Source organism: Ictalurus punctatus, chromosome 1 (assembly GCF_001660625.3).
Source record: "Ictalurus punctatus breed USDA103 chromosome 1, Coco_2.0, whole genome shotgun sequence".
Lineage (NCBI taxonomy): Eukaryota > Metazoa > Chordata > Actinopteri > Siluriformes > Ictaluridae > Ictalurus > Ictalurus punctatus.
Genome location: NC_030416.2, coordinates 32,741,575 through 32,869,067, shown reverse-complemented (window position 1 = coordinate 32,869,067; position 127,493 = coordinate 32,741,575). Strand labels below are relative to the sequence as shown.

The 127,493-nt window shown below is 46.6% G+C and overlaps 51 non-coding genes across 51 annotated transcripts; all 51 read left to right on the top strand.

Annotated features, from left to right (window-relative positions):
- The first annotated feature begins 24,295 nt into the window (after positions 1-24,295).
- On the top strand, positions 24,296-24,368 carry trnar-ccu (transfer RNA arginine (anticodon CCU)). Its single transcript has one exon. It is a non-coding gene; the product is annotated as a tRNA-Arg (tRNA).
- A 7-nt stretch (positions 24,369-24,375) lies between these two features.
- On the top strand, positions 24,376-24,447 carry trnam-cau (transfer RNA methionine (anticodon CAU)). The gene has a single exon. It is a non-coding gene; the product is annotated as a tRNA-Met (tRNA).
- Positions 24,448-25,673: 1,226 nt separating this feature from the next.
- trnar-ccu (transfer RNA arginine (anticodon CCU)) lies at positions 25,674-25,746 on the top strand. Its single transcript has one exon. It is a non-coding gene; the product is annotated as a tRNA-Arg (tRNA).
- A 2,801-nt stretch (positions 25,747-28,547) lies between these two features.
- On the top strand, positions 28,548-28,620 carry trnar-ccu (transfer RNA arginine (anticodon CCU)). Its single transcript has one exon. It is a non-coding gene; the product is annotated as a tRNA-Arg (tRNA).
- A 1,305-nt stretch (positions 28,621-29,925) lies between these two features.
- On the top strand, positions 29,926-29,998 carry trnar-ccu (transfer RNA arginine (anticodon CCU)). Its single transcript has one exon. It is a non-coding gene; the product is annotated as a tRNA-Arg (tRNA).
- A 2,801-nt stretch (positions 29,999-32,799) lies between these two features.
- trnar-ccu (transfer RNA arginine (anticodon CCU)) lies at positions 32,800-32,872 on the top strand. Its single transcript has one exon. It is a non-coding gene; the product is annotated as a tRNA-Arg (tRNA).
- Positions 32,873-34,553: 1,681 nt separating this feature from the next.
- trnar-ccu (transfer RNA arginine (anticodon CCU)) lies at positions 34,554-34,626 on the top strand. The gene has a single exon. It is a non-coding gene; the product is annotated as a tRNA-Arg (tRNA).
- A 1,672-nt stretch (positions 34,627-36,298) lies between these two features.
- On the top strand, positions 36,299-36,371 carry trnar-ccu (transfer RNA arginine (anticodon CCU)). Its single transcript has one exon. It is a non-coding gene; the product is annotated as a tRNA-Arg (tRNA).
- Positions 36,372-36,378: 7 nt separating this feature from the next.
- Positions 36,379-36,450, top strand: trnam-cau (transfer RNA methionine (anticodon CAU)). The gene has a single exon. It is a non-coding gene; the product is annotated as a tRNA-Met (tRNA).
- A 2,722-nt stretch (positions 36,451-39,172) lies between these two features.
- On the top strand, positions 39,173-39,245 carry trnar-ccu (transfer RNA arginine (anticodon CCU)). Its single transcript has one exon. It is a non-coding gene; the product is annotated as a tRNA-Arg (tRNA).
- A 2,430-nt stretch (positions 39,246-41,675) lies between these two features.
- On the top strand, positions 41,676-41,748 carry trnar-ccu (transfer RNA arginine (anticodon CCU)). Its single transcript has one exon. It is a non-coding gene; the product is annotated as a tRNA-Arg (tRNA).
- Positions 41,749-41,755: 7 nt separating this feature from the next.
- Positions 41,756-41,827, top strand: trnam-cau (transfer RNA methionine (anticodon CAU)). Its single transcript has one exon. It is a non-coding gene; the product is annotated as a tRNA-Met (tRNA).
- A 1,974-nt stretch (positions 41,828-43,801) lies between these two features.
- Positions 43,802-43,874, top strand: trnar-ccu (transfer RNA arginine (anticodon CCU)). The gene has a single exon. It is a non-coding gene; the product is annotated as a tRNA-Arg (tRNA).
- Positions 43,875-43,881: 7 nt separating this feature from the next.
- trnam-cau (transfer RNA methionine (anticodon CAU)) lies at positions 43,882-43,953 on the top strand. The gene has a single exon. It is a non-coding gene; the product is annotated as a tRNA-Met (tRNA).
- A 1,225-nt stretch (positions 43,954-45,178) lies between these two features.
- On the top strand, positions 45,179-45,251 carry trnar-ccu (transfer RNA arginine (anticodon CCU)). The gene has a single exon. It is a non-coding gene; the product is annotated as a tRNA-Arg (tRNA).
- A 7-nt stretch (positions 45,252-45,258) lies between these two features.
- trnam-cau (transfer RNA methionine (anticodon CAU)) lies at positions 45,259-45,330 on the top strand. Its single transcript has one exon. It is a non-coding gene; the product is annotated as a tRNA-Met (tRNA).
- A 2,797-nt stretch (positions 45,331-48,127) lies between these two features.
- trnam-cau (transfer RNA methionine (anticodon CAU)) lies at positions 48,128-48,199 on the top strand. The gene has a single exon. It is a non-coding gene; the product is annotated as a tRNA-Met (tRNA).
- Positions 48,200-50,921: 2,722 nt separating this feature from the next.
- On the top strand, positions 50,922-50,994 carry trnar-ccu (transfer RNA arginine (anticodon CCU)). The gene has a single exon. It is a non-coding gene; the product is annotated as a tRNA-Arg (tRNA).
- Positions 50,995-51,001: 7 nt separating this feature from the next.
- trnam-cau (transfer RNA methionine (anticodon CAU)) lies at positions 51,002-51,073 on the top strand. The gene has a single exon. It is a non-coding gene; the product is annotated as a tRNA-Met (tRNA).
- Positions 51,074-52,299: 1,226 nt separating this feature from the next.
- Positions 52,300-52,372, top strand: trnar-ccu (transfer RNA arginine (anticodon CCU)). Its single transcript has one exon. It is a non-coding gene; the product is annotated as a tRNA-Arg (tRNA).
- A 2,430-nt stretch (positions 52,373-54,802) lies between these two features.
- Positions 54,803-54,875, top strand: trnar-ccu (transfer RNA arginine (anticodon CCU)). Its single transcript has one exon. It is a non-coding gene; the product is annotated as a tRNA-Arg (tRNA).
- A 7-nt stretch (positions 54,876-54,882) lies between these two features.
- trnam-cau (transfer RNA methionine (anticodon CAU)) lies at positions 54,883-54,954 on the top strand. Its single transcript has one exon. It is a non-coding gene; the product is annotated as a tRNA-Met (tRNA).
- A 3,351-nt stretch (positions 54,955-58,305) lies between these two features.
- trnar-ccu (transfer RNA arginine (anticodon CCU)) lies at positions 58,306-58,378 on the top strand. Its single transcript has one exon. It is a non-coding gene; the product is annotated as a tRNA-Arg (tRNA).
- A 7-nt stretch (positions 58,379-58,385) lies between these two features.
- Positions 58,386-58,457, top strand: trnam-cau (transfer RNA methionine (anticodon CAU)). Its single transcript has one exon. It is a non-coding gene; the product is annotated as a tRNA-Met (tRNA).
- A 1,225-nt stretch (positions 58,458-59,682) lies between these two features.
- On the top strand, positions 59,683-59,755 carry trnar-ccu (transfer RNA arginine (anticodon CCU)). The gene has a single exon. It is a non-coding gene; the product is annotated as a tRNA-Arg (tRNA).
- A 7-nt stretch (positions 59,756-59,762) lies between these two features.
- Positions 59,763-59,834, top strand: trnam-cau (transfer RNA methionine (anticodon CAU)). Its single transcript has one exon. It is a non-coding gene; the product is annotated as a tRNA-Met (tRNA).
- A 4,175-nt stretch (positions 59,835-64,009) lies between these two features.
- On the top strand, positions 64,010-64,081 carry trnam-cau (transfer RNA methionine (anticodon CAU)). Its single transcript has one exon. It is a non-coding gene; the product is annotated as a tRNA-Met (tRNA).
- A 2,722-nt stretch (positions 64,082-66,803) lies between these two features.
- Positions 66,804-66,876, top strand: trnar-ccu (transfer RNA arginine (anticodon CCU)). The gene has a single exon. It is a non-coding gene; the product is annotated as a tRNA-Arg (tRNA).
- Positions 66,877-66,883: 7 nt separating this feature from the next.
- On the top strand, positions 66,884-66,955 carry trnam-cau (transfer RNA methionine (anticodon CAU)). The gene has a single exon. It is a non-coding gene; the product is annotated as a tRNA-Met (tRNA).
- A 1,225-nt stretch (positions 66,956-68,180) lies between these two features.
- On the top strand, positions 68,181-68,253 carry trnar-ccu (transfer RNA arginine (anticodon CCU)). Its single transcript has one exon. It is a non-coding gene; the product is annotated as a tRNA-Arg (tRNA).
- Positions 68,254-68,260: 7 nt separating this feature from the next.
- On the top strand, positions 68,261-68,332 carry trnam-cau (transfer RNA methionine (anticodon CAU)). The gene has a single exon. It is a non-coding gene; the product is annotated as a tRNA-Met (tRNA).
- Positions 68,333-72,507: 4,175 nt separating this feature from the next.
- trnam-cau (transfer RNA methionine (anticodon CAU)) lies at positions 72,508-72,579 on the top strand. The gene has a single exon. It is a non-coding gene; the product is annotated as a tRNA-Met (tRNA).
- A 2,802-nt stretch (positions 72,580-75,381) lies between these two features.
- On the top strand, positions 75,382-75,453 carry trnam-cau (transfer RNA methionine (anticodon CAU)). Its single transcript has one exon. It is a non-coding gene; the product is annotated as a tRNA-Met (tRNA).
- A 2,722-nt stretch (positions 75,454-78,175) lies between these two features.
- trnar-ccu (transfer RNA arginine (anticodon CCU)) lies at positions 78,176-78,248 on the top strand. Its single transcript has one exon. It is a non-coding gene; the product is annotated as a tRNA-Arg (tRNA).
- A 7-nt stretch (positions 78,249-78,255) lies between these two features.
- On the top strand, positions 78,256-78,327 carry trnam-cau (transfer RNA methionine (anticodon CAU)). The gene has a single exon. It is a non-coding gene; the product is annotated as a tRNA-Met (tRNA).
- A 2,722-nt stretch (positions 78,328-81,049) lies between these two features.
- On the top strand, positions 81,050-81,122 carry trnar-ccu (transfer RNA arginine (anticodon CCU)). The gene has a single exon. It is a non-coding gene; the product is annotated as a tRNA-Arg (tRNA).
- Positions 81,123-81,129: 7 nt separating this feature from the next.
- On the top strand, positions 81,130-81,201 carry trnam-cau (transfer RNA methionine (anticodon CAU)). The gene has a single exon. It is a non-coding gene; the product is annotated as a tRNA-Met (tRNA).
- Positions 81,202-87,743: 6,542 nt separating this feature from the next.
- On the top strand, positions 87,744-87,815 carry trnam-cau (transfer RNA methionine (anticodon CAU)). The gene has a single exon. It is a non-coding gene; the product is annotated as a tRNA-Met (tRNA).
- A 1,974-nt stretch (positions 87,816-89,789) lies between these two features.
- Positions 89,790-89,862, top strand: trnar-ccu (transfer RNA arginine (anticodon CCU)). The gene has a single exon. It is a non-coding gene; the product is annotated as a tRNA-Arg (tRNA).
- A 1,305-nt stretch (positions 89,863-91,167) lies between these two features.
- Positions 91,168-91,240, top strand: trnar-ccu (transfer RNA arginine (anticodon CCU)). The gene has a single exon. It is a non-coding gene; the product is annotated as a tRNA-Arg (tRNA).
- Positions 91,241-92,625: 1,385 nt separating this feature from the next.
- trnam-cau (transfer RNA methionine (anticodon CAU)) lies at positions 92,626-92,697 on the top strand. Its single transcript has one exon. It is a non-coding gene; the product is annotated as a tRNA-Met (tRNA).
- A 2,802-nt stretch (positions 92,698-95,499) lies between these two features.
- Positions 95,500-95,571, top strand: trnam-cau (transfer RNA methionine (anticodon CAU)). Its single transcript has one exon. It is a non-coding gene; the product is annotated as a tRNA-Met (tRNA).
- Positions 95,572-100,536: 4,965 nt separating this feature from the next.
- Positions 100,537-100,609, top strand: trnar-ccu (transfer RNA arginine (anticodon CCU)). Its single transcript has one exon. It is a non-coding gene; the product is annotated as a tRNA-Arg (tRNA).
- A 1,305-nt stretch (positions 100,610-101,914) lies between these two features.
- trnar-ccu (transfer RNA arginine (anticodon CCU)) lies at positions 101,915-101,987 on the top strand. The gene has a single exon. It is a non-coding gene; the product is annotated as a tRNA-Arg (tRNA).
- A 1,385-nt stretch (positions 101,988-103,372) lies between these two features.
- On the top strand, positions 103,373-103,444 carry trnam-cau (transfer RNA methionine (anticodon CAU)). The gene has a single exon. It is a non-coding gene; the product is annotated as a tRNA-Met (tRNA).
- A 1,306-nt stretch (positions 103,445-104,750) lies between these two features.
- trnam-cau (transfer RNA methionine (anticodon CAU)) lies at positions 104,751-104,822 on the top strand. Its single transcript has one exon. It is a non-coding gene; the product is annotated as a tRNA-Met (tRNA).
- A 7,957-nt stretch (positions 104,823-112,779) lies between these two features.
- trnar-ccu (transfer RNA arginine (anticodon CCU)) lies at positions 112,780-112,852 on the top strand. The gene has a single exon. It is a non-coding gene; the product is annotated as a tRNA-Arg (tRNA).
- A 7-nt stretch (positions 112,853-112,859) lies between these two features.
- Positions 112,860-112,931, top strand: trnam-cau (transfer RNA methionine (anticodon CAU)). Its single transcript has one exon. It is a non-coding gene; the product is annotated as a tRNA-Met (tRNA).
- Positions 112,932-116,401: 3,470 nt separating this feature from the next.
- Positions 116,402-116,474, top strand: trnar-ccu (transfer RNA arginine (anticodon CCU)). The gene has a single exon. It is a non-coding gene; the product is annotated as a tRNA-Arg (tRNA).
- A 7-nt stretch (positions 116,475-116,481) lies between these two features.
- Positions 116,482-116,553, top strand: trnam-cau (transfer RNA methionine (anticodon CAU)). Its single transcript has one exon. It is a non-coding gene; the product is annotated as a tRNA-Met (tRNA).
- Positions 116,554-119,748: 3,195 nt separating this feature from the next.
- On the top strand, positions 119,749-119,821 carry trnar-ccu (transfer RNA arginine (anticodon CCU)). The gene has a single exon. It is a non-coding gene; the product is annotated as a tRNA-Arg (tRNA).
- Positions 119,822-127,493: the final 7,672 nt, after the last annotated feature.

The following is a 127,493-nucleotide window of genomic DNA, read 5'->3' as shown; positions in this document are numbered from 1 at the left end:
AATACCTGTGTGGTGTTGAAATAATGTCAATGTTTGCCTTGTATTTAGGAAATCAGGAGTTTAATCCTTTAGGTCCAACTTAATTTACCTCTCAAAGCTGAAATCTGCCTGTGTTCATATGACAATAGTACAATTAATTTGAGAAGAAAAAAAACATCAATGCAAACTGTAATCTCAGTATCTCTTGGAAACAATGATTTATTTTTGTGTCTATCTTTAAGGCACAATTTGCTTTTGAACCACACTGATATCCACCCTTAATACTGTAGGAAAGACGTACATACGCATAAATTTGCATCAGATATTTACAGAAGTTTGTTTCTAGCGCTCGGTGTTTGGATCATATTTGAGTTCAGAGTGCTTTCCACCAGGCTTGTTATAGCAGAGGCAGGCTCAACTCCTCAACTCCGCCAATTTAAATTCACTTTGAAGAAAAGTGCGACTTGGATTCAATCCCATGGACAGTGTAAAGTGCGTGTTCGCCCACCACATTGTGCTCTCGCTCTCTCTCTCTCGCTTTCTCTCTCTCCCTCTCTCTCTCTCACTCTCCTACAGCAACTCTGATCTTTTCTTAAGTCTGATTTCTATGGACTCCTCTATTATTTGGTACGGTTTAAATGAGGCATGAAGCCAGTTTTAAGTCACGCCAGGCTGAGTTGGTTTTCACCTCATTTACACTCATTTGAAATTATGATAACCTTCATTTCATATGCTCATAGGTCCTAATCACAGAACCTCCTCATTACCATCTGTTAAAAATACATACAGAAATTTAATTACAATATTTCAAGGTTTATTAATTTAATGGTGAGTAATATTTAATTTATTCTAATTGTCTAATTGTGCTGGTCCTGATAATACACAACACACAGAGAAACAACACGATTACAAAAAAGGAGTGAGTATAAATAAAGATTTACTTTTTAATTATATATATATATATATATATATATATATATATATATATATATATATATATATATATATATATATATATATATAAAAGTTGTTTTTTTTTATTATTATTATTCATAAACAAAGATGATGGTTTGTCTATTTTTGCTTGGTAACCACTAAGGATTTTCATTTCTGCTCACTACATGATTTACTAGATCCAGTATTCAAAACTTAAGTAGTATTTACTAGGGCAGGCACTGTATATTGAGACATTTTATATAAAACAACAAATAAATTAATAAGCCATATTCCAAGAGAAAAAATGAAAGGGGGGATGACAATTCCAGCTCATTTGTGTGTGCTGTTGTCTCCCTCTGCTGTTCAGAGTATTGAGTAGCATACAAGAACAACTGTAAAACAGACATATAATCCAGTGGTTTTCAAAGTGGGGGCCATCAGGGGGCGCCCGGGGGGCCTCAACAATTTGGCCAGGCTTGACAAACTGTGTTGGAGCCACCAAGCCCATCCCTCACACTAGTATGTTTTCTCTTTCTCACGCTCAGATAAACACACACACACACACACACACACACACACACACACACACACACACACACACACACAATCAATTCCTAATGTAATGTAAAGATGTAAGATGTAATTATTAATAAAAAAAGGGGGGGGGGGGGGGGGGGGGGTATATCCAGAAGTCTGTATTTTTAATGTGTTTTATGTCTTTAAAACCTTGCAAAAGGAGGGCCTCGGTCAAATGTTAATGCCATTTGGGGGGTCTTGCCCTGGAAACGTTTGGGAACCCCTGACATAGTCTATACACATACATGTTATTATAGTACATGTATTTGTTTTCTTTTATAAGTGAGACCAGATACAATCCGTGAGCATCTGAGCATGAAGGATCTTGCTCAAATATGTGGCTCATTGGTCAGTCCTGGGATTTAAACTCATAACCCTTTGATCACCAACACAGAACCTAATACAGACAAAACAATGAAATATGTCAGGAATAAAAAACCATGGGGCATTGTGGTCTAGGAAAATAATCTCCCATGGGGGATTGGGGTTATTCTCCTACAGCAGCATTTCTTGTAGTTTATAGCAATTTTACACTTTTTAAACTTTTGTTAAAGAACAATATATAATACATTCTGTCCATGCATAGTTACGTTTAATATTTTGGAACATCCACAAAAATGTTAGTTCCTATTATCAGTTACATTACATTGTTTTCTGTCTTTATTCTCTCTCTCTTGAAGTTAGTAATTCCAAAAAATGCACTTTGTCACTTAACCGTGAACTGGAAATTAAAAATTTCTAACATATTTATAGAAACGACGAAGTACAAAATCCTCTGTCCTGAAGTTTGAAGTCCATCCATTTTCCATACCTCTTATCCTACACAGGGTCACAAGGAGCTTGGAGCCTATCCCAAGGAACTCGGGGCACAAGGCAGACGACACCCTGGACAACACATATCAGGGCACAATCACACACTCATTCACACTATGGACAATTTGGAAATGCAAGTCATCCTACAACGCATGTCTTTGGACTGGGGGAGGAAACCGGAGAAGAGGAAGAACATGTAAACTCCAAGAAGTGGGAATCAACAGTGCTAAACACTAAGTCACCTTGCCCCTGTCAGAGAGAGATCTTTACAAAAAGCTTTGTTTATCATTTTTGTTTAATACATTCATGCCGATTCCAGGGACTCTTGCAAATATATACCATTTTGACCGAGTGATGGTGATGTAACTGAATTTTCTCTTATGAAAGGTATGACCCTTTCATAACCCTGTCTCTAATCCTAACCTTAATATTCTTAACTCTTTATACAAAATAAGACACACGCATCATGTTTTATGGGTTGATATTACTACCCCGAAGATAATTCATTAATTCATAACATCACATCCCAAAGTATCTTAAACAACAGCAATTTGCTAACAATTACAATTTGCTCCAATATACTATATCTCAATTTATTTATGAATGATGCATCATAATTTTTTCTAATTTTTGGTCCATTTAATGTTGTGAAGCATCCATGAAACAAGTTCCTGTTATCACTTGTGTAATAGCAGCTCTTTACAGTGACTCCCTCACCAACCTCTTATTTTTCTTAGTTGATAGGTTAATAGGACAAAAATAATTTTGTCACGCTTGTCATGTTACCAAGAAACCAAAAAAGCCCTCAATCCTGAAGACATTCTTGTACGAGAAAAAGAGACAAGATTTTAATAATTTCATGTGCATACTGTTAATGTCAGTTAATAGAAATTTAATTAAATTCAATTTATTAAGAAATATAAGAATATTAAGAATATCAATATTAAGAATATAAGCAATATATTCTTACATAGAATACAGCAGTGGTAAAAGACATGTATTAATTGACAGGATAACAGGCTTCTACGAGATGAGCTACTGTAAATTTAACAAAATATATTTAGACAAAGGTCAATGTGTAGGTCAGACACCATGAAATAATAAATAAATTGGGATAATCAGCTAGTGAGAGATGTAGCAAATCTTCACAGACAGGCTGTGGAGTGTGAGTGTGACTAGCACCTGATATTGAATTATTTCTTTTATTATTATTTTTTATAATAAAAGGCCTCTATCCATTATCACCTCTGTGAACAAAGTTTTTATTATTGCTGATATTTGTCTTTATTAATGAAAACATGTAACAAAGTTGAAGTTGCTTTTTGATATATTTTTAGCAGTATATTGTAAATAACAGTGTCATTGTGTCATAATTAACATGAATTGTGTCATATAAACATGAACTGTGAATTGTGTCATATAAAATTTTGATTTTATTTTCCGACAAGTGTGAGTACGTACAAATAGCATTCAGATACACTAGTGGTGTCACACACTTCTCATTACCAGGGGCTAATAGTTTATTTAATGGGCCAGCAAGTTCTTGTGGATGGCTGGTCAAGCCACACGCTGCTCATTAACCAAACAAATGTTAAATTACAATGCATCATAAAGCCTGCATTATTTGTAAGGTACTAAATACATTAGTCTTAGGAGATTTAATTTTGCACAACAACAATACATCATGTGATTAAGCTGCTCACCATGAGCACTGCTGTTGACTGCTCTTAAAGAAAAATAGAAAGAAAAATACTGACCTGAGTTCTGCAGCAAATAAATGGAACATGAGTCATTGGGCATGCTAAATGGCTTGCAACGCATAATCATCAAACTAATAACGGGACTGCCATTAGACTGGGAGAGATAAATGATGCAGTGTGGGCTAGGAAGGATATGTTACAACTTTGTGAGATCTCAGGAGTGAAGAGGGAGAGAATCAACTAACAGCCTTGTCAGTCTCAGTAAAATCACAGAATAACATTTGATACAGGCATGAGGTTGAGTTTACTTGTCTTAAAGTTGTTTTTATTGGCTTGCTGTTAAGACAAAGTTTATAATTATATTTATATTTACACCACTATGCTGCTGAGTTCTGATTGGTCAGAATGTAACAATAACAATACAGTACTAGTTAAAGCTACATGTTTATTATTATTATTATTATTATTATTATTATTATTATTATTATTATTGTTGTTGTTGTTGTTGTTGTTATAAAACAGATGCCTTTCAAAAATAAACACACTTAATAAACATCTACTCACAGAAAACATAGCAATGCCATATCAACATTTTAGCATTTTTGTAAGTTTAATGAGAACAAGGTTTAATCTGTTTATAATTAGCTTTAGATTACGCAGGGTTTTTGCAACACAATTGATTAATTAATTCTGCAATACAAAAAGTTAATTTTCACTAGCAGCAGCTCTGACACTATTGCATCTGCAAATCGCATGTTTATTTTAATGCACTCGTTATAATAACAATTTATTCACAGAGACTTGTATTGCAGAAACTCTGCATAATCGAAGTCTGACTGTCAAACAGATTAAACCTTGCATACCGAGTAAACATTGATTCATGGATAAAACTTGGGTTGACTGAGCATCATGAAACCTGTTAACTTTAATTAACCTGGGTCAGATTTGTTTGGTTTTGTCAATTCAAAACTTGTGAAACAGACCTCTGTTGTACAGTAATAATAGTAATATTGTATAGATTATTACTGTTCTGTTATTGTTACTACAGACAGACCTTGAATCCTTGGATTTAATTAATATTTTATTGTATATTAGTTGATTATTAAAGATAATACATAGCCTTGAGAAGGTTTGAAAAGGATTGACTTATTTTAAAAATAAGTCAATGGCTGCCATAATGGTGGTGAGTCCTGTTAGGTGTGACCGAGGCTAATGCTGTAAGAGCAATGGTTTACGTTTCCCTACTATTTCTCACATTATATGAGAGAATCATAACATTCTCTATGTGGAGGACAATTTATGTGACTAAAAGACACATCGATTGACTTTGAAATGGTTACCTTGTTGTTGTGAAAGAACAGATCCTACTCCAAGGCATCCAGGTTCACAACAAAGGTAACTATAGGTGCTTGAGAAAAGGAGCTGAGGTGAAATGTCTTTTAAAGTTCATGAAAGCTTATTTAGCAGCAGAACTCCATCCATTTTGGCTCCCTGTACATCAATGTCATAGCCTAAGAAGGTGATGGGTCACTGGTGGAACAGACATTTTCCTGCATGTTAAAACTTTTCAGAAATACTGGATATGTTCAGACAGTATAGCTGAGTCCAGCATAATATCATCAGCATACACTATTACCTGTTTATCCAGAATGTCACAAAACATATAGAATGAGTGGGCTGTTGTGGGGGGGGGGGGGGGGGGGTTCCCTTGAGTGTTGGAGTCATCTACCATTCATCACCTTTCTGCATGTAGATTAGGTTATATGCAATACTTAATTGCCCAGTGGCCAAGGGAAACAAGGGGAGTGAGTATTGGTAATTCATCATTAAAATTCACCATTTTATTAAAACCCCTATAATCTATGCAAGGGCTTACTGTAGCGCCCGTTGTTTCTTCTCAACAAAAAATAGCCCAGCAGAAGCTTTTGAAGTAGAAGGGGTCAATAAAGAACTGTTGAAGTGCTTCTTCTATATGTTTGTCCACAGGCTGATTTTCTTCCCATTACAGAGGATTGATATCATTTTAAGGCCATGGTGCCCTTTAACATCTTTATGGTGGTATCTCTCATCTGATGAGGCAGGAGTTGAGTCTGAATAACAGCATCCACCTTTAGCATGGTTGTGAGCAGTATGTGAAATGGAATGGCCTACATTGAGTGGACCTAGCTGTGAACTGCCTGCATAATAAAGGGTTGTGTTGTTGTAACCAAGGTAACCCAAGAGCCACTCTATATGATCCAGGTTAATGTTATTATCAAAAAGGGAACCATCTCATGTTGAATAGTGCCCACAGTCATATGTATTGGGTAGAGGGTCAGTAAGGACCTGTAGGTGCTTAACCAAGTTTGCTGCCAGGAGGTTTAGTCTAACGGAGTTTGAAGAAGCTTAGTCATTTCACAGCAATGGGGATGTAGAATTTCTCAAAAAAAAAGAGAAAATTGAGGATTCCCTCAGAAAGTCACAGATCATGACATTGGCCTATATCATCACTATTGAGAGAATGGATGCACTGACCTCTACACAATCCACTGCTAGGACAGAGAGAATCCTTTTGGTGTTTATCATCCCTCTAATGAAAAAGTCATTAAAATAATATTTAGAAACTCCAAACTTCAATCTCCTGCAGGGTGATCTGAAAAATGCTTTCCTTTTTAACCCTGTAAACTCTGGCAGTTTCATTTGCATACTCCTATTTAAATGGATATAAAGTTGAAATAGTCAACTAGCATCATAATTCTTATATTTATTTATTATTTATTTATTTTTAATCTGAACACAAAGGCTTCACACCACACACACCCCATCTAGTCTTTTTCCACCTAAACAAACTGCTTGTATATATATATATATATATATATATATATATATATATATATATATATATATATATATATATATATATAATGGGTGTCAAGTTGGAGGAGTATGTTCAAAATATCTACTATTGTATCCATTTTTGAATGCTGTGATTTTATGGTGTCATTGTACGACACTCGGGAATCCCAAAACATGAATCAACATGTGTTATTTGATAGTAGTGGTCAGGTTTATTAGAATGCATTTAGAATTCACATTCACTACAAAATTAATCATTTTTTTGTATTAGATCACTAAGAAAAGTTTCACGGAAAAGGATTGTTTGGAGAATTCATTTACTAACAGTGCCAAAGATTACTTTTGGGCTCAGGAGTGTGTTTACAAACAGAATATTTTTTTTAGTTATGGAATAACTAAAAAAAAAATTATTCATACAGTTTTTTTTTCAGTTACACTCTTAGAAAATATTGTTTTTGTGCCAAAAAAAAAATCTGTGTTTAATTTGGTATTATTTAGTCTCGATGGAAGTTGAGTCAGTGCAGGACTGTTCAGCATCAGCACATGGAAAGAAACAAGGAAACAAGGAAATTCCTAAGAAAACACAGTTTTTGTGCAAAGCTTGAAAAATGAACTGTCAGGCTGACTAGCACAATTGAAACTACAGTACCTGCACAAACTAAAGTAACAAAAACGCCTTTGCATATATGAGCAGAGTATATATAGTTCAAATAAATTAGGTGCACTGAGAAACATTTTGTTCATAGTTCTTAATTTCTTTGGATAAAAATGTTTGGTGTATGTTTAATGACAATGTTGACATATACACTGGTAACCGCATTTTGATAATATCAGTAGGTAAACTGAATTCCCGTAAACAGAGTACATTTCACTTTCATTTTTAATTTACTGGCTGGCAGCACTGATTTAATCAAAACAAATATGCATCCTGCATAGTGCATTTGGTACAGACCATGTACACATCCAGGCCTATCTATAAAATGGCCTACACTACTATATGCAAATACTAACAGGTGCAAGCAAGTCAGTCTACATTTCTGAATACATGCACGTGCCTGCCCTCAGACACACACCCACACCCACACACACACACGTTCACACACACACCCCCTATCACTGTTTTGATATTTTGCCAAGTTTACGTCATTCTTTCTTCTTCATGCTGTGTTGTGTATTGGGTCTGTTTAATGAAGTCATAGTTGTACTACTGCTTGTAAAGAGATGTTATCTGATTATGTGAAAGAACTTTCATCTTGAAACTACAAAACAAGCCCTTCACAAGAAAATCTCACCTTTATGTTGTATTTCCTGTTGCCTTAAAAAACAAAAGAAAACAGTTTATCTCTCTTTCTCTTTCTCTTTCTCTTCCTCTCTCAGGTATTTTATAAGGAAATGAATTCGTAAGATTTATTTAGCATTAAGCAGAACCAGCCACAGTTCCTTTGAAGACGTTGAATGTCGCACTTTCTTGTTATTTTTGCAGAAAATCCCAGCAGCCTTCATTATGTTTTTTGTGTGAAAAGTGGTCTCTTACATAATATGTTGCTTTCTTTACTGACATACACATGTTTTCTGTAACATTCAATTTATTGGATTATATATATATTATCAAATAAATGTTGGGCAAACTCTGTATCAAAAACAGCATTAAGAAATATGCATCTAGTTATTATTATTATTTTATATATAATAATGAAACTGACAGTGCGATGGACTGACGTGGCATCTATGGTGTACTCGTTCTCCTGCCTCATGCCCAATGTTCTCAGGAAGGGCTCCGGAACCACCCTGCCACACTGAACAGGATAAATCAATTAGATCATTGAATGACTTACACACACTCCGATAATTAATAATGGTGTGTGTAACACCTGTGATTTCTCCCTGGATCTAGTAAACCCAATAAACCAGTACACTGAGGCATACAAATTTTGAAAATATTTAGTAAATTACTGTGGATGTGAATTAGTTTTATGGTTGCATCTTAACTGAACATAATGAATCAGTAAGGGGGCATTTGTCTGGCAAATGAATCTGTGAAAAGTTTGCTTGGGTATAAGAATGGGACAAAGTTGAGTCCAGTGCCCGATCATTCTTGCCTCAAAGTTCTGCGCTCTATCCTTCTGAACATTTCATCACATATGCGTGATAATTTCAAAACATAAACAAAGCATTGGAAAAAATAACCGGATTTAAGACACAGTTTAAAGACAACTATCCACTACAGCTTTGTCCTTGATTCTACGTGATAACTGTCACTTAGTAACTGAGCCGAATTTACAAAAAACAGCCTCTGGCAACATCATTTAGGGATTTTATCTGTTTAGCTGCAGGGATTTATCCTCATACCATTTCTTTCAAAGTAACCGTTACTACAGGAGTGCCGTAGATTTGCTTACAGGAATCACGCACCTTTAGTCTGTAACAGGTGTGGCAAGGTTTTCCTCCTGTCATCCTCTAACGTAGAGTCGAAAGTTACATGTGCACACAGACACTGATTTTTATGGTTTGACCACTTGTTCAAATACTTAATGCATAAATGCAACATTCTATTTATTCTACACACTTAAACGTAATTGTAGAAATTTGTGGTTTAGACATAATATTTATTCTTTATTTATATAGCATGTTTCATTTTGAGACCATGATCATAAATTGCTTTGCATAGAAAAGCCTTTTTGTCTGGGCTTTTCAGCTCAGCAATCTTCAGAACAGAAAGCTTCCAACATTTTCACATGCACACAAAGGCTCAGTAGAATTCTGTCCGGAAAAGGCGCACTGCTCTGCACTACAGGCTCTCACTCGGGGCATATGACCAAGCCCCTGCTTCCACACGCCCCTATTGGCCAAGTCAGGCTGGGTAACTGTGCAACCTGCAAGACAGGAAATCTGCAGTGTCCAGCACACAACCATCTGCAGTCTTGGCCTGTGGATCACCTCAAAATTAAATGGCTAAAGTCCTAGATACAAATGAGTAATCTCTGCATTGTGAACTTTCATGCCATTGGTGCAGTGTGTGGTCCAAACAAAAAGTGAAGGCCCATTTCAACAGATATTGTCAGATTGTGAGGACTGTCCAGGCAGTCTCCCTCATATGTACTGTATCTGCTCTCCAGCATGAGAGTTTGTGGCTAATTCATAACACAGGGGTCTCCTTCCCCAAAACCACCTGTAACAACATTGCCCTCAGACCCCTGTCTGTAAAACTTAAGGGAGAAAGAAGTCAGGAGAATGTAAGAGTGGGTCACCACAAAGTGCAGCTTTAATCTGGGAAAAGGCCTGTTGACACTTTTCTGGATCTGATACTCCATTTTTAGGGAGGTCTGTGAGAGGGCAGGTCACAATCACTGCTGTCTTATCAAGTGGAAGCCCAGATACTGTACTTCCACCTATCCAATTGCACTGTTCTTTGGGTTTGCTGTGATACCTGTCTGTATAAAGGACCTCAGGTCAGCCCTCGAATGTTGAATATGCTGCTGCTAGTTATTACTATAAATAATCATCAGCACCAGCATCACTCAAAAATATGGGTAGGACAGTGCAGCATTTGACTGGACATAATGAACATTAATTGCTTTCACTTTGCCAAAGATAAACTTTATGGACTGCTGCCAGGGGAAATCCCTGAGAAGAATCCACATGGAGGGTAGGGGCACAGAGAACAGGTAGATGGCCCTGGTAATGCCTCCCTAGTAAGTGCTGCACAGATCCCACATCTCACTTCAATACAACAGTATCCATATACTAGCATACTTTTTAAGATTCCATGAAAGTTTGGACAATTTGTTCCCAAAATCAGTGGATGGGTGAGTAACCTACATCTCTACCTTTTTTGAATTGAATAATAACAGACAGCAGTGGATATTCATGAATAACCCTAATACACACATCACCTTCCCCTAACATGCCTTTTCCAATGCCACACCCTGAATCAGACTTTGGTGGATCAAGGTTTGATTGCAACCAGAATCCACCAAAACATTATATGTACCCTCTTGAACAAAGTATGCAATACATCCTAGCTTGGTGGGGGAGGCTTGTTCCACCTCAGGGAACCATACCAATGCTTTTACTTCCATAATTGGAGACTGGTCCTGGAAATGCCCAAGCTTCCTGCAGGCCCAGTCTACCTGCCCAGGCCTTAACTCTGAACCCACAGCTGCCTGAGTGCCCACCATTGTGGAGAGAGAGTAACAGAGGAAGTAGGAGGGGTGAAAGGGCCAGGGAAAGAGAGGGTTGGTTTAGAGCCTGGACCTGGTGAAGAAGTTTAAGAAGGGAAAAAAAGATCTTATCATTTCCTTGGAGCAGGAATGGGAGGGGGATAAAGAGAGAGAAAAAGTAAGAGAGGAGGGGCTTGCTCCATGCACAGGTCGAGGATGGCCTGCTGATGAATGGTGTAGGTTTGTAAAAGACTTGATGATCTCTGCTAGGGATAAGGTCTCCATAGGGGCATATCAGTCCTTTGACACCCTGGTTGGTGTGAGGAATTGGGGAGCAGGCATGAAAGAGAATTGTATTAAAGTTTATGTTGTCTTAGCTTTTCACCTCAGAATCTTAATGAAATAATTAATTAATTTTTTAAAAAAAAACCCTCCAGTAGTCAAATACACACACGTTCTTCAGGGCACTGTCGAGAAAAGTCACACTTCAGCATTCTTTTTCTCGGCAAAGCATCCCTCTCTCACTGCAAGATAAAGTGAAAAAAGGAGCAACATTAATCAGACACAGGTTTATGCTTGTTCATGAAATCACCCACTCCTTTTCCAAGACTCCGCCCTCCATTCATAAATGGTGCCTGACCATACCCCCACCACGACAAAATCCCTCGTGCATTTAAGACACTTACAGGATTAAGCAATGTGCAGTCACTGGCCACTTTTAGGAAAACCGATATGGCAGTAGTACAATGAATAATATCATGCAGACACAGGTCAGGAGCTTCAGTTAATGTTCACATCACATATCAGAATGGGGAAAATGTGATCTCTGTGACTTTGACCATGGCATTTTTTGTCTCATATGGGCTGGTTTGAGTATTCCAGAGACTGCTGATCTCCTATTGTGTCTCTACAGATACAGTAATCATACAGTGAGTGACAGTTCTGAAAACAGAAATGCCATGTTGATGAGAGAGCTCAGAGGACAATGGCCAGACTAGTTTGAGCTGACAGTACAGCTATGGTAACTCAAATACTCTTTGCAATTGTGATAAGCAGAATGCACAATATGTCAAACCATGAGATAGGTGGGCTACAACAGCAGAAGACCACATCAGGCTCAAATCCAGTCAGCTAAGAACAGGAATTTCAAGCTACAGTGGGCATAGGCTCACCAAGACTGATCAGTTGATAATTGCAAAAACAATGCCTGGTCTTTTTTGAATCTTCAGTTGTAGCCTACGATTACTGTTAACAAGTGCTGGTTACGTGTGATTTCCTCAGAGTTAATATCAGGTTTTGATCAAGTTTTTAGAAAACTATATGACAGAGACTTATGGGGATAATGCTGATAATCAAAGGGCATAAAATTTATCCCCACTTAAAACTAATAATTCTTTACAATTTGGCAGTAATGTTGCTTTTCTACAAGTAGATTAGGTATTAAGTGTAGGTATGCAGGGTATATTTTAGTGGATTTGAAATTAAGTCCTTAATTTTTTTTTTCTTTCTTTTCACTTTTAAGGATAACCAGAATTTTAAATGCTAGTACTTTGTCATGGTAGAGATACATGGAAATTTCACTTCAGGAAAATCTGTAGTTTCCATAACTACAACCCCAATTCCAAAAAAGTTGGGATGCTGTGTAAAATGTAAATAAAAACAGAATGCAATAAACTGAGAAAATGTACCATTTTAAGAAAAAAAATAAGTAATTTTGAATTTAATTGCCGCAAACTCATATCAAAAAAGTTGGGACAGGCCAACAAAAGGCTGCAAAAGGAGGTGTGATTAAAAAGAAACAGCTGGAGGAACATTTTGCAACTAATTAGGTTAATTGGAAACAGGTCAATAACATGACTGGGTATAAAAAGAGCATTTTAGAAAGGCAGTCTCTCAGAAGTAAAGATGTGATGGAATCTGGATGGAAGCAGATGTTGCTCTAAAACCTGTATATACCTTTCAGCATCGATGGTGCCTTTCCAGATGTGCAAGCTACCCATTCTATAGGCACTAATGCACCGCAATACCATCATAGATGCAGGCTTTTGCGCGCTGATAAAAAGCCGGGTGGTTTCTCTTCTCTTTAGTCCGCTTTAGTTTAGAGGATGCAGCGTCCATGGTTTCCAAAAATAATTTCAAATTTCGTTTTCCACATTTCCTCAGTCCATTTTATATGAGCTTATGCCCAGAGAAGACGGCAGCGTTTCTGGATCATGTTCACATATGGCTTCTTCTTTGCATGATAGTGTTTAACCAGCATTTATGGCTGGCACGGCGAACTGTATTCACAGACACTGAGTTCTGTTGGTGTTTCTGAGCCCGTGCAGTGATTTTCATTACAGTCATTCCTATTTTTTATGCAGTGCTGCCTGAGGGCCCGATATCACAGGTATGCAGTATTGATTTTCATCATTGTTCCTTGTGCACAGAGATTTGTCCAGGTTCTCTTGATATTTTGATGATATTATGTACTATAGATGATGAGATATTCATACTCTTCATAATTTTACGTTGAGGAACATTATTCTGAAATTGTTCCACAAATTGTACATGCAGTTTTTTGCAGATTGATGAACTTCTGCCCATCTTTACTTCTATAAGAATCTGCCTCTCTAAGATACTCTTTTTATACCCAATCATGTTACTGACCTGTTGCCAATTAACCTCCAACCGTTTCTTTTTAGTAACACTTACTTTTCCATCTTTTATTGCCCCCGTCCCAACTTTTTTGAGATGTGTTGCGGTCATGGTTTACTCAGTTTAAACATTTGATATGTTTTCTATGTTCTATTGTGAATAACACATGGGTTTATGAGATCATTGAATTCTGCAAATCATTGCATTCTTTTTTCTTTTTACATTTTATACAGCATCCCAACATTTTTGGAATTGGGGTTGAATATATAGCTTTAAAAATGTCATAATATAATCATGTAAAGGATTTGATGATTTAATTGACAGCAATTAATATCAAAACAATAAGTTAAAGAAAACTCATGAGTAAGGAATGCATGGGTTTATATTAACTGAATCAGCCTCTGTTGTCACAGCCTATGTTGTCACAGCCTCTGTTCTCACACTGTGTACTCACACTGTGTACTCATATTATGAACTTTCCCTACAAACCTGTCAGCATTTATTATCGGAACACATTCTAGTCATGCCATACTGCAACAGTTGGAAACGGACAGTGTATCACGACATCTTACATATCACAAGACAACGTCATTTAAAATTTAATGGCCTCTTATGTAATTTATGCACATTTAGCGAGCTGTAGCACTCTGTCTTCTTGTCTCTGAGTGCACAATTCCTGTAATGTAAAATCCATCAAACAGTAATACCACAGCATGCCTAAGGCAGGGCATAGACACAATGCACTGAGCTATTAAAATACAGTTGCAATAAAAATTATTCAACTCCCATAGCAAATCAGGTTTATTGTCAAAATTTACAGACTTTCAGCTGTTTGCAATGAACCCAAGAATATTACTGAACTGGAGGCCATTGCTTATGAGGAAGGGGTTAACATTCTTCAGGAACGCTGCCAGAAGCTATGCATCTCGTGCGCAGCAGGTCGTAACAGCAAAAGGGTGCTCTACTAAATGCAAAAAATGCTTGCCATTTTTTGGGGGTTGAATAATTTTGGAACTGGAGAAATCATTATAAGTTGCATTTTCAGTTGAATTTGGGGAAACCACTTGAAGCATTCGGTGTGGTGAACTATTTCAATTGCTTTTGTTTGATTTGTTCGTTGCAAACAGCTGAAAGTCTGTAAATTTTGACAATAAACCTGATTTGCAGTGGGGGTTGAATAATTTTGATTGCAACTATATGTAATGTGTTAAGGATTTACAAACAACACCCTTTTCCTGGCTTCTGAGTATTGTATCTAAAGGTTTCTGTTTCTTGGCCAACACCCACATGGTTAAAAACGTTTTCCTATAACCTGGTTTATTATTAAGAACTGATTCTACAAAAAGACTTAACAACTTCAAATCATCACACCAATCTTATTTTTCTGATATTCGTATTTTTTGGAATAGAACTATATAACTTATTTTGTAGCTTAGCACTTCCATGTGGGCATCAGTGTACTTCTTTTACTTACAAAATTTGATTTATCTTCCAAAACATTTTCAGTTAGCCTTTTGAGAATGCTATCTAACACATAACTCGAATCAGAGACCCTCGAGCAGTTAGGCAGCAATGCTACCTGCTGCTCAAATGTGAAGAGTTCAACATACATACATTTCTTTAAGTTAGTTAAGCCAGTTTTGCTGAGCAAATGATTTTTCATTTGAATTTAATTAGTTAAACAGAACATGTAAACTGTTCATGGAAATGAAAGATAGTACATTAGAATGGTCCTTCAAATTGACTGAAAAATAGAACTGTTGAAAAATAATTTCTATAAATGTATGGTTGTATGTAATGCATTACATTAGATAACAACTTGTACATTATATTACAAAAGGATTCTCTATTTACAGTCATGAATAATAGCCACTAATTATAATTACCTAACGGGTTGCTTCCACTTTCAGTTTCCTCTCCAGAAGAATAACATAATTCAGGAAGAATGCGGGTTTGCCTGCAGTGCCTGGAGGTGACTGTAATACCTGCATTATTATTGCAACAAAGATCTGGTCCAGCAGGAAACCACAATAATCCACAGAGGTGTGCAAAATGCTCTCTCTCTCTCTCTCTCTCTCTCTCTCTCTCTCAATGAATTTGAAGGAGATTCCCCCAAAACAACCCAGTCCTTACAGAGACTCACACATTGCACATTTTCCCAATCTTTGACATGTGGTATTAAATTCACATTAGATTTGTCGACTCTAGAAAGTGTACTTAAGTAGACTATATATATATATATATATATATATATATATATATATATATATATATATATATATATATATATATATATATGTTGTTGACGCATGTGAGTCTCAGTCCTTAAACTATCATATGAATTAATTAATTAATTAATGAAAATTTGCATCGTAAAATGTGTCTATTTAATTTGAAGTAATGAAAGAATGTTAGTGAAATTTGTTCCTTTTTTTGTTTTATTCAGCACTGTTCACTCAGAAAAAATTTGCTTGAAATTACAGTTAATACTTTGCAGTGATGGTATGCAAAAATGTTAAAGTACTTCAAATGAAATTACACACAAGGAAAATACATTTATTCATGCATTATCCTGGTCACTGTGGGTCAGGAGAATATCCTGGGAATACTGGGTATGAAGTGGGAATGCACCCTAAATGGGACAACAGGGCACCATCCACACTCATTCACATGTGAGGACAATTTAGTGTAGTTATAGTATAGTTGTTTTTAAAGGTCCAAGGAAATTGGAGAAATCTACACACATGTGAAGAACATGTGAACATCTGCATGGTAACCTGAGTTCAAGATCAAACTGGGGACCATGGAGCTGTGAGACAACAACATTACCCACTGCACTACCATGTGACCATATCATACCATAGTAATAAACTCTAAACAAATCCGACAAAGGACACACTGTGGGTTTACAGTTTATGTACGGCTCTAAAAACAAATACTAAAATTTTAAAATCAGTTCCATAGTGGACTGGCAACCAATGGAAATAGAGTAAAACATGGGTGATACTTTCATATTTACAAGATATAAGATTTGCTTATTCCTAAGTAAAGTATATGAAACATATAATGCATAAATAAATAAAGAATACCAGATTAATAATAGTCTAAAAGATGTTTTAAATCTTTAATTATTGAAATATATAAACACACATTCAACCATTTCATTATGAGCTTTTGAAAAGGTTACCTCCGGTACTGGAGTGGTAACAAATGGGCGTGTTTTCCTGTCCCTTAATCTGCTTGTCATAAGAAAGAACTGCTAACTGCCTTGCTTCCTCTCAAGACACAGCCTCAAAAGGTAATTCCGGTAAACAATTATACACCTCCACACTTTCTACTGAGGGGACTCCCAGATGTCAAACTGGAATATGAAGGAATCCTCTGGTTTCATTTTAGGTCAGAGTGACAGGTGTGGTGTACCTACTGCAGCATCCTTTCTCTATAAAAGCACCATGGAGCTGCAGGGCTCAGCATCACACCTCCATCCTCAACACACGGCTTAGAACAAGACAGAACTCAACCACAGGTAAGCCAAAAATAATACTTTTATTTAGTTCATGCAAAAGTTTGTTTTAATCTCTAAGGACAGACAGATTTATATGTTGTTAGTGACCTATATATATAATATAATATAATATATATATATATATATATATATATATATATATATATATATATATATATATATATATATATATATATATATATATATATATATATATGTGTGTGTGTGTGTGTGTGTGTGTGTGTGTGTGTGTGTGTGCGTGTAATTGATCCAATAAAGCAGAAGTCATAAACATGTGAGAAAGTTAGGGCCTATACAGTTCTGTATATATACGGTGACTTGCATAATTATTCACCCCCTTCAACTGGGATTATATGTTATGAATCTACAAAAAAAAACAGCTCATAATATTGTGTGTCGGAGGAGGATCAATATAGTTTGCAAAATTATTTACAGTAACAGCAAACATAAAACCTGTAAAAGATGTGCATTCACTCCCAAGTACTGTGTCCCATTACTGTGAAACAATTAAATACATTATTTTGGAAATAGACACGGTTACAGTGTTAGTTTTTCAGCTTGTTAATGGAATGAAGCTCCCCCTAGTGGAACAACAGAGACTAGCTCTTTAAAAAACATCTGTCTATTTAATGACTGTTCACAAAATGATGTTATTTTAGATCAAATTCATTTGACTGCATTATAAGCATTATTGTTGCCACAGGCTGTATGTTTGATCCGTCATGTAAAGCAACAGATGAGTATTTCTAAAATTCCCGATCCCACAGCTGCATCAAAGATGATCTGGATCCGAGTACTCATCGTGAGCAGCTTGTTGGCTCTACTTCAAGCTCATAAACACTGCACACAGCAGATAAAATGGGGACACCTCCTCCAAGCCTTAAGCAGCATGGTAAATTAACTCTTATGTTTCAACTTTACTTTAATCAATAAATAAAGTTTACACAGAAATGATCATTTATACCAATATGTGTGGATGTGTGTGTGTTCAATAGAGCAATGGGATATCCGAAACATGTGCTCATCACTATAACAAGGACAAGCTTTGTGATCCATCCAAAATGCTACATCAGGTGAAGTATTAACATATTAATTCTTCATAAATCTGTAATACAAATCAAAAGGTACCATAGTAAAAATAAAAACAGTTTGGCTCCCTAAAGAAGCTTTCAGTGCATATTTATTTTTTGATGTTGCCATTGGGAAAAAAAATACCCCAGAGAGCGTTATTCGAACATTCAGTATGCATTCAACATGTTCTTAGTAACTCAGACAAATATCCCAGAAATAACATTACTGCAACATTCTAAAAACATAAAGATGTGATAATGTTGTTCATGCCATGTTCGTGTTACTGTACTGACAAACAGTAATGGTATGGAAATGTGAGTGTTAACATAGCCGCATTGAAAATGTGTTGTTGCAGGAATGCTGCAGGAATGTTTAAAATGTTTCAGGGAAACAGTTCCCTGAAACAGGAGGGAACTAGGTACCTAGTGTTGAAATAAACTTCTGATAATCTAAAAATTTCCAGGACAAATATCCTTAGATCTGTGATAGTTTTTTTGTTTTGTTTTGTTTTGTTTTTTTTAAGTAATAACAGTTTCTCAAAATTAAAAGTTTTTCAAGGATCCAAAGAAAGTTCTTCTGTACTATCAATCTAAACTCTTCTTTATAAATTGCCTTATTTAATTTTACTAATATATTTATTTATTTATTTATTTTCATTTATTTATTTATTTAAACACCTTTAAGGAGTAGAAAAGGGAGACTAATATTGGGTGAAGAGAAAAGATATGTTAAAAAAATGCTCGCAAATAAATACATATATTGATTTTTAACGATGTACTAATTTGTTTTTGATGCACTCAGGTGGAGCTCAATGCCATGCTGATGGCTGATGTCATGAAGGAAGCAGAATCCATTTACCTGAAAAATCCAAACCTTGAACAGTTCATCCACATGCTTCAACACACACAACGCACTCTAACTCTATGCGTAAGTAAAATGTAGCGTCCTACCTCAGAGAATGTGGTTTTTTTTATTGTGAAAAAAGTGTACTATGTCATCCATATTTACTGACTGAATGCAGCAGATATATAATTACTTTGTTAAGATTAACTAGTAGTAGTCATTAAGAGATGCCTCAATTATCAATGAGTAGATCAGAATAGTTTTCACAAATTAAGCATGTAGTATATAAACAGGATATTCAGATTTATACCACAGCACAGTTGAATTCTCGAATCTGATTGGTCAGAAGGTTTGTGTATAACAGCATGGCTCGGAAAGTAGTTCCAATTGTAACATGAACGACAGGTTTATATTAATGCACTCATTCTAATATGTTATTATTAACTCATACAGAGGGACTTGTAAGGCAGATGCTGTAATAAACTAATAATAAATGAATCTAAAAACCATGTTGTTTAACAAAGAAAAAGCATAATCACTGATGTGGTGACATTTTTTTTTTTTTGTTATGAGATATTTATTTAACATTTATGGAAGGTGGCCCGGTTGTCAGTGCTTTGTAACAATCACAGTGCTTTGTAATGTTTACCAGCACACAAAATGTATATGCATTCTGGTATCTCAGTAAAATGACAAGCTGTGTTTTTTGTACATCTGCACTGCCTGGCATGTGCTATTCTTAAAATATTTAACTTTAATAAAATATTTAACTTTAATAGATAATGTCCCAAAACTAAAGATTATTACAGAATTGTATAATCACAATATTCACAATCGTGTCTTACGCCAAGATGAATGTAATTATATTTCCAAACTAATATACAGTATGTTTGTATGTTTCTTGTATACAATCAAACTGCTGCATCATCATTATTTAATTATTATTCTTAACCTTTGATCTGTCAGTTATAACTCTTTAGTCATGTAACAACACCAATATACAGAATTGATCATGGGCATGCAATATTGATTTTCACCCTTGCGTGCAGAGATTTCTCCAGATTCTTGGAATCTTTTGATGAAATTATGTACTGTAGATGATGAGATATTTATAGTCTTCACAAGTTTAATGTTGATGAACATTATTCTGAAATTGTTCCACAAATTGTAGATGTAGTTTTTCGCAGATTGGTGAACCTCTGCCCATCTTTACTTCTGAAAGACTCTGCATCTCTACAATACTCTTTTTATACCCAGTCATGTTACTGACCTGTTGCCAATTAACGTCCAGCTGTTTCTTTTTAATAACACTTACTTTTCCAGCCTTTTGTTGCCCCGTCTCGACTTTTTTGAGATGTATTGCAGCCATCACAATCAAAATTACTTCATTTTTTCTTAAAGTGGTACATTTACTCATTTTAAACATTTGATATGGTTTCAATGTTCTATTGTGAATAACATATGGGTTTATGAGATTTGCAAATCATTGCACTCTGAAATTATTTACATTTTACACAGTGTCCCAACATTTTTGGAATTTGGGTTGTAAGAGTTTATTTAGTTGTAGGGTTTTATATTGGACCTCTTTCTGAAAGGGATCTATGTAAAACTTAAAAGTTTCCCCTGAAGAACAACTAAACAAAATCTGATGTTTTTCTACATGTATGTCAGTACATTGTAATAATATTAATAATAATACTATGTGCGCTGTTTTCCAGGCTCATCATTCCCATAACATTGATCACAAGCCTGTAGCTTCGTGCTTTAACAAACTGGAGGCTTTTATTCAGGACAATATGGTAATCCTTTTCATATATTAGAAATGATTAAAGACACATGATTAAACAGCCCCAAACTCAGCCCCAAAATCATGTTAAATAATTGAATCTGTTAAATCGTAGAGAGTTTCATCTCTCTTGTTTTCTCTCTTTGTTCTCAGTCTCATGAGCACTGTGCATGGGAGATAGTAAATGTGACAGTGAGGGAAATCCTTCAGCGACTGGAGAAACGCATGCTCCGAAAACGACGTTGAGCTCATCTGTTATCTTCCTTTGTTTCTTTCTTTCTTTTCAAGCAGTATCGATAGTTGTCTGTATGTTAGCAATGTCTTTTAATTCATTCAACTTTAATATTTAAACAAAAGTAGATAATATGTGCCAAATAATAATCATGTGATAAAAAAAAAAATTAATAAAATATGTTTTTATTAAAGACTTCTGGATGGTTTATCTGTTGCAGTCAAAAAACAAGCTGCCAGTCTTTCTGCCATTTCTTTCTCTTAAAATTGTTTAAAGAGTATGAATCAACACCATATTTGCAACAATCTTAAGGTTAAAGGTAGCTCCTAATGGGAGGAACTCTTTAAAAAATACAATGTTGATGCTTATATTAAGACTACTCTTTTTGTCTAAGAGTATATGATGACTGTACCTCAATTACTGTCGAGTTATAAGTGCAGTCACACAAAATTACACATGTATTATGCAGTTGTGATGAATTTCAAATATCATCTGTGTCATCATCAAATTAAACAAAAATGCCTTCTCTATATCACTGATACGGTTGATGGAGTTTTTCATAACTGAATACGGATAGTGAGTGACTGATGTAGAGGTCATCACAGTAACTTTATTAATGAAAACCCATTACATCGTGTCATATTACCATCAGTAATAATACACTTAGGGGTATGTTGCTCTAGGAAAATAATCCACGCCAAGATGGTGTAATGAGGCCTGACATAATCACCGTGAAGTTGATTATTTTCCCAGCCCCACATCAGCCCCAGCACTGTCAACAGGGCAGGGATGGGTTGACTCTGGACTTTTGATGTAAGTAGAGGTGGTTAACACACCAGGGGTTTAGAGATATGATTTGCGACACTGAGCTGAGCAGCTTGAACTGCGAAGGACAAGGTGAAAAGGAAGCGAGAAAGTTTGAGGAGGCACATTTTTGTAGGGACTCATCTAAGGTGTGTGTGGGCGGAGTGTAGCCCGCTTCTTTGTGAGTAATGGCTGTCTTTGGGCCGGATGCACTAGGCACGGAGACACTCAGTGTTGGTTGCTGCCACAATAGAAACACAATTTAGCCCTACTCCTCCTTTCTTGTTCGAGAATGGAGTACTTGACCAATCGGCCTACTCTTCCACTGGCCTATGCCAGTTAGTGCGTTCTACATGAAACCTGGGGGCTGACAATTCCACTGCAGGGGGTCGAGATGAATGGAGAGGTCAATACGCGCGTCCAGGGATTTCTGCTTGTCGCGATATGCTATTTTGATGAGTCTGGCCCAGTTCAGTCCTTGATGCTAAGCAGATTCCAGTGCAGGTTCAGCTACCCGCTGGCAGAGGCAATGGATCTGGATTCCAGGGCATATTCGTTGGCTCCTCGACTTCCCTGGGTGACAGTTTTTCTCTGATTTCCTTTAGCCTCTGGAGCATGATCAAACAGTTGGTGAAACAGATTGAAGAAACGGTCAGAGGAGGGAATGTGCTCTCCACCCTGGTTCCACATTGCACTTGCTCAGATCAGTGCTTTGGCTATGAGCAGGTTTATGAACTGTGCCACCTTAAATTGTTCTGAACCTCTGACTTGTTTGTAGAAATATAGAGAGTCCTGTAGAAGAATGCCTGTACACTGAGCAGGTTCACCTGAATATTTGCCCGGCCGAGCGATGAGCGGGAGAGCCAAGGGGTTGGTTGCCGCCATAATCGGTATAGGTGTTGTCGGTGTGGTGGACAACTGTGTGATTTTCACGCCGAGCATAGCTATCTGCCGTTGTCGCGCCCTCGCTAGATTTTCTTCAGCCGCTATCGAGAGAGCCCCGGATGGACCCCGGCGGTGTCCCAGTGGCCTAAAGGATAAGGCATTGGACTTCTAAGCCAGGGATTGTGGGTTTGAGTCCCATCTTGGGTGTTCGTGAAGCAGAGCGGCGCAGCGGAAGCGTGCTGGGCCCATAACCCAGAGGTCGATGGATCGAAACCATCCTCTGCTAGCTCCTCTCCCTTTTAACAGTTGCAGAGTAAATAAAGTATAGCTATCTGTCTATCTCATGTTGCCTCTCACACACCCCCTCTGTGTCCATGTTGATGGCACAGTATACTGTAAAACTGCAGACAATGCTTTCTTTAAAAAATAAACAACAACATACAAACAAATCGAAAGCGTCAAGGTCAAAAGGGCAGGGATGGGTTGACTCTGGACTTTTGATGTAAGTAGAGGTGGTTAACACAGCAGGGGTTTAGAGATATGATTTGCGACACTGAGCTGAGCAACTTGAACTGCGAAGGACAAGGTGAAAAGGAAGCGAGAAAGTTTGAGGAGGCACATTTTTGTAGGGACTCATCTAAGGTGGGTGTGGCCGGAGTGTAGCCCTCTTCTTTGTGAGTAATGGCTGTCGTTGGGCAGGATGCACTAGGCACTGAGACACTCAGTGTCGGTTGCTGCCACAATAGAAACACAATTTAGCCCTACTCCTCCTTTCTTGTTCGAGAATGGAGTACTTGACCAATCGGCCTACTCTTCCACTGGCCTATGCCAGTTAATGCGTTCTACGTGAAACCTGGGGGCTGACAATTCCACTGCAGGGGGTCGAGATGAATGGAGAGGTCAATACGCGCGTCCAGGGATTTCTGCTTGTCGCGATATGCTATTTTGATGAGTCTGGCCCGGTTCAGTCCTTGATGCTAAGCAGATTCCAGTGCAGGTTCAGCTACATGCTAGCAGAGGCAATGGATCTGGATTCCAGGGCATATTCGCTGGCTCCTCGACTTCCCTGGGTGACAGTTTTTCTCTGATTTCCTTTAGCCTCTGGAGCATGATCAAACAGTTGGTGAAACAGATTGAAGAAACGGTCAGAGGAGGGAATGTGCTCTCCACCCTGGTTCCACATTGCACTTGCTCAGATCAGTGCTTTGGCTATGAGCAGGTTTATGAACTGTGCCACCTTAAATTGTTCTGAACCTCTGACTTGTTTGTAGAAATATAGAGAGTCCTGTAGAAGAATGCCTGTACACTGAGCAGGTTCACCTGAATATTTGCCCGGCCGAGCGATGAGCGGGAGAGCCAAGGGGTTGGTTGCCGCCATAATCGGTATTGGTGTTGTCGGTGTGGTGGGCAACTGTGTGATTTTCACGCCGAGCATAGCTATCTGCCGTTGTCGCGCCCTCGCTAGATTTACTTCAGCCGCTATCGAGAGAGCCCCGCATGGATCCCGAAGGTGTCCCAGTGGCCTAATGGATAAGGCATTGGCCTCCTAAGCCAGAAATTGTGGGTTCGAGTCCCATCTGGGGTGTCTGTGAAGCAGAGTGGCGCAGCGGAAGCGTGCTGGGCCCATAACCCAGAGGTCGATGGATCGAAACCATCCTCTGCTAGCTCCTCTCCCTTTTAACAGTTGCAGAGTAAATAAAGTATAGCTATCTGTCTATCTCATGTTGCCTCTCACACACCCCCTCTGTGTCCATGTTGATGGCACAGTATACTGTAAAACTGCAGAGAATGCTTTCTTTAAAAAATAAACAACAACATACAAACAAATCGAAAGCGTCAAGCTCAACAGGGCAGGGATGGGTTGACTCTGGACTTTTGATGTAAGTAGAGGTGGTTAACACAGCAGGGGTTTAGAGATATGATTTGCGACACTGAGCTGAGCAACTTGAACTGCGAAGGACAAGGTGAAAAGGAAGCGAGAAAGTTTGAGGAGGCACATTTTTGTAGGGACTCATCTAAGGTGGGTGTGGCCGGAGTGTAGCCCTCTTCTTTGTGAGTAATGGCTGTCGTTGGGCAGGATGCACTTGGCACTGAGACACTCAGTGTCGGTTGCTGCCACAATAGAAACACAATTTAGCCCTACTCCTCCTTTCTTGTTCGAGAATGGAGTACTTGACCAATCGGCCTACTCTTCCACTGGCCTATGCCAGTTAATGCGTTCTACGTGAAACCTGGGGGCTGACAATTCCACTGCAGGGGGTCGAGATGAATGGAGAGGTCAATACGCGCGTCCAGGGATTTCTGCTTGTCGCGATATGCTATTTTGATGAGTCTGGCCCGCTTCAGTCCTTGATGCTAAGCAGATTCCAGTGCAGGTTCAGCTACATGCTAGCAGAGGCAATGGATCTGGATTCCAGGGCATATTCGCTGGCTCCTCGACTTCCCTGGGTGACAGTTTTTCTCTGATTTCCTTTAGCCTCTGGAGCATGATCAAACAGTTGGTGAAACAGATTGAAGAAACGGTCAGAGGAGGGAATGTGCTCTCCACCCTGGTTCCACATTGCACTTGCTCAGATCAGTGCTTTGGCTATGAGCAGGTTTATGAACTGTGCCACCTTAAATTGTTCTGAACCTCTGACTTGTTTGTAGAAATATAGAGAGTCCTGTAGAAGAATGCCTGTACACTGAGCAGGTTCACCTGAATATTTGCCCGGCCGAGCGATGAGCGGGAGAGCCAAGGGGTTGGTTGCCGCCATAATCGGTATTGGTGTTGTCGGTGTGGTGGGCAACTGTGTGATTTTCACGCCGAGCATAGCTATCTGCCGTTGTCGCGCCCTCGCTAGATTTTCTTCAGCCGCTATCGAGAGAGCCCCGCATGGACCCCGACGGTGTCCCAGTGGCCTAATGGATAAGGCATTGGCCTCCTAAGCCAGAAATTGTGGGTTCGAGTCCCATCTGGGGTGTCTGTGAAGCAGAGTGGCGCAGCGGAAGCGTGCTGGGCCCATAACCCAGAGGTCGATGGATCGAAACCATACTCTGCTAGCTCCTCTCCCTTTTAACAGTTGCAGAGTAAATAAAGTATAGCTATCTGTCTATCTCATGTTGCCTCTCACACACCCCCTCTGTGTCCATGTTGATGGCACAGTATACTGTAAAACTGCAGAGAATGCTTTCTTTAAAAAATAAACAACAACATACAAACAAATCGAAAGCGTCAAGGTCAAAAGGGCAGGGATGGGTTGACTCTGGACTTTTGATGTAAGTAGAGGTGGTTAACACAGCAGGGGTTTAGAGATATGATTTGCGACACTGAGCTGAGCAACTTGAACTGCGAAGGACAAGGTGAAAAGGAAGCGAGAAAGTTTGAGGAGGCACATTTTTGTAGGGACTCATCTAAGGTGGGTGTGGCCGGAGTGTAGCCCTCTTCTTTGTGAGTAATGGCTGTCGTTGGGCAGGATGCACTAGGCACTGAGACACTCAGTGTCGGTTGCTGCCACAATAGAAACACAATTTAGCCCTACTCCTCCTTTCTTGTTCGAGAATGGAGTACTTGACCAATCGGCCTACTCTTCCACTGGCCTATGCCAGTTAATGCGTTCTACGTGAAACCTGGGGGCTGACAATTCCACTGCAGGGGGTCGAGATGAATGGAGAGGTCAATACGCGCGTCCAGGGATTTCTGCTTGTCGCGATATGCTATTTTGATGAGTCTGGCCCGGTTCAGTCCTTGATGCTAAGCAGATTCCAGTGCAGGTTCAGCTACATGCTAGCAGAGGCAATGGATCTGGATTCCAGGGCATATTCGCTGGCTCCTCGACTTCCCTGGGTGACAGTTTTTCTCTGATTTCCTTTAACCTCTGGAGCATGATCAAACAGTTGGTGAAACAGATTGAAGAAACGGTCAGAGGAGGGAATGTGCTCTCCACCCTGGTTCCACATTGCACTTGCTCAGATCAGTGCTATGGCTATGAGCAGGTTAATGAACTGTGCCACCTTAAATTGTTCTGAACCTCTGACTTGTTTGTAGAAATATAGAGAGCCCTGTAGATTTGCGACACTGAGCTGAGCAGCTTGAACTGCGAAGGACAAGGTGAAAAGGAAGCGAGAAAGTTTGAGGAGGCACATTTTTGTAGGGACTCATCTAAGGTGGGTGTGGCCGGAGTGTAGCCCGCTTCTTTGTGAGTAATGGCTGTCTTTGGGCAGGATGCACTAGGCACGGAGACACTCAGTGTAGGTTGCAGCCACAATAGAAACACAATTTAGCCCTACTCCTCCTTTCTTGTTCGAGAATGGAGTACTTGACCAATCGGCCTACTCTTCCACTGGCCTATGCCAGTTAGTGCGTTCTACGTGAAACCTGGGGGCTGACAATTCCACTGCAGGGGGTCGAGATGAATGGAGAGGTCAATACGCGCGTCCAGGGATTTCTGCTTGTCGCGATATGCTATTTTGATGAGTCTGGCCCGCTTCAGTCCTTGATGCTAAGCAGATTCCAGTGCAGGTTCAGCTACATGCTAGCAGAGGCAATGGATCTGGATTCCAGGGCATATTCGCTGGCTCCTCGACTTCCCTGGGTGACAGTTTTTCTCTGATTTCCTTTAACCTCTGGAGCATGATCAAACAGTTGGTGAAACAGATTGAAGAAACGGTCAGAGGAGGGAATGTGCTCTCCACCCTGGTTCCACATTGCACTTGCTCAGATCAGTGCTATGGCTATGAGCAGGTTAATGAACTGTGCCACCTTAAATTGTTCTGAACCTCTGACTTGTTTGTAGAAATATAGAGAGCCCTGTAGATTTGCGACACTGAGCTGAGCAGCTTGAACTGCGAAGGACAAGGTGAAAAGGAAGCTAGAAAGTTTGAGGAGGCACATTTTTGTAGGGACTCATCTAAGGTGGGTGTGGCCGGAGTGTAGCCCGCTTCTTTGTGAGTAATGGCTGTCTTTGGGCAGGATGCACTAGGCACGGAGACACTCAGTGTTGGTTGCAGCCACAATAGAAACACAATTTAGCCCTACTCCTCCTTTCTTGTTCGAGAATGGAGTACTTGACCAATCGGCCTACTCTTCCACTGGCCTATGCCAGTTAGTGCGTTCTACGTGAAACCTGGGGGCTGACAATTCCACTGCAGGGGGTCGAGATGAATGGAGAGGTCAATACGCGCGTCCAGGGATTTCTGCTTGTCGCGATATGCTATTTTGATGAGTCTGGCCCGCTTCAGTCCTTGATGCTAAGCAGATTCCAGTGCAGGTTCAGCTACCCGCTGGCAGAGGCAATGGATCTGGATTCCAGGGCATATTCGCTGGCTCCTCGACTTCCCTGGGTGACAGTTTTTCTCTGATTTCCTTTAGCCTCTGGAGCATGATCAAACAGTTGGTGAAACAGATTGAAGAAACGGTCAGAGGAGGGAATGTGCTCTCCACCCTGGTTCCACATTGCACTTGCTCAGATCAGTGCTTTGGCTATGAGCAGGTTTATGAACTGTGCCACCTTAAACTGTTCTGAACCTCTGACTTGTTTGTAGAAATATAGAGAGTCCTGTAGAAGAATGCCTGTACACTGAGCAGGTTCACCTGAATATTTGCCCGGCCGAGCGATGAGCGGGAGAGCCAAGGGGTTGGTTGCCGCCATAATCGGTATTGGTGTTGTCGGTGTGGTGGACAACTGTGTGATTTTCACGCCGAGCATAGCTATCTGCCGTTGTCGCGCCCTCGCTAGATTTTCTTCAGCCGCTATCGAGAGAGCCCCGCATGGACCCCGACGGTGTCCCAGTGGCCTAATGGATAAGGCATTGGCCTCCTAAGCCAGGGATTGTGGGTTCGAGTCCCATCTGGGGTGTCCGTGAAGTAGCGTGGCGCAGCGGAAGCGTGCTGGGCCCATAACCCAGAGGTCGATGGATTGAAGCCATCCTCTGCTAGCTTCTCTCCCTTTTAACAGTTGCAGAGTAAATAAAGTATAGCTATCTGTCTATCTCATGTTGCCTCTCACACACCCCCTCTGTGTCCATGTTGATGGCACAGTATACTGTAAAACTGCAGAGAATGCTTTCTTTAAAAAATAAACAACAACATACAAACAAATCGAAAGCGTCAAGCTCAACAGGGCAGGGATGGGTTGACTCTGGACTTTTGATGTAAGTAGAGGTGGTTAACACAGCAGGGGTTTAGAGATATGATTTGCGACACTGAGCTGAGCAGCTTGAACTGCGAAGGACAAGGTGAAAAGGAAGCGAGAAAGTTTGAGGAGGCACATTTTTGTAGGGACTCATCTAAGGTGGGTGTGGCCGGAGTGTAGCCCTCTTCTTTGTGAGTAATGGCTGTCGTTGGGCAGGATGCACTTGGCACTGAGACACTCAGTGTCGGTTGCTGCCACAATAGAAACACAATTTAGCCCTACTCCTCCTTTCTTGTTCGAGAATGGAGTACTTGACCAATCGGCCTACTCTTCCACTGGCCTATGCCAGTTAATGCGTTCTACGTGAAACCTGGGGGCTGACAATTCCACTGCAGGGGGTCGAGATGAATGGAGAGGTCAATACGCGCGTCCAGGGATTTCTGCTTGTCGCGATATGCTATTTTGATGAGTCTGGCCCGCTTCAGTCCTTGATGCTAAGCAGATTCCAGTGCAGGTTCAGCTACATGCTAGCAGAGGCAATGGATCTGGATTCCAGGGCATATTCGCTGGCTCCTCGACTTCCCTGGGTGACAGTTTTTCTCTGATTTCCTTTAGCCTCTGGAGCATGATCAAACAGTTGGTGAAACAGATTGAAGAAACGGTCAGAGGAGGGAATGTGCTCTCCACCCTGGTTCCACATTGCACTTGCTCAGATCAGTGCTTTGGCTATGAGCAGGTTTATGAACTGTGCCACCTTAAATTGTTCTGAACCTCTGACTTGTTTGTAGAAATATAGAGAGTCCTGTAGAAGAATGCCTGTACACTGAGCAGGTTCACCTGAATATTTGCCCGGCCGAGCGATGAGCGGGAGAGCCAAGGGGTTGGTTGCCGCCATAATCGGTATTGGTGTTGTCGGTGTGGTGGGCAACTGTGTGATTTTCACGCCGAGCATAGCTATCTGCCGTTGTCGCGCCCTCGCTAGATTTTCTTCAGCCGCTAACGAGAGAGCCCCGCATGGACCCCGACGGTGTCCCAGTGGCCTAATGGATAAGGCATTGGCCTCCTAAGCCAGAAATTGTGGGTTCGAGTCCCATCTGGGGTGTCTGTGAAGCAGAGTGGCGCAGCGGAAGCGTGCTGGGCCCATAACCCAGAGGTCGATGGATCGAAACCATACTCTGCTAGCTCCTCTCCCTTTTAACAGTTGCAGAGTAAATAAAGTATAGCTATCTGTCTATCTCATGTTGCCTCTCACACACCCCCTCTGTGTCCATGTTGATGGCACAGTATACTGTAAAACTGCAGAGAATGCTTTCTTTAAAAAATAAACAACAACATACAAACAAATCGAAAGCGTCAAGGTCAAAAGGGCAGGGATGGGTTGACTCTGGACTTTTGATGTAAGTAGAGGTGGTTAACACAGCAGGGGTTTAGAGATATGATTTGCGACACTGAGCTGAGCAACTTGAACTGCGAAGGACAAGGTGAAAAGGAAGCGAGAAAGTTTGAGGAGGCACATTTTTGTAGGGACTCATCTAAGGTGGGTGTGGCCGGAGTGTAGCCCTCTTCTTTGTGAGTAATGGCTGTCGTTGGGCAGGATGCACTAGGCACTGAGACACTCAGTGTCGGTTGCTGCCACAATAGAAACACAATTTAGCCCTACTCCTCCTTTCTTGTTCGAGAATGGAGTACTTGACCAATCGGCCTACTCTTCCACTGGCCTATGCCAGTTAATGCGTTCTACGTGAAACCTGGGGGCTGACAATTCCACTGCAGGGGGTCGAGATGAATGGAGAGGTCAATACGCGCGTCCAGGGATTTCTGCTTGTCGCGATATGCTATTTTGATGAGTCTGGCCCGGTTCAGTCCTTGATGCTAAGCAGATTCCAGTGCAGGTTCAGCTACATGCTAGCAGAGGCAATGGATCTGGATTCCAGGGCATATTCGCTGGCTCCTCGACTTCCCTGGGTGACAGTTTTTCTCTGATTTCCTTTAACCTCTGGAGCATGATCAAACAGTTGGTGAAACAGATTGAAGAAACGGTCAGAGGAGGGAATGTGCTCTCCACCCTGGTTCCACATTGCACTTGCTCAGATCAGTGCTATGGCTATGAGCAGGTTAATGAACTGTGCCACCTTAAATTGTTCTGAACCTCTGACTTGTTTGTAGAAATATAGAGAGCCCTGTAGATTTGCGACACTGAGCTGAGCAGCTTGAACTGCGAAGGACAAGGTGAAAAGGAAGCGAGAAAGTTTGAGGAGGCACATTTTTGTAGGGACTCATCTAAGGTGGGTGTGGCCGGAGTGTAGCCCGCTTCTTTGTGAGTAATGGCTGTCTTTGGGCAGGATGCACTAGGCACGGAGACACTCAGTGTAGGTTGCAGCCACAATAGAAACACAATTTAGCCCTACTCCTCCTTTCTTGTTCGAGAATGGAGTACTTGACCAATCGGCCTACTCTTCCACTGGCCTATGCCAGTTAGTGCGTTCTACGTGAAACCTGGGGGCTGACAATTCCACTGCAGGGGGTCGAGATGAATGGAGAGGTCAATACGCGCGTCCAGGGATTTCTGCTTGTCGCGATATGCTATTTTGATGAGTCTGGCCCGCTTCAGTCCTTGATGCTAAGCAGATTCCAGTGCAGGTTCAGCTACATGCTAGCAGAGGCAATGGATCTGGATTCCAGGGCATATTCGCTGGCTCCTCGACTTCCCTGGGTGACAGTTTTTCTCTGATTTCCTTTAACCTCTGGAGCATGATCAAACAGTTGGTGAAACAGATTGAAGAAACGGTCAGAGGAGGGAATGTGCTCTCCACCCTGGTTCCACATTGCACTTGCTCAGATCAGTGCTATGGCTATGAGCAGGTTAATGAACTGTGCCACCTTAAATTGTTCTGAACCTCTGACTTGTTTGTAGAAATATAGAGAGCCCTGTAGATTTGCGACACTGAGCTGAGCAGCTTGAACTGCGAAGGACAAGGTGAAAAGGAAGCTAGAAAGTTTGAGGAGGCACATTTTTGTAGGGACTCATCTAAGGTGGGTGTGGCCGGAGTGTAGCCCGCTTCTTTGTGAGTAATGGCTGTCTTTGGGCAGGATGCACTAGGCACGGAGACACTCAGTGTTGGTTGCAGCCACAATAGAAACACAATTTAGCCCTACTCCTCCTTTCTTGTTCGAGAATGGAGTACTTGACCAATCGGCCTACTCTTCCACTGGCCTATGCCAGTTAGTGCGTTCTACGTGAAACCTGGGGGCTGACAATTCCACTGCAGGGGGGCGAGATGAATGGAGAGGTCAATACGCGCGTCCAGGGATTTCTGCTTGTCGCGATATGCTATTTTGATGAGTCTGGCCCGGTTCAGTCCTTGATGCTAAGCAGATTCCAGTGCAGGTTCAGCTACCCGCTGGCAGAGGCAATGGATCTGGATTCCAGGGCATATTCGCTGGCTCCTCGACTTCCCTGGGTGACAGTTTTTCTCTGATTTCCTTTAGCCTCTGGAGCATGATCAAACAGTTGGTGAAACAGATTGAAGAAACGGTCAGAGGAGGGAATGTGCTCTCCACCCTGGTTCCACATTGCACTTGCTCAGATCAGTGCTTTGGCTATGAGCAGGTTTATGAACTGTGCCACCTTAAACTGTTCTGAACCTCTGACTTGTTTGTAGAAATATAGAGAGTCCTGTAGAAGAATGCCTGTACACTGAGCAGGTTCACCTGAATATTTGCCCGGCCGAGCGATGAGCGGGAGAGCCAAGGGGTTGGTTGCCGCCATAATCGGTATTGGTGTTGTCGGTGTGGTGGACAACTGTGTGATTTTCACGCCGAGCATAGCTATCTGCCGTTGTCGCGCCCTCGCTAGATTTTCTTCAGCCGCTATCGAGAGAGCCCCGCATGGACCCCGACGGTGTCCCAGTGGCCTAATGGATAAGGCATTGGCCTCCTAAGCCAGGGATTGTGGGTTCGAGTCCCATCTGGGGTGTCCGTGAAGTAGCGTGGCGCAGCGTAAGCGTGCTGGGCCCATAACCCAGAGGTCGATGGATTGAAGCCATCCTCTGCTAGCTTCTCTCCCTTTTAACAGTTGCAGAGTAAATAAAGTATAGCTATCTGTCTATCTCATGTTGCCTCTCACACACCCCCTCTGTGTCCATGTTGATGGCACAGTATACTGTAAAACTGCAGAGAATGCTTTCTTTAAAAAATAAACAACAACATACAAACAAATCGAAAGCGTCAAGCTCAACAGGGCAGGGATGGGTTGACTCTGGACTTTTGATGTAAGTAGAGGTGGTTAACACAGCAGGGGTTTAGAGATATGATTTGCGACACTGAGCTGAGCAGCTTGAACTGCGAAGGACAAGGTGAAAAGGAAGCGAGAAAGTTTGAGGAGGCACATTTTTGTAGGGACTCATCTAAGGTGGGTGTGGCCGGAGTGTAGCCCGCTTCTTTGTGAGTAATGGCTGTCTTTGGGCACTGGACAGTTTTTCTCTGATTTCCTTTAACCTCTGGAGCATGATCAAACAGTTGGTGAAACAGATTGAAGAAACGGTCAGAGGAGGGAATGTGCTCTCCACACTTGTTCCACATTGCACTTGCTCAGATCAGTGCTATGGCTATGAGCAGGTTAATGAACTGTGCCACCTTAAATTGTTCTGAACCTCTGACTTGTTTGTAGAAATATAGAGAGCCCTGTAGATTTGCGACACTGAGCTGAGCAGCTTGAACTGCGAAGGACAAGGTGAAAAGGAAGCGAGAAAGTTTGAGGAGGCACATTTTTGTAGGGACTCATCTAAGGTGGGTGTGGCCGGAGTGTAGCCCGCTTCTTTGTGAGTAATGGCTGCCTTTGGGCAGGATGCACTAGGCACGGAGACACTCAGTGTAGGTTGCAGCCACAATAGAAACACAATTTAGCCCTACTCCTCCTTTCTTGTTCGAGAATGGAGTACTTGACCAATCGGCCTACTCTTCCACTGGCCTATGCCAGTTAGTGCGTTCTACGTGAAACCTGGGGGCTGACAATTCCACTGCAGGGGGTCGAGATGAATGGAGAGGTCAATACGCGCGTCCAGGGATTTCTGCTTGTCGCGATATGCTATTTTGATGAGTCTGGCCCGGTTCAGTCCTTGATGCTAAGCAGATTCCAGTGCAGGTTCAGCTACCCGCTGGCAGAGGCAATGGATCTGGATTCCAGGGCATATTCGCTGGCTCCTCGACTTCCCTGTTTGACAGTTTTTCTCTGATTTCCTTTAGCCTCTGGAGCATGATCAAACAGTTGGTGAAACAGATTGAAGAAACGGTCAGAGGAGGGAATGTGCTCTCCACCCTGGTTCCACATTGCACTTGCTCAGATCAGTGCTTTGGCTATGAGCAGGTTTATGAACTGTGCCACCTTAAACTGTTCTGAACCTCTGACTTGTTTGTAGAAATATAGAGAGTCCTGTAGAAGAATGCCTGTACACTGAGCAGGTTCACCTGAATATTTGCCCGGCCGAGCGATGAGCGGGAGAGCCAAGGGGTTGGTCGCCGCCATATCGGTATTGGTGTTGTCGGTGTGGTGGACAACTGTGTGATTTTCACGCCGAGCATAGCTATCTGCCGTTGTCGCGCCCTCGCTAGATTTTCTTCAGCCGCTATCGAGAGAGCCCCGCATGGACCCCGACGGTGTCCCAGTGGCCTAATGGATAAGGCATTGGCCTCCTAAGCCAGGGATTGTGGGTTCGAGTCCCATCTGGGGTGTCCGTGGCGCAGCGGAAGCGTGCTGGGCCCATAACCCAGAGGTCGATGGATCGAAACCATCCTCTGCTAGCTCCTCTCCCTTTTAACAGTTGCAGAGTAAATAAAGTATAGCTATCTGTCGATCTCATGTTGCCTCTCACACACCCCCTCTGTGTCCATGTTGATGGCACAGTATACTGTAAAACTGCAGAGAATGCTTTCTTTAAAAAATAAACAACAACATACAAACAAATCGAAAGCGTCAAGCTCAACAGGGCAGGGATGGGTTGACTCTGGACTTTTGATGTAAGTAGAGGTGGTTAACACAGCAGGGGTTTAGAGATATGATTTGCGACACTGAGCTGAGCAGCTTGAACTGCGAAGGACAAGGTGAAAAGGAAGCGAGAAAGTTTGAGGAGGCACATTTTTGTAGGGACTCATCTAAGGTGGGTGTGGCCGGAGTGTAGCCCGCTTCTTTGTGAGTAATGGCTGTCTTTGGGCACTGGACAGTTTTTCTCTGATTTCCTTTAACCTCTGGAGCATGATCAAACAGTTGGTGAAACAGATTGAAGAAACGGTCAGAGGAGGGAATGTGCTCTCCACACTTGTTCCACATTGCACTTGCTCAGATCAGTGCTATGGCTATGAGCAGGTTAATGAACTGTGCCACCTTAAATTGTTCTGAACCTCTGACTTGTTTGTAGAAATATAGAGAGCCCTGTAGATTTGCGACACTGAGCTGAGCAGCTTGAACTGCGAAGGACAAGGTGAAAAGGAAGCGAGAAAGTTTGAGGAGGCACATTTTTGTAGGGACTCATCTAAGGTGGGTGTGGCCGGAGTGTAGCCCGCTTCTTTGTGAGTAATGGCTGTCTTTAGGCAGGATGCACTTGGCACTGAGACACTCAGTGTTGGTTGCTGCCACAATAGAAACACAATTTAGCCCTACTCCTCCTTTCTTGTTCGAGAATGGAGTACTTGACCAATCGGCCTACTCTTCCACTGGCCTATGCCAGTTAGTGCGTTCTACGTGAAACCTGGGGGCTGACAATTCCACTGCAGGGGGTCGAGATGAATGGAGAGGTCAATACGCGCGTCCAGGGATTTCTGCTTGTCGCGATATGCTATTTTGATGAGTCTGGCCCGCTTCAGTCCTTGATGCTAAGCAGATTCCAGTGCAGGTTCAGCTACCCGCTGGCAGAGGCAATGGATCTGGATTCCAGGGCATATTCGCTGGCTCCTCGACTTCCCTGGGTGAAAGTTTTTCTCTGATTTCCTTTAACCTCTGGAGCATGATCAAACAGTTGGTGAAACAGATTGAAGAAACGGTCAGAGGAGGGAATGTGCTCTCCACCCTGGTTCCACATTGCACTTGCTCAGATCAGTGCTTTGGCTATGAGCAGGTTTATGAACTGTGCCACCTTAAACTGTTCTGAACCTCTGACTTGTTTGTAGAAATATAGAGAGTCCTGTAGAAGAATGCCTGTACACTGAGCAGGTTCACCTGAATATTTGCCCGGCCGAGCGATGAGCGGGAGAGCCAAGGGGTTGGTTGCCGCCATAATCGGTATTGGTGTTGTCGGTGTGGTGGACAACTGTGTGATTTTCACGCCGAGCATAGCTATCTGCCGTTGTCGCGCCCTCGCTAGATTTTCTTCAGCCGCTATCGAGAGAGCCCCGCATGGACCCCGACGGTGTCCCAGTGGCCTAATGGATAAGGCATTGGCCTCCTAAGCCAGGGATTGTGGGTTCGAGTCCCATCTGGGGTGTCTGTGAAGCAGAGTGGCGCAGCGGAAGCGTGCTGGGCCCATAACCCAGAGGTCGATGGATCGAAGCCATCCTCTGCTAGCTCCTCTCCCTTTTAACAGTTGCAGAGTAAATAAAGTATAGCTATCTGTCTATCTCATGTTGCCTCTCACACACCCCCTCTGTGTCCATGTTGATGGCACAGTATACTGTAAAACTGCAGAGAATGCTTTCTTTAAAAAATAAACAACAACATACAAACAAATCGAAAGCGTCAAGCTCAACAGGGCAGGGATGGGTTGACTCTGGACTTTTGATGTAAGTAGAGGTGGTTAACACAGCAGGGGTTTAGAGATATGATTTGCGACACTGAGCTGAGCAGCTTGAACTGCGAAGGACAAGGTGAAAAGGAAGCGAGAAAGTTTGAGGAGGCACATTTTTGTAGGGACTCATCTAAGGTGGGTGTGGCCGGAGTGTAGCCCGCTTCTTTGTGAGTAATGGCTGTCTTTGGGCAGGATGCACTAGGCACGGAGACACTCAGTGTTGGTTGCAGCCACAATAGAAACACAATTTAGCCCTACTCCTCCTTTCTTGTTCGAGAATGGAGTACTTGTCCAATCGGCCTACTCTTCCACTGGCCTATGCCAGTTAGTGCGTTCTACGTGAAACCTGGGGGCTGACAATTCCACTGCAGGGGGTCGAGATGAATGGAGAGGTCAATACGCGCGTCCAGGGATTTCTGCTTGTCGCGATATGCTATTTTGATGAGTCTGGCCCGCTTCAGTCCTTGATGCTAAGCAGATTCCAGTGCAGGTTCAGCTACCCGCTGGCAGAGGCAATGGATCAGGATTCCAGGGCATATTCGCTGGCTCCTCGCCTTCCCTGGGTGAAAGTTTTTCTCTGATTTCCTTTAGCCTCTGGAGCATGAACAAACAGTTGGTGAAACAGATTGAAGAAACGGTCAGAGGAGGGAATGTGCTCTCCACCCTGGTTCCACATTGCACTTGCTCAGATCAGTGCTATGGCTATGAGCAGGTTAATGAACTGTGCCACCTTAAATTGTTCTGAACCTCTGACTTGTTTGTAGAAATATAGAGAGCCCTGTAGATTTGCGACACTGAGCTGAGCAGCTGGAACTGCGAAGGACAAGGTGAAAAGGAAGCGAGAAAGTTTGAGGAGGCACATTTTTGTAGGGACTCATCTAAGGTGTGTGTGGGCGGAGTGTAGCCCGCTTCTTTGTGAGTAATGGCTGTCTTTGGGCAGGATGCACTAGGCACGGAGACACTCAGTGTAGGTTGCAGCCACAATAGAAACACAATTTAGCCCTACTCCTCCTTTCTTGTTCGAGAATGGAGTACTTGACCAATCGGCCTACTCTTCCACTGGCCTATGCCAGTTAGTGCGTTCTACGTGAAACCTGGGGGCTGACAATTCCACTGCAGGGGGTCAAGATGAATGGAGAGGTCAATACGCGCGTCCAGGGATTTCTGCTTGTCGCGATATGCTATTTTGATGAGTCTGGCCCGGTTCAGTCCTTGATGCTAAGCAGATTCCAGTGCAGGTTCAGCTACATGCTAGCAGAGGCAATGGATCTGGATTCCAGGGCATATTCGCTGGCTCCTCGACTTCCCTGGGTGACAGTTTTTCTCTGATTTCCTTTAGCCTCTGGAGCATGATCAAACAGTTGGTGAAACAGATTGAAGAAACGGTCAGAGGAGGGAATGTGCTCTCCACCCTGGTTCCACATTGCACTTGCTCAGATCAGTGCTATGGCTATGAGCAGGTTAATGAACTGTGCCACCTTAAATTGTTCTGAACCTCTGACTTGTTTGTAGAAATATAGAGAGCCCTGTAGATTTGTGACACTGAGCTGAGCAGCTTGAACTGCGAAGGACAAGGTGAAAAGGAAGCGAGAAAGTTTGAGGAGGCACATTTTTGTAGGGACTCATCTAAGGTGGGTGTGGCCGGAGTGTAGCCCGCTTCTTTGTGAGTAATGGCTGTCTTTGGGCAGGATGCACTAGGCACGGAGACACTCAGTGTAGGTTGCAGCCACAATAGAAACACAATTTAGCCCTACTCCTCCTTTCTTGTTCGAGAATGGAGTACTTGACCAATCGGCCTACTCTTCCACTGGCCTATGCCAGTTAGTGCGTTCTACGTGAAACCTGGGGGCTGACAATTCCACTGCAGGGGGTCGAGATGAATGGAGAGGTCAATACGCGCGTCCAGGGATTTCTGCTTGTCGCGATATGCTATTTTGATGAGTCTGGCCCGGTTCAGTCCTTGATGCTAAGCAGATTCCAGTGCAGGTTCAGCTACCCGCTGGCAGAGGCAATGGATCTGGATTCCAGGGCATATTCGCTGGCTCCTCGACTTCCCTGTTTGACAGTTTTTCTCTGATTTCCTTTAGCCTCTGGAGCATGATCAAACAGTTGGTGAAACAGATTGAAGAAACGGTCAGAGGAGGGAATGTGCTCTCCACCCTGGTTCCACATTGCACTTGCTCAGATCAGTGCTTTGGCTATGAGCAGGTTTATGAACTGTGCCACCTTAAACTGTTCTGAACCTCTGACTTGTTTGTAGAAATATAGAGAGTCCTGTAGAAGAATGCCTGTACACTGAGCAGGTTCACCTGAATATTTGCCCGGCCGAGCGATGAGCGGGAGAGCCAAGGGGTTGGTTGCCGCCATAATCGGTATTGGTGTTGTCGGTGTGGTGGACAACTGTGTGATTTTCACGCCGAGCATAGCTATCTGCCGTTGTCGCGCCCTCGCTAGATTTTCTTCAGCCGCTATCGAGAGAGCCCCGCATGGACCCCGACGGTGTCCCAGTGGCCTAATGGATAAGGCATTGGCCTCCTAAGTCAGGGATTGTGGGTTCGAGTCCCATCTGGGGTGTCCGTGAAGCAGAGTGGCGCAGCTGAAGCGTGCTGGGCCCATAACCCAGAGGTCGATGGATCGAAGCCATCCTCTGCTAGCTCCTCTCCCTTTTAACAGTTGCAGAGTAAATAAAGTATAGCTATCTGTCTATCTCATGTTGCCTCTCACACACCCCCTCTGTGTCCATGTTGATGGCACAGTATACTGTAAAACTGCAGAGAATGCTTTCTTTAAAAAATAAACAACAACATACAAACAAATCGAAAGCGTCAAGGTCAACAGGGCAGGGATGGGTTGACTCTGGACTTTTGATGTAAGTAGAGGTGATTAACACAGCAGGGGTTTAGAGATATGATTTGCGACACTGAGCTGAGCAGCTTGAACTGCGAAGGACAAGGTGAAAAGGAAGCGAGAAAGTTTGAGGAGGCACATTTTTGTAGGGACTCATCTAAGGTGTGTGTGGCCGGAGTGTAGCCCGCTTCTTTGTGAGTAATGGCTGTCTTTGGGCACTGGACAGTTTTTCTCTGATTTCCTTTAGCCTCTGGAGCATGATCAAACAGTTGGTGAAACAGATTGAAGAAACGGTCAGAGGAGGGAATGTGCTCTCCACCCTGGTTCCACATTGCACTTGCTCAGATCAGTGCTTTGGCTATGAGCAGGTTTATGAACTGTGCCACCTTAAATTGTTCTGAACCTCTGACTTGTTTGTAGAAATATAGAGAGCCCTGTAGATTTGCGACACTGAGCTGAGCAGCTGGAACTGCGAAGGACAAGGTGAAAAGGAAGCGAGAAAGTTTGAGGAGGCACATTTTTGTAGGGACTCATCTAAGGTGGGTGTGGCCGGAGTGTAGCCCGCTTCTTTGTGAGTAATGGCTGTCTTTGGGCAGGATGCACTAGGCACGGAGACACTCAGTGTTGGTTGCTGCCACAATAGAAACACAATTTAGCCCTACTCCTCCTTTCTTGTTCGAGAATGGAGTACTTGACCAATCGGCCTACTCTTCCACTGGCCTATGCCAGTTAGTGCGTTCTACGTGAAACCTGGGGGCTGACAATTCCACTGCAGGGGGTCGAGATGAATGGAGAGGTCAATACGCGCGTCCAGGGATTTCTGCTTGTCGCGATATGCTATTTTGATGAGTCTGGCCCGGTTCAGTCCTTGATGCTAAGCAGATTCCAGTGCAGGTTCAGCTACATGCCAGCAGAGGCAATGGATCTGGATTCCAGGGCATATTCGCTGGCTCCTCGACTTCCCTGGGTGACAGTTTTTCTCTGATTTCCTTTAGCCTCTGGAGCATGATCAAACAGTTGGTGAAACAGATTGAAGAAACGGTCAGAGGAGGGAATGTGCTCTCCACCCTGGTTCCACATTGCACTTGCTCAGATCAGTGCTATGGCTATGAGCAGGTTAATGAACTGTGCCACCTTAAATTGTTCTGAACCTCTGACTTGTTTGTAGAAATATAGAGAGCCCTGTAGATTTGCGACACTGAGCTGAGCAGCTTGAACTGCGAAGGACAAGGTGAAAAGGAAGCGAGAAAGTTTGAGGAGGCACATTTTTGTAGGGACTCATCTAAGGTGGGTGTGGCCGGAGTGTAGCCCGCTTCTTTGTGAGTAATGGCTGTCTTTGGGCAGGATGCACTAGGCACGGAGACACTCAGTGTTGGTTGCTGCCACAATAGAAACACAATTTAGCCCTACTCCTCCTTTCTTGTTCGAGAATGGAGTACTTGACCAATCGGCCTACTCTTCCACTGGCCTATGCCAGTTAGTGCGTTCTACGTGAAACCTGGGGGCTGACAATTCCACTGCAGGGGGTCGAGATGAATGGAGAGGTCAATACGCGCGTCCAGGGATTTCTGCTTGTCGCGATATGCTATTTTGATGAGTCTGGCCCGGTTCAGTCCTTGATGCTAAGCAGATTCCAGTGCAGGTTCAGCTACCCGCTGGCAGAGGCAATGGATCTGGATTCCAGGGCATATTCGCTGGCTCCTCGACTTCCCTGGGTGACAGTTTTTCTCTGATTTCCTTTAGCCTCTGGAGCATGATCAAACAGTTGGTGAAACAGATTGAAGAAACGGTCAGAGGAGGGAATGTGCTCTCCACCCTGGTTCCACATTGCACTTGCTCAGATCAGTGCTTTGGCTATGAGCAGGTTTATGAACTGTGCCACCTTAAATTGTTCTGAACCTCTGACTTGTTTGTAGAAATATAGAGAGTCCTGTAGAAGAATGCCTGTACACTGAGCAGGTTCACCTGAATATTTGCCCGGCCGAGCGATGAGCGGGAGAGCCAAGGGGTTGGTTGCCGCCATAATCGGTATTGGTGTTGTCGGTGTGGTGAACAACTGTGTGATTTTCACGCCGAGCATAGCTATCTGCCGTTGTCGCGCCCTCGCTAGATTTTCTTCAGCCGCTATCGAGAGAGCCCCGCATGGACCCCCACGGTGTCCCAGTGGCCTAATGGATAAGGCATTGGCCTCCTAAGCCAGGGATTGTGGGTTCGAGTCCCATCTGGGGTGTCCGTGAAGCAGAGTGGCGCAGCGGAAGCGTGCTGGGCCCATAACCCAGAGGTCGATGGATCGAAACCATCCTCTGCTAGCTCCTCTCCCTTTTAACAGTTGCAGAGTAAATAAAGTATAGCTATCTGTCTATCTCATGTTGCCTCTCACACACCCCCTCTGTGTCCATGTTGATGGCACAGTATACTGTAAAACTGCAGAGAATGCTTTCTTTAAAAAATAAACAACAACATACAAACAAATCGAAAGCGTCAAGCTCAACAGGGCAGGGATGGGTTGACTCTGGACTTTTGATGTAAGTAGAGGTGGTTAACACAGCAGGGGTTTAGAGATATGATTTGCGACACTGAGCTGAGCAGCTTGAACTGCGAAGGACAAGGTGAAAAGGAAGCGAGAAAGTTTGAGGAGGCACATTTTTGTAGGGACTCATCTAAGGTGGGTGTGGCCGGAGTGTAGCCCGCTTCCTTGTGAGTAATGGCTGTCTTTGGGCAGGATGCACTAGGCACGGAGACACTCAGTGTTGGTTGCTGCCACAATAGAAACACAATTTAGCCCTACTCCTCCTTTCTTGTTCGAGAATGGAGTACTTGACCAATCGGCCTACTCTTCCACTGGCCTATGCCAGTTAGTGCGTTCTACGTGAAACCTGGGGGCTGACAATTCCACTGCAGGGGGTCGAGATGAATGGAGAGGTCAATACGCGCGTCCAGGGATTTCTGCTTGTCGCGATATGCTATTTTGATGAGTCTGGCCCGGTTCAGTCCTTGATGCTAAGCAGATTCCAGTGCAGGTTCAGCTACATGCTAGCAGAGGCAATGGATCTGGATTCCAGGGCATATTCGCTGGCTCCTCGACTTCCCTGGGTGACAGTTTTTCTCTGATTTCCTTTAGCCTCTGGAGCATGATCAAACAGTTGGTGAAACAGATTGAAGAAACGGTCAGAGGAGGGAATGTGCTCTCCACCCTGGTTCCACATTGCACTTGCTCAGATCAGTGCTATGGCTATGAGCAGGTTAATGAACTGTGCCACCTTAAATTGTTCTGAACCTCTGACTTGTTTGTAGAAATATAGAGAGCCCTGTAGATTTGCGACACTGAGCTGAGCAGCTTGAACTGCGAAGGACAAGGTGAAAAGGAAGCGAGAAAGTTTGAGGAGGCACATTTTTGTAGGGACTCATCTAAGGTGGGTGTGGCCGGAGTGTAGCCCGCTTCTTTGTGAGTAATGGCTGTCTTTGGGCAGGATGCACTAGGCACGGAGACACTCAGTGTTGGTTGCTGCCACAATAGAAACACAATTTAGCCCTACTCCTCCTTTCTTGTTCGAGAATGGAGTACTTGACCAATCGGCCTACTCTTCCACTGGCCTATGCCAGTTAGTGCGTTCTACGTGAAACCTGGGGGCTGACAATTCCACTGCAGGGGGTCGAGATGAATGGAGAGGTCAATACGCGCGTCCAGGGATTTCTGCTTGTCGCGATATGCTATTTTGATGAGTCTGGCCCGCTTCAGTCCTTGATGCTAAGCAGATTCCAGTGCAGGTTCAGCTACCCGCTGGCAGAGGCAATGGATCTGGATTCCAGGGCATATTCGCTGGCTCCTCGACTTCCCTGGGTGACAGTTTTTCTCTGATTTCCTTTAGCCTCTGGAGCATGATCAAACAGTTGGTGAAACAGATTGAAGAAACGGTCAGAGGAGGGAATGTGCTCTCCACCCTGGTTCCACATTGCACTTGCTCAGATCAGTGCTTTGGCTATGAGCAGGTTTATGAACTGTGCCACCTTAAATTGTTCTGAACCTCTGACTTGTTTGTAGAAATATAGAGAGTCCTGTAGAAGAATGCCTGTACACTGAGCAGGTTCACCTGAATATTTGCCCGGCCGAGCGATGAGCGGGAGAGCCAAGGGGTTGGTTGCCGCCATAATCGGTATTGGTGTTGTCGGTGTGGTGAACAACTGTGTGATTTTCACGCCGAGCATAGCTATCTGCCGTTGTCGCGCCCTCGCTAGATTTTCTTCAGCCGCTATCGAGAGAGCCCCGCATGGACCCCGACGGTGTCCCAGTGGCCTAATGGTTAAGGCATTGGCCTCCTAAGCCAGGGATTGTGGGTTCGAGTCCCATCTGGGGTGTCCGTGAAGCAGAGTGGCGCAGCGGAAGCGTGCTGGGCCCATAACCCAGAGGTCGATGGATCGAAACCATCCTCTGCTAGCTCCTCTCCCTTTTAACAGTTGCAGAGTAAATAAAGTATAGCTATCTGTCTATCTCATGTTGCCTCTCACACACCCCCTCTGTGTCCATGTTGATGGCACAGTATACTGTAAAACTGCAGAGAATGCTTTCTTTAAAAAATAAACAACAACATACAAACAAATCGAAAGCGTCAAGCTCAACAGGGCAGGGATGGGTTGACTCTGGACTTTTGATGTAAGTAGAGGTGGTTAACACAGCAGGGGTTTAGAGATATGATTTGCGACACTGAGCTGAGCAGCTTGAACTGCGAAGGACAAGGTGAAAAGGAAGCGAGAAAGTTTGAGGAGGCACATTTTTGTAGGGACTCATCTAAGGTGGGTGTGGCCGGAGTGTAGCCCGCTTCTTTGTGAGTAATGGCTGTCTTTGGGCAGGATGCACTAGGCACTGAGACACTCAGTGTTGGTTGCAGCCACAATAGAAACACAATTTAGCCCTACTCCTCCTTTCTTGTTCGAGAATGGAGTACTTGACCAATCGGCCTACTCTTCCACTGGCCTATGCCAGTTAGTGCATTCTACGTGAAACCTGGGGGCTGACAATTCCACTGCAGGGGGTCGAGATGAATGGAGAGGTCAATACGCGCGTCCAGGGATTTCTGCTTGTCGCGATATGCTATTTTGATGAGTCTGGCCCGGTTCAGTCCTTGATGCTAAGCAGATTCCAGTGCAGGTTAAGCTACCCGCTGGCAGAGGCAATGCATCTGGATTCCAGGGCATATTCGCTGGCTCCTCGACTTCCCTGGGTGACAGTTTTTCTCTGATTTCCTTTAGCCTCTGGAGCATGATCAAACAGTTGGTGAAACAGATTGAAGAAACGGTGAGAGGAGGGAATGTGCTCTCCACCCTGGTTCCACATTGCATTGCTCAGATCAGTGCTTTCGCTATGAGCAGGTTTATGAACTGTGTCACCTTAAATTGTTCTGAATCTCTGACTTGTTTGTAGAAATATAGACAGTCCTGTAGAAGAATGCCTGTACACTGAGCAGGTTCACCTGAATATTTGCCCGGCCGAGCGATGAGCGGGAGAGCCAAGGGGTTGGTTGCCGCCATAATCGGTATTGGTGTTGTCGGTGTGGTGGACAACTGTGTGATTTTCACGCCGAGCATAGCTATCTGCCGTTGTCGTGCCCTCGCTAGATTTTCTTCAGCCGCTATCGAGAGAGCCCCGCATGGACCCCGACGGTGTCCCAGTGGCCTAATGGATAAGGCATTGGCCTCCTAAGCCAGGGATTGTGGGTTCGAGTCCCATCTGGGGTGTCCGTGAAGCAGAGTGGCGCAGCGGAAGCGTGCTGGGCCCATAACCCAGAGGTCGATGGATCGAAACCATCCTCTGCTAGCTCCTCTCCCTTTTAACAGTTGCAGAGTAAATAAAGTATAGCTATCTTCTCATGTTGCCTCTCACACACCCCCTCTGTGTCCATGTTGATGGCACAGTATACTGTAAAACTGCAGAGAATGCTTTCTTTAAAAAATAAACAACAACATACAAACAAATCGAAAGCGTCAAGCTCAACAGGGCAGGGATGGGTTGACTCTGGACTTTTGATGTAAGTAGAGGTGGTTAACACAGCAGGGGTTTAGAGATATGATTTGCGACACTGAGCTGAGCAGCTTGAACTGCGAAGGACAAGGTGAAAAGGAAGCGAGAAAGTTTGAGGAGGCACATTTTTGTAGGGACTCATCTAAGGTGGGTGTGGCCGGAGTGTAGCCCTCTTCTTTGTGAGTAATGGCTGTCTTTGGGCAGGATGCACTTGGCACTGAGACACTCAGTGTTGGTTGCTGCCACAATAGAAACACAATTTAGCCCTACTCCTCCTTTCTTGTTCGAGAATGGAGTACTTGACCAATCGGCCTACTCTTCCACTGGCCTATGCCAGTTAGTGCGTTCTACGTGAAACCTGGGGGCTGACAATTCCACTGCAGGGGGTCGAGATGAATGGAGAGGTCAATACGCGCGTCCAGGGATTTCTGCTTGTCGCGATATGCTATTTTGATGAGTCTGGCCCGCTTCAGTCCTTGATGCTAAGCAGATTCCAGTGCAGGTTCAGCTACCCGCTGGCAGAGGCAATGGATCTGGATTCCAGGGCATATTCGCTGGCTCCTCGACTTCCCTGGGTGAAAGTTTTTCTCTGATTTCCTTTAGCCTCTGGAGCATGATCAAACAGTTGGTGAAACAGATTGAAGAAACGGTCAGAGGAGGGAATGTGCTCTCCACCCTGGTTCCACATTGCACTTGCTCAGATCAGTGCTTTGGCTATGAGCAGGTTTATGAACTGTGCCACCTTAAATTGTTCTGAACCTCTGACTTGTTTGTAGAAATATAGAGAGCCCTGTAGATTTGCGACACTGAGCTGAGCAGCTGGAACTGCGAAGGACAAGGTGAAAAGGAAGCGAGAAAGTTTGAGGAGGCACATTTTTGTAGGGACTCATCTAAGGTGGGTGTGGCCGGAGTGTAGCCCGCTTCTTTGTGAGTAATGGCTGTCTTTGGGCAGGATACACTAGGCACTGAGACACTCAGTGTTGGTTGCTGCCACAATAGAAACACAATTTAGCCCTACTCCTCCTTTCTTGTTCGAGAATGGAGTACTTGACCAATCGGCCTACTCTTCCACTGGCCTATGCCAGTTAGTGCGTTCTACGTGAAACCTGGGGGCTGACAATTCCACTGCAGGGGGTCGAGATGAATGGAGAGGTCAATACGCGCGTCCAGGGATTTCTGCTTGTCGCGATATGCTATTTTGATGAGTCTGGCCCGGTTCAGTCCTTGATGCTAAGCAGATTCCAGTGCAGGTTCAGCTACATGCTAGCAGAGGCAATGGATCTGGATTCCAGGGCATATTCGCTGGCTCCTCGACTTCCCTGGGTGACAGTTTTTCTCTGATTTCCTTTAGCCTCTGGAGCATGATCAAACAGTTGGTGAAACAGATTGAAGAAACGGTCAGAGGAGGGAATGTGCTCTCCACCCTGGTTCCACATTGCACTTGCTCAGATCAGTGCTATGGCTATGAGCAGGTTAATGAACTGTGCCACCTTAAATTGTTCTGAACCTCTGACTTGTTTGTAGAAATATAGAGAGCCCTGTAGATTTGCGACACTGAGCTGAGCAGCTTGAACTGCGAAGGACAAGGTGAAAAGGAAGCGAGAAAGTTTGAGGAGGCACATTTTTGTAGGGACTCATCTAAGGTGGGTGTGGCCGGAGTGTAGCCCGCTTCTTTGTGAGTAATGGCTGTCTTTGGGCAGGATGCACTAGGCACTGAGACACTCAGTGTTGGTTGCAGCCACAATAGAAACACAATTTAGCCCTACTCCTCCTTTCTTGTTCGAGAATGGAGTACTTGACCAATCGGCCTACTCTTCCACTGGCCTATGCCAGTTAGTGCGTTCTACGTGAAACCTGGGGGCTGACAATTCCACTGCAGGGGGTCGAGATGAATGGAGAGGTCAATACGCGCGTCCAGGGATTTCTGCTTGTCGCGATATGCTATTTTGATGAGTCTGGCCCGGTTCAGTCCTTGATGCTAAGCAGATTCCAGTGCAGGTTCAGCTACCCGCTGGCAGAGGCAATGGATCTGGATTCCAGGGCATATTCGCTGGCTCCTCGACTTCCCTGGGTGACAGTTTTTCTCTGATTTCCTTTAGCCTCTGGAGCATGATCAAACAGTTGGTGAAACAGATTGAAGAAACGGTCAGAGGAGGGAATGTGCTCTCCACCCTGGTTCCACATTGCACTTGCTCAGATCAGTGCTTTCGCTATGAGCAGGTTTATGAACTGTGCCACCTTAAATTGTTCTGAACCTCTGACTTGTTTGTAGAAATATAGAGAGTCCTGTAGAAGAATGCCTGTACACTGAGCAGGTTCACCTGAATATTTGCCCGGCCGAGCGATGAGCGGGAGAGCCAAGGGGTTGGTTGCCGCCATAATCGGTATAGGTGTTGTCGGTGTGGTGGACAACTGTGTGATTTTCACGCCGAGCATAGCTATCTGCCGTTGTCGCGCCCTCGCTAGATTTTCTTCAGCCGCTATCGAGAGAGCCCCGCATGGACCCCGACGGTGTCCCAGTGGCCTAATGGATAAGGCATTGGCCTCCTAAGCCAGGGATTGTGGGTTCGAGTTCCATCTGGGCTGTCTGTGAAGCAGAGTGGCGCAGCGGAAGCGTGCTGGGCCCATAACCCAGAGGTCGATGGATCGAAACCATCCTCTGCTAGCTCCTCTCCCATTTAACAGTTGCAGAGTAAATAAAGTATAGCTATCTGTCTATCTCATGTTGCCTCTCACACACCCCCTCTGTGTCCATGTTGATGGCACAGTATACTGTAAAACTGCAGAGAATGCTTTCTTTAAAAAATAAACAACAACATACAAACAAATCGAAAGCGTCAAGCTCAACAGGGCAGGGATGGGTTGACTCTGGACTTTTGATGTAAGTAGAGGTGGTTAACACAGCAGGGGTTTAGAGATATGATTTGCGACACTGAGCTGAGCAGCTTGAACTGCGAAGGACAAGGTGAAAAGGAAGCGAGAAAGTTTGAGGAGGCACATTTTTGTAGGGACTCATCTAAGGTGGGTGTGGCCGGAGTGTAGCCCGCTTCTTTGTGAGTAATGGCTGTCTTTGGGCAGGATGCACTTGGCACTGAGACACTCAGTGTTGGTTGCTGCCACAATAGAAACACAATTTAGCCCTACTCCTCCTTTCTTGTTCGAGAATGGAGTACTTGACCAATCGGCCTACTCTTCCACTGGCCTATGCCAGTTAGTGCGTTCTACGTGAAACCTGGGGGCTGACAATTCCACTGCAGGGGGTCGAGATGAATGGAGAGGTCAATACGCGCGTCCAGGGATTTCTGCTTGTCGCGATATGCTATTTTGATGAGTCTGGCCCGCTTCAGTCCTTGATGCTAAGCAGATTCCAGTGCAGGTTCAGCTACCCGCTGGCAGAGGCAATGGATCTGGATTCCAGGGCATATTCGCTGGCTCCTCGACTTCCCTGGGTGAAAGTTTTTCTCTGATTTCCTTTAGCCTCTGGAGCATGATCAAACAGTTGGTGAAACAGATTGAAGAAACGGTCAGAGGAGGGAATGTGCTCTCCACCCTGGTTCCACATTGCACTTGCTCAGATCAGTGCTTTGGCTATGAGCAGGTTTATGAACTGTGCCACCTTAAATTGTTCTGAACCTCTGACTTGTTTGTAGAAATATAGAGAGCCCTGTAGATTTGCGACACTGAGCTGAGCAGCTGGAACTGCGAAGGACAAGGTGAAAAGGAAGCGAGAAAGTTTGAGGAGGCACATTTTTGTAGGGACTCATCTAAGGTGGGTGTGGCTGGAGTGTAGCCCGCTTCTTTGTGAGTAATGGCTGTCTTTGGGCAGGATGCACTAGGCACTGAGACACTCAGTGTTGGTTGCTGCCACAATAGAAACACAATTTAGCCCTACTCCTCCTTTCTTGTTCGAGAATGGAGTACTTGACCAATCGGCCTACTCTTCCACTGGCCTATGCCAGTTAGTGCGTTCTACGTGAAACCTGGGGGCTGACAATTCCACTGCAGGGGGTCGAGATGAATGGAGAGGTCAATACGCGCGTCCAGGGATTTCTGCTTGTCGCGATATGCTATTTTGATGAGTCTGGCCCGCTTCAGTCCTTGATGCTAAGCAGATTCCAGTGCAGGTTCAGCTACCCGCTGGCAGAGACAATGGATCAGGATTCCAGGGCATATTCGCTGGCTCCTCGACTTCCCTGGGTGACAGTTTTTCTCTGATTTCCTTTAGCCTCTGGAGCATGATCAAACAGTTGGTGAAACAGATTGAAGAAACGGTCAGAGGAGGGAATGTGCTCTCCACCCTGGTTCCACATTGCACTTGCTCAGATCAGTGCTATGGCTATGAGCAGGTTAATGAACTGTGCCACCTTAAATTGTTCTGAACCTCTGACTTGTTTGTAGAAATATAGAGAGCCCTGTAGATTTGCGACACTGAGCTGAGCAGCTTGAACTGCGAAGGACAAGGTGAAAAGGAAGCGAGAAAGTTTGAGGAGGCACATTTTTGTAGGGACTCATCTAAGGTGGGTGTGGCCGGAGTGTAGCCCGCTTCTTTGTGAGTAATGGCTGTCTTTGGGCAGGATGCACTAGGCACGGAGACACTCAGTGTTGGTTGCAGCCACAATAGAAACACAATTTAGCCCTACTCCTCCTTTCTTGTTCGAGAATGGAGTACTTGACCAATCGGCCTACTCTTCCACTGGCCTATGCCAGTTAGTGCGTTCTACGTGAAACCTGGGGGCTGACAATTCCACTGCAGGGGGTCGAGATGAATGGAGAGGTCAATACGCACGTCCAGGGATTTCTGCTTGTCGCGATATGCTATTTTGATGAGTCTGGCCCGGTTCAGTCCTTGATGCTAAGCAGATTCCAGTGCAGGTTCAGCTACCCGCTGGCAGAGGCAATGGATCTGGATTCCAGGGCATATTCGCTGGCTCCTCGACTTCCCTGGGTGACAGTTTTTCTCTGATTTCCTTTAGCCTCTGGAGCATGATCAAACAGTTGCTGAAACAGATTGAAGAAACGGTCAGAGGAGGGAATGTGCTCTCCACCCTGGTTCCACATTGCACTTGCTCAGATCAGTGCTTTGGCTATGAGCAGGTTTATGAACTGTGCCGCCTTAAATTGTTCTGAATCTCTGACTTGTTTGTAGAAATATAGACAGTCCTGTAGAAGAATGCCTGTACACTGAGCAGGTTCACCTGAATATTTGCCCGGCCGAGCGATGAGCGGGAGAGCCAAGGGGTTGGTTGCCGCCATAATCGGTATTGGTGTTGTCGGTGTGGTGGACAACTGTGTGATTTTCACGCCGAGCATAGCTATCTGCCGTTGTCGCGCCCTCGCTAGATTTTCTTCAGCCGCTATCGAGAGAGCCCCGCATGGACCCCGACGGTGTCCCAGTGGCCTAATGGATAAGGCATTGGCCTCCTAAGCCAGGGATTGTGGGTTCGAGTCCCATCTGGGGTGTCCGTGAAGCAGAGTGGCGCAGCGGAAGCGTGCTGGGCCCATAACCCAGAGGTCGATGGATCGAAACCATCCTCTGCTAGCTCCTCTCCCTTTTAACAGTTGCAGAGTAAATAAAGTATAGCTATCTGTCTATCTCATGTTGCCTCTCACACACCCCCTCTGTGTCCATGTTGATGGCACAGTATACTGTAAAACTGCAGAGAATGCTTTCTTTAAAAAATAAACAACAACATACAAACAAATCGAAAGCGTCAAGCTCAACAGGGCAGGGATGGGTTGACTCTGGACTTTTGATGTAAGTAGAGGTGGTTAACACAGCAGGGGTTTAGAGATATGATTTGCGACACTGAGCTGAGCAGCTTGAACTGCGAAGGACAAGGTGAAAAGGAAGCGAGAAAGTTTGAGGAGGCACATTTTTGTAGGGACTCATCTAAGGTGGGTGTGGCCGGAGTGTAGCCCGCTTCTTTGTGAGTAATGGCTGTCTTTGGGCAGGATGCACTAGGCACGGAGACACTCAGTGTAGGTTGCAGCCACAATAGAAACACAATTTAGCCCTACTCCTCCTTTCTTGTTCGAGAATGGAGTACTTGACCAATCGGCCTACTCTTCCACTGGCCTATGCCAGTTAGTGCGTTCTACGTGAAACCTGGGGGCTGACAATTCCACTGCAGGGGGTCGAGATGAATGGAGAGGTCAATACGCGCGTCCAGGGATTTCTGCTTGTCGCGATATGCTATTTTGATGAGTCTGGCCCGGTTCAGTCCTTGATGCTAAGCAGATTCCAGTGCAGGTTCAGCTACCCGCTGGCAGAGGCAATGGATCTGGATTCCAGGGCATATTCGCTGGCTCCTCGACTTCCCTGTTTGACAGTTTTTCTCTGATTTCCTTTAGCCTCTGGAGCATGATCAAACAGTTGGTGAAACAGATTGAAGAAACGGTCAGAGGAGGGAATGTGCTCTCCACCCTGGTTCCACATTGCACTTGCTCAGATCAGTGCTTTGGCTATGAGCAGGTTTATGAACTGTGCCACCTTAAACTGTTCTGAACCTCTGACTTGTTTGTAGAAATATAGAGAGTCCTGTAGAAGAATGCCTGTACACTGAGCAGGTTCACCTGAATATTTGCCCGGCCGAGCGATGAGCGGGAGAGCCAAGGGGTTGGTTGCCGCCATAATCGGTATTGGTGTTGTCGGTGTGGTGGACAACTGTGTGATTTTCACGCCGAGCATAGCTATCTGCCGTTGTCGCGCCCTCGCTAGATTTTCTTCAGCCGCTATCGAGAGAGCCCCGCATGGACCCCGACGGTGTCCCAGTGGCCTAATGGATAAGGCATTGGCCTCCTAAGTCAGGGATTGTGGGTTCGAGTCCCATCTGGGGTGTCCGTGAAGCAGAGTGGCGCAGCTGAAGCGTGCTGGGCCCATAACCCAGAGGTCGATGGATCGAAGCCATCCTCTGCTAGCTCCTCTCCCTTTTAACAGTTGCAGAGTAAATAAAGTATAGCTATCTGTCTATCTCATGTTGCCTCTCACACACCCCCTCTGTGTCCATGTTGATGGCACAGTATACTGTAAAACTGCAGAGAATGCTTTCTTTAAAAAATAAACAACAACATACAAACAAATCGAAAGCGTCAAGGTCAACAGGGCAGGGATGGGTTGACTCTGGACTTTTGATGTAAGTAGAGGTGATTAACACAGCAGGGGTTTAGAGATATGATTTGCGACACTGAGCTGAGCAGCTTGAACTGCGAAGGACAAGGTGAAAAGGAAGCGAGAAAGTTTGAGGAGGCACATTTTTGTAGGGACTCATCTAAGGTGGGTGTGGCCGGAGTGTAGCCCGCTTCTTTGTGAGTAATGGCTGTCTTTGGGCACTGGACAGTTTTTCTCTGATTTCCTTTAGCCTCTGGAGCATGATCAAACAGTTGGTGAAACAGATTGAAGAAACGGTCAGAGGAGGGAATGTGCTCTCCACCCTGGTTCCACATTGCACTTGCTCAGATCAGTGCTTTGGCTATGAGCAGGTTTATGAACTGTGCCACCTTAAATTGTTCTGAACCTCTGACTTGTTTGTAGAAATATAGAGAGCCCTGTAGATTTGCGACACTGAGCTGAGCAGCTGGAACTGCGAAGCACAAGGTGAAAAGGAAGCGAGAAAGTTTGAGGAGGCACATTTTTGTAGGGACTCATCTAAGGTGGGTGTGGCCGGAGTGTAGCCCGCTTCTTTGTGAGTAATGGCTGTCTTTGGGCAGGATGCACTAGGCACGGAGACACTCAGTGTTGGTTGCTGCCACAATAGAAACACAATTTAGCCCTACTCCTCCTTTCTTGTTCGAGAATGGAGTACTTGACCAATCGGCCTACTCTTCCACTGGCCTATGCCAGTTAGTGCGTTCTACGTGAAACCTGGGGGCTGACAATTCCACTGCAGGGGGTCGAGATGAATGGAGAGGTCAATACGCGCGTCCAGGGATTTCTGCTTGTCGCGATATGCTATTTTGATGAGTCTGGCCCGGTTCAGTCCTTGATGCTAAGCAGATTCCAGTGCAGGTTCAGCTACATGCTAGCAGAGGCAATGGATCTGGATTCCAGGGCATATTCGCTGGCTCCTCGACTTCCCTGGGTGACAGTTTTTCTCTGATTTCCTTTAGCCTCTGGAGCATGATCAAACAGTTGGTGAAACAGATTGAAGAAACGGTCAGAGGAGGGAATGTGCTCTCCACCCTGGTTCCACATTGCACTTGCTCAGATCAGTGCTATGGCTATGAGCAGGTTAATGAACTGTGCCACCTTAAATTGTTCTGAACCTCTGACTTGTTTGTAGAAATATAGAGAGCCCTGTAGATTTGCGACACTGAGCTGAGCAGCTTGAACTGCGAAGGACAAGGTGAAAAGGAAGCGAGAAAGTTTGAGGAGGCACATTTTTGTAGGGACTCATCTAAGGTGGGTGTGGCCGGAGTGTAGCCCGCTTCTTTGTGAGTAATGGCTGTCTTTGGGCAGGATGCACTAGGCACGGAGACACTCAGTGTTGGTTGCTGCCACAATAGAAACACAATTTAGCCCTACTCCTCCTTTCTTGTTCGAGAATGGAGTACTTGACCAATCGGCCTACTCTTCCACTGGCCTATGCCAGTTAGTGCGTTCTACGTGAAACCTGGGGGCTGACAATTCCACTGCAGGGGGTCGAGATGAATGGAGAGGTCAATACGCGCGTCCAGGGATTTCTGCTTGTCGCGATATGCTATTTTGATGAGTCTGGCCCGGTTCAGTCCTTGATGCTAAGCAGATTCCAGTGCAGGTTCAGCTACCCGCTGGCAGAGGCAATGGATCTGGATTCCAGGGCATATTCGCTGGCTCCTCGACTTCCCTGGGTGACAGTTTTTCTCTGATTTCCTTTAGCCTCTGGAGCATGATCAAACAGTTGGTGAAACAGATTGAAGAAACGGTCAGAGGAGGGAATGTGCTCTCCACCCTGGTTCCACATTGCACTTGCTCAGATCAGTGCTTTGGCTATGAGCAGGTTTATGAACTGTGCCACCTTAAATTGTTCTGAACCTCTGACTTGTTTGTAGAAATATAGAGAGTCCTGTAGAAGAATGCCTGTACACTGAGCAGGTTCACCTGAATATTTGCCCGGCCGAGCGATGAGCGGGAGAGCCAAGGGGTTGGTTGCCGCCATAATCGGTATTGGTGTTGTCGGTGTGGTGAACAACTGTGTGATTTTCACGCCGAGCATAGCTATCTGCCGTTGTCGCGCCCTCGCTAGATTTTCTTCAGCCGCTATCGAGAGAGCCCCGCATGGACCCCCACGGTGTCCCAGTGGCCTAATGGATAAGGCATTGGCCTCCTAAGCCAGGGATTGTGGGTTCGAGTCCCATCTGGGGTGTCAGTGAAGCAGAGTGGCGCAGCGGAAGCGTGCTGGGCCCATAACCCAGAGGTCGATGGATCGAAACCATCCTCTGCTAGCTCCTCTCCCTTTTAACAGTTGCAGAGTAAATAAAGTATAGCTATCTGTCTATCTCATGTTGCCTCTCACACACCCCCTCTGTGTCCATGTTGATGGCACAGTATACTGTAAAACTGCAGAGAATGCTTTCTTTAAAAAATAAACAACAACATACAAACAAATCGAAAGCGTCAAGCTCAACAGGGCAGGGATGGGTTGACTCTGGACTTTTGATGTAAGTAGAGGTGGTTAACACAGCAGGGGTTTAGAGATATGATTTGCGACACTGAGCTGAGCAGCTTGAACTGCGAAGGACAAGGTGAAAAGGAAGCGAGAAAGTTTGAGGAGGCACATTTTTGTAGGGACTCATCTAAGGTGGGTGTGGCCGGAGTGTAGCCCGCTTCTTTGTGAGTAATGGCTGTCTTTGGGCAGGATGCACTAGGCACTGAGACACTCAGTGTTGGTTGCAGCCACAATAGAAACACAATTTAGCCCTACTCCTCCTTTCTTGTTCGAGAATGGAGTACTTGACCAATCGGCCTACTCTTCCACTGGCCTATGCCAGTTAGTGCGTTCTACGTGAAACCTGGGGGCTGACAATTCCACTGCAGGGGGTCGAGATGAATGGAGAGGTCAATACGCGCGTCCAGGGATTTCTGCTTGTCGCGATATGCTATTTTGATGAGTCTGGCCCGGTTCAGTCCTTGATGCTAAGCAGATTCCAGTGCAGGTTCAGCTACCCGCTGGCAGAGGCAATGCATCTGGATTCCAGGGCATATTCGCTGGCTCCTCGACTTCCCTGGGTGACAGTTTTTCTCTGATTTCCTTTAGCCTCTGGAGCATGATCAAACAGTTGGTGAAACAGATTGAAGAAACGGTGAGAGGAGGGAATGTGCTCTCCACCCTAGTTCCACATTGCATTGCTCAGATCAGTGCTTTCGCTATGAGCAGGTTTATGAACTGTGTCACCTTAAATTGTTCTGAACCTCTGACTTGTTTGTAGAAATATAGAGAGTCCTGTAGAAGAATGCCTGTACACTGAGCAGGTTCACCTGAATATATGCCCGGCCGAGCGATGAGCGGGAGAGCCAAGGGGTTGGTTGCCGCCATAATCGGTATAGGTGTTGTCGGTGTGGTGGACAACTGTGTGATTTTCACGCCGAGCATAGCTATCTGCCGTTGTCGCGCCCTCGCTAGATTTTCTTCAGCCGCTATCGAGAGAGCCCCGCATGGACCTCGACGGTGTCCCAGTGGCCTAATGGATAAGGCATTGGCCTCCTAAGCCAGGGATTGTGCGTTTGAGTCCCATCTGGGGTGTCCCTGAAGCAGAGTGGCGCAGCGGAAGCGTGCTGTGCCCATAACCCAGAGGTCGATGGATCGAAACCATCCTCTGCTAGCTCCTCTCCCTTTTAACAGTTGCAGAGTAAATAAAGTATAGCTATCTGTCTATCTCATGTTGCCTCTCACACACCCCCTCTGTGTCCATGTTGATGGCACAGTATACTGTAAAACTGCAGAGAATGCTTTCTTTAAAAAATAAACAACAACATACAAACAAATCGAAAGCGTCAAGCTCAACAGGGCAGGGATGGGTTGACTCTGGACTTTTGATGTAAGTAGAGGTGGTTAACACAGCAGGGGTTTAGAGATATGATTTGCGACACTGAGCTGAGCAGCTTGAACTGCGAAGGACAAGGTGAAAAGGAAGCGAGAAAGTTTGAGGAGGCACATTTTTGTAGGGACTCATCTAAGGTGGGTGTGGCCGGAGTGTAGCCCGCTTCCTTGTGAGTAATGGCTGTCTTTGGGCAGGATGCACTAGGCACGGAGACACTCAGTGTTGGTTGCTGCCACAATAGAAACACAATTTAGCCCTACTCCTCCTTTCTTGTTCGAGAATGGAGTACTTGACCAATCGGCCTACTCTTCCACTGGCCTATGCCAGTTAGTGCGTTCTACGTGAAACCTGGGGGCTGACAATTCCACTGCAGGGGGTCGAGATGAATGGAGAGGTCAATACGCGCGTCCAGGGATTTCTGCTTGTCGCGATATGCTATTTTGATGAGTCTGGCCCGGTTCAGTCCTTGATGCTAAGCAGATTCCAGTGCAGGTTCAGCTACATGCTAGCAGAGGCAATGGATCTGGATTCCAGGGCATATTCGCTGGCTCCTCGACTTCCCTGGGTGACAGTTTTTCTCTGATTTCCTTTAGCCTCTGGAGCATGATCAAACAGTTGGTGAAACAGATTGAAGAAACGGTCAGAGGAGGGAATGTGCTCTCCACCCTGGTTCCACATTGCACTTGCTCAGATCAGTGCTATGGCTATGAGCAGGTTAATGAACTGTGCCACCTTAAATTGTTCTGAACCTCTGACTTGTTTGTAGAAATATAGAGAGCCCTGTAGATTTGCGACACTGAGCTGAGCAGCTTGAACTGCGAAGGACAAGGTGAAAAGGAAGCGAGAAAGTTTGAGGAGGCACATTTTTGTAGGGACTCATCTAAGGTGGGTGTGGCCGGAGTGTAGCCCGCTTCTTTGTGAGTAATGGCTGTCTTTGGGCAGGATGCACTAGGCACGGAGACACTCAGTGTTGGTTGCTGCCACAATAGAAACACAATTTAGCCCTACTCCTCCTTTCTTGTTCGAGAATGGAGTACTTGACCAATCGGCCTACTCTTCCACTGGCCTATGCCAGTTAGTGCGTTCTACGTGAAACCTGGGGGCTGACAATTCCACTGCAGGGGGTCGAGATGAATGGAGAGGTCAATACGCGCGTCCAGGGATTTCTGCTTGTCGCGATATGCTATTTTGATGAGTCTGGCCCGGTTCAGTCCTTGATGCTAAGCAGATTCCAGTGCAGGTTCAGCTACCCGCTGGCAGAGGCAATGGATCTGGATTCCAGGGCATATTCGCTGGCTCCTCGACTTCCCTGGGTGACAGTTTTTCTCTGATTTCCTTTAGCCTCTGGAGCATGATCAAACAGTTGGTGAAACAGATTGAAGAAACGGTCAGAGGAGGGAATGTGCTCTCCACCCTGGTTCCACATTGCACTTGCTCAGATCAGTGCTTTGGCTATGAGCAGGTTTATGAACTGTGCCACCTTAAATTGTTCTGAACCTCTGACTTGTTTGTAGAAATATAGAGAGTCCTGTAGAAGAATGCCTGTACACTGAGCAGGTTCACCTGAATATTTGCCCGGCCGAGCGATGAGCGGGAGAGCCAAGGGGTTGGTTGCCGCCATAATCGGTATTGGTGTTGTCGGTGTGGTGAACAACTGTGTGATTTTCACGCCGAGCATAGCTATCTGCCGTTGTCGCGCCCTCGCTAGATTTTCTTCAGCCGCTATCGAGAGAGCCCCGCATGGACCCCGACGGTGTCCCAGTGGCCTAATGGATAAGGCATTGGCCTCCTAAGCCAGGGATTGTGGGTTCGAGTCCCATCTGGGGTGTCCGTGAAGCAGAGTGGCGCAGCGGAAGCGTGCTGGGCCCATAACCCAGAGGTCGATGGATCGAAACCATCCTCTGCTAGCTCCTCTCCCTTTTAACAGTTGCAGAGTAAATAAAGTATAGCTATCTGTCTATCTCATGTTGCCTCTCACACACCCCCTCTGTGTCCATGTTGATGGCACAGTATACTGTAAAACTGCAGAGAATGCTTTCTTTAAAAAATAAACAACAACATACAAACAAATCGAAAGCGTCAAGCTCAACAGGGCAGGGATGGGTTGACTCTGGACTTTTGATGTAAGTAGAGGTGGTTAACACAGCAGGGGTTTAGAGATATGATTTGCGACACTGAGCTGAGCAGCTTGAACTGCGAAGGACAAGGTGAAAAGGAAGCGAGAAAGTTTGAGGAGGCACATTTTTGTAGGGACTCATCTAAGGTGGGTGTGGCCGGAGTGTAGCCCGCTTCTTTGTGAGTAATGGCTGTCTTTGGGCAGGATGCACTAGGCACTGAGACACTCAGTGTTGGTTGCAGCCACAATAGAAACACAATTTAGCCCTACTCCTCCTTTCTTGTTCGAGAATGGAGTACTTGACCAATCGGCCTACTCTTCCACTGGCCTATGCCAGTTAGTGCGTTCTACGTGAAACCTGGGGGCTGACAATTCCACTGCAGGGGGTCGAGATGAATGGAGAGGTCAATACGCGCGTCCAGGGATTTCTGCTTGTCGCGATATGCTATTTTGATGAGTCTGGCCCGGTTCAGTCCTTGATGCTAAGCAGATTCCAGTGCAGGTTCAGCTACCCGCTGGCAGAGGCAATGCATCTGGATTCCAGGGCATATTCGCTGGCTCCTCGACTTCCCTGGGTGACAGTTTTTCTCTGATTTCCTTTAGCCTCTGGAGCATGATCAAACAGTTGGTGAAACAGATTGAAGAAACGGTGAGAGGAGGGAATGTGCTCTCCACCCTGGTTCCACATTGCATTGCTCAGATCAGTGCTTTCGCTATGAGCAGGTTTATGAACTGTGTCACCTTAAATTGTTCTGAATCTCTGACTTGTTTGTAGAAATATAGACAGTCCTGTAGAAGAATGCCTGTACACTGAGCAGGTTCACCTGAATATTTGCCCGGCCGAGCGATGAGCGGGAGAGCCAAGGGGTTGGTTGCCGCCATAATCGGTATTGGTGTTGTCGGTGTGGTGGACAACTGTGTGATTTTCACGCCGAGCATAGCTATCTGCCGTTGTCGTGCCCTCGCTAGATTTTCTTCAGCCGCTATCGAGAGAGCCCCGCATGGACCCCGACGGTGTCCCAGTGGCCTAATGGATAAGGCATTGGCCTCCTAAGCCAGGGATTGTGGGTTCGAGTCCCATCTGGGGTGTCCGTGAAGCAGAGTGGCGCAGCGGAAGCGTGCTGGGCCCATAACCCAGAGGTCGATGGATCGAAACCATCCTCTGCTAGCTCCTCTCCCTTTTAACAGTTGCAGAGTAAATAAAGTATAGCTATCTTCTCATGTTGCCTCTCACACACCCCCTCTGTGTCCATGTTGATGGCACAGTATACTGTAAAACTGCAGAGAATGCTTTCTTTAAAAAATAAACAACAACATACAAACAAATCGAAAGCGTCAAGCTCAACAGGGCAGGGATGGGTTGACTCTGGACTTTTGATGTAAGTAGAGGTGGTTAACACAGCAGGGGTTTAGAGATATGATTTGCGACACTGAGCTGAGCAGCTTGAACTGCGAAGGACAAGGTGAAAAGGAAGCGAGAAAGTTTGAGGAGGCACATTTTTGTAGGGACTCATCTAAGGTGGGTGTGGCCGGAGTGTAGCCCGCTTCTTTGTGAGTAATGGCTGTCTTTGGGCAGGATGCACTTGGCACTGAGACACTCAGTGTTGGTTGCTGCCACAATAGAAACACAATTTAGCCCTACTCCTCCTTTCTTGTTCGAGAATGGAGTACTTGACCAATCGGCCTACTCTTCCACTGGCCTATGCCAGTTAGTGCGTTCTACGTGAAACCTGGGGGCTGACAATTCCACTGCAGGGGGTCGAGATGAATGGAGAGGTCAATACGCGCGTCCAGGGATTTCTGCTTGTCGCGATATGCTATTTTGATGAGTCTGGCCCGCTTCAGTCCTTGATGCTAAGCAGATTCCAGTGCAGGTTCAGCTACCCGCTGGCAGAGGCAATGGATCTGGATTCCAGGGCATATTCGCTGGCTCCTCGACTTCCCTGGGTGAAAGTTTTTCTCTGATTTCCTTTAGCCTCTGGAGCATGATCAAACAGTTGGTGAAACAGATTGAAGAAACGGTCAGAGGAGGGAATGTGCTCTCCACCCTGGTTCCACATTGCACTTGCTCAGATCAGTGCTTTGGCTATGAGCAGGTTTATGAACTGTGCCACCTTAAATTGTTCTGAACCTCTGACTTGTTTGTAGAAATATAGAGAGCCCTGTAGATTTGCGACACTGAGCTGAGCAGCTGGAACTGCGAAGGACAAGGTGAAAAGGAAGCGAGAAAGTTTGAGGAGGCACATTTTTGTAGGGACTCATCTAAGGTGGGTGTGGCCGGAGTGTAGCCCGCTTCTTTGTGAGTAATGGCTGTCTTTGGGCAGGATGCACTTGGCACTGAGACACTCAGTGTTGGTTGCTGCCACAATAGAAACACAATTTAGCCCTACTCCTCCTTTCTTGTTCGAGAATGGAGTACTTGACCAATCGGCCTACTCTTCCACTGGCCTATGCCAGTTAGTGCGTTCTACGTGAAACCTGGGGGCTGACAATTCCACTGCAGGGGGTCGAGATGAATGGAGAGGTCAATACGCGCGTCCAGGGATTTCTGCTTGTCGCGATATGCTATTTTGATGAGTCTGGCCCTCTTCAGTCCTTGATGCTAAGCAGATTCCAGTGCAGGTTCAGCTACCCGCTGGAAGAGGCAATGGATCTGGATTCCAGGGCATATTCGCTGGCTCCTCGACTTCCCTGGGTGACAGTTTTTCTCTGATTTCCTTTAGCCTCTGGAGCATGATCAAACAGTTGGTGAAACAGATTGAAGAAACGGTCAGAGGAGGGAATGTGCTCTCCACCCTGGTTCCACATTGCACTTGCTCAGATCAGTGCTTTAGCTATGAGCAGGTTTATGAACTGTGCCACCTTAAATTGTTCTGAACCTCTGACTTGTTTGTAGAAATATAGAGAGCCCTGTAGATTTGCGACACTGAGCTGAGCAGCTGGAACTGCGAAGGACAAGGTGAAAAGGAAGCGAGAAAGTTTGAGGAGGCACATTTTTGTAGGGACTCATCTAAGGTGGGTGTGGCCGGAGTGTAGCCCGCTTCTTTGTGAGTAATGGCTGTCTTTGGGCAGGATGCACTAGGCACTGAGACACTCAGTGTTGGTTGCTGCCACAATAGAAACACAATTTAGCCCTACTCCTCCTTTCTTGTTCGAGAATGGAGTACTTGACCAATCGGCCTACTCTTCCACTGGCCTATGCCAGTTAGTGCGTTCTACGTGAAACCTGGGGGCTGACAATTCCACTGCAGGGGGTCGAGATGAATGGAGAGGTCAATACGCGCGTCCAGGGATTTCTGCTTGTCGCGATATGCTATTTTGATGAGTCTGGCCCGGTTCAGTCCTTGATGCTAAGCAGATTCCAGTGCAGGTTCAGCTACATGCTAGCAGAGGCAATGGATCTGGATTCCAGGGCATATTCGCTGGCTCCTCGACTTCCCTGGGTGACAGTTTTTCTCTGATTTCCTTTAGCCTCTGGAGCATGATCAAACAGTTGGTGAAACAGATTGAAGAAACGGTCAGAGGAGGGAATGTGCTCTCCACCCTGGTTCCACATTGCACTTGCTCAGATCAGTGCTATGGCTATGAGCAGGTTAATGAACTGTGCCACCTTAAATTGTTCTGAACCTCTGACTTGTTTGTAGAAATATAGAGAGTCCTGTAGAAGAATGCCTGTACACTGAGCAGGTTCACCTGAATATTTGCCCGGCCGAGCGATGAGCGGGAGAGCCAAGGGGTTGGTTGCCGCCATAATCGGTATAGGTGTTGTCGGTGTGGTGGACAACTGTGTGATTTTCACGCCGAGCATAGCTATCTGCCGTTGTCACGCCCTCGCTAGATTTTCTTCAGCCGCTATCGAGAGAGCCCCGCATGGACCCCGACGGTGTCCCAGTGGCCTAATGGATAAGGCATTGGCCTCCTAAGCCAGGGATTGTGCGTTTGAGTCCCATCTGGGGTGTCCGTGAAGCAGAGTGGCGCAGCGGAAGCGTGCTGGGCCCATAACCCAAAGGTCGATGGATCGAAACCATCCTCTGCTAGCTCCTCTCCCTTTTAACAGTTGCAGAGTAAATAAAGTATAGCTATCTGTCTATCTCATGTTGCCTCTCACACACCCCCTCTGTGTCCATGTTGATGGCACAGTATACTGTAAAACTGCAGAGAATGCTTTCTTTAAAAAATAAACAACAACATACAAACAAATCGAAAGCGTCAAGGTCAACAGGGCAGGGATGGGTTGACTCTGGACTTTTGATGTAAGTAGAGGTGGTTAACACAGCAGGGGTTTAGAGATATGATTTGCGACACTGAGCTGAGCAGCTTGAACTGCGAAGGACAAGGTGAAAAGGAAGCGAGAAAGTTTGAGGAGGCACATTTTTGTAGGGACTCATCTAAGGTGGGTGTGGCCGGAGTGTAGCCCGCTTCTTTGTGAGTAATGGCTGTCTTTGGGCAGGATGCACTAGGCACGGAGACACTCAGTGTTGGTTGCAGCCACAATAGAAACACAATTTAGCCCTACTCCTCCTTTCTTGTTCGAGAATGGAGTACTTGACCAATCGGCCTACTCTTCCACTGGCCTATGCCAGTTAGTGCGTTCTACGTGAAACCTGGGGGCTGACAATTCCACTGCAGGGGGTCGAGATGAATGGAGAGGTCAATACGCGCGTCCAGGGATTTCTGCTTGTCGCGATATGCTATTTTGATGAGTCTGGCCCGGTTCAGTCCTTGATGGTAAGCAGATTCCAGTGCAGGTTCAGCTACCCGCTGGCAGAGGCAATGGATCTGGATTCCAGGGCATATTCGCTGGCTCCTCGACTTCCCTGGGTGACAGTTTTTCTCTGATTTCCTTTAGCCTCTGGAGCATGATCAAACAGTTGGTGAAACAGATTGAAGAAACGGTCAGAGGAGGGAATGTGCTCTCCACCCTGGTTCCACATTGCACTTGCTCAGATCAGTGCTTTGGCTATGAGCAGGTTTATGAACTGTGCCACCTTAAATTGTTCTGAACCTCTGACTTGTTTGTAGAAATATAGAGAGTCCTGTAGAAGAATGCCTGTACACTGAGCAGGTTCACCTGAATATTTGCCCGGCCGAGCTATGAGCGGGAGAGCCAAGGGGTTGGTTGCCGCCATAATCGGTATTGGTGTTGTTGGTGTGGTGAACAACTGTGTGATTTTCACGCCGAGCATAGCTATCTGCCGTTGTCGCGCCCTCGCTAGATTTTCTTCAGCCGCTATCGAGAGAGCCCCGCATGGACCCCGACGGTGTCCCAGTGGCCTAATGGATAAGGCATTGGCCTCCTAAGGCAGGGATTGTGGGTTCGAGTCCTATCTGGGGTGTCCGTGAAGCAGAGTGGCGCAGCGGAAGCGTGCTGGGCCCATAACCCAGAGGTCGATGGATCGAAACCATCCTCTGCTAGCTCCTCTCCCTTTTAACAGTTGCAGAGTAAATAAAGTATAGCTATCTGTCTATCTCATGTTGCCTCTCACACACCCCCTCTGTGTCCATGTTGATGGCACAGTATACTGTAAAACTGCAGAGAATGCTTTCTTTAAAAAATAAACAACAACATACAAACAAATCGAAAGCGTCAAGCTCAACAGGGCAGGGATGGGTTGACTCTGGACTTTTGATGTAAGTAGAGGTGGTTAACACAGCAGGGGTTTAGAGATATGATTTGCGACACTGAGCTGAGCAGCTTGAACTGCGAAGGACAAGGTGAAAAGGAAGCGAGAAAGTTTGAGGAGGCACATTTTTGTAGGGACTCATCTAAGGTGGGTGTGGCCGGAGTGTAGCCCGCTTCTTTGTGAGTAATGGCTGTCTTTGGGCAGGATGCACTAGGCACTGAGACACTCAGTGTTGGTTGCTGCCACAATAGAAACACAATTTAGCCCTACTCCTCCTTTCTTGTTCGAGAATGGAGTACTTGACCAATCGGCCTACTCTTCCACTGGCCTATGCCAGTTAGTGCGTTCTACGTGAAACCTGGGGGCTGACAATTCCACTGCAGGGGGTCGAGATGAATGGAGAGGTCAATACGCGCGTCCAGGGATTTCTGCTTGTCGCGATATGCTATTTTGATGAGTCTGGCCCGCTTCAGTCCTTGATGCTAAGCAGATTCCAGTGCAGGTTCAGCTACCCGCTGGCAGAGGCAATGGATCAGGATTCCAGGGCATATTCGCTGGCTCCTCGACTTCCCTGGGTGAAAGTTTTTCTCTGATTTCCTTTAGCCTCTGGAGCATGATCAAACAGTTGGTGAAACAGATTAAAGAAACGGTCAGAGGAGGGAATGTGCTCTCCACCCTGGTTCCACATTGCCCTTGCTCAGATCAGTGCTTTGGCTATGAGCAGGTTTATGAACTGTGCCACCTTAAATTGTTCTGAACCTCTGACTTGTTTGTAGAAATATAGAGAGCCCTGTAGATTTGTGACACTGAGCTGAGCAGCTTGAACTGCGAAGGACAAGGTGAAAAGGAAGCGAGAAAGTTTGAGGAGGCACATTTTTGTAGGGACTCATCTAAGGTGTGTGTGGGCGGAGTGTAGCCCGCTTCTTTGTGAGTAATGGCTGTCTTTGGGCCGGATGCACTAGGCACTGAGACACTCAGTGTTGGTTGCTGCCACAATAGAAACACAATTTAGCCCTACTCCTCCTTTCTTGTTCTAGAATGGAGTACTTGACCAATCGGCCTACTCTTCCACTGGCCTATGCCAGTTAATGCGTTCTACGTGAAACCTGGGGGCTGACAATTCCACTGCAGGGGGTCGATATGAATGGAGAGGTCAATACGCGCGTCCAGGGATTTCTGCTTGTCGCGATATGCTATTTTGATGAGTCTGGCCCGGTTCAGTCCTTGATGCTAAGCAGATTCCAGTGCAGGTTCAGCTACATGCTAGCAGAGGCAATGGATCTGGATTCCAGGGCATATTCGCTGGCTCCTCGACTTCCCTGGGTGACAGTTTTTCTCTGATTTCCTTTAGCCTCTGGAGCATGATCAAACAGTTGGTGAAACAGATTGAAGAAACGGTCAGAGGAGGGAATGTGCTCTCCACCCTGGTTCCACATTGCACTTGCTCAGATCAGTGCTATGGCTATGAGCAGGTTAATGAACTGTGCCACCTTAAATTGTTCTGAACCTCTGACTTGTTTGTAGAAATATAGAGAGCCCTGTAGATTTGCGACACTGAGCTGAGCAGCTTGAACTGCGAAGGACAAGGTGAAAAGGAAGCGAGAAAGTTTGAGGAGGCACATTTTTGTAGGGACTCATCTAAGGTGGGTGTGGCCGGAGTGTAGCCCGCTTCTTTGTGAGTAATGGCTGTCTTTGGGCAGGATGCACTAGGCACGGAGACACTCAGTGTTGGTTGCAGCCACAATAGAAACACAATTTAGCCCTACTCCTCCTTTCTTGTTCGAGAATGGAGTACTTGACCAATCGGCCTACTCTTCCACTGGCCTATGCCAGTTAGTGCGTTCTACGTGAAACCTGGGGGCTGACAACTCCACTGCAGGGGGTCGAGATGAATGGAGAGGTCAATACGCGCGTCCAGGGATTTCTGCTTGTCGCGATATGCTATTTTGATGAGTCTGGCCCAGTTCAGTCCTTGATGCTAAGCAGATTCCAGTGCAGGTTCAGCTACCCGCTGGCAGAGGCAATGGATCTGGATTCCAGGGCATATTCGCTGGCTCCTCGACTTCCCTGGGTGACAGTTTTTCTCTGATTTCCTTTAGCCTCTGGAGCATGATCAAACAGTTGGTGAAACAGATTGAAGAAACGGTCAGAGGAGGGAATGTGCTCTCCACCCTGGTTCCACATTGCACTTGCTCAGATCAGTGCTTTGGCTATGAGCAGGTTTATGAACTGTGCCACCTTAAATTGTTCTGAACCTCTGACTTGTTTGTAGAAATATAGAGAGTCCTGTAGAAGAATGCCTGTACACTGAGCAGGTTCACCTGAATATTTGCCCGGCCGAGCGATGAGCGGGAGAGCCAAGGGGTTGGTTGCCGCCATAATCGGTATTGGTGTTGTCGGTGTGGTGAACAACTGTGTGATTTTCACGCCGAGCATAGCTATCTGCCGTTGTCGCGCCCTCGCTAGATTTTCTTCAGCCGCTATCGAGAGAGCCCCGCATGGACCCCGACGGTGTCCCAGTGGCCTAATGGATAAGGCATTGGCCTCCTAAGCCAGGGATTGTGGGTTCGAGTCCCATCTGGGGTGTCCGTGAAGCAGAGTGGCGCAGCGGAAGCGTGCTGGGCCCATAACCCAGAGGTCGATGGATCGAAACCATCCTCTGCTAGCTCCTCTCCCTTTTAACAGTTGCAGAGTAAATAAAGTATAGCTATCTGTCTATCTCATGTTGCCTCTCACACACCCCCTCTGTGTCCATGTTGATGGCACAGTATACTGTAAAACTGCAGAGAATGCTTTCTTTAAAAAATAAACAACAACATACAAACAAATCGAAAGCGTCAAGCTCAACAGGGCAGGGATGGGTTGACTCTGGACTTTTGATGTAAGTAGAGGTGGTTAACACAGCAGGGGTTTAGAGATATGATTTGCGACACTGAGCTGAGCAGCTTGAACTGCGAAGGACAAGGTGAAAAGGAAGCGAGAAAGTTTGAGGAGGCACATTTTTGTAGGGACTCATCTAAGGTGGGTGTGGCCGGAGTGTAGCCCGCTTCTTTGTGAGTAATGGCTGTCTTTGGGCAGGATGCACTAGGCACTGAGACACTCAGTGTTGGTTGCAGCCACAATAGAAACACAATTTAGCCCTACTCCTCCTTTCTTGTTCGAGAATGGAGTACTTGACCAATCGGCCTACTCTTCCACTGGCCTATGCCAGTTAGTGCGTTCTACGTGAAACCTGGGGGCTGACAATTCCACTGCAGGGGGTCGAGATGAATGGAGAGGTCAATACGCGCGTCCAGGGATTTCTGCTTGTCGCGATATGCTATTTTGATGAGTCTGGCCCGGTTCAGTCCTTGATGCTAAGCAGATTCCAGTGCAGGTTCAGCTACCCGCTGGCAGAGGCAATGCATCTGGATTCCAGGGCATATTCGCTGGCTCCTCGACTTCCCTGGGTGACAGTTTTTCTCTGATTTCCTTTAGCCTCTGGAGCATGATCAAACAGTTGGTGAAACAGATTGAAGAAACGGTGAGAGGAGGGAATGTGCTCTCCACCCTGGTTCCACATTGCATTGCTCAGATCAGTGCTTTCGCTATGAGCAGGTTTATGAACTGTGTCACCTTAAATTGTTCTGAATCTCTGACTTGTTTGTAGAAATATAGACAGTCCTGTAGAAGAATGCCTGTACACTGAGCAGGTTCACCTGAATATTTGCCCGGCCGAGCGATGAGCGGGAGAGCCAAGGGGTTGGTTGCCGCCATAATCGGTATTGGTGTTGTCGGTGTGGTGGACAACTGTGTGATTTTCACGCCGAGCATAGCTATCTGCCGTTGTCGTGCCCTCGCTAGATTTTCTTCAGCCGCTATCGAGAGAGCCCCGCATGGACCCCGACGGTGTCCCAGTGGCCTAATGGATAAGGCATTGGCCTCCTAAGCCAGGGATTGTGGGTTCGAGTCCCATCTGGGGTGTCCGTGAAGCAGAGTGGCGCAGCGGAAGCGTGCTGGGCCCATAACCCAGAGGTCGATGGATCGAAACCATCCTCTGCTAGCTCCTCTCCCTTTTAACAGTTGCAGAGTAAATAAAGTATAGCTATCTTCTCATGTTGCCTCTCACACACCCCCTCTGTGTCCATGTTGATGGCACAGTATACTGTAAAACTGCAGAGAATGCTTTCTTTAAAAAATAAACAACAACATACAAACAAATCGAAAGCGTCAAGCTCAACAGGGCAGGGATGGGTTGACTCTGGACTTTTGATGTAAGTAGAGGTGGTTAACACAGCAGGGGTTTAGAGATATGATTTGCGACACTGAGCTGAGCAGCTTGAACTGCGAAGGACAAGGTGAAAAGGAAGCGAGAAAGTTTGAGGAGGCACATTTTTGTAGGGACTCATCTAAGGTGGGTGTGGCCGGAGTGTAGCCCGCTTCTTTGTGAGTAATGGCTGTCTTTGGGCAGGATGCACTTGGCACTGAGACACTCAGTGTTGGTTGCTGCCACAATAGAAACACAATTTAGCCCTACTCCTCCTTTCTTGTTCGAGAATGGAGTACTTGACCAATCGGCCTACTCTTCCACTGGCCTATGCCAGTTAGTGCGTTCTACGTGAAACCTGGGGGCTGACAATTCCACTGCAGGGGGTCGAGATGAATGGAGAGGTCAATACGCGCGTCCAGGGATTTCTGCTTGTCGCGATATGCTATTTTGATGAGTCTGGCCCGCTTCAGTCCTTGATGCTAAGCAGATTCCAGTGCAGGTTCAGCTACCCGCTGGCAGAGGCAATGGATCTGGATTCCAGGGCATATTCGCTGGCTCCTCGACTTCCCTGGGTGAAAGTTTTTCTCTGATTTCCTTTAGCCTCTGGAGCATGATCAAACAGTTGGTGAAACAGATTGAAGAAACGGTCAGAGGAGGGAATGTGCTCTCCACCCTGGTTCCACATTGCACTTGCTCAGATCAGTGCTTTGGCTATGAGCAGGTTTATGAACTGTGCCACCTTAAATTGTTCTGAACCTCTGACTTGTTTGTAGAAATATAGAGAGCCCTGTAGATTTGCGACACTGAGCTGAGCAGCTGGAACTGCGAAGGACAAGGTGAAAAGGAAGCGAGAAAGTTTGAGGAGGCACATTTTTGTAGGGACTCATCTAAGGTGGGTGTGGCCGGAGTGTAGCCCGCTTCTTTGTGAGTAATGGCTGTCTTTGGGCAGGATGCACTTGGCACTGAGACACTCAGTGTTGGTTGCTGCCACAATAGAAACACAATTTAGCCCTACTCCTCCTTTCTTGTTCGAGAATGGAGTACTTGACCAATCGGCCTACTCTTCCACTGGCCTATGCCAGTTAGTGCGTTCTACGTGAAACCTGGGGGCTGACAATTCCACTGCAGGGGGTCGAGATGAATGGAGAGGTCAATACGCGCGTCCAGGGATTTCTGCTTGTCGCGATATGCTATTTTGATGAGTCTGGCCCTCTTCAGTCCTTGATGCTAAGCAGATTCCAGTGCAGGTTCAGCTACCCGCTGGAAGAGGCAATGGATCTGGATTCCAGGGCATATTCGCTGGCTCCTCGACTTCCCTGGGTGACAGTTTTTCTCTGATTTCCTTTAGCCTCTGGAGCATGATCAAACAGTTGGTGAAACAGATTGAAGAAACGGTCAGAGGAGGGAATGTGCTCTCCACCCTGGTTCCACATTGCACTTGCTCAGATCAGTGCTTTAGCTATGAGCAGGTTTATGAACTGTGCCACCTTAAATTGTTCTGAACCTCTGACTTGTTTGTAGAAATATAGAGAGCCCTGTAGATTTGCGACACTGAGCTGAGCAGCTGGAACTGCGAAGGACAAGGTGAAAAGGAAGCGAGAAAGTTTGAGGAGGCACATTTTTGTAGGGACTCATCTAAGGTGGGTGTGGCCGGAGTGTAGCCCGCTTCTTTGTGAGTAATGGCTGTCTTTGGGCAGGATGCACTAGGCACTGAGACACTCAGTGTTGGTTGCTGCCACAATAGAAACACAATTTAGCCCTACTCCTCCTTTCTTGTTCGAGAATGGAGTACTTGACCAATCGGCCTACTCTTCCACTGGCCTATGCCAGTTAGTGCGTTCTACGTGAAACCTGGGGGCTGACAATTCCACTGCAGGGGGTCGAGATGAATGGAGAGGTCAATACGCGCGTCCAGGGATTTCTGCTTGTCGCGATATGCTATTTTGATGAGTCTGGCCCGGTTCAGTCCTTGATGCTAAGCAGATTCCAGTGCAGGTTCAGCTACATGCTAGCAGAGGCAATGGATCTGGATTCCAGGGCATATTCGCTGGCTCCTCGACTTCCCTGGGTGACAGTTTTTCTCTGATTTCCTTTAGCCTCTGGAGCATGATCAAACAGTTGGTGAAACAGATTGAAGAAACGGTCAGAGGAGGGAATGTGCTCTCCACCCTGGTTCCACATTGCACTTGCTCAGATCAGTGCTATGGCTATGAGCAGGTTAATGAACTGTGCCACCTTAAATTGTTCTGAACCTCTGACTTGTTTGTAGAAATATAGAGAGTCCTGTAGAAGAATGCCTGTACACTGAGCAGGTTCACCTGAATATTTGCCCGGCCGAGCGATGAGCGGGAGAGCCAAGGGGTTGGTTGCCGCCATAATCGGTATAGGTGTTGTCGGTGTGGTGGACAACTGTGTGATTTTCACGCCGAGCATAGCTATCTGCCGTTGTCACGCCCTCGCTAGATTTTCTTCAGCCGCTATCGAGAGAGCCCCGCATGGACCCCGACGGTGTCCCAGTGGCCTAATGGATAAGGCATTGGCCTCCTAAGCCAGGGATTGTGCGTTTGAGTCCCGTCTGGGGTGTCCGTGAAGCAGAGTGGCGCAGCGGAAGCGTGCTGGGCCCATAACCCAAAGGTCGATGGATCGAAACCATCCTCTGCTAGCTCCTCTCCCTTTTAACAGTTGCAGAGTAAATAAAGTATAGCTATCTGTCTATCTCATGTTGCCTCTCACACACCCCCTCTGTGTCCATGTTGATGGCACAGTATACTGTAAAACTGCAGAGAATGCTTTCTTTAAAAAATAAACAACAACATACAAACAAATCGAAAGCGTCAAGGTCAACAGGGCAGGGATGGGTTGACTCTGGACTTTTGATGTAAGTAGAGGTGGTTAACACAGCAGGGGTTTAGAGATATGATTTGCGACACTGAGCTGAGCAGCTTGAACTGCGAAGGACAAGGTGAAAAGGAAGCGAGAAAGTTTGAGGAGGCACATTTTTGTAGGGACTCATCTAAGGTGGGTGTGGCCGGAGTGTAGCCCGCTTCTTTGTGAGTAATGGCTGTCTTTGGGCAGGATGCACTAGGCACGGAGACACTCAGTGTTGGTTGCAGCCACAATAGAAACACAATTTAGCCCTACTCCTCCTTTCTTGTTCGAGAATGGAGTACTTGACCAATCGGCCTACTCTTCCACTGGCCTATGCCAGTTAGTGCGTTCTACGTGAAACCTGGGGGCTGACAATTCCACTGCAGGGGGTCGAGATGAATGGAGAGGTCAATACGCGCGTCCAGGGATTTCTGCTTGTCGCGATATGCTATTTTGATGAGTCTGGCCCGGTTCAGTCCTTGATGGTAAGCAGATTCCAGTGCAGGTTCAGCTACCCGCTGGCAGAGGCAATGGATCTGGATTCCAGGGCATATTCGCTGGCTCCTCGACTTCCCTGGGTGACAGTTTTTCTCTGATTTCCTTTAGCCTCTGGAGCATGATCAAACAGTTGGTGAAACAGATTGAAGAAACGGTCAGAGGAGGGAATGTGCTCTCCACCCTGGTTCCACATTGCACTTGCTCAGATCAGTGCTTTGGCTATGAGCAGGTTTATGAACTGTGCCACCTTAAATTGTTCTGAACCTCTGACTTGTTTGTAGAAATATAGAGAGTCCTGTAGAAGAATGCCTGTACACTGAGCAGGTTCACCTGAATATTTGCCCGGCCGAGCTATGAGCGGGAGAGCCAAGGGGTTGGTTGCCGCCATAATCGGTATTGGTGTTGTTGGTGTGGTGAACAACTGTGTGATTTTCACGCCGAGCATAGCTATCTGCCGTTGTCGCGCCCTCGCTAGATTTTCTTCAGCCGCTATCGAGAGAGCCCCGCATGGACCCCGACGGTGTCCCAGTGGCCTAATGGATAAGGCATTGGCCTCCTAAGGCAGGGATTGTGGGTTCGAGTCCTATCTGGGGTGTCCGTGAAGCAGAGTGGCGCAGCGGAAGCGTGCTGGGCCCATAACCCAGAGGTCGATGGATCGAAACCATCCTCTGCTAGCTCCTCTCCCTTTTAACAGTTGCAGAGTAAATAAAGTATAGCTATCTGTCTATCTCATGTTGCCTCTCACACACCCCCTCTGTGTCCATGTTGATGGCACAGTATACTGTAAAACTGCAGAGAATGCTTTCTTTAAAAAATAAACAACAACATACAAACAAATCGAAAGCGTCAAGCTCAACAGGGCAGGGATGGGTTGACTCTGGACTTTTGATGTAAGTAGAGGTGGTTAACACAGCAGGGGTTTAGAGATATGATTTGCGACACTGAGCTGAGCAGCTTGAACTGCGAAGGACAAGGTGAAAAGGAAGCGAGAAAGTTTGAGGAGGCACATTTTTGTAGGGACTCATCTAAGGTGGGTGTGGCCGGAGTGTAGCCCGCTTCTTTGTGAGTAATGGCTGTCTTTGGGCAGGATGCACTAGGCACTGAGACACTCAGTGTTGGTTGCTGCCACAATAGAAACACAATTTAGCCCTACTCCTCCTTTCTTGTTCGAGAATGGAGTACTTGACCAATCGGCCTACTCTTCCACTGGCCTATGCCAGTTAGTGCGTTCTACGTGAAACCTGGGGGCTGACAATTCCACTGCAGGGGGTCGAGATGAATGGAGAGGTCAATACGCGCGTCCAGGGATTTCTGCTTGTCGCGATATGCTATTTTGATGAGTCTGGCCCGCTTCAGTCCTTGATGCTAAGCAGATTCCAGTGCAGGTTCAGCTACCCGCTGGCAGAGGCAATGGATCAGGATTCCAGGGCATATTCGCTGGCTCCTCGACTTCCCTGGGTGAAAGTTTTTCTCTGATTTCCTTTAGCCTCTGGAGCATGATCAAACAGTTGGTGAAACAGATTAAAGAAACGGTCAGAGGAGGGAATGTGCTCTCCACCCTGGTTCCACATTGCCCTTGCTCAGATCAGTGCTTTGGCTATGAGCAGGTTTATGAACTGTGCCACCTTAAATTGTTCTGAACCTCTGACTTGTTTGTAGAAATATAGAGAGCCCTGTAGATTTGTGACACTGAGCTGAGCAGCTTGAACTGCGAAGGACAAGGTGAAAAGGAAGCGAGAAAGTTTGAGGAGGCACATTTTTGTAGGGACTCATCTAAGGTGTGTGTGGGCGGAGTGTAGCCCGCTTCTTTGTGAGTAATGGCTGTCTTTGGGCCGGATGCACTAGGCACTGAGACACTCAGTGTTGGTTGCTGCCACAATAGAAACACAATTTAGCCCTACTCCTCCTTTCTTGTTCTAGAATGGAGTACTTGACCAATCGGCCTACTCTTCCACTGGCCTATGCCAGTTAATGCGTTCTACGTGAAACCTGGGGGCTGACAATTCCACTGCAGGGGGTCGATATGAATGGAGAGGTCAATACGCGCGTCCAGGGATTTCTGCTTGTCGCGATATGCTATTTTGATGAGTCTGGCCCGGTTCAGTCCTTGATGCTAAGCAGATTCCAGTGCAGGTTCAGCTACATGCTAGCAGAGGCAATGGATCTGGATTCCAGGGCATATTCGCTGGCTCCTCGACTTCCCTGGGTGACAGTTTTTCTCTGATTTCCTTTAGCCTCTGGAGCATGATCAAACAGTTGGTGAAACAGATTGAAGAAACGGTCAGAGGAGGGAATGTGCTCTCCACCCTGGTTCCACATTGCACTTGCTCAGATCAGTGCTATGGCTATGAGCAGGTTAATGAACTGTGCCACCTTAAATTGTTCTGAACCTCTGACTTGTTTGTAGAAATATAGAGAGCCCTGTAGATTTGCGACACTGAGCTGAGCAGCTTGAACTGCGAAGGACAAGGTGAAAAGGAAGCGAGAAAGTTTGAGGAGGCACATTTTTGTAGGGACTCATCTAAGGTGGGTGTGGCCGGAGTGTAGCCCGCTTCTTTGTGAGTAATGGCTGTCTTTGGGCAGGATGCACTAGGCACGGAGACACTCAGTGTTGGTTGCAGCCACAATAGAAACACAATTTAGCCCTACTCCTCCTTTCTTGTTCGAGAATGGAGTACTTGACCAATCGGCCTACTCTTCCACTGGCCTATGCCAGTTAGTGCGTTCTACGTGAAACCTGGGGGCTGACAACTCCACTGCAGGGGGTCGAGATGAATGGAGAGGTCAATACGCGCGTCCAGGGATTTCTGCTTGTCGCGATATGCTATTTTGATGAGTCTGGCCCGGTTCAGTCCTTGATGCTAAGCAGATTCCAGTGCAGGTTCAGCTACCCGCTGGCAGAGGCAATGGATCTGGATTCCAGGGCATATTCGCTGGCTCCTCGACTTCCCTGGGTGACAGTTTTTCTCTGATTTCCTTTAGCCTCTGGAGCATGATCAAACAGTTGGTGAAACAGATTGAAGAAACGGTCAGAGGAGGGAATGTGCTCTCCACCCTGGTTCCACATTGCACTTGCTCAGATCAGTGCTTTGGCTATGAGCAGGTTTATGAACTGTGCCACCTTAAATTGTTCTGAACCTCTGACTTGTTTGTAGAAATATAGAGAGTCCTGTAGAAGAATGCCTGTACACTGAGCAGGTTCACCTGAATATTTGCCCGGCCGAGCTATGAGCGGGAGAGCCAAGGGGTTGGTTGCCGCCATAATCGGTATTGGTGTTGTCGGTGTGGTGAACAACTGTGTGATTTTCACGCCGAGCATAGCTATCTGCCGTTGTCGCGCCCTCGCTAGATTTTCTTCAGCCGCTATCGAGAGAGCCCCGCATGGACCCCGACGGTGTCCCAGTGGCCTAATGGATAAGGCATTGGCCTCCTAAGGCAGGGATTGTGGGTTCGAGTCCTATCTGGGGTGTCCGTGAAGCAGAGTGGCGCAGCGGAAGCGTGCTGGGCCCATAACCCAGAGGTCGATGGATCGAAACCATCCTCTGCTAGCTCCTCTCCCTTTTAACAGTTGCAGAGTAAATAAAGTATAGCTATCTGTCTATCTCATGTTGCCTCTCACACACCCCCTCTGTGTCCATGTTGATGGCACAGTATACTGTAAAACTGCAGAGAATGCTTTCTTTAAAAAATAAACAACAACATACAAACAAATCGAAAGCGTCAAGCTCAACAGGGCAGGGATGGGTTGACTCTGGACTTTTGATGTAAGTAGAGGTGGTTAACACAGCAGGGGTTTAGAGATATGATTTGCGACACTGAGCTGAGCAGCTTGAACTGCGAAGGACAAGGTGAAAAGGAAGCGAGAAAGTTTGAGGAGGCACATTTTTGTAGGGACTCATCTAAGGTGGGTGTGGCCGGAGTGTAGCCCGCTTCTTTGTGAGTAATGGCTGTCTTTGGGCAGGATGCACTAGGCACGGAGACACTCAGTGTTGGTTGCAGCCACAATAGAAACACAATTTAGCCCTACTCCTCCTTTCTTGTTCGAGAATGGAGTACTTGACCAATCGGCCTACTCTTCCACTGGCCTATGCCAGTTAGTGCGTTCTACGTGAAACCTGGGGGCTGACAATTCCACTGCAGGGGGTCGAGATGAATGGAGAGGTCAATACGCTCGTCCAGGGATTTCTGCTTGTCGCGATATGCTATTTTGATGAGTCTGGCCCGCTTCAGTCCTTGATGCTAAGCAGATTCCAGTGCAGGTTCAGCTACCCGCTGGCAGAGGCAATGGATCAGGATTCCAGGGCATATTCGCTGGCTCCTCGACTTCCCTGGGTGAAAGTTTTTCTCTGATTTCCCTTAGCCTCTGGAGCATGATCAAACAGTTGGTGAAACAGATTAAAGAAACGGTCAGAGGAGGGAATGTGCTCTCCACCCTGGTTCCACATTGCACTTGCTCAGATCAGTGCTTTGGCTATGAGCAGGTTTATGAACTGTGCCACCTTAAATTGTTCTGAACCTCTGACTTGTTTGTAGAAATATAGAGAGCCCTGTAGATTTGCGACACTGAGCTGAGCAGCTTGAACTGCGAAGGACAAGGTGAAAAGGAAGCGAGAAAGTTTGAGGAGGCACATTTTTGTAGGGACTCATCTAAGGTGTGTGTGGGCGGAGTGTAGCCCGCTTCTTTGTGAGTAATGGCTGTCTTTGGGCCGGATGCACTAGGCACTGAGACACTCAGTGTTGGTTGCTGCCACAATAGAAACACAATTTAGCCCTACTCCTCCTTTCTTGTTCTAGAATGGAGTACTTGACCAATCGGCCTACTCTTCCACTGGCCTATGCCAGTTAGTGCGTTCTACGTGAAACCTGGGGGCTGACAATTCCACTGCAGGGGGTCGATATGAATGGAGAGGTCAATACGCGCGTCCAGGGATTTCTGCTTGTCGCGATATGCTATTTTGATGAGTCTGGCCCGGTTCAGTCCTTGATGCTAAGCAGATTCCAGTGCAGGTTCAGCTACATGCTAGCAGAGGCAATGGATCTGGATTCCAGGGCATATTCGCTGGCTCCTCGACTTCCCTGGGTGACAGTTTTTCTCTGATTTCCTTTAGCCTCTGGAGCATGATCAAACAGTTGGTGAAACAGATTGAAGAAACGGTCAGAGGAGGGAATGTGCTCTCCACCCTGGTTCCACATTGCACTTGCTCAGATCAGTGCTATGGCTATGAGCAGGTTAATGAACTGTGCCACCTTAAATTGTTCTGAACCTCTGACTTGTTTGTAGAAATATAGAGAGCCCTGTAGATTTGCGACACTGAGCTGAGCAGCTTGAACTGCGAAGGACAAGGTGAAAAGGAAGCGAGAAAGTTTGAGGAGGCACATTTTTGTAGGGACTCATCTAAGGTGGGTGTGGCCGGAGTGTAGCCCGCTTCTTTGTGAGTAATGGCTGTCTTTGGGCAGGATGCACTAGGCACGGAGACACTCAGTGTTGGTTGCAGCCACAATAGAAACACAATTTAGCCCTACTCCTCCTTTCTTGTTCGAGAATGGAGTACTTGACCAATCGGCCTACTCTTCCACTGGCCTATGCCAGTTAGTGCGTTCTACGTGAAACCTGGGGGCTGACAATTCCACTGCAGGGGGTCGAGATGAATGGAGAGGTCAATACGCGCGTCCAGGGATTTCTGCTTGTCGCGATATGCTATTTTGATGAGTCTGGCCCGGTTCAGTCCTTGATGCTAAGCAGATTCCAGTGCAGGTTCAGCTACCCGCTGGCAGAGGCAATGGATCTGGATTCCAGGGCATATTCGCTGGCTCCTCGACTTCCCTGGGTGACAGTTTTTCTCTGATTTCCTTTAGCCTCTGGAGCATGATCAAACAGTTGGTGAAACAGATTGAAGAAACGGTCAGAGGAGGGAATGTGCTCTCCACCCTGGTTCCACATTGCACTTGCTCAGATCAGTGCTTTGGCTATGAGCAGGTTTATGAACTGTGCCACCTTAAATTGTTCTGAATCTCTGACTTGTTTGTAGAAATATAGAGAGTCCTGTAGAAGAATGCCTGTACACTGAGCAGGTTCACCTGAATATTTGCCCGGCCGAGCGATGAGCGGGAGAGCCAAGGGGTTGGTTGCCGCCATAATCGGTATTGGTGTTGTCGGTGTGGTGGACAACTGTGTGATTTTCACGCTGAGCATAGCTATCTGCCGTTGTCGCGCCCTCGCTAGATTTTCTTCAGCCGCTATCGAGAGAGCCCCGCATGGACCCCGACGGTGTCCCAGTGGCCTAACGGATAAGGCATTGGCCTCCTAAGCCAGGGATTGTGGGTTCGAGTCCCATCTGGGGTGTCCGTGAAGCAGAGTGGCGCAGCGGAAGCGTGCTGGGCCCATAACCCAGAGGTCGATGGATCGAAACCATCCTCTGCTAGCTCCTCTCCCTTTTAACAGTTGCAGAGTAAATAAAGTATAGCTATCTGTCTATCTCATGTTGCCTCTCACACACCCCCTCTGTGTCCATGTTGATGGCACAGTATACTGTAAAACTGCAGAGAATGCTTTCTTTAAAAAATAAACAACAACATACAAACAAATCGAAAGCGTCAAGCTCAACAGGGCAGGGATGGGTTGACTCTGGACTTTTGATGTAAGTAGAGGTGGTTAACACAGCAGGGGTTTAGAGATATGATTTGCGACACTGAGCTGAGCAGCTTGAACTGCGAAGGACAAGGTGAAAAGGAAGCGAGAAAGTTTGAGGAGGCACATTTTTGTAGGGACTCATCTAAGGTGTGTGTGGGCGGAGTGTAGCCCGCTTCTTTGTGAGAAATGGCTGTCTTTGGGCCGGATGCACTAGGCACTGAGACACTCAGTGTTGGTTGCTGCCACAATAGAAACACAATTTAGCCCTACTCCTCCTTTCTTGTTCGAGAATGGAGTACTTGACCAATCGGCCTACTCTTCCACTGGCCTATGCCAGTTAGTGCGTTCTACGTGAAACCTGGGGGCTGACAATTCCACTGCAGGGGGTCGAGATGAATGGAGAGGTCAATACGCGCGTCCAGGGATTTCTGCTTGTCGCGATATGCTATTTTGATGAGTCTGGCCCGCTTCAGTCCTTGATGCTAAGCAGATTCCAGTGCAGGTTCAGCTACCCGCTGGCAGAGGCAATGGATCAGGATTCCAGGGCATATTCGCTGGCTCCTCGACTTCCCTGGGTGAAAGTTTTTCTCTGATTTCCCTTAGCCTCTGGAGCATGATCAAACAGTTGGTGAAACAGATTAAAGAAACGGTCAGAGGAGGGAATGTGCTCTCCACCCTGGTTCCACATTGCACTTGCTCAGATCAGTGCTTTGGCTATGAGCAGGTTTATGAACTGTGCCACCTTAAATTGTTCTGAACCTCTGACTTGTTTGTAGAAATATAGAGAGCCCTGTAGATTTGTGACACTGAGTTGAGCAGCTTGAACTGCGAAGGACAAGGTGAAAAGGAAGCGAGAAAGTTTGAGGAGGCACATTTTTGTAGGGACTCATCTAAGGTGTGTGTGGGCGGAGTGTAGCCCGCTTCTTTGTGAGGAATGGCTGTCTTTGGGCCGGATGCACTAGGCACTGAGACACTCAGTGTTGGTTGCTGCCACAATAGAAACACAATTTAGCCCTACTCCTCCTTTCTTGTTCTAGAATGGAGTACTTGACCAATCGGCCTACTCTTCCACTGGCCTATGCCAGTTAGTGCGTTCTACGTGAAACCTGGGGGCTGACAATTCCACTGCAGGGGGTCGATATGAATGGAGAGGTCAATACGCGCGTCCAGGGATTTCTGCTTGTCGCGATATGCTATTTTGATGAGTCTGGCCCGGTTCAGTCCTTGATGCTAAGCAGATTCCAGTGCAGGTTCAGCTACATGCTAGCAGAGGCAATGGATCTGGATTCCAGGGCATATTCGCTGGCTCCTCGACTTCCCTGGGTGACAGTTTTTCTCTGATTTCCTTTAGCCTCTGGAGCATGATCAAACAGTTGGTGAAACAGATTGAAGAAACGGTCAGAGGAGGGAATGTGCTCTCCACCCTGGTTCCACATTGCACTTGCTCAGATCAGTGCTATGGCTATGAGCAGGTTAATGAACTGTGCCACCTTAAATTGTTCTGAACCTCTGACTTGTTTGTAGAAATATAGAGAGCCCTGTAGATTTGCGACACTGAGCTGAGCAGCTTGAACTGCGAAGGACAAGGTGAAAAGGAAGCGAGAAAGTTTGAGGAGGCACATTTTTGTAGGGACTCATCTAAGGTGGGTGTGGCCGGAGTGTAGCCCGCTTCTTTGTGAGTAATGGCTGTCTTTGGGCAGGATGCACTAGGCACGGAGACACTCAGTGTTGGTTGCAGCCACAATAGAAACACAATTTAGCCCTACTCCTCCTTTCTTGTTCGAGAATGGAGTACTTGACCAATCGGCCTACTCTTCCACTGGCCTATGCCAGTTAGTGCGTTCTACGTGAAACCTGGGGGCTGACAATTCCACTGCAGGGGGTCGAGATGAATGGAGAGGTCAATACGCGCGTCCAGGGATTTCTGCTTGTCGCGATATGCTATTTTGATGAGTCTGGCCCGGTTCAGTCCTTGATGCTAAGCAGATTCCAGTGCAGGTTCAGCTACCCGCTGGCAGAGGCAATGGATCTGGATTCCAGGGCATATTCGCTGGCTCCTCGACTTCCCTGGGTGACAGTTTTTCTCTGATTTCCTTTAGCCTCTGGAGCATGATCAAACAGTTGGTGAAACAGATTGAAGAAACGGTCAGAGGAGGGAATGTGCTCTCCACCCTGGTTCCACATTGCACTTGCTCAGATCAGTGCTTTGGCTATGAGCAGGTTTATGAACTGTGCCACCTTAAATTGTTCTGAATCTCTGACTTGTTTGTAGAAATATAGAGAGTCCTGTAGAAGAATGCCTGTACACTGAGCAGGTTCACCTGAATATTTGCCCGGCCGAGCGATGAGCGGGAGAGCCAAGGGGTTGGTTGCCGCCATAATCGGTATTGGTGTTGTCGGTGTGGTGGACAACTGTGTGATTTTCACGCTGAGCATAGCTATCTGCCGTTGTCGCGCCCTCGCTAGATTTTCTTCAGCCGCTATCGAGAGAGCCCCGCATGGACCCCGACGGTGTCCCAGTGGCCTAACGGATAAGGCATTGGCCTCCTAAGCCAGGGATTGTGGGTTCGAGTCCCATCTGGGGTGTCCGTGAAGCAGAGTGGCGCAGCGGAAGCGTGCTGGGCCCATAACCCAGAGGTCGATGGATCGAAACCATCCTCTGCTAGCTCCTCTCCCTTTTAACAGTTGCAGAGTAAATAAAGTATAGCTATCTGTCTATCTCATGTTGCCTCTCACACACCCCCTCTGTGTCCATGTTGATGGCACAGTATACTGTAAAACTGCAGAGAATGCTTTCTTTAAAAAATAAACAACAACATACAAACAAATCGAAAGCGTCAAGGTCAACAGGGCAGGGATGGGTTGACTCTGGACTTTTGATGTAAGTAGAGGTGGTTAACACAGCAGGGGTTTAGAGATATGATTTGCGACACTGAGCTGAGCAGCTTGAACTGCGAAGGACAAGGTGAAAAGGAAGCGAGAAAGTTTGAGGAGGCACATTTTTGTAGGGACTCATCTAAGGTGTGTGTGGGCGGAGTGTAGCCCGCTTCTTTGTGAGAAATGGCTGTCTTTGGGCCGGATGCACTAGGCACTGAGACACTCAGTGTTGGTTGCTGCCACAATAGAAACACAATTTAGCCCTACTCCTCCTTTCTTGTTCGAGAATGGAGTACTTGACCAATCGGCCTACTCTTCCACTGGCCTATGCCAGTTAGTGCGTTCTACGTGAAACCTGGGGGCTGACAATTCCACTGCAGGGGGTCGAGATGAATGGAGAGGTCAATACGCGCGTCCAGGGATTTCTGCTTGTCGCGATATGCTATTTTGATGAGTCTGGCCCGGTTCAGTCCTTGATGCTAAGCAGATTCCAGTGCAGGTTCAGCTACATGCTAACAGAGGCAATGGATCTGGATTCCAGGGCATATTCGCTGGCTCCTCGACTTCCCTGGGTGACAGTTTTTCTCTGATTTCCTTTAGCCTCTGGAGCATGATCAAACAGTTGGTGAAACAGATTGAAGAAACGGTCAGAGGAGGGAATGTGCTCTCCACCCTGGTTCCACATTGCACTTGCTCAGATCAGTGCTTTGGCTATGAGCAGGTTTATGAACTGTGCCACCTTAAATTGTTCTGAACCTCTGACTTGTTTGTAGAAATATAGAGAGCCCTGTAGATTTGTGACACTGAGCTGAGCAGCTTGAACTGCGAAGGACAAGGTGAAAAGTAAGCGAGAAAGTTTGAGGAGGCACATTTTTGTAGGGACTCATCTAAGGTGGGTGTGGCCGGAGTGTAGCCCGCTTCTTTGTGAGTAATGGCTGTCTTTGGGCAGGATGCACTAGGCACGGAGACACTCAGTGTTGGTTGCTGCCACAATAGAAACACAATTTAGCCCTACTCCTCCTTTCTTGTTCGAGAATGGAGTACTTGACCAATCGGCCTACTCTTCCACTGGCCTATGCCAGTTAGTGCGTTCTACGTGAAACCTGGGGGCTGACAATTCCACTGCAGGGGGTCGAGATGAATGGAGAGGTCAATACGCGCGTCCAGGGATTTCTGCTTGTCGCGATATGCTATTTTGATGAGTCTGGCCCGGTTCAGTCCTTGATGCTAAGCAGATTCCAGTGCAGGTTCAGCTACCCGCTGGCAGAGGCAATGGATCAGGATTCCAGGGCATATTCGCTGGCTCCTCGACTTCCCTGGGTGAAAGTTTTTCTCTGATTTCCTTTAGCCTCTGGAGCATGATCAAACAGTTGGTGAAACAGATTAAAGAAACGGTCAGAGGAGGGAATGTGCTCTCCACCCTGGTTCCACATTGCACTTGCTCAGATCAGTGCTTTGGCTATGAGCAGGTTTATGAACTGTGCCACCTTAAATTGTTCTGAACCTCTGACTTGTTTGTAGAAATATAGAGAGCCCTGTAGATTTGCGACACTGAGCTGAGCAGCTTGAACGGCGAAGGACAAGGTGAAAAGGAAGCGAGAAAGTTTGAGGAGGCACATTTTTGTAGGGACTCATCTAAGGTGGGTGTGGGCGGAGTGTAGCCCGCTTCTTTGTGAGTAATGGCTGTCTTTGGGCCGGATGCACTAGGCACTGAGACACTCAGTGTTGGTTGCTGCCACAATAGAAACACAATTTAGCCCTACTCCTCCTTTCTTGTTCTAGAATGGAGTACTTGACCAATCGGCCTACTCTTCCACTGGCCTATGCCAGTTAATGCGTTCTACGTGAAACCTGGGGGCTGACAATTCCACTGCAGGGGGTCGATATGAATGGAGAGGTCAATACGCGCGTCCAGGGATTTCTGCTTGTCGCGATATGCTATTTTGATGAGTCTGGCCCGGTTCAGTCCTTGATGCTAAGCAGATTCCAGTGCAGGTTCAGCTACATGCTAGCAGAGGCAATGGATCTGGATTCCAGGGCATATTCGCTGGCTCCTCGACTTCCCTGGGTGACAGTTTTTCTCTGATTTCCTTTAGCCTCTGGAGCATGATCAAACAGTTGGTGAAACAGATTGAAGAAACGGTCAGAGGAGGGAATGTGCTCTCCACCCTGGTTCCACATTGCACTTGCTCAGATCAGTGCTATGGCTATGAGCAGGTTAATGAACTGTGCCACCTTAAATTGTTCTGAACCTCTGACTTGTTTGTAGAAATATAGAGAGCCCTGTAGATTTGCGACACTGAGCTGAGCAGCTTGAACTGCGAAGGACAAGGTGAAAAGGAAGCGAGAAAGTTTGAGGAGGCACATTTTTGTAGGGACTCATCTAAGGTGGGTGTGGCCGGAGTGTAGCCCGCTTCTTTGTGAGTAATGGCTGTCTTTGGGCAGGATGCACTAGGCACGGAGACACTCAGTGTTGGTTGCAGCCACAATAGAAACACAATTTAGCCCTACTCCTCCTTTCTTGTTCGAGAATGGAGTACTTGACCAATCGGCCTACTCTTCCACTGGCCTATGCCAGTTAGTGCGTTCTACGTGAAACCTGGGGGCTGACAATTCCACTGCAGGGGGTCGAGATGAATGGAGAGGTCAATACGCGCGTCCAGGGATTTCTGCTTGTCGCGATATGCTATTTTGATGAGTCTGGCCCGCTTCAGTCCTTGATGCTAAGCAGATTCCAGTGCAGGTTCAGCTACCCGCTGGCAGAGGCAATGGATCAGGATTCCAGGGCATATTCGCTGGCTCCTCGACTTCCCTGGGTGAAAGTTTTTCTCTGATTTCCTTTAGCCTCTGGAGCATGATCAAACAGTTGGTGAAACAGATTAAAGAAACGGTCAGAGGAGGGAATGTGCTCTCCACCCTGGTTCCACATTGCCCTTGCTCAGATCAGTGCTTTGGCTATGAGCAGGTTTATGAACTGTGCCACCTTAAATTGTTCTGAACCTCTGACTTGTTTGTAGAAATATAGAGAGCCCTGTAGATTTGTGACACTGAGCTGAGCAGCTTGAACTGCGAAGGACAAGGTGAAAAGGAAGCGAGAAAGTTTGAGGAGGCACATTTTTGTAGGGACTCATCTAAGGTGTGTGTGGGCGGAGTGTAGCCCGCTTCTTTGTGAGTAATGGCTGTCTTTGGGCCGGATGCACTAGGCACTGAGACACTCAGTGTTGGTTGCTGCCACAATAGAAACACAATTTAGCCCTACTCCTCCTTTCTTGTTCTAGAATGGAGTACTTGACCAATCGGCCTACTCTTCCACTGGCCTATGCCAGTTAATGCGTTCTACGTGAAACCTGGGGGCTGACAATTCCACTGCAGGGGGTCGATATGAATGGAGAGGTCAATACGCGCGTCCAGGGATTTCTGCTTGTCGCGATATGCTATTTTGATGAGTCTGGCCCGGTTCAGTCCTTGATGCTAAGCAGATTCCAGTGCAGGTTCAGCTACATGCTAGCAGAGGCAATGGATCTGGATTCCAGGGCATATTCGCTGGCTCCTCGACTTCCCTGGGTGACAGTTTTTCTCTGATTTCCTTTAGCCTCTGGAGCATGATCAAACAGTTGGTGAAACAGATTGAAGAAACGGTCAGAGGAGGGAATGTGCTCTCCACCCTGGTTCCACATTGCACTTGCTCAGATCAGTGCTATGGCTATGAGCAGGTTAATGAACTGTGCCACCTTAAATTGTTCTGAACCTCTGACTTGTTTGTAGAAATATAGAGAGCCCTGTAGATTTGCGACACTGAGCTGAGCAGCTTGAACTGCGAAGGACAAGGTGAAAAGGAAGCGAGAAAGTTTGAGGAGGCACATTTTTGTAGGGACTCATCTAAGGTGGGTGTGGCCGGAGTGTAGCCCGCTTCTTTGTGAGTAATGGCTGTCTTTGGGCAGGATGCACTAGGCACGGAGACACTCAGTGTTGGTTGCAGCCACAATAGAAACACAATTTAGCCCTACTCCTCCTTTCTTGTTCGAGAATGGAGTACTTGACCAATCGGCCTACTCTTCCACTGGCCTATGCCAGTTAGTGCGTTCTACGTGAAACCTGGGGGCTGACAATTCCACTGCAGGGGGTCGAGATGAATGGAGAGGTCAATACGCGCGTCCAGGGATTTCTGCTTGTCGCGATATGCTATTTTGATGAGTCTGGCCCGCTTCAGTCCTTGATGCTAAGCAGATTCCAGTGCAGGTTCAGCTACCCGCTGGCAGAGGCAATGGATCTGGATTCCAGGGCATATTCGCTGGCTCCTCGACTTCCCTGGGTGAAAGTTTTTCTCTGATTTCCTTTAGCCTCTGGAGCATGATCAAACAGTTGGTGAAACAGATTAAAGAAACGGTCAGAGGAGGGAATGTGCTCTCCACCCTGGTTCCACATTGCCCTTGCTCAGATCAGTGCTTTGGCTATGAGCAGGTTTATGAACTGTGCCACCTTAAATTGTTCTGAACCTCTGACTTGTTTGTAGAAATATAGAGAGCCCTGTAGATTTGTGACACTGAGCTGAGCAGCTTGAACTGCGAAGGACAAGGTGAAAAGGAAGCGAGAAAGTTTGAGGAGGCACATTTTTGTAGGGACTCATCTAAGGTGTGTGTGGGCGGAGTGTAGCCCGCTTCTTTGTGAGTAATGGCTGTCTTTGGGCCGGATGCACTAGGCACTGAGACACTCAGTGTTGGTTGCTGCCACAATAGAAACACAATTTAGCCCTACTCCTCCTTTCTTGTTCTAGAATGGAGTACTTGACCAATCGGCCTACTCTTCCACTGGCCTATGCCAGTTAATGCGTTCTACGTGAAACCTGGGGGCTGACAATTCCACTGCAGGGGGTCGATATGAATGGAGAGGTCAATACGCGCGTCCAGGGATTTCTGCTTGTCGCGATATGCTATTTTGATGAGTCTGGCCCGGTTCAGTCCTTGATGCTAAGCAGATTCCAGTGCAGGTTCAGCTACATGCTAGCAGAGGCAATGGATCTGGATTCCAGGGCATATTCGCTGGCTCCTCGACTTCCCTGGGTGACAGTTTTTCTCTGATTTCCTTTAGCCTCTGGAGCATGATCAAACAGTTGGTGAAACAGATTGAAGAAACGGTCAGAGGAGGGAATGTGCTCTCCACCCTGGTTCCACATTGCACTTGCTCAGATCAGTGCTATGGCTATGAGCAGGTTAATGAACTGTGCCACCTTAAATTGTTCTGAACCTCTGACTTGTTTGTAGAAATATAGAGAGCCCTGTAGATTTGCGACACTGAGCTGAGCAGCTTGAACTGCGAAGGACAAGGTGAAAAGGAAGCGAGAAAGTTTGAGGAGGCACATTTTTGTAGGGACTCATCTAAGGTGGGTGTGGCCGGAGTGTAGCCCGCTTCTTTGTGAGTAATGGCTGTCTTTGGGCAGGATGCACTAGGCACGGAGACACTCAGTGTTGGTTGCAGCCACAATAGAAACACAATTTAGCCCTACTCCTCCTTTCTTGTTCGAGAATGGAGTACTTGACCAATCGGCCTACTCTTCCACTGGCCTATGCCAGTTAGTGCGTTCTACGTGAAACCTGGGGGCTGACAATTCCACTGCAGGGGGTCGAGATGAATGGAGAGGTCAATACGCGCGTCCAGGGATTTCTGCTTGTCGCGATATGCTATTTTGATGAGTCTGGCCCGGTTCAGTCCTTGATGCTAAGCAGATTCCAGTGCAGGTTCAGCTACCCGCTGGCAGAGGCAATGGATCTGGATTCCAGGGCATATTCGCTGGCTCCTCGACTTCCCTGGGTGACAGTTTTTCTCTGATTTCCTTTAGCCTCTGGAGCATGATCAAACAGTTGGTGAAACAGATTGAAGAAACGGTCAGAGGAGGGAATGTGCTCTCCACCCTGGTTCCACATTGCACTTGCTCAGATCAGTGCTTTGGCTATGAGCAGGTTTATGAACTGTGCCACCTTAAATTGTTCTGAACCTCTGACTTGTTTGTAGAAATATAGAGAGTCCTGTAGAAGAATGCCTGTACACTGAGCAGGTTCACCTGAATATTTGCCCGGCCGAGCGATGAGCGGGAGAGCCAAGGGGTTGGTTGCCGCCATAATCGGTATTGGTGTTGTCGGTGTGGTGAACAACTGTGTGATTTTCACGCCGAGCATAGCTATCTGCCGTTGTCGCGCCCTCGCTAGATTTTCTTCAGCCGCTATCGAGAGAGCCCCGCATGGACCCTGACGGTGTCCCAGTGGCCTAATGGATAAGGCATTGGCCTCCTAAGCCAGGGATTGTGGGTCCGAGTCCCATCTGGGGTGCCCGTGAAGCAGAGTGGCGCAGCGGAAGCGTGCTGGGCCCATAACCCAGAGGTCGATGGATCGAAACCATCCTCTGCTAGCTCCTCTCCCTTTTAACAGTTGCAGAGTAAATAAAGTATAGCTATCTGTCTATCTCATGTTGCCTCTCACACACCCCCTCTGTGTCCATGTTGATGGCACAGTATACTGTAAAACTGCAGAGAATGCTTTCTTTAAAAAATAAACAACAACATACAAACAAATCGAAAGCGTCAAGCTCAACAGGGCAGGGATGGGTTGACTCTGGACTTTTGATGTAAGTAGAGGTGGTTAACACAGCAGGGGTTTAGAGATATGATTTGCGACACTGAGCTGAGCAGCTTGAACTGCGAAGGACAAGGTGAAAAGGAAGCGAGAAAGTTTGAGGAGGCACATTTTTGTAGGGACTCATCTAAGGTGGGTGTGGCCGGAGTGTAGCCCGCTTCTTTGTGAGTAATGGCTGTCTTTGGGCAGGATGCACTAGACACGGAGACACTCAGTGTTGGTTGCAGCCACAATAGAAACACAATTTAGCCCTACTCCTCCTTTCTTGTTCGAGAATGGAGTACTTGACCAATCGGCCTACTCTTCCACTGGCCTATGCCAGTTAGTGCGTTCTACGTGAAACCTGGGGGCTGACAATTCCACTGCAGGGGGTCGAGATGAATGGAGAGGTCAATACGCGCGTCCAGGGATTTCTGCTTGTCGCGATATGCTATTTTGATGAGTCTGGCCCTCTTCAGTCCTTGATGCTAAGCAGATTCCAGTGCAGGTTCAGCTACCCGCTGGAAGAGGCAATGGATCTGGATTCCAGGGCATATTCGCTGGCTCCTCGACTTCCCTGGGTGACAGTTTTTCTCTGATTTCCTTTAGCCTCTGGAGCATGATCAAACAGTTGGTGAAACAGATTGAAGAAACGGTCAGAGGAGGGAATGTGCTCTCCACCCTGGTTCCACATTGCACTTGCTCAGATCAGTGCTTTGGCTATGAGCAGGTTTATGAACTGTGCCACCTTAAATTGTTCTGAACCTCTGACTTGTTTGTAGAAATATAGAGAGCCCTGTAGATTTGCGACACTGAGCTGAGCAGCTGGAACTGCGAAGGACAAGGTGAAAAGGAAGCGAGAAAGTTTGAGGAGGCACATTTTTGTAGGGACTCATCTAAGGTGGGTGTGGCCGGAGTGTAGCCCGCTTCTTTGTGAGTAATGGCTGTCTTTGGGCAGGATGCACTAGGCACTGAGACACTCAGTGTTGGTTGCTGCCACAATAGAAACACAATTTAGCCCTACTCCTCCTTTCTTGTTCGAGAATGGAGTACTTGACCAATCGGCCTACTCTTCCACTGGCCTATGCCAGTTAGTGCGTTCTACGTGAAACCTGGGGGCTGACAATTCCACTGCAGGGGGTCGAGATGAATGGAGAGGTCAATACGCGCGTCCAGGGATTTCTGCTTGTCGCGATATGCTATTTTGATGAGTCTGGCCCGGTTCAGTCCTTGATGCTAAGCAGATTCCAGTGCAGGTTCAGCTACATGCTAGCAGAGGCAATGGATCTGGATTCCAGGGCATATTCGCTGGCTCCTCGACTTCCCTGGGTGACAGTTTTTCTCTGATTTCCTTTAGCCTCTGGAGCATGATCAAACAGTTGGTGAAACAGATTGAAGAAACGGTCAGAGGAGGGAATGTGCTCTCCACCCTGGTTCCACATTGCACTTGCTCAGATCAGTGCTTTGGCTATGAGCAGGTTAATGAACTGTGCCACCTTAAATTGTTCTGAACCTCTGACTTGTTTGTAGAAATATAGAGAGTCCTGTAGAAGAATGCCTGTACACTGAGCAGGTTCACCTGAATATTTGCCCGGCCGAGCTATGAGCGGGAGAGCCAAGGGGTTGGTTGCCGCCATAATCGGTATTGGTGTTGTCGGTGTGGTGAACAACTGTGTGATTTTCACGCCGAGCATAGCTATCTGCCGTTGTCGCGCCCTCGCTAGATTTTCTTCAGCCGCTATCGAGAGAGCCCCGCATGGACCCCGACGGTGTCCCAGTGGCCTAATGGATAAGGCATTGGCCTCCTAAGCCAGGGATTGTGGGTTCGAGTCCCATCTGGGGTGTCCGTGAAGCAGAGTGGCGCAGCGGAAGCGTGCTGGGCCCATAACCCAGAGGTCGATGGATCGAAACAATCCTCTGCTAGCTCCTCTCCCTTTTAACAGTTGCAGAGTAAATAAAGTATAGCTATCTGTCTATCTCATGTTGCCTCTCACACACCCCCTCTGTGTCCATGTTGATGGCACAGTATACTGTAAAACTGCAGAGAATGCTTTCTTTAAAAAATAAACAACAACATACAAACAAATCGAAAGCGTCAAGCTCAACAGGGCAGGGATGGGTTGACTCTGGACTTTTGATGTAAGTAGAGGTGGTTAACACAGCAGGGGTTTAGAGATATGATTTGCGACACTGAGCTGAGCAGCTTGAACTGCGAAGGACAAGGTGAAAAGGAAGCGAGAAAGTTTGAGGAGGCACATTTTTGTAGGGACTCATCTAAGGTGGGTGTGGCCGGAGTGTAGCCCGCTTCTTTGTGAGTAATGGCTGTCTTTGGGCAGGATGCACTAGGCACGGAGACACTCAGTGTTGGTTGCAGCCACAATAGAAACACAATTTAGCCCTACTCCTCCTTTCTTGTTCGAGAATGGAGTACTTGACCAATCGGCCTACTCTTCCACTGGCCTATGCCAGTTAGTGCGTTCTACGTGAAACCTGGGGGCTGACAATTCCACTGCAGGGGGTCGAGATGAATGGAGAGGTCAATACGCGCGTCCAGGGATTTCTGCTTGTCGCGATATGCTATTTTGATGAGTCTGGCCCGGTTCAGTCCTTGATGCTAAGCAGATTCCAGTGCAGGTTCAGCTACCCGCTGGCAGAGGCAATGGATCTGGATTCCAGGGCATATTCGCTGGCTCCTCGACTTCCCTGGGTGACAGTTTTTCTCTGATTTCCTTTAGCCTCTGGAGCATGATCAAACAGTTGGTGAAACAGATTGAAGAAACGGTCAGAGGAGGGAATGTGCTCTCCACCCTGGTTCCACATTGCACTTGCTCAGATCAGTGCTTTGGCTATGAGCAGGTTTATGAACTGTGCCACCTTAAATTGTTCTGAACCTCTGACTTGTTTGTAGAAATATAGAGAGTCCTGTAGAAGAATGCCTGTACACTGAGCAGGTTCACCTGAATATTTGCCCGGCCGAGCGATGAGCGGGAGAGCCAAGGGGTTGGTTGCCGCCATAATCGGTATTGGTGTTGTCGGTGTGGTGAACAACTGTGTGATTTTCACGCCGAGCATAGCTATCTGCCGTTGTCGCGCCCTCGCTAGATTTTCTTCAGCCGCTATCGAGAGAGCCCCGCATGGACCCCGACGGTGTCCCAGTGGCCTAATGGATAAGGCATTGGCCTCCTAAGCCAGGGATTGTGGGTTCGAGTCCCATCTGGGGTGTCCGTGAAGCAGAGTGGCGCAGCGGAAGCGTGCTGGGCCCATAACCCAGAGGTCGATGGATCGAAACAATCCTCTGCTAGCTCCTCTCCCTTTTAACAGTTGCAGAGTAAATAAAGTATAGCTATCTGTCTATCTCATGTTGCCTCTCACACACCCCCTCTGTGTCCATGTTGATGGCACAGTATACTGTAAAACTGCAGAGAATGCTTTCTTTAAAAAATAAACAACAACATACAAACAAATCGAAAGCGTCAAGGTCAACAGGGCAGGGATGGGTTGACTCTGGACTTTTGATGTAAGTAGAGGTGGTTAACACAGCAGGGGTTTAGAGATATGATTTGCGACACTGAGCTGAGCAGCTTGAACTGCGAAGGACAAGGTGAAAAGGAAGCGAGAAAGTTTGAGGAGGCACATTTTTGTAGGGACTCATCTAAGGTGGGTGTGGCCGGAGTGTAGCCCGCTTCTTTGTGAGTAATGGCTGTCTTTGGGCAGGATGCACTAGGCACGGAGACACTCAGTGTTGGTTGCAGCCACAATAGAAACACAATTTAGCCCTACTCCTCCTTTCTTGTTCGAGAATGGAGTACTTGACCAATCGGCCTACTCTTCCACTGGCCTATGCCAGTTAGTGCGTTCTACGTGAAACCTGGGGGCTGACAATTCCACTGCAGGGGGTCGAGATGAATGGAGAGGTCAATACGCGCGTCCAGGGATTTCTGCTTGTCGCGATATGCTATTTTGATGAGTCTGGCCCGGTTCAGTCCTTGATGCTAAGCAGATTCCAGTGCAGGTTCAGCTACCCGCTGGCAGAGGCAATGGATCTGGATTCCAGGGCATATTCGCTGGCTCCTCGACTTCCCTGGGTGACAGTTTTTCTCTGATTTCCTTTAGCCTCTGGAGCATGATCAAACAGTTGGTGAAACAGATTGAAGAAACGGTCAGAGGAGGGAATGTGCTCTCCACCCTGGTTCCACATTGCACTTGCTCAGATCAGTGCTTTGGCTATGAGCAGGTTTATGAACTGTGCCACCTTAAATTGTTCTGAACCTCTGACTTGTTTGTAGAAATATAGAGAGTCCTGTAGAAGAATGCCTGTACACTGAGCAGGTTCACCTGAATATTTGCCCGGCCGAGCGATGAGCGGGAGAGCCAAGGGGTTGGTTGCCGCCATAATCGGTATTGGTGTTGTCGGTGTGGTGAACAACTGTGTGATTTTCACGCCGAGCATAGCTATCTGCCGTTGTCGCGCCCTCGCTAGATTTTCTTCAGCCGCTATCGAGAGAGCCCCGCATGGACCCTGACGGTGTCCCAGTGGCCTAATGGATAAGGCATTGGCCTCCTAAGCCAGGGATTGTGGGTCCGAGTCCCATCTGGGGTGCCCGTGAAGCAGAGTGGCGCAGCGGAAGCGTGCTGGGCCCATAACCCAGAGGTCGATGGATCGAAACCATCCTCTGCTAGCTCCTCTCCCTTTTAACAGTTGCAGAGTAAATAAAGTATAGCTATCTGTCTATCTCATGTTGCCTCTCACACACCCCCTCTGTGTCCATGTTGATGGCACAGTATACTGTAAAACTGCAGAGAATGCTTTCTTTAAAAAATAAACAACAACATACAAACAAATCGAAAGCGTCAAGCTCAACAGGGCAGGGATGGGTTGACTCTGGACTTTTGATGTAAGTAGAGGTGGTTAACACAGCAGGGGTTTAGAGATATGATTTGCGACACTGAGCTGAGCAGCTTGAACTGCGAAGGACAAGGTGAAAAGGAAGCGAGAAAGTTTGAGGAGGCACATTTTTGTAGGGACTCATCTAAGGTGGGTGTGGCCGGAGTGTAGCCCGCTTCTTTGTGAGTAATGGCTGTCTTTGGGCAGGATGCACTAGGCACGGAGACACTCAGTGTTGGTTGCAGCCACAATAGAAACACAATTTAGCCCTACTCCTCCTTTCTTGTTCGAGAATGGAGTACTTGACCAATCGGCCTACTCTTCCACTGGCCTATGCCAGTTAGTGCGTTCTACGTGAAACCTGGGGGCTGACAATTCCACTGCAGGGGGTCGAGATGAATGGAGAGGTCAATACGCGCGTCCAGGGATTTCTGCTTGTCGCGATATGCTATTTTGATGAGTCTGGCCCGCTTCAGTCCTTGATGCTAAGCAGATTCCAGTGCAGGTTCAGCTACCCGCTGGCAGAGGCAATGGATCAGGATTCCAGGGCATATTCGCTGGCTCCTCGACTTCCCTGGGTGAAAGTTTTTCTCTGATTTCCCTTAGCCTCTGGAGCATGATCAAACAGTTGGTGAAACAGATTAAAGAAACGGTCAGAGGAGGGAATGTGCTCTCCACCCTGGTTCCACATTGCACTTGCTCAGATCAGTGCTTTGGCTATGAGCAGGTTTATGAACTGTGCCACCTTAAATTGTTCTGAACCTCTGACTTGTTTGTAGAAATATAGAGAGCCCTGTAGATTTGCGACACTGAGCTGAGCAGCTTGAACTGCGAAGGACAAGGTGAAAAGGAAGCGAGAAAGTTTGAGGAGGCACATTTTTGTAGGGACTCATCTAAGGTGTGTGTGGGCGGAGTGTAGCCCGCTTCTTTGTGAGTAATGGCTGTCTTTGGGCAGGATGCACTAGGCACTGAGACACTCAGTGTTGGTTGCTGCCACAATAGAAACACAATTTAGCCCTACTCCTCCTTTCTTGTTCTAGAATGGAGTACTTGACCAATCGGCCTACTCTTCCACTGGCCTATGCCAGTTAGTGCGTTCTACGTGAAACCTGGGGGCTGACAATTCCACTGCAGGGGGTCGATATGAATGGAGAGGTCAATACGCGCGTCCAGGGATTTCTGCTTGTTGCGATATGCTATTTTGATGAGTCTGGCCCGGTTCAGTCCTTGATGCTAAGCAGATTCCAGTGCAGGTTCAGCTACATGCTAGCAGAGGCAATGGATCTGGATTCCAGGGCATATTCGCTGGCTCCTCGACTTCCCTGGGTGACAGTTTTTCTCTGATTTCCTTTAGCCTCTGGAGCATGATCAAACAGTTGGTGAAACAGATTGAAGAAACGGTCAGAGGAGGGAATGTGCTCTCCACCCTGGTTCCACATTGCACTTGCTCAGATCAGTGCTATGGCTATGAGCAGGTTAAGGAACTGTGCCACCTTAAATTGTTCTGAACCTCTGACTTGTTTGTAGAAATATAGAGAGCCCTGTAGATTTGCGACACTGAGCTGAGCAGCTTGAACTGCGAAGGACAAGGTGAAAAGGAAGCGAGAAAGTTTGAGGAGGCACATTTTTGTAGGGACTTATCTAAGGTGGGTGTGGCCGGAGTGTAGCCCGCTTCTTTGTGAGTAATGGCTGTCTTTGGGCAGGATGCACTAGGCACGGAGACACTCAGTGTTGGTTGCTGCCACAATAGAAACACAATTTAGCCCTACTCCTCCTTTCTTGTTCGAGAATGGAGTACTTGACCAATCGGCCTACTCTTCCACTGGCCTATGCCAGTTAGTGCGTTCTACGTGAAACCTGGGGGCTGACAATTCCACTGCAGGGGGTCGAGATGAATGGAGAGGTCAATACGCGCGTCCAGGGATTTCTGCTTGTCGCGATATGCTATTTTGATGAGTCTGGCCCGGTTCAGTCCTTGATGCTAAGCAGATTCCAGTGCAGGTTCAGCTACCCGCTGGCAGAGGCAATGGATCTGAATTCCAGGGCATATTCGCTGGCTCCTCGACTTCCCTGGGTGACAGTTTTTCTCTGATTTCCTTTAGCCTCTGGAGCATGATCAAACAGTTGGTGAAACAGATTGAAGAAACGGTCAGAGGAGGGAATGTGCTCTCCACCCTGGTTCCACATTGCACTTGCTCAGATCAGTGCTTTGGCTATGAGCAGGTTTATGAACTGTGCCACCTTAAATTGTTCTGAATCTCTGACTTGTTTGTAGAAATATAGAGAGTCCTGTAGAAGAATGCCTGTACACTGAGCAGGTTCACCTGAATATTTGCCCGGCCGAGCGATGAGCGGGAGAGCCAAGGGGTTGGTTGCCGCCATAATCGGTATTGGTGTTGTCGGTGTGGTGGACAACTGTGTGATTTTCACGCCGAGCATAGCTATCTGCCGTTGTCGCGCCCTCGCTAGATTTTCTTCAGCCGCTATCGAGAGAGCCCCGCATGGACCCCAACGGTGTCCCAGTGGCCTAATGGATAAGGCATTGGCCTCCTAAGCCAGGGATTGTGGGTTCGAGTCCCATCTGGAGTGTCCGTGAAGCAGAGTGGCGCAGCGGAAGCGTGCTGGGCCCATAACCCAGAGGTCGATGGATCGAAACCATCCTCTGCTAGCTCCTCTCCCTTTTAACAGTTGCAGAGTAAATAAAGTATAGCTATCTGTCTATCTCATGTTGCCTCTCACACACCCCCTCTGTGTCCATGTTGATGGCACAGTATACTGTAAAACTGCAGAGAATGCTTTCTTTAAAAAATAAACAACAACATACAAACAAATCGAAAGCGTCAAGCTCAACAGGGCAGGGATGGGTTGACTCTGGACTTTTGATGTAAGTAGAGGTGGTTAACACAGCAGGGGTTTAGAGATATGATTTGCGACACTGAGCTGAGCAGCTTGAACTGCGAAGGACAAGGTGAAAAGGAAGCGAGAAAGTTTGAGGAGGCACATTTTTGTAGGGACTCATCTAAGGTGTGTGTGGGCGGAGTGTAGCCCGCTTCTTTGTGAGAAATGGCTGTCTTTGGGCCGGATGCACTAGGCACTGAGACACTCAGTGTTGGTTGCTGCCACAATAGAAACACAATTTAGCCCTACTCCTCCTTTCTTGTTCGAGAATGGAGTACTTGACCAATCGGCCTACTCTTCCACTGGCCTATGCCAGTTAGTGCGTTCTACGTGAAACCTGGGGGCTGACAATTCCACTGCAGGGGGTCGAGATGAATGGAGAGGTCAATACGCGCGTCCAGGGATTTCTGCTTGTCGCGATATGCTATTTTGATGAGTCTGGCCCGGTTCAGTCCTTGATGCTAAGCAGATTCCAGTGCAGGTTCAGCTACATGCTAACAGAGGCAATGGATCTGGATTCCAGGGCATATTCGCTGGCTCCTCGACTTCCCTGGGTGACAGTTTTCTCTGATTTCCTTTAGCCTCTGGAGCATGATCAAACCGTTGGTGAAACAGATTGAAGAAACGGTCAGAGGAGGGAATGTGCTCTCCACCCTGGTTCCACATTGCACTTGCTCAGATCAGTGCTATGGCTATGAGCAGGTTAATGAACTGTGCCACCTTAAATTGTTCTGTACCTCTGACTTGTTTGTAGAAATATAGAAAGCCCTGTAGATTTGCGACACTGAGCTGAGCAGCTTGAACTGCGAAGGACAAGGTGAAAAGGAAGCGAGAAAGTTTGAGGAGGGACATTTTTGTAGGGACTCATCTAAGGTGGGTGTGGCCGGAGTGTAGCCCGCTTCTTTGTGAGTAATGGCTGTCTTTGGGCAGGATGCACTAGGCACGGAGACACTCAGTGTTGGTTGCAGCCACAATAGAAACACAATTTAGCCCTACTCCTCCTTTCTTGTTCGAGAATGGAGTACTTGACCAATCGGCCTACTCTTCCACTGGCCTATGCCAGTTAGTGCGTTCTACGTGAAACCTGGGGGCTGACAATTCCACTGCAGGGGGTCGAGATGAATGGAGAGGTCAATACGCGCGTCCAGGGATTTCTGCTTGTCGCGATATGCTATTTTGATGAGTCTGGCCCGGTTCAGTCCTTGATGCTAAGCAGATTCCAGTGCAGGTTCAGCTACCCGCTGGCAGAGGCAATGGATCAGGATTCCAGGGCATATTCGCTGGCTCCTCGACTTCCCTGGGTGAAAGTTTTTCTCTGATTTCCCTTAGCCTCTGGAGCATGATCAAACAGTTGGTGAAACAGATTAAAGAAACGGTCAGAGGAGGGAATGTGCTCTCCACCCTGGTTCCACATTGCACTTGCTCAGATCAGTGCTTTGGCTATGAGCAGGTTTATGAACTGTGCCACCTTAAATTGTTCTGAACCTCTGACTTGTTTGTAGAAATATAGAGAGCCCTGTAGATTTGTGACACTGAGCTGAGCAGCTTGAACTGCGAAGGACAAGGTGAAAAGGAAGCGAGAAAGTTTGAGGAGGCACATTTTTGTAGGGACTCATCTAAGGTGTGTGTGGGCGGAGTGTAGCCCGCTTCTTTGTGAGTAATGGCTGTCTTTGGGCCGGATGCACTAGGCACTGAGACACTCAGTGTTGGTTGCTGCCACAATAGAAACACAATTTAGCCCTACTCCTCCTTTCTTGTTCTAGAATGGAGTACTTGACCAATCGGCCTACTCTTCCACTGGCCTATGCCAGTTAGTGCGTTCTACGTGAAACCTGGGGGCTGACAATTCCACTGCAGGGGGTCGATATGAATGGAGAGGTCAATACGCGCGTCCAGGGATTTCTGCTTGTCGCGATATGCTATTTTGATGAGTCTGGCCCGGTTCAGTCCTTGATGCTAAGCAGATTCCAGTGCAGGTTCAGCTACCCGCTGGCAGAGGCAATGGATCTGGATTCCAGGGCATATTCGCTGGCTCCTCGACTTCCCTGGGTGACAGTTTTTCTCTGATTTCCTTTAGCCTCTGGAGCATGATCAAACAGTTGGTGAAACAGATTGAAGAAACGGTCAGAGGAGGGAATGTGCTCTCCACCCTGGTTCCACATTGCACTTGCTCAGATCAGTGCTATGGCTATGAGCAGGTTAATGAACTGTGCCACCTTAAATTGTTCTGTACCTCTGACTTGTTTGTAGAAATATAGAAAGCCCTGTAGATTTGCGACACTGAGCTGAGCAGCTTGAACTGCGAAGGACAAGGTGAAAAGGAAGCGAGAAAGTTTGAGGAGGGACATTTTTGTAGGGACTCATCTAAGGTGGGTGTGGCCGGAGTGTAGCCCGCTTCTTTGTGAGTAATGGCTGTCTTTGGGCAGGATGCACTAGGCACGGAGACACTCAGTGTTGGTTGCAGCCACAATAGAAACACAATTTAGCCCTACTCCTCCTTTCTTGTTCGAGAATGGAGTACTTGACCAATCGGCCTACTCTTCCACTGGCCTATGCCAGTTAGTGCGTTCTACGTGAAACCTGGGGGCTGACAATTCCACTGCAGGGGGTCGAGATGAATGGAGAGGTCAATACGCGCGTCCAGGGATTTCTGCTTGTCGCGATATGCTATTTTGATGAGTCTGGCCCGCTTCAGTCCTTGATGCTAAGCAGATTCCAGTGCAGGTTCAGCTACCCGCTGGCAGAGGCAATGGATCAGGATTCCAGGGCATATTCGCTGGCTCCTCGACTTCCCTGGGTGAAAGTTTTTCTCTGATTTCCCTTAGCCTCTGGAGCATGATCAAACAGTTGGTGAAACAGATTAAAGAAACGGTCAGAGGAGGGAATGTGCTCTCCACCCTGGTTCCACATTGCACTTGCTCAGATCAGTGCTTTGGCTATGAGCAGGTTTATGAACTGTGCCACCTTAAATTGTTCTGAACCTCTGACTTGTTTGTAGAAATATAGAGAGCCCTGTAGATTTGTGACACTGAGCTGAGCAGCTTGAACTGCGAAGGACAAGGTGAAAAGGAAGCGAGAAAGTTTGAGGAGGCACATTTTTGTAGGGACTCATCTAAGGTGTGTGTGGGCGGAGTGTAGCCCGCTTCTTTGTGAGGAATGGCTGTCTTTGGGCCGGATGCACTAGGCACTGAGACACTCAGTGTTGGTTGCTGCCACAATAGAAACACAATTTAGCCCTACTCCTCCTTTCTTGTTCTAGAATGGAGTACTTGACCAATCGGCCTACTCTTCCACTGGCCTATGCCAGTTAGTGCGTTCTACGTGAAACCTGGGGGCTGACAATTCCACTGCAGGGGGTCGATATGAATGGAGAGGTCAATACGCGCGTCCAGGGATTTCTGCTTGTCGCGATATGCTATTTTGATGAGTCTGGCCCGGTTCAGTCCTTGATGCTAAGCAGATTCCAGTGCAGGTTCAGCTACATGCTAGCAGAGGCAATGGATCTGGATTCCAGGGCATATTCGCTGGCTCCTCGACTTCCCTGGGTGACAGTTTTTCTCTGATTTCCTTTAGCCTCTGGAGCATGATCAAACAGTTGGTGAAACAGATTGAAGAAACGGTCAGAGGAGGGAATGTGCTCTCCACCCTGGTTCCACATTGCACTTGCTCAGATCAGTGCTATGGCTATGAGCAGGTTAATGAACTGTGCCACCTTAAATTGTTCTGAACCTCTGACTTGTTTGTAGAAATATAGAGAGCCCTGTAGATTTGCGACACTGAGCTGAGCAGCTTGAACTGCGAAGGACAAGGTGAAAAGGAAGCGAGAAAGTTTGAGGAGGCACATTTTTGTAGGGACTCATCTAAGGTGGGTGTGGCCGGAGTGTAGCCCGCTTCTTTGTGAGTAATGGCTGTCTTTGGGCAGGATGCACTAGGCACGGAGACACTCAGTGTTGGTTGCAGCCACAATAGAAACACAATTTAGCCCTACTCCTCCTTTCTTGTTCGAGAATGGAGTACTTGACCAATCGGCCTACTCTTCCACTGGCCTATGCCAGTTAGTGCGTTCTACGTGAAACCTGGGGGCTGACAATTCCACTGCAGGGGGTCGAGATGAATGGAGAGGTCAATACGCGCGTCCAGGGATTTCTGCTTGTCGCGATATGCTATTTTGATGAGTCTGGCCCGGTTCAGTCCTTGATGCTAAGCAGATTCCAGTGCAGGTTCAGCTACCCGCTGGCAGAGGCAATGGATCTGGATTCCAGGGCATATTCGCTGGCTCCTCGACTTCCCTGGGTGACAGTTTTTCTCTGATTTCCTTTAGCCTCTGGAGCATGATCAAACAGTTGGTGAAACAGATTGAAGAAACGGTCAGAGGAGGGAATGTGCTCTCCACCCTGGTTCCACATTGCACTTGCTCAGATCAGTGCTTTGGCTATGAGCAGGTTTATGAACTGTGCCACCTTAAATTGTTCTGAATCTCTGACTTGTTTGTAGAAATATAGAGAGTCCTGTAGAAGAATGCCTGTACACTGAGCAGGTTCACCTGAATATTTGCCCGGCCGAGCGATGAGCGGGAGAGCCAAGGGGTTGGTTGCCGCCATAATCGGTATTGGTGTTGTCGGTGTGGTGGACAACTGTGTGATTTTCACGCCGAGCATAGCTATCTGCCGTTGTCGCGCCCTCGCTAGATTTTCTTCAGCCGCTATCGAGAGAGCCCCGCATGGACCCCGACAGTGTCCCAGTGGCCTAATGGATAAGGCATTGGCCTCCTAAGCCAGGGATTGTGGGTTCGAGTCCCATCTGGGGTGTCTGTGAAGCAGAGTGGCGCAGCGGAAGCGTGCTGGGCCCATAACCCAGATGTCGCTGGATCGAAACCATCCTCTGCTAGCTCCTCTCCCTTTTAACAGTTGCAGAGTAAATAAAGTATAGCTATCTGTCTATCTCATGTTGCCTCTCACACACCCCCTCTGTGTCCATGTTGATGGCACAGTATACTGTAAAACTGCAGAGAATGCTTTCTTTAAAAAATAAACAACAACATACAAACAAATCGAAAGCGTCAAGCTCAACAGGGCAGGGATGGGTTGACTCTGGACTTTTGATGTAAGTAGAGGTGGTTAACACAGCAGGGGTTTAGAGATATGATTTGCGACACTGAGCTGAGCAGCTTGAACTGCGAAGGACAAGGTGAAAAGGAAGCGAGAAAGTTTGAGGAGGCACATTTTTGTAGGGACTCATCTAAGGTGGGTGTGGCCGGAGTGTAGCCCGCTTCTTTGTGAGAAATGGCTGTCTTTGGGCCGGATGCACTAGGCACGGAGACACTCAGTGTTGGTTGCTGCCACAATAGAAACACAATTTAGCCCTACTCCTCCTTTCTTGTTCGAGAATGGAGTACTTGACCAATCGGCCTACTCTTCCACTGGCCTATGCCAGTTAGTGCGTTCTACGTGAAACCTGGGGGCTGACAATTCCACTGCAGGGGGTCGAGATGAATGGAGAGGTCAATACGCGCGTCCAGGGATTTCTGCTTGTCGCGATATGCTATTTTGATGAGTCTGGCCCGGTTCAGTCCTTGATGCTAAGCAGATTCCAGTGCAGGTTCAGCTACCCGCTGGCAGAGGCAATGGATCTGGATTCCAGGGCATATTCGCTGGCTCCTCGACTTCCCTGGGTGACAGTTTTTCTCTGATTTCCTTTAGCCTCTGGAGCATGATCAAACAGTTGGTGAAACAGATTGAAGAAACGGTCAGAGGAGGGAATGTGCTCTCCACCCTGGTTCCACATTGCACTTGCTCAGATCAGTGCTTTGGCTATGAGCAGGTTTATGAACTGTGCCACCTTAAATTGTTCTGAACCTCTGACTTGTTTGTAGAAATATAGAGAGTCCTGTAGAAGAATGCCTGTACACTGAGCAGGTTCACCTGAATATTTGCCCGGCCGAGCGATGAGCGGGAGAGCCAAGGGGTTGGTTGCCGCCATAATCGGTATTGGTGTTGTCGGTGTGGTGAACAACTGTGTGATTTTCACGCCGAGCATAGCTATCTGCCGTTGTCGCGCCCTCGCTAGATTTTCTTCAGCCGCTATCGAGAGAGCCCCGCATGGACCCCGACGGTGTCCCAGTGGCCTAATGGATAAGGCATTGGCCTCCTAAGCCAGGGATTGTGGGTTCGAGTCCCATCTGGGGTGTCCGTGAAGCAGAGTGGCGCAGCGGAAGCGTGCTGGGCCCATAACCCAGAGGTCGATGGATCGAAACAATCCTCTGCTAGCTCCTCTCCCTTTTAACAGTTGCAGAGTAAATAAAGTATAGCTATCTGTCTATCTCATGTTGCCTCTCACACACCCCCTCTGTGTCCATGTTGATGGCACAGTATACTGTAAAACTGCAGAGAATGCTTTCTTTAAAAAATAAACAACAACATACAAACAAATCGAAAGCGTCAAGCTCAACAGGGCAGGGATGGGTTGACTCTGGACTTTTGATGTAAGTAGAGGTGGTTAACACAGCAGGGGTTTAGAGATATGATTTGCGACACTGAGCTGAGCAGCTTGAACTGCGAAGGACAAGGTGAAAAGGAAGCGAGAAAGTTTGAGGAGGCACATTTTTGTAGGGACTCATCTAAGGTGGGTGTGGCCGGAGTGTAGCCCGCTTCTTTGTGAGTAATGGCTGTCTTTGGGCAGGATGCACTAGGCACTGAGACACTCAGTGTTGGTTGCAGCCACAATAGAAACACAATTTAGCCCTACTCCTCCTTTCTTGTTCGAGAATGGAGTACTTGACCAATCGGCCTACTCTTCCACTGGCCTATGCCAGTTAGTGCGTTCTACGTGAAACCTGGGGGCTGACAATTCCACTGCAGGGGGTCGAGATGAATGGAGAGGTCAATACGCGCGTCCAGGGATTTCTGCTTGTCGCGATATGCTATTTTGATGAGTCTGGCCCGGTTCAGTCCTTGATGCTAAGCAGATTCCAGTGCAGGTTCAGCTACCCGCTGGCAGAGGCAATGGATCTGGATTCCAGGGCATATTCGCTGGCTCCGCGACTTCCCTGGGTGACAGTTTTTCTCTGATTTCCTTTAGCCTCTGGAGCATGATCAAACAGTTGGTGAAACAGATTGAAGAAACGGTCAGAGGAGGGAATGTGCTCTCCACCCTGGTTCCACATTGCACTTGCTCAGATCAGTGCTTTCGCTATGAGCAGGTTTATGAACTGTGCCACCTTAAATTGTTCTGAACCTCTGACTTGTTTGTAGAAATATAGAGAGTCCTGTAGAAGAATGCCTGTACACTGAGCAGGTTCACCTGAATATTTGCCCGGCCGAGCGATGAGCGGGAGAGCCAAGGGGTTGGTTGCCGCCATTATCGGTATAGGTGTTGTCGGTGTGGTGGACAACTGTGTGATTTTCACGCCGAGCATAGCTATCTGCCGTTGTCACGCCCTCGCTAGATTTTCTTCAGCCGCTATCGAGAGAGCCCCGCATGGACCCCGACGGTGTCCCAGTGGCCTAATGGATAAGGCATTGGCCTCCTAAGCCAGGGATTGTGCGTTTGAGTCCCATCTGGGGTGTCCGTGAAGCAGAGTGGCGCAGCGGAAGCGTGCTGGGCCCATAACCCAGAGGTCGATGGATCGAAACCATCCTCTGCTAGCTCCTCTCCCTTTTAACAGTTGCAGAGTAAATAAAGTATAGCTATCTGTCTATCTCATGTTGCCTCTCACACACCCCCTCTGTGTCCATGTTGATGGCACAGTATACTGTAAAACTGCAGAGAATGCTTTCTTTAAAAAATAAACAACAACATACAAACAAATCGAAAGCGTCAAGGTCAACAGGGCAGGGATGGGTTGACTCTGGACTTTTGATGTAAGTAGAGGTGGTTAACACAGCAGGGGTTTAGAGATATGATTTGCGACACTGAGCTGAGCAGCTTGAACTGCGAAGGACAAGGTGAAAAGGAAGCGAGAAAGTTTGAGGAGGCACATTTTTGTAGGGACTCATCTAAGGTGGGTGTGGCCGGAGTGTAGCCCGCTTCTTTGTGAGTAATGGCTGTCTTTGGGCAGGATGCACTAGGCACGGAGACACTCAGTGTTGGTTGCAGCCACAATAGAAACACAATTTAGCCCTACTCCTCCTTTCTTGTTCGAGAATGGAGTACTTGACCAATCGGCCTACTCTTCCACTGGCCTATGCCAGTTAGTGCGTTCTACGTGAAACCTGGGGGCTGACAATTCCACTGCAGGGGGTCGAGATGAATGGAGAGGTCAATACGCGCGTCCAGGGATTTCTGCTTGTCGCGATATGCTATTTTGATGAGTCTGGCCCGGTTCAGTCCTTGATGGTAAGCAGATTCCAGTGCAGGTTCAGCTACCCGCTGGCAGAGGCAATGGATCTGGATTCCAGGGCATATTCGCTGGCTCCTCGACTTCCCTGGGTGACAGTTTTTCTCTGATTTCCTTTAGCCTCTGGAGCATGATCAAACAGTTGGTGAAACAGATTGAAGAAACGGTCAGAGGAGGGAATGTGCTCTCCACCCTGGTTCCACATTGCACTTGCTCAGATCAGTGCTTTGGCTATGAGCAGGTTTATGAACTGTGCCACCTTAAATTGTTCTGAACCTCTGACTTGTTTGTAGAAATATAGAGAGTCCTGTAGAAGAATGCCTGTACACTGAGCAGGTTCACCTGAATATTTGCCCGGCCGAGCTATGAGCGGGAGAGCCAAGGGGTTGGTTGCCGCCATAATCGGTATTGGTGTTGTCGGTGTGGTGAACAACTGTGTGATTTTCACGCCGAGCATAGCTATCTGCCGTTGTCGCGCCCTCGCTAGATTTTCTTCAGCCGCTATCGAGAGAGCCCCGCATGGACCCCGACGGTGTCCCAGTGGCCTAATGGATAAGGCATTGGCCTCCTAAGGCAGGGATTGTGGGTTCGAGTCCTATCTGGGGTGTCCGTGAAGCAGGGTGGCGCAGCGGAAGCGTGCTGGGCCCATAACCCAGAGGTCGATGGATCGAAACCATCCTCTGCTAGCTCCTCTCCCTTTTAACAGTTGCAGAGTAAATAAAGTATAGCTATCTGTCTATCTCATGTTGCCTCTCACACACCCCCTCTGTGTCCATGTTGATGGCACAGTATACTGTAAAACTGCAGAGAATGCTTTCTTTAAAAAATAAACAACAACATACAAACAAATCGAAAGCGTCAAGCTCAACAGGGCAGGGATGGGTTGACTCTGGACTTTTGATGTAAGTAGAGGTGGTTAACACAGCAGGGGTTTAGAGATATGATTTGCGACACTGAGCTGAGCAGCTTGAACTGCGAAGGACAAGGTGAAAAGGAAGCGAGAAAGTTTGAGGAGGCACATTTTTGTAGGGACTCATCTAAGGTGGGTGTGGCCGGAGTGTAGCCCGCTTCTTTGTGAGTAATGGCTGTCTTTGGGCAGGATGCACTAGGCACTGAGACACTCAGTGTTGGTTGCTGCCACAATAGAAACACAATTTAGCCCTACTCCTCCTTTCTTGTTCGAGAATGGAGTACTTGACCAATCGGCCTACTCTTCCACTGGCCTATGCCAGTTAGTGCGTTCTACGTGAAACCTGGGGGCTGACAATTCCACTGCAGGGGGTCGAGATGAATGGAGAGGTCAATACGCGCGTCCAGGGATTTCTGCTTGTCGCGATATGCTATTTTGATGAGTCTGGCCGCTTCAGTCCTTGATGCTAAGCAGATTCCAGTGCAGGTTCAGCTACCCGCTGGCAGAGGCAATGGATCAGGATTCCAGGGCATATTCGCTGGCTCCTCGACTTCCCTGGGTGAAAGTTTTTCTCTGATTTCCTTTAGCCTCTGGAGCATGAACAAACAGTTGGTGAAACAGATTGAAGAAACGGTCAGAGGAGGGAATGTGCTCTCCACCCTGGTTCCACATTGCACTTGCTCAGATCAGTGCTATGGCTATGAGCAGGTTAATGAACTGTGCCACCTTAAATTGTTCTGAACCTCTGACTTGTTTGTAGAAATATAGAGAGCCCTGTAGATTTGCGACACTGAGCTGAGCAGCTTGAACTGCGAAGGACAAGGTGAAAAGGAAGCGAGAAAGTTTGAGGAGGCACATTTTTGTAGGGACTCATCTAAGGTGGGTGTGGCCGGAGTGTAGCCCGCTTCTTTGTGAGTAATGGCTGTCTTTGGGCAGGATGCACTAGGCACGGAGACACTCAGTGTTGGTTGCAGCCACAATAGAAACACAATTTAGCCCTACTCCTCCTTTCTTGTTCGAGAATGGAGTACTTGACCAATCGGCCTACTCTTCCACTGGCCTATGCCAGTTAGTGCGTTCTACGTGAAACCTGGGGGCTGACAATTCCACTGCAGGGGGTCGAGATGAATGGAGAGGTCAATACGCGCGTCCAGGGATTTCTGCTTGTCGCGATATGCTATTTTGATGAGTCTGGCCCGCTTCAGTCCTTGATGCTAAGCAGATTCCAGTGCAGGTTCAGCTACCCGCTGGCAGAGGCAATGGATCAGGATTCCAGGGCATATTCGCTGGCTCCTCGACTTCCCTGGGTGAAAGTTTTTCTCTGATTTCCTTTAGCCTCTGGAGCATGATCAAACAGTTGGTGAAACAGATTAAAGAAACGGTCAGAGGAGGGAATGTGCTCTCCACCCTGGTTCCACATTGCCCTTGCTCAGATCAGTGCTTTGGCTATGAGCAGGTTTATGAACTGTGCCACCTTAAATTGTTCTGAACCTCTGACTTGTTTGTAGAAATATAGAGAGCCCTGTAGATTTGCGACACTGAGCTGAGCAGCTTGAACGGCGAAGGACAAGGTGAAAAGGAAGCGAGAAAGTTTGAGGAGGCACATTTTTGTAGGGACTCATCTAAGGTGTGTGTGGGCGGAGTGTAGCCCGCTTCTTTGTGAGTAATGGCTGTCTTTGGGCCGGATGCACTAGGCACTGAGACACTCAGTGTTGGTTGCTGCCACAATAGAAACACAATTTAGCCCTACTCCTCCTTTCTTGTTCTAGAATGGAGTACTTGACCAATCGGCCTACTCTTCCACTGGCCTATGCCAGTTAATGCGTTCTACGTGAAACCTGGGGGCTGACAATTCCACTGCAGGGGGTCGATATGAATGGAGAGGTCAATACGCGCGTCCAGGGATTTCTGCTTGTCGCGATATGCTATTTTGATGAGTCTGGCCCGGTTCAGTCCTTGATGCTAAGCAGATTCCAGTGCAGGTTCAGCTACATGCTAGCAGAGGCAATGGATCTGGATTCCAGGGCATATTCGCTGGCTCCTCGACTTCCCTGGGTGACAGTTTTTCTCTGATTTCCTTTAGCCTCTGGAGCATGATCAAACAGTTGGTGAAACAGATTGAAGAAACGGTCAGAGGAGGGAATGTGCTCTCCACCCTGGTTCCACATTGCACTTGCTCAGATCAGTGCTATGGCTATGAGCAGGTTAATGAACTGTGCCACCTTAAATTGTTCTGAACCTCTGACTTGTTTGTAGAAATATAGAGAGCCCTGTAGATTTGCGACACTGAGCTGAGCAGCTTGAACTGCGAAGGACAAGGTGAAAAGGAAGCGAGAAAGTTTGAGGAGGCACATTTTTGTAGGGACTCATCTAAGGTGGGTGTGGCCGGAGTGTAGCCCGCTTCTTTGTGAGTAATGGCTGTCTTTGGGCAGGATGCACTAGGCACGGAGACACTCAGTGTTGGTTGCAGCCACAATAGAAACACAATTTAGCCCTACTCCTCCTTTCTTGTTCGAGAATGGAGTACTTGACCAATCGGCCTACTCTTCCACTGGCCTATGCCAGTTAGTGCGTTCTACGTGAAACCTGGGGGCTGACAATTCCACTGCAGGGGGTCGAGATGAATGGAGAGGTCAATACGCGCGTCCAGGGATTTCTGCTTGTCGCGATATGCTATTTTGATGAGTCTGGCCCGGTTCAGTCCTTGATGCTAAGCAGATTCCAGTGCAGGTTCAGCTACCCGCTGGCAGAGGCAATGGATCTGGATTCCAGGGCATATTCGCTGGCTCCTCGACTTCCCTGGGTGACAGTTTTTCTCTGATTTCCTTTAGCCTCTGGAGCATGATCAAACAGTTGGTGAAACAGATTGAAGAAACGGTCAGAGGAGGGAATGTGCTCTCCACCCTGGTTCCACATTGCACTTGCTCAGATCAGTGCTTTGGCTATGAGCAGGTTTATGAACTGTGCCACCTTAAATTGTTCTGAACCTCTGACTTGTTTGTAGAAATATAGAGAGTCCTGTAGATTTGCGACACTGAGCTGAGCAGCTTGAACTGCGAAGGACAAGGTGAAAAGGAAGCGAGAAAGTTTGAGGAGGCACATTTTTGTAGGGACTCATCTAAGGTGTGTGTGGGCGGAGTGTAGCCCGCTTCTTTGTGAGAAATGGCTGTCTTTGGGCCGGATGCACTAGGCACTGAGACACTCAGTGTTGGTTGCTGCCACAATAGAAACACAATTTAGCCCTACTCCTCCTTTCTTGTTCGAGAATGGAGTACTTGACCAATCGGCCTACTCTTCCACTGGCCTATGCCAGTTAGTGCGTTCTACGTGAAACCTGGGGGCTGACAATTCCACTGCAGGGGGTCGATATGAATGGAGAGGTCAATACGCGCGTCCAGGGATTTCTGCTTGTCGCGATATGCTATTTTGATGAGTCTGGCCCGGTTCAGTCCTTGATGCTAAGCAGATTCCAGTGCAGGTTCAGCTACATGCTAACAGAGGCAATGGATCTGGATTCCAGGGCATATTCGCTGGCTCCTCGACTTCCCTGGGTGACAGTTTTTCTCTGATTTCCTTTAGCCTCTGGAGCATGATCAAACAGTTGGTGAAACAGATTGAAGAAACGGTCAGAGGAGGGAATGTGCTCTCCACCCTGGTTCCACATTGCACTTGCTCAGATCAGTGCTATGGCTATGAGCAGGTTAATGAACTGTGCCACCTTAAATTGTTCTGTACCTCTGACTTGTTTGTAGAAATATAGAAAGCCCTGTAGATTTGCGACACTGAGCTGAGCAGCTTGAACTGCGAAGGACAAGGTGAAAAGGAAGCGAGAAAGTTTGAGGAGGGACATTTTTGTAGGGACTCATCTAAGGTGGGTGTGGCCGGAGTGTAGCCCGCTTCTTTGTGAGTAATGGCTGTCTTTGGGCAGGATGCACTAGGCACGGAGACACTCAGTGTTGGTTGCAGCCACAATAGAAACACAATTTAGCCCTACTCCTCCTTTCTTGTTCGAGAATGGAGTACTTGACCAATCGGCCTACTCTTCCACTGGCCTATGCCAGTTAGTGCGTTCTACGTGAAACCTGGGGGCTGACAATTCCACTGCAGGGGGTCGAGATGAATGGAGAGGTCAATACGCGCGTCCAGGGATTTCTGCTTGTCGCGATATGCTATTTTGATGAGTCTGGCCCGCTTCAGTCCTTGATGCTAAGCAGATTCCAGTGCAGGTTCAGCTACCCGCTGGCAGAGGCAATGGATCAGGATTCCAGGGCATATTCGCTGGCTCCTCGACTTCCCTGGGTGAAAGTTTTTCTCTGATTTCCCTTAGCCTCTGGAGCATGATCAAACAGTTGGTGAAACAGATTAAAGAAACGGTCAGAGGAGGGAATGTGCTCTCCACCCTGGTTCCACATTGCACTTGCTCAGATCAGTGCTTTGGCTATGAGCAGGTTTATGAACTGTGCCACCTTAAATTGTTCTGAACCTCTGACTTGTTTGTAGAAATATAGAGAGCCCTGTAGATTTGTGACACTGAGCTGAGCAGCTTGAACTGCGAAGGACAAGGTGAAAAGGAAGCGAGAAAGTTTGAGGAGGCACATTTTTGTAGGGACTCATCTAAGGTGTGTGTGGGCGGAGTGTAGCCCGCTTCTTTGTGAGTAATGGCTGTCTTTGGGCCGGATGCACTAGGCACTGAGACACTCAGTGTTGGTTGCTGCCACAATAGAAACACAATTTAGCCCTACTCCTCCTTTCTTGTTCTAGAATGGAGTACTTGACCAATCGGCCTACTCTTCCACTGGCCTATGCCAGTTAGTGCGTTCTACGTGAAACCTGGGGGCTGACAATTCCACTGCAGGGGGTCGATATGAATGGAGAGGTCAATACGCGCGTCCAGGGATTTCTGCTTGTCGCGATATGCTATTTTGATGAGTCTGGCCCGGTTCAGTCCTTGATGCTAAGCAGATTCCAGTGCAGGTTCAGCTACCCGCTGGCAGAGGCAATGGATCTGGATTCCAGGGCATATTCGCTGGCTCCTCGACTTCCCTGGGTGACAGTTTTTCTCTGATTTCCTTTAGCCTCTGGAGCATGATCAAACAGTTGGTGAAACAGATTGAAGAAACGGTCAGAGGAGGGAATGTGCTCTCAACCCTGGTTCCACATTGCACTTGCTCAGATCAGTGCTATGGCTATGAGCAGGTTAATGAACTGTGCCACCTTAAATTGTTCTGTACCTCTGACTTGTTTGTAGAAATATAGAAAGCCCTGTAGATTTGCGACACTGAGCTGAGCAGCTTGAACTGCGAAGGACAAGGTGAAAAGGAAGCGAGAAAGTTTGAGGAGGGACATTTTTGTAGGGACTCATCTAAGGTGGGTGTGGCCGGAGTGTAGCCCGCTTCTTTGTGAGTAATGGCTGTCTTTGGGCAGGATGCACTAGGCACGGAGACACTCAGTGTTGGTTGCAGCCACAATAGAAACACAATTTAGCCCTACTCCTCCTTTCTTGTTCGAGAATGGAGTACTTGACCAATCGGCCTACTCTTCCACTGGCCTATGCCAGTTAGTGCGTTCTACGTGAAACCTGGGGGCTGACAATTCCACTGCAGGGGGTCGAGATGAATGGAGAGGTCAATACGCGCGTCCAGGGATTTCTGCTTGTCGCGATATGCTATTTTGATGAGTCTGGCCCGCTTCAGTCCTTGATGCTAAGCAGATTCCAGTGCAGGTTCAGCTACCCGCTGGCAGAGGCAATGGATCAGGATTCCAGGGCATATTCGCTGGCTCCTCGACTTCCCTGGGTGAAAGTTTTTCTCTGATTTCCCTTAGCCTCTGGAGCATGATCAAACAGTTGGTGAAACAGATTAAAGAAACGGTCAGAGGAGGGAATGTGCTCTCCACCCTGGTTCCACATTGCACTTGCTCAGATCAGTGCTTTGGCTATGAGCAGGTTTATGAACTGTGCCACCTTAAATTGTTCTGAACCTCTGACTTGTTTGTAGAAATATAGAGAGCCCTGTAGATTTGTGACACTGAGCTGAGCAGCTTGAACTGCGAAGGACAAGGTGAAAAGGAAGCGAGAAAGTTTGAGGAGGCACATTTTTGTAGGGACTCATCTAAGGTGTGTGTGGGCGGAGTGTAGCCCGCTTCTTTGTGAGGAATGGCTGTCTTTGGGCCGGATGCACTAGGCACTGAGACACTCAGTGTTGGTTGCTGCCACAATAGAAACACAATTTAGCCCTACTCCTCCTTTCTTGTTCTAGAATGGAGTACTTGACCAATCGGCCTACTCTTCCACTGGCCTATGCCAGTTAGTGCGTTCTACGTGAAACCTGGGGGCTGACAATTCCACTGCAGGGGGTCGATATGAATGGAGAGGTCAATACGCGCGTCCAGGGATTTCTGCTTGTTGCGATATGCTATTTTGATGAGTCTGGCCCGGTTCAGTCCTTGATGCTAAGCAGATTCCAGTGCAGGTTCAGCTACATGCTAGCAGAGGCAATGGATCTGGATTCCAGGGCATATTCGCTGGCTCCTCGACTTCCCTGGGTGACAGTTTTTCTCTGATTTCCTTTAGCCTCTGGAGCATGATCAAACAGTTGGTGAAACAGATTGAAGAAACGGTCAGAGGAGGGAATGTGCTCTCCACCCTGGTTCCACATTGCACTTGCTCAGATCAGTGCTATGGCTATGAGCAGGTTAATGAACTGTGCCACCTTAAATTGTTCTGAACCTCTGACTTGTTTGTAGAAATATAGAGAGCCCTGTAGATTTGCGACACTGAGCTGAGCAGCTTGAACTGCGAAGGACAAGGTGAAAAGGAAGCGAGAAAGTTTGAGGAGGCACATTTTTGTAGGGACTCATCTAAGGTGGGTGTGGCCGGAGTGTAGCCCGCTTCTTTGTGAGTAATGGCTGTCTTTGGGCAGGATGCACTAGGCACGGAGACACTCAGTGTTGGTTGCAGCCACAATAGAAACACAATTTAGCCCTACTCCTCCTTTCTTGTTCGAGAATGGAGTACTTGACCAATCGGCCTACTCTTCCACTGGCCTATGCCAGTTAGTGCGTTCTACGTGAAACCTGGGGGCTGACAATTCCACTGCAGGGGGTCGAGATGAATGGAGAGGTCAATACGCGCGTCCAGGGATTTCTGCTTGTCGCGATATGCTATTTTGATGAGTCTGGCCCGGTTCAGTCCTTGATGCTAAGCAGATTCCAGTGCAGGTTCAGCTACCCGCTGGCAGAGGCAATGGATCTGGATTCCAGGGCATATTCGCTGGCTCCTCGACTTCCCTGGGTGACAGTTTTTCTCTGATTTCCTTTAGCCTCTGGAGCATGATCAAACAGTTGGTGAAACAGATTGAAGAAACGGTCAGAGGAGGGAATGTGCTCTCCACCCTGGTTCCACATTGCACTTGCTCAGATCAGTGCTTTGGCTATGAGCAGGTTTATGAACTGTGCCACCTTAAATTGTTCTGAATCTCTGACTTGTTTGTAGAAATATAGAGAGTCCTGTAGAAGAATGCCTGTACACTGAGCAGGTTCACCTGAATATTTGCCCGGCCGAGCGATGAGCGGGAGAGCCAAGGGGTTGGTTGCCGCCATAATCGGTATTGGTGTTGTCGGTGTGGTGGACAACTGTGTGATTTTCACGCCGAGCATAGCTATCTGCCGTTGTCGCGCCCTCGCTAGATTTTCTTCAGCCGCTATCGAGAGAGCCCCGCATGGACCCCGACAGTGTCCCAGTGGCCTAATGGATAAGGCATTGGCCTCCTAAGCCAGGGATTGTGGGTTCGAGTCCCATCTGGGGTGTCCGTGAAGCAGAGTGGCGCAGCGGAAGCGTGCTGGGCCCATAACCCAGAGGTCGATGGATCGAAACCATCCTCTGCTAGCTGCTCTCCCTTTTAACAGTTGCAGAGTAAATAAAGTATAGCTATCTGTCTATCTCATGTTGCCTCTCACACACCCCCTCTGTGTCCATGTTGATGGCACAGTATACTGTAAAACTGCAGAGAATGCTTTCTTTAAAAAATAAACAACAACATACAAACAAATCGAAAGCGTCAAGCTCAACAGGGCAGGGATGGGTTGACTCTGGACTTTTGATGTAAGTAGAGGTGGTTAACACAGCAGGGGTTTAGAGATATGATTTGCGACACTGAGCTGAGCAGCTTGAACTGCGAAGGACAAGGTGAAAAGGAAGCGAGAAAGTTTGAGGAGGCACATTTTTGTAGGGACTCATCTAAGGTGTGTGTGGGCGGAGTGTAGCCCGCTTCTTTGTGAGAAATGGCTGTCTTTGGGCCGGATGCACTAGGCACTGAGACACTCAGTGTTGGTTGCTGCCACAATAGAAACACAATTTAGCCCTACTCCTCCTTTCTTGTTCGAGAATGGAGTACTTGACCAATCGGCCTACTCTTCCACTGGCCTATGCCAGTTAGTGCGTTCTACGTGAAACCTGGGGGCTGACAATTCCACTGCAGGGGGTCGAGATGAATGGAGAGGTCAATACGCGCGTCCAGGGATTTCTGCTTGTCGCGATATGCTATTTTGATGAGTCTGGCCCGGTTCAGTCCTTGATGCTAAGCAGATTCCAGTGCAGGTTCAGCTACATGCTAACAGAGGCAATGGATCTGGATTCCAGGGCATATTCGCTGGCTCCTCGACTTCCCTGGGTGACAGTTTTTCTCTGATTTCCTTTAGCCTCTGGAGCATGATCAAACAGTTGGTGAAACAGATTGAAGAAACGGTCAGAGGAGGGAATGTGCTCTCCACCCTGGTTCCACATTGCACTTGCTCAGATCAGTGCTTTGGCTATGAGCAGGTTTATGAACTGTGCCACCTTAAATTGTTCTGAACCTCTGACTTGTTTGTAGAAATATAGAGAGCCCTGTAGATTTGTGACACTGAGCTGAGCAGCTTGAACTGCGAAGGACAAGGTGAAAAGGAAGCGAGAAAGTTTGAGGAGGCACATTTTTGTAGGGACTCATCTAAGGTGGGTGTGGCCGGAGTGTAGCCCGCTTCTTTGTGAGTAATGGCTGTCTTTGGGCAGGATGCACTAGGCACGGAGACACTCAGTGTTGGTTGCTGCCACAATAGAAACACAATTTAGCCCTACTCCTCCTTTCTTGTTCGAGAATGGAGTACTTGACCAATCGGCCTACTCTTCCACTGGCCTATGCCAGTTAGTGCGTTCTACGTGAAACCTGGGGGCTGACAATTCCACTGCAGGGGGTCGAGATGAATGGAGAGGTCAATACGCGCGTCCAGGGATTTCTGCTTGTCGCGATATGCTATTTTGATGAGTCTGGCCCGGTTCAGTCCTTGATGCTAAGCAGATTCCAGTGCAGGTTCAGCTACCCGCTGGCAGAGGCAATGGATCAGGATTCCAGGGCATATTCGCTGGCTCCTCGACTTCCCTGGGTGAAAGTTTTTCTCTGATTTCCTTTAGCCTCTGGAGCATGATCAAACAGTTGGTGAAACAGATTAAAGAAACGGTCAGAGGAGGGAATGTGCTCTCCACCCTGGTTCCACATTGCACTTGCTCAGATCAGTGCTTTGGCTATGAGCAGGTTTATGAACTGTGCCACCTTAAATTGTTCTGAACCTCTGACTTGTTTGTAGAAATATAGAGAGCCCTGTAGATTTGCGACACTGAGCTGAGCAGCTTGAACGGCGAAGGACAAGGTGAAAAGGAAGCGAGAAAGTTTGAGGAGGCACATTTTTGTAGGGACTCATCTAAGGTGGGTGTGGGCGGAGTGTAGCCCGCTTCTTTGTGAGTAATGGCTGTCTTTGGGCCGGATGCACTAGGCACTGAGACACTCAGTGTTGGTTGCTGCCACAATAGAAACACAATTTAGCCCTACTCCTCCTTTCTTGTTCTAGAATGGAGTACTTGACCAATCGGCCTACTCTTCCACTGGCCTATGCCAGTTAATGCGTTCTACGTGAAACCTGGGGGCTGACAATTCCACTGCAGGGGGTCGATATGAATGGAGAGGTCAATACGCGCGTCCAGGGATTTCTGCTTGTCGCGATATGCTATTTTGATGAGTCTGGCCCGGTTCAGTCCTTGATGCTAAGCAGATTCCAGTGCAGGTTCAGCTACATGCTAGCAGAGGCAATGGATCTGGATTCCAGGGCATATTCGCTGGCTCCTCGACTTCCCTGGGTGACAGTTTTTCTCTGATTTCCTTTAGCCTCTGGAGCATGATCAAACAGTTGGTGAAACAGATTGAAGAAACGGTCAGAGGAGGGAATGTGCTCTCCACCCTGGTTCCACATTGCACTTGCTCAGATCAGTGCTATGGCTATGAGCAGGTTAATGAACTGTGCCACCTTAAATTGTTCTGAACCTCTGACTTGTTTGTAGAAATATAGAGAGCCCTGTAGATTTGCGACACTGAGCTGAGCAGCTTGAACTGCGAAGGACAAGGTGAAAAGGAAGCGAGAAAGTTTGAGGAGGCACATTTTTGTAGGGACTCATCTAAGGTGGGTGTGGCCGGAGTGTAGCCCGCTTCTTTGTGAGTAATGGCTGTCTTTGGGCAGGATGCACTAGGCACGGAGACACTCAGTGTTGGTTGCAGCCACAATAGAAACACAATTTAGCCCTACTCCTCCTTTCTTGTTCGAGAATGGAGTACTTGACCAATCGGCCTACTCTTCCACTGGCCTATGCCAGTTAGTGCGTTCTACGTGAAACCTGGGGGCTGACAATTCCACTGCAGGGGGTCGAGATGAATGGAGAGGTCAATACGCGCGTCCAGGGATTTCTGCTTGTCGCGATATGCTATTTTGATGAGTCTGGCCCGGTTCAGTCCTTGATGCTAAGCAGATTCCAGTGCAGGTTCAGCTACCCGCTGGCAGAGGCAATGGATCTGGATTCCAGGGCATATTCGCTGGCTCCTCGACTTCCCTGGGTGACAGTTTTTCTCTGATTTCCTTTAGCCTCTGGAGCATGATCAAACAGTTGGTGAAACAGATTGAAGAAACGGTCAGAGGAGGGAATGTGCTCTCCACCCTGGTTCCACATTGCACTTGCTCAGATCAGTGCTTTGGCTATGAGCAGGTTTATGAACTGTGCCACCTTAAATTGTTCTGAATCTCTGACTTGTTTGTAGAAATATAGAGAGTCCTGTAGAAGAATGCCTGTACACTGAGCAGGTTCACCTGAATATTTGCCCGGCCGAGCGATGAGCGGGAGAGCCAAGGGGTTGGTTGCCGCCATAATCGGTATTGGTGTTGTCGGTGTGGTGGACAACTGTGTGATTTTCACGCCGAGCATAGCTATCTGCCGTTGTCGCGCCCTCGCTAGATTTTCTTCAGCCGCTATCGAGAGAGCCCCGCATGGACCCCGACGGTGTCCCAGTGGCCTAATGGATAAGGCATTGGCCTCCTAAGCCAGGGATTGTGGGTTCGAGTCCCATCTGGGGTGTCCGTGAAGCAGAGTAGCGCAGCGGAAGCGTGCTGGGCCCATAACCCAGAGGTCGATGGATCGAAACCATCCTCTGCTAGCTCCTCTCCCTTTTAACAGTTGCAGAGTAAATAAAGTATAGCTATCTGTCTATCTCATGTTGCCTCTCACACACCCCCTCTGTGTCCATGTTGATGGCACAGTATACTGTAAAACTGCAGAGAATGCTTTCTTTAAAAAATAAACAACAACATACAAACAAATCGAAAGCGTCAAGCTCAACAGGGCAGGGATGGGTTGAGGCTGGACTTTTGATGTAAGTAGAGGTGGTTAACACAGCAGGGGTTTAGAGATATGATTTGCGACACTGAGCTGAGCAGCTTGAACTGCGAAGGACAAGGTGAAAAGGAAGCGAGAAAGTTTGAGGAGGTACATTTTTGTAGGGACTCATCTAAGGTGTGTGTGGGCGGAGTGTAGCCCGCTTCTTTGTGAGTAATGGCTGTCTTTGGGCCGGATGCACTAGGCACTGAGACACTCAGTGTTGGTTGCTGCCACAATAGAAACACAATTTAGCCCTACTCCTCCTTTTTGCTATTTTGATGAGTCTGGCCCGGTTCAGTCCTTGATGCTAAGCAGATTCCAGTGCAGGTTCAGCTACACGCTAGCAGAGGCAATGGATCTGGATTCCAGGGCATATTCGCTGGCTCCTCGACTTCCCTGGGTGACAGTTTTTCTCTGATTTCCTTTAGCCTCTGGAGCATGATCAAACAGTTGGTGAAACAGATTAAAGAAACGGTCAGAGGAGGGAATGTGCTCTCCACCCTGGTTCCACATTGCACTTGCTCAGATCAGTGCTTTGGCTATGAGCAGGTTTATGAACTGTGCCACCTTAAATTGTTCTGAACCTCTGACTTGTTTGTAGAAATATAGAGAGTCCTGTAGAAGAATGCCTGTACACTGAGCAGGTTCACCTGAATATTTGCCCGGCCGAGCGATGAGCGGGAGAGCCAAGGGGTTGGTTGCCGCCATAATCGGTATTGGTGTTGTCGGTGTGGTGGACAACTGTGTGATTTTCACGCCGAGCATAGCTATCTGCCGTTGTCGCGCCCTCGCTAGATTTTCTTCAACCGCTATCGAGAGAGCCTCGCATGGACCCCGAAGGTGTCCCAATGGCCTAATGGATAAGGCATTGACCTCCTAAGCCAGGGATTGTGGGTTCAAGTGCCATCTGGGGTGTCTGTGAAGTGGAGTGGCGCAGCGGAAGCGTGCTGGGCCCATAACCCAGAGGTCGATGGATCGAAACCATCCTCTGCTAGCTCCTCTCACTTTTAACAGTTGCAGAGTAAATAAAGTATTGCTATCTGTCTATCTCATGTTGCCTCTCACACACCCCCTCTGTGTCCATGTTGATGGCACAGTATACTGTAAAACTGCAGAGAATGCTTTCTTTAAAAAATAAACAACAACATACAAACAAATCGAAAGCGTCAAGGTCAAGGTCAACAGGGCAGGGATGGGTTGACTCTGGACCTTTGATGTAAGTAGAGGTGGTTAACACAGCAGGGGTTTAGAGATATGATTTGCGACACTGAGCTGAGCAGCTTGAACTGCGAAGGACAAGGTGAAAAGGAAGCGAGAAAGTTTGAGGAGGCACATTTTTGTAGGGACTCATCTAAGGTGGGTGTGGCCGGAGTGTAGCCCTCTTCTTTGTGAGTAATGGCTGTCGTTGGGCAGGATGCACTAGGCACTGAGACACTCAGTGTCGGTTGCTGCCACAATAGAAACACAATTTAGCCCTACTCCTCCTTTCTTGTTCGAGAATGGAGTACTTGACCAATCGGCCTACTCTTCCACTGGCCTATGCCAGTTAGTGCGTTCTACGTGAAACCTGGGGGCTGACAATTCCACTGCAGGGGGTCGAGATGAATGGAGAGGTCAATACGCGCGTCCAGGGATTTCTGCTTGTCGCGATATGCTATTTTGATGAGTCTGGCCCGGTTCAGTCCTTGATGCTAAGCAGATTCCAGTGCAGGTTCAGCTACCCGCTGGCAGAGGCAATGGATCTGGATTCCAGGGCATATTCGCTGGCTCCTCGACTTCCCTGGGTGACAGTTTTTCTCTGATTTCCTTTAGCCTCTGGAGCATGATCAAACAGTTGGTGAAACAGATTGAAGAAACGGTCAGAGGAGGGAATGCGCTCTCCACCCTGGTTCCACATTGCACTTGCTCAGATCAGTGCTTTGGCTATGAGCAGGTTAATGAACTGTGCCACCTTAAATTGTTCTGAACCTCTGACTTGTTTGTAGAAATATAGAGAGCCCTGTAGATTTGCGACACTGAGCTGAGCAGCTTGAACTGCGAAGGACAAGGTGAAAAGGAAGCGAGAAAGTTTGAGGAGGCACATTTTTGTAGGGACTCATCTAAGGTGGGTGTGGCCGGAGTGTAGCCCGCTTCTTTGTGAGTAATGGCTGTCTTTGGGCAGGATGCACTAGGCACGGAGACACTCAGTGTTGGTTGCAGCCACAATAGAAACACAATTTAGCCCTACTCCTCCTTTCTTGTTCGAGAATGGAGTACTTGACCAATCGGCCTACTCTTCCACTGGCCTATGCCAGTTAGTGCGTTCTACGTGAAACCTGGGGGCTGACAATTCCACTGCAGGGGGTCGAGATGAATGGAGAGGTCAATACGCGCGTCCAGGGATTTCTGCTTGTCGCGATATGCTATTTTGATGAGTCTGGCCCGGTTCAGTCCTTGATGCTAAGCAGATTCCAGTGCAGGTTCAGCTACCCGCTGGCAGAGGCAATGGATCTGGATTCCAGGGCATATTCGCTGGCTCCTCGACTTCCCTGGGTGACAGTTTTTCTCTGATTTCCTTTAGCCTCTGGAGCATGATCAAACAGTTGGTGAAACAGATTGAAGAAACGGTCAGAGGAGGGAATGTGCTCTCCACCCTGGTTCCACATTGCACTTGCTCAGATCAGTGCTTTGGCTATGAGCAGGTTTATGAACTGTGCCACCTTAAATTGTTCTGAATCTCTGACTTGTTTGTAGAAATATAGAGAGTCCTGTAGAAGAATGCCTGTACACTGAGCAGGTTCACCTGAATATTTGCCCGGCCGAGCGATGAGCGGGAGAGCCAAGGGGTTGGTTGCCGCCATAATCGGTATTGGTGTTGTCGGTGTGGTGGACAACTGTGTGATTTTCACGCCGAGCATAGCTATCTGCCGTTGTCGCGCCCTCGCTAGATTTTCTTCAGCCGCTATCGAGAGAGCCCCGCATGGACCCTGACGGTGTCCCAGTGGCCTAATGGATAAGGCATTGGCCTCCTAAGCCAAGGATTGTGGGTTCGAGTCCCATCTGGGGTGTCCGTGAAGCAGAGTGGCACAGCGGAAGTGTACTGGGAGAGGTCGATGGATCGAAACCATCCTCTGCTAGCTCCTCTCCCTTTCAAAAGTTGCAGAGTAAATAAAGTATAGCTATCTGTCTATCTCATGTTGCCTCTGTCTCCAAAAATTGAAAAAAATTAGGATGAGGCAAACACCACTGTACAGTCTTTGTGCATATATTTGAGCATTTAGATTTTTGTTTTTGTGTATGAAATCAGCAACATTTTTTATTTTGTTTTTCATCACATTGTGTCATTATGTGCTTAAAGACTTTACTTTGCAGCCTGTAATGAATGGCAGATAAATTCCTAACGACAGCAATGAGGCCAACCCCTCCTTTACTCTTAACTTAGCTTTTAGCAAATTTCAATCAGAAGATTTGTGAATATGTTTTAAGGTAGCTACTTATCTCTTAGATAATAACTTTTCATGCCACTTAAGAGAACTCTGTGGTAAAATAATATTCTCTGTGAATACGGTCCCAGAGACCAAAGTGTCACCAAAGTGGACCATATGGTTGGATTTCAAATATAAGGTAAGGCCCTTAATTCTCCAATGTATAGCATTATGCCTGGCTTGAATTCTGCTATGGTTTTCAGTTGTTTTGGACAAAAGTGTCAGGAAATAGAACGGTGAGATATCTGGGGATTTAGGAAGTAATAAAAGAGCTTTGCTTCCACCCTGTGGAGGCTATTCAAACTGCAATGTTTATACTTTATACTGCCACTGGTGGGTCATTTTATCATTTTAAATATTATACACATCACCATTCAAATTATAAAGATTTAGAAATTCAGAAATTTATATTTTAAAAGTGGTGCATAACAAAATAAAAGAGTTTTTTTTTTTTTTTACATTAATTCATTTAGCATTCAAGCATAGATTTGGCATTGAGGTCTCAGAATTACTCTTTGAAGTAGTTTCAGAAGTTTAATTAACAAAATCTTATTATACAACCTTTAGTTCCGGTCCACTAATATGATTGGAGGATTAGTATTCTATGAGTGCTTATATTTAATATAAGAGGGTGTTTCACAATGTATACACTCTGCTCATTTGTTTTCAGAATGGAAATTCCATTTCCTGGATCTAAAACCGCAGAGTAGAGTTAGCGACCTCATCAGCAGACATGGCAAACAATAATTTTCAGCAATATAACTTTTGGCATAAAATATGAAAGTGTTTCAGATGAAGATAAAAAGGAAGAAGGGACACCAATTTCACCGGAAGCACCTTTAATGGGAATGTAGAAATCAATGTGAGCTAGCTAGCCAGATAGCCGATGTGATATAAAGTGAATGTGGCTTCTTCAGGATCTATTACTGCTAGAGGAGCAAAAATAAACAGAACATTTGGCCATATTGTGTCCGAAATGTCAGTTACTCGATATTAATTTCTTGTTTATAGAACTGTTGTATAAAAGTAATGTCACACTCACAATCATACAGTACTCTCCGTGGGCTCGTGCCTGTGGCCAAATCACAGAAGTGCCAATATAAAGTAGAATTGCATTCTTGTTTGTGTGATATTGCTTAAGCGAATTTTAGACATTAATATGTGTTAGGAAAGGAGTTAATATTAGGAGTAAATCTTAAGGATGAAGAATGACAGTTGCACCACTGTTCATAGATCAACCACACTATATTACCATAGCACAAGTCACATATACAGACATACAGTATTAATTAATAACCACTTTCTTGCATAAAAAATGCACTTATATAGTGCTTTTTAAGCTTAGCAGTTCAACAAAGCACTTTACACTTATTTTCATTCACCTAATCACACACCAATATCAGCAAAGCTATCACACAATGGCTAGCTTGCCATTGGGAGCACTTGGGGTTCAATGTCTTGCCCAAGGACACTTCAGCATGTGTAGTCATGTGGGTTGGGAATTGAAACACTACCCCTATGTTTACCATCAAGACCAACCTGCTCTACTACCTGAGCCACTGCTGTCACCCTTGGCTTGTTCACTGTCATAGCATTGATTATATAGCTGCTTTGGGCCTTACTACAGTAGTGGTTCAGTGGTTAAGGCTCTGAGATATTGACTAGCAAGTTCTGAGTTCAAGTCCCAGCTTGCCAAGATAACTCTTTGGCCCTTAAGCAAGATACTTAACTGTGTGCCACTTTGAATAAAAGCAGCTACTAAATAAGTAAATGTAAAACGACTTGGGACAATTAGTGTTGCGAAAAATGCCATAAAATAAAATAATCTTCTAGTTATACACTCTCAGGGAAAGTTCTAGCACCCTTGAGGCTACTTGGTTTCTCCCTTTAAGAGAATTCTTAAAGCTGTTTAACAGAGGGTTATCATATCAGACAGGGTTCTAAACTGGTGGCAAACATGTCCTGCTGCTTCATTTGGTCCAAGCAAACTTGCAAAAATCACATTTAAACAGTCTGTCGAAAAGATGATGGACCATGAAGACGAGAGAATGGGAGCCATGTATGTTCTTGTCTACCACGATAAGTGTGTCAGCTCTTAAATCTCTTTCTTAACACTATATATTTTTTGATATTTAGAAAATATATATTTAAAAAATAAATGTTATCACCTAATAGTGCTTACAGTGGAATAGTTTCTGTTATGCCTTCTTTTTCCTTCATGTGGCAGAATTTAAGATTGACTTGATGAGTTCCCTACTGAGTGTACACACTAAAGGATGCTATTACAGCTGAAAATGCACATCACACTGAGAACACTAATAAGATTCTTGTTTCTTTCTTGTTTTTTGTTTTTTTTGGAAACCTGCACATCATTGACTTGGTTAACCCTAGAATGCATAACCCAAAATCCTACACAAATGTATAAAATTTGTCAAAATGACCAGTATTGGATTCAATGGTTTTGAAATCTGACTTATGCAAGTTGCTTACGCAAACCCACCTGGCTTACTTTACACCTCAGTGATTTTGCTGATACTCTTTCGGCTTATGAAAGAGATTCAAATGTAAAAGCTCATTTGTCCGCTATAATGCAAAATATGAATGTTCAATCTGTTCAGCAAGATGTGTGCTGTTACTATCATAAGCAGGGACACTAGGAGCGAGCATGTCGGAAAAAGAAAACTGATCTGAGCAGGAGTGAGAAATGCGTACCGAATTCTGGAGTTTCTCAGTCTGACTCACTGAGTGGAGCTATTTTGCCATGGACGGCGGGGCAAATAATTCAGCCGTTACAACGGGAGTCCCATTCAGATTCGTTTCCTCCACCTCCTCCATCTGCTCGTCATTCTTTTTAAAGATGTCTGCTGTGACTGCCTTTTTGTAGCCAATTACACACAAGCAAGATAACCCGATTGTATGTGAAAATCACTGTAAATGAAAGAAGTATCAGTAATTCCTATTGAGATGGCAAGATATTTTGGTCTTCGTTTAACCAGAATGAATGTTATTATCTCTGGTGTGACTGGAGAAAATGCTCACACTTACATGAGTGAACCTGTTTGTTTATGTTTTGGTCCTAAGTCACTTGGCATCTCTCTTATGGCAGCACTGATTTGTACCTCTCCTATTTTGGGCATTGACGTTATTTCACAATTACACCTGCAATTAGATTTTGAACCACCCAAACCTCAATTCTCTGTTCTTGCAGTTCTGGTGTCAGATCCTTTGACTGCTAATCATCCTATTTGGGCTAAGAATAAGAATGGCTGTGGGCTACTAGACATAGAACCAGTACATCTTACAGGTACACCCCCTCCCATGACGAAACAGTACCCCATTTCCAGGGAAGCTATTGATGGAATTCAGCCTATAATTGCTGATTTGGTAAACCGAGGCACTCTTGTCAGAGCATGCAGTTCCTCCTCTTCTCATCTTGGCCTGTAAGGAAAGGTGGGCCAAAGATTGAGACAGCAGGAAGTGCACCAAAATCCCTCTGGCAATTGACAGTTGATTATTGTGTCGCTAACACCTCTGTTGATCGTATTCCACCACGTTTAGCTGACCCAAGCACCATTTTTGATGGCATTCCAAATTCATACAAAGTGTTTTCAGTCATTGATATGGCTAATGATTTTTTGGTCTGTGCCTTTATATCCTGATATCCAGCCATGGTTAGTTTTCTTCTTTGTTGATGATCAGTATCAGTGGACACGACTCCAACAGGGTTTCCACAACAGCCCTACATTGTATCATCAGGCGTTAAGGTGCCATCTGTCAGAACCAGATTGTCCAGTTAAAGATTCAGTGGTTCTTCAATATATATCGATGATATCCTTTTAGCCTCACCTGAAATGGAAGTGCAAGAGAGTTGTTAGCATTGCTTACACATCTCAGTGCCCATGATCATAAAGTAATATTTCCAAAGCTCAACTGGCTGCCACTTCAGTTAAATTTTTAGCACAATCAATAACAGTTGGACAGAGATCCATTCTTCTGGTTCATGTGGAACTAACCGCATAATCCATGACTAACCGCACTGTCAACAGTCAGAGGGCTTCGCTTATTCCTGGGCATGTGTAACTACTGCCGCCCATGGATTGAAGATTATGCCTGAATAGCTCAGCTGCTATATGACATCTTAAAAGGATCTCCCAAGGAGACAGAGTATTCAGTTTCCTGAATCGGCCAAAACTGCATTTAAAAAACTTAAAGCTGCTCTTTCATCTGCTCCTGCTTTTGGTTTTGTGCAACCAGAGCTGCTTTTCACCCTGTATGTGCCTGTGCATGAGGGGTTCATGATGGCATGCCGAATGCAGGATCACGGTGGCCGATTACGTCCAGTCCACTACTGTACAAATAAGTTGGACGTCACTGCTAATGGCTTCGGTCCATGCTTATGTGCTGTTCATGAAACATGTTTAGCTGTTACTGCTTGTGCTCCAATAGTGTTGACACATCATTTGACTGTACGTTGTCCTCATGCTGCTCTTTCTTTGTTGTCCTCAGCTCAGGTGATCACAGTGACTGCCCAGAGATGGGGCAATTGTCTCAATGTTCTCACAGCACTTAACATTACCCTGCAAAGGGCTATCTCTAATCACTCATTGTTAATGATGACTACAAAGTCTGATACACAAGATGAATGGATATTGGGTGATCATGATTGTGTAATGCGCTCACACTCACTGCCTTTTAGCGTTTCTGAAATTCCATTGGAAAATCCAGACATGATATTGTTTACAGATGGTTCAGCTCAAGTCCTGCAGGGATGCAGGCATACTGGATGGGCTGTTTGCTCATCACACAGATGAGCCCCTGATCACACAGACGACCCCCTGAGGGTCACCTCCCTGCTCACCTCTCAGCCCAGGTTGCCGAACTTGTGGCCTTGACAAATGCCTGTGTCCTAGCTAGATATAGGCCAATATCAAATCTCCCCTTTATCTCCAATATATTAGAAAAGGTTGTAGCACAGCAGCTATGCTCATACCTACATAGGAATAACATTCATGAAATGTACCAGTCAGGATTTAGACCTCATCATAGCACAGAGACAGTGCTGGTTAAAGTAGTAAATGACCTACTGCTGACCTGGCCTGTGATCAGGGTTGTTTCTCCTTGCTTGTGTTACTTGACATTAGTGCAGCTTTTGATACTATAGATCATACTATTCTCCTTGACAGACTAGAAAATGTTGTTGGCATTAAGGGAACGGCCCTCTCCTGGCTCAGGTCTTATTTGACCGATCGCTATCAGTTTGTAGATATAAATGGCGAATCCTCCACACATACCGAGGTAAAGTTTGGTGTACCACAAGGTTCTGTTTTAGGCCCAATGCTTTTTTCTTTATATATGTTACTTCTGGGTCAAATTATTTGTAAACATGGAATTAGTTCCACTCTTATGCTGATGATAGACAGCTGTATGTTTCAGCAAAGCCAGACAACAGACAGCAGCTTAATAAAGCTGAGGAATGTGTGAAGGGCAGTAGACACTGGATGCTAATTAACTTCCTTTTACTTAATTCTGACAAGATAGAAGAACTTGTACTAGGACCATGTGCAGCTAGGATTAGCTTACTGAATACATAATAACTCTGGATGGCATCACTTGTTTCATCATGTGCAGCAGTAAAAGACCTTGGTGTGATTATTGACCCAGTCTTTCATTTGATGCTCATGTAGATAATATTACTAGGATTGCCTTCTTTCATCTCAGAAATATTGCTAAAAGAAATATAATGTCTATAATGTCACTACAGGATGCAGAAAAATTTGTTCATGCTTTCGTTACCTCTAGGCTGGAATATTGTATAGCCTTACAGTCTGGATGTTCCAGTAGGTGCATAAACAAACTCCAGTTAGTCCAGAATGCAGCTGCAAGAGGCCTTTCTAGAACCAGAAAGTATGACCACATCACCCCGATCTTATCCATACTGCATTGGCTCCCAGTACAATTTCGCATTGATAATAAAATACTACTATTAACCTATAAAGCACTGAACGGTCTCACGCCACAGTACCTGAGCGAACTTTTGGTCATTTATGATCCGCCACGCCTACTTAGATCAAAAGGTGCAGGCTATTTGTTGGTACCTCAAATAGTGAATGCTACAGCAGGGGAAAGATCTTTCTCTTACAAAGCCCCACAGTTATGGAAGAGCATTCCAATTAGTGTTCGGGACTCAGACACAGTCTCAGTGTTTAAGTCCAGGCTGAAAACATATTTGTTTACTCAAGCTTACCATGAATAAACTTTCTTTTACACAAAGTACACAGTCTTATCCATTACGGGATAGTAAGCATACCTAACGATCTCTGCCTCTCTTTACCCCCCTCTCTCTCTCTCCTTCTCTCGAGCCACACATGATTATATGGAGATGCCAGTGATCCTGTCCCTTTCTTCTCTCCGGACCTGCCTGATCCATCCTGTTGCCTTACCTCTGGATGGAGCTCTCATCAACTGGAGGCTACATTCTGCCACTGAAGATGACCCCAAGCAGTGCAGCCTGGAGATTGCTGAGGATGGTGCTGCTTGAAGTACCATGGAAATGGTTTTGGACCTCAATTCCACATGGACATTTTCGCTGTGGATGCTGAGTCTAAGGTTGCTGCTATGGCCTTAGGACTGCAATTACCACATACAATTTTGCACTCAAGTCTCCCTTAGTGAACAGTGGACTAGTTCAACAAAACAGACTTCATATAAAACCATAATGAACTTTCCTTTACTTTCACACTATCCAATGTGACCCAGAAGATGGGTTCCCTTCTGAGTCTGGTTCCTCTCAAGGTTTCTTCCTCCCATCTTCTTAGGAAGTTTTTCCTTGCCACTGTCACCACCAGCTTGCTCATTACGGGAAAAAAAAATTACACACTTGAAATCTGTATTCTGTGTTTATATGTTTCTGTAAATCTGCTTTGAGACAATGACCATTCCTAAAAGCGCTATACAAAGAAAATTGAATTGAATCGAATTTAATTATCTGGCAGCGACATACCTTTTTAACTATTGCTTGTATTTCCTCATTTGTAAGTCGCTTTGGATAAAAGTGTCTGCTAAATGAATAAATTTAAATGTAATGTAAAAGCTTCAGGCATGCCCATCAAACATGCCTTGTTTGTGTCTGATCTTTTGTCAGCATGTGAACATCCAACACACTTGGCTGTGGTCAAGGTTAAGGCACATTGTTCTCCCGACAATATTGAAGCTTGAGGTAATGCTATGGCTGATGCTGCAGCCGAATTGGCATGCA